Source organism: Ostrinia nubilalis, chromosome 20 (assembly GCF_963855985.1).
Source record: "Ostrinia nubilalis chromosome 20, ilOstNubi1.1, whole genome shotgun sequence".
NCBI classification, from domain to species: domain Eukaryota; kingdom Metazoa; phylum Arthropoda; class Insecta; order Lepidoptera; family Crambidae; genus Ostrinia; species Ostrinia nubilalis.
The window spans coordinates 7,578,633-7,722,811 of record NC_087107.1 but is presented as its reverse complement, the minus strand read 5'-3'; the positions used below and the strand labels follow the sequence as shown (position 1 = coordinate 7,722,811).

Here is a 144,179-nt window from a genome sequence, read left to right as displayed (position 1 = left end):
ATTCACTAAACTAATAATAGTCGAATGGAAATTGCATGTGATAAAAGTCCTAAGAATGTCAGTATTTATGATCGGTTAAAGGTCCACTGTTTTGTCTAGTGGGAATGCACCTTTATCGTGAACAGTGTGGATCTCTTCTTTTATTGTTATAGTTATGAATTATTAATATTTTATGGATGCTTTGCATCCACTGAAGTGAATTAGTTATGTCGGAGTATGACGAATACTAAATACTGAAAAACAAAGTTGCAAATCTTTTTATGAGAGTCCCTCCACTGCAAAACTTATGTTTCAACGAACCTATTTTATTGTTGACTTTGTTCTACTGAATTGTTGTTCTATTTGCAACTCCTAAAGCTAAAATCCTTTAGGTATTTGAGTATGTTGGGAACCGATTGGTGGACCAACCTCTTTTTTATATTGTCTATGTTTTTTATACTTTTTTTATTACTTTTGATACCTTTTGTTTAGTCTTGAAGTTTGAATGTTTTTTGATAGCCGTTGTGGGCATTTATTTGCAGAAATATATCTTCATTTTAACCGAAGGTTTTTCTTATTTCCGCACGCCCGAGCGGCTGTCCGCAACAGAGTAGTAGAAACGTTCTGTAGAAGAAAGTTAAATAATAAAGTAGAATCCCATAGATATATTTGGCTCTATTGGTTCCTTATAGAGATATATTTAAATCTGATGTACTTATCGTTTATCTTTGTAAACTCTACAATATTATAATATAGAAAAATTGACACCCTGTATAAATAATTATTTGTGAATGATCTCTGAAAATGTTTGATTGTGATATTACTATTATTGAAGTACAACTAACTTATTGAGCTGTGAGATTTGATTCTACTATTTATTTCGGTGTAACGCCTCTGGCGCACAGGTGATGTGACAGCGGCGCGACGCGAGCGCGACGCAGCGGCAACGCGACAGCAACTGATTCAATTTGACTATTTTATTGTAGAAACGTCATGCTACGCTCGCGTCACGCTGCATAATGCCAGCTGTGTGCTTTTTGTTTAAAGTTCCTTGTATGTTGTGTTAAGGTTTTAGTAATTATATTAATAAACAGTATGCGTACAATTTTACTAATTTATTTACCCCTATTCATGAAAATTAAGGGCGAAATTCGTTGTTTTCTATGCTGAGGTAGCCTTATTGATATTTAGCCTGAGCTATTTTGAATTAATCAAATCAAAATAACAATACAATAAAGCGATACCCAAGAATTATCTCACGGATACAGTTTGCGAAGCGAAAACCAGGGCCAGTTTCTCTAAACAATTATTTTGTCAAAGACCACAAACAAAATAGAACAGCCAGAAAATTTCAATGATGTAGTTGTTGTAAGATACACACTTCATGTATTTCTTTTGGTTCCTAACTCATTAATTCTGAGTAACACACGAAGTGCCTACATGTTGCGAGTATGTAAATGGATAATACTTAAAATAATGTAAGAGGAAAATCCAAAAACGTAGGTTATTTTGTATAGTTTTTGCATGGACCTATAAAAAAAGGCGGACGGAACTCGCGCTACAACAAAACTGTGACGCAAAATTTTGGCGTTTGTCTATTGTGTGAGTGAATTTAGGGATGCCATGTTAGCCAAAACATTTTACCCATTTATTTTAAGAAAAACATAGATCGGCAGATGTTACTTGGAAATGTAGACAGAATTATTCCGTGCCATTTTAAAAGGATGAAAGGTGTATGCGTTGAGGTAGGCGCGAAATTTTCAATGTTCAAATTTTCTTACATTGTTTGCAAGTCAGTGTGTCAGGGTATGTACATAATGTTGATCAAAAATGATTCACGCAGTTACAAATTACGAATCTTGTGTACATTATAATCATAATCTTATGCATCATCAATATATTATTATTATCTCTGATAGATTTTTTTTAACATACAACCTGACACTGACTTGCAATCAATGTAAGAAAATTTGAATTTCGCAGTTCCACATTTTTGGGAAGGATCAAATTTGCCTATGAAAATATATCCCATTAAAACATAATTATTATGATAAATTATTTTATTTCCATAGTATGCGTAATACATAACTAAAAAGTCCTAAAATCATTATTAATTTCCCATATTTCGGGTAAGTTTCCCACGTAAATAACTGAGAACACTGGTCTTTGACGTATTATTTTTTCGAGTGAATGACGTTTGATTTCAATTAATTTCAATATTTTAATGTCGGGAAATAAGTGATTGGATTATTATTTTGCCTGTGAAATGTGATTCCTTAATTTTTGTTTGTTCGAACAGAACGGTTTTTACACAATTTCATCACACAAGACATGTCGTATTCGTGTTGTTTTTTCGCTGCTTAAATGTGTCAACTGTGTGAAGTTTGCACTCGAAGTGGTGTAACAGGGTGTGAATGTGTGCGTGCCGTCCTGTACGTACAGGCAAGCTGGTGTATCCTAATGTCACAGTATTTTGTTGATGAGAATCCGTCCGACTTTTTTTATAGGTCCATGTAGTTTTTGCATAACATTAATCAATGTAAAAGGCAAAAGATTCAACAGTAAAATATTTTTTTATCTAGAGCATTGCAAATACATTAATATCTGTAATTTGCAAATAAATACTTTCTATCTAATTCATAGATTTGTATTGGCCGTTCTTTCGACTCTATAAAAAGGTATCGTTGCCTGTGTTAACCTTTAGAAGCAATTCCACCAATTAAAATTAAGCGAGGGTGTTAGGTTACCCGGGAAAATCACGTTGGCTATTTTACGGAATATCTTTTAACTCCATTTGATTCTAAAAAATTAGAGAGGGTCATGATCCTGAAAATGAGCCGATGATGGTAATGTGACGATCATTATTTCAGGGTATTTCTCATCGTCACGGTTCTCATCGTCACCTTCGTGGCGAATTTTATTTCTAACTTATTTGAACTTTTTGTAAACAAAAATTGTAGCGCTTGATGTGAAGATTGTATTCTCAGTAAATCAGTCAAATAGTGAGTCTCGTTTGGAAGCTTTAACGTTTTGAATTTTTTGATGCCACGAAAGTGATTCTGTATTTCACAGCAATATTTTTTTCAAACTTTACTACTGTAAATGACTCGTAAGTGTTTATATAACACATATTTTGTCTTATTTTCATAGATAAATAGCAATAACATAATATAAATAGGTACCTACTTAAATACAAGATACAATTTTACCGATTAACTCATCTACTAAGTTACAAGATTCTACGCAATTGGTTTTAAGGGTGACACTGGTGGCATTCTGAAATGCTAAAGAAGCAAAAAACGGATTTAGAACCTCAATAAAAAAGAACTCTTACTGATTATCAGTCCCTCAACAAAAATATATTTTTTATTTTGGCCAGAGGGCCTCGTATTTTATTATTATTGCAAGCTTTTATTTACTTTCACATGTCTGGTGTAGGCAAATCTTGCAACTTAAAATTGACCAACTTCCCGGTTTCCCATTGAGCTGAAATTTTTCATGCATGTGTAAGTCGGATGACAATGCAATATTATGATGACATGGAGCTGGAAGGTAGCCATAGGAGCTCTGCAATAAAACGACATAACCCCATAGAGTTTGGGCTCATGTGATTTGTATTGATGAGAACTTCCATCCTATATGGTAACCGGGGTCTGATGATGAAGCCGGAAGGTGGCCATAGGAAATCCGCACTGAAACGACACAACCTCATCGAGTTTGGGCTCATTTGGTTCGTATTGACGAGAACTTCAATCCTATAATGATAACTAGGGTCTAATGATGGAGCTGGAAGGTAGCCATAATAACTACGTAATAAAACGACACAACTTCGTCAAGTTTGGTAATTCGTATTGACGAGCACTTCAATCACATATGATAACTAGGGTCTGATGATGGAGCTGAAAGGTGGGCATACGAATTCTCCGCACTAAAGCGACACTACCTCATCGAGTATGACTTCAATCCTACTTATATGTTAACCAGTCTGATGATGGAGTGGAAGGTGGCCATAGGAACTCCGCAATAAAGCGACACAGCCCCGTTGACTTTGGGCTCATTTAATTCGTCTTAAAGAGTACGTTGGCCTAGATCAGTGTTTTTCAACCTGTGGGTCGCGACCCCCTGGGGGGTCGCCAAGCCTCTATTTGTACAAGTAAATCTCGCGATTAGCTTTTAGCCATATAAATTGAGTAAAGTAATAAGTTGATGGGTTTGAAACAATTTATATTTTATTTTATTCTTTTTAGCGCATTAAAAGCTTGTTTTTCAAAAATAATTTTTATTCCAATCTTTTATAACTCAAACTTCAGATTAAATTTATCTTACAAACAGATACCTACACAGTCACATATACAGACATACATACAGACAGACAACAAAAATACGAGGCCCTTATTTATTTATTGATGTACTGATCTCTACCAACCACGTATAATTTATTAGTTATTAAAATATTGTAAAAACATAAACACCAGTCACTATATTTTGAAATAAACCAAAGCAAGAAATCACTTTCGTGGCCTAAAATCACCTTCGTGTATAAAACACCACGAAGGTGATGCCACGAAGGTGACGAAAATTTTAGTTTTTTATGAATTATCCTTAAATTTGAATTTAACGGTTCAAGTTGAATACTACACAAATAAGTTTAACATGTTGAGTTTTCAATGGCAAAGTTTCAATTAAATTGTTTAAATTTTAGAGGTAGAAAATATTGTTCAAGCAAGCGACGGTATGTCTATGGATAATCACAAAAAGTTACGTATTTTTTTCGCGGAGCGACGATCGACCTATCTCACCTCCCCAATGGTCGAAGCGCGACTGACGTTAACCGAATAGAATGCTGTGATTGGTTGCTGGTGTTCGGTTTAACGGCAATTTTGTATTATTACTCAAAATTTTAGGTACCTAAAATCGTGTGACCAACGTATTTCGCTTTCTCAATTCAAAATAATTATAAGAAGATATTTTTTTGACTGTTGTGTGGAAAGTATATTTAATTACGATGATTTTAGTATATGATACACACAAATTGAATGAACATTGTGAATGCAGTAACCAAATGTTTCATTGCAACCGAAGGTGTGACACGATGAGAACGCGAAAAATGACCCCGTTTTTTATCGTTTCATGTGATTTTTTCGTATTATTTTTGCTTCTATTACGATAAAATTTATTTTGTATGTAGCTAAATAGATATTTTATCATCTGATTTCAAAGTTATTGTTCTAACTTATACCGTTTATGAACTATTACTGTGTGACCATCAAATTTGAGTGTAAATGAGAAGTACCCTTCAAATGTTGATAGGAATAAATTAAATGAGTTCGTAAAATCATCAGTCTGAGATGGAGTTAATACTTGAAGGAGTACACATTAAAGTTTGTTTTTGAAGTAAATAACGACAGAGTTTAGGAAGAAAATTGTTTATTGCTTTTGATTATCATGCAAAAGATAGATAGAGCAGTTCAAATTCTGTGGGATTGAATGGAAATCAATGAAAACGACAAATCTTTTATTTTAAATAATTAATTGTGGCAAAATGAAAGATACTACATATTGTGCCACGCAATATTCGGCGATATTACAACAATACCTACATAAAATAGGTATTAATGCTACTAAGGATGTAAGTACAATGGTACTACGAAGGATCTACTATGGCGCTACGAAGAATCTACAACGGTGCTACTAAGAACTTACAAAGGTTAAACAATGGACTTACAAATAATGCTACTAAATTACGTTCGAGTGTAAGTATAAAACTTGTATGAGTCTCATAAGTGCGCTAAGGTCCAAATAACTCTGTACGTCTCTATTGTATTTTATTTCCTATTTCTCTTTGGACACTCTCCGGTAATCATTCGCTGTATGGTTCCATTCTTGTAACTAAATGGAATAACGTGGGAAACTTTATGGTTGAAAATGGACCAGCATTGACAAATAACTACGTATGCTTGAATTATTAATAATACGATATATTCTTTGTGTAGTCTTCATTAATCTGTCTTTCTTGTTAGTAAATGGTTGGGTGGTTTAAGATAAGAAAATACCTAGTAATGATTTTGAAAATGCTTAACTGACTTTGTAAGTATCAAATTACGCATACAAAAGATATAGAAAGATGAAATATCACATTTTATAAGCTAAAAATAGTAGATACAATAAATCCAAAAATTTATAAGAAAGCTTGGATTTGCCTGGTCTTAGGGGAATTTTGTCAGCGGTTCTCAGAAACAAAGTTAAGGGTTAAAATACACAATATCATGCCATGAGAACCTAAATTATTAAAATAAATGTTTTAAAGCATTTGTAACGTTCTCAGATGATCTGAGTTAACGTTTAACCTTTTTATTGCATTATTGCTAAGAATGATTGCTTGATCTAAGAACACAGTTCTGGGGTGAAGTAATTTAATAAATCTAGTTCTCAAGAAAATTATTACAAATGATTTTACTAAAAACATCGTAGATGTTCTGAAATAATAAAACGTTCAGTGGGCGAGCTGCCTAAAATGTCTGCTCCAGAAAGATTTGCGGTCTTGCGAAATTTAATAAATCAGATTCGCTCTGAGCCATGATCCAAATTTATTTAAACTTACTCTGCTGTTTTCCTCAAACTGTAATTAAAATTTAACAAGGCCCTATCGCTGACGTCACCAAATAAAAAATCTGGGCAAAGAAAGAGATAATTGGATTGTTTTAATCTTGGTAAGATAGGGCATCGAGTCATTTTACTGAGATTAAGGAATAATTAGGGTAAGTAAGTAAAGTTTTTTCGTTTAGACAAATTAAGAATCTAAGAAATAAGATACGGGTCTTACGCCCGTATTCACAAACGATGCTTGCAAGTGAAGCAGCAAATCGAATAGAGCTCTGTGATTGGTTCGTGTGTCACCCTGTGCATCCATGTGCACTGTGAGACCTCATAGTAATGTTTGTGAATACGGGCGTTACTTATTACTGTTGAAATAGTGAATGGTAAAAAGAATGTCGTAACCATAAAATATGGCATAGGTATATCGTCATGGGACTATCCACAACTGTCGGTTATTTATTTTTCATAATTGCTCAATTAAAATAGTCTTTCGCAGGTATTTTTTTATTTTCCCCGGCCGCCGCAGTCCTTTTTTTCTGAGATTTCGTGATGAGTGAGTAAGACAGAAACCTTTCGCTTTTATGTACAGTGTACACACGGCCACAGTGTTAACTATCCATTTCTGTTTTTGCTCTCGCTCTCAACAAATGGTGTTCCTTTGCGATGGAACGAGACGACATGACCGGAAATAGCAGTTAAAACTGTTGCCGATAGTACATAGATAGATAAATAAGGAAGTAGTATACTTTACTGATAATCCTTAGAATAACAAAGAGGTAACCTGATTTGTTTACTCATAGGCATAGCCTCGGCTTTGATACCTCAAACATATTTTGGGGTGAAAAATGATACGCGACGGGGCGAACAAATTTCTTATGCTCCTGATGGATGCCCGAGGGCTGTGTATATTTATGGAATGTTTTACCGCAATCTTTGTGATTTTATTCCAGATTTAGTAGAGCTGTTATGATTCTTTGTAGTTTTTGTACGTAGTTTCTTACAAATATTAAGATATTGAGAATTATTACGATTGCTACTAAAATATTTCTACTCAACTACTAAGAATTTTCAGTATACATGGTCGTCGTTATTCTTTAGTATTTTTGCATCAAGCTAGTTTAAAGATTAAGATACCGAATATGTTGAATTATATGGCCAATCAACTCGATGTATGTTCCTAAATTAGATCCTAGATCTATTTTATTTATTCGTTATTAATGCCTCTAGAATAAACCTCGACATAAAATACCTGACTTTATAGAGTTGGCGAATTTCCAAAAGAATACTTTACCTTCGGCAGGCAACACTTTTTTTGTATATGTTACGGTCAAAGTGATAAATGTGAAAACTATGAATAATCGCCGGTTATTATGAATAATTACCGCATGATTTGGTAAATGTGATTAATATGAGGTCATTTATGTGTGTACAAAACTAAATAGGCGGCTTAGGGGTGGCCCAAGGGCCACCCCCGCCGCACCTTAACCTATTTTTCACTTTAAATCAAAACATTATGTTATAGGCATCATGGAAAAGTAATATTATGCAAGAAACACTCCAAACTCATTATGCCAAATTATATTAATTTATGATATCAAAACGTTCAAAAGTTTGGCTGTACACGAGCACGTACACAAGATGTTGTTCTCTTTTATTAAATTTGTTAGTACTAAGCTTGAATTATTAAATAATCACTGTTAAATGTGATTCATTTATCACTTTTACCGCGACTATCGGTAATTACTCATAATAACCGGTTATTATTAATAATTTTCAATTTATCACATTAACCGTAACATATACGTAAAAAGCAACAGGGGTGACCAGTCACCCCAATAGCTTTGTGATGAAAAATCAAACTAATTAATGATAAGATCTATTACTTTGTTTCATTTTAAAACTAAAAATGCTTTCGTTCGACGGTTTATATATTTTTAATAAATATTTTTTTAACATTAAGCACAGTTAAAGAAAATATCTTTGCGATGTTGAGGGCATGAGGGTAGTTGACATTTTATACGAGATGTCTTAACTTTTTTGTCCAGTTTTCTTTGACACAGTATTCACCTTGCCTGCTTCTGTAACTTTGCTAAAGGTGCACCCTCAGGAGGTCCCTAGTTCATATTTAGAATGTCATGTGTAGTTGCTCTATAATTCTCGTATCTCTCGCAACAGTTACTATAGTTCGTCGTGATGTTAGACTCCAAGGTGATGAAACCAAGAAGACCAAACATGTCCGTTCTTACATAGTAGCACGTTATGTTCGAATTGTGCTAGTAGAACGTCATCGTCGTAACTATCTTTCGCTATTAGAAATAAAGTCTTCCTCCTCCGACTGAACTGAGATATTGTCTTCAACTTTGGAAATCTTATTATCATCTGAGCAGCGTTTATCATAGGAATAGACATCAGCAAGTCCATAAATATATTTTTCGATTTGACCATCCGAAAAAAAAGCAATTTTTACTCCAAAACAAATCATTTACTTTAGCAACACGAAAAAATAAAGCATACGTAAAAGGCAACAGGGGTGATTACTCACCCCAGCAGTGTCAAAATATCAAAAACAGGAACCTAACGCTATATGTTGACGAATGCGACTGATAGCTTTCCCTCCAATTAGAGAATAGACCAAACGACAGAAAGACACAACATCAGCAACTAAACGTATCAAGACTTTTTTGAACTGGTGGGGTGACCAGTCACCCATGTTGCCTTCCGAAGGTTAAATGCGTCTGCCACATAAATAACTTGTAGAATTTGATTTCATTGTAACGCCGAATCACCTTCGGGCTAGTCTAGGTAGACTAGCAGTTGCGCCCGACTTTATCCGCGTAAGTTTTCGATACAAAGAATCCTAACTAAATTTTCACAATCAGTTCAGTAATTTTGGCGTCAAAAAGTTATAACTATTACCTCAGATAGGTACTATTCTGTTAGCTTTTACACACTGTATGAATATCTGACATAGCCCGACGGATTAGCAAGCTGAAGTGGTAATGGGCAGGGCACATTGTACGCAGAACTGACGGCCGATGGGGCAGCAATGTTTTGGAGTGGAGGCCGCGTAGGTACCGGAAAACGCAGCATGAGACGTCCACCTACAAGGCCACCAACCTGTCAACATGGAAATCATTTTGGGAGGCTTATTTTCAGCAGTGGACGACGTCCTATGGCTGAAATGATGATGATGATGAATATCTGATCAAAGTTACATTTTCTAACTAAAGTAAGTACTTATTTAATTATGAAGAACTCATTTCGTTTCATAGCTGTAGAACCAATTTGGCTGATAACCTATCCTAGACTACGATGATTGCAGCTTATTTACTGCACGGTCCAAATTAGCCAGCTGTGTCAGATCGTCTAGACTTAAGGTCAGTGGCTGTCAACCTTTTTATGTATCCCCAATTTGCAGTTATTGCCATCGCCACAAAAATTGCTTCGGTGGGTGTGCCATCCGCCCATTAGTAGTTTAATGCCCGTTTTCACCAACAATCCCTAATTTTTAAGTGACCCCTATAGTAACACTTATCAGGAATTTTGTTTTCAAAAGGGTCACTTAAAAATTAGGGATTCATGGTGAAAACGGGCATAAATGTCTTGCAGAGAGATAACATTAATAAAAGGATTAAAAATAATTTTAAATATTTGTAATGACCATAATATCTAATTAATACGAGTAGTAGAGAAAAATGCTTATGGAAAGTCTAATACTACATCATCAGATGCCATGTTTATCTGTTTCTTACACTTTGATGAGTTGTTCTTTTTATTATCATGAATACAAAACAATTTTTGCACAAGAATATAGACTCCTTCAAACTCCGTATGAAAATCGTCTACATAACAAGATCAATGTAGATTATAAGTTAAATGTCTGAAGGTAGATAAGGTATGAGAGATTCTAATAATCAGTTCTAATTAACAATAACTAGTTACTAGTTTGAGAAACAGTGACCGAGATGTGAACCGGATTGTAACCGAAATCGCAAAAGTTCTGAAACAAGGACCTTTGATGTAAAATCTTCGTAATTGCGACCGGCGGGGTACTGACTTTGATCTCCGATCGGACTTTTAAGTTCACATTTTGTGGTCAGTCTCAAATCAAGTGTTCGATTGTTTAGTTTACAATATAGCAGGGTTCGAAAATATCCGATATTTATTATAAATATCAAAATATCGGATATTTATGATATATATCAGATATATATCAACTTTGATATATATCAATTTTGTATGAAAGCCATACTATTATTTTATTGTAATATTCATGAATATTATTGCATAAGTGTTGCATAAACATGTTTTTAATGTTTTTAAAACTTAAAATCAGACAAATAAAGCAAAAACATAAAATTTCTTTTAAATCCGGCAAAATCAACAAAAAAAATAAAAATCTTATGTCAAAAAGTACAAATACAGTAACAAATTTTAAAAGTTGATATACAGGGTGTTTCTTGTAAGGTGTCAAGCCGAAGGCAGGTGATAGGTGAGGACTAGACCTATCGATTTTACCCCCATGTATGTTCTACGATTTTTCATAGTTTAGAAGTTATCGTTAATTTTGTGATTTTTTCAAATTGTATGACCCAGTAGGCTTTAAATTTTTTTATCTTTTTTTTGGGTCGACTTTTCTCAGATTTCTTTTTTTTGACAGATTCCCTATTAATTGCAGATTTTTGAAAAAAATAACCAACTTCCTATCTTTGATGCAAGATACAAAATTTTTGCTAGAAACATAAAAAATATGCTTTTAGCGGAACATTCTAAAATTTCCAACTTAAAGGTTTGAAAAAAAAAAAAGAAATTCCATAGGTCCAAAATAATTTTAAAAACTGCGCAGTTTTCTGAACTTTCATTCAGAAAAAAACATGACTTTTTTCACTTCTTTTTCAGTTATTTTCCAACACAAGAAAAACCAGGTCGTTAAGGTATGTTTTATTTGCATTGTATTATTAGTATTTGAGCTATTCTACAAAACGAATGGAAATTTATTAGTCTACGTCTATTAGTTTCGACGTAATTGTTGAACAAAGATACCCCTTCCCAGCGGTTTCCATAGCGCACGCGACATGCGAAAATGCACTGCCTGAAAGAATCAATCACACAACCTATTCCGATTACTATGGAAACCGCTGGGAAGGGGTATCTTTGTTCAACAATTACGTCGAAACTAATAGACGTAGACTAATAAATTTCCATTCGTTTTGTAGAATAGCTCAAATACTAATAATACAATGCAAATAAAACATACCTTAACGACCTGGTTTTTCTTGTGTTGGAAAATAACTGAAAAAGAAGTGAAAAAAGTCATGTGTTTTTCTAATTAAATCCATTCTTACTCCCTTAAATGTATGAAACTTGTGTCTGTTTTCTACTTCTGCTAATAGATAATTTTATTGGCTATCGCATGATATAAAATTTTTGCTTATTAGTGTTAAGCTACCTACGCTTTCATTTGTTTTTGAAGGAAGAGGTGAAAACTAAAAATTAAAAACTTAAATCCTCGTAATTTTGCGAGAAATGGGTCAAGCCCCAAATTTGTAGTATTTTCATCGATAAAATTGTCCATAGATTACGCCCTTAAAGTTTGATCACTACAAGCCCGGACACACTGTATATCAAGCCGGTTTTAATGATATACAGGGTGTTTCTTGTAAGGTGTCAAGCCGAAGGCAGGTGATAGGTGAGGACTAGACCTATCGATTTTACCCCCATGTATGTTCTACGATTTTTCATAGTTTAGAAGTTATCGTTAATTTTGTGATTTTTTCAAATTGTATGACCCAGTAGACTTTAAATTTTTTTATCTTTTTTTTGGGTCGACTTTTCTCATATTTCTTTTTTTTTGACAGATTTCCTATTAATTGCAGATTTTTGAAAAAAATAATCAACTTCCTATCTTTGATGCAAGATACAAATTTTTTGCTAGAAACATAAAAAAATATGCTTTTAGCGGAACATCCTAAAATTTTCAACTTAAAAGTTAAAAAAAAAAAAAGAAATTCCATAGGTCCAAAATAATTTTAAAAACTGCGCAGTTTTCTGAACTTTCATAATAACACAAAAAAACATGTACTTAATAGGCCATTATTTTCTGTAATCGCTCCACTAAAGTGGTAAGTTGGAGATTCCGTTACATGTTTTTGACTTTCTTAGGACTAAGTAATGTTTGCAATCCCTTAAGTTTACGTTATGTAGAACACATTTAGAGACAATATCTGAAAAGAACATTTTTTATCCACAACGAGGAAGCTCTTGCCCTTCATCTGGTATACAATAGGGAATATGAAAATATTGATGAACTGCGGACAAAGCTGACCGAAGCACAAAACCAAATTAAAATGAAGAAGAAGGTTTTACAAAGAATTTTTTTTGCGTCGTTGTCGAATGTGCATTCAGGTCAACGGCGGACATTTTGAACATTTACTTTAAATTAAATTATTACACCCATTTTTGCTCTCTCTCTCACACACACACACACACACACACACACACACACACACACACACACAAACTCTTTCCCTTTCTCTCACACTCTAATATGTAGGTATGGTCAACCACCACTGTGGTCTAGTGGTAAGGCCACCTATTTAGGACAGCCGATTCCTCTGTGGTTTAGGATTCCGAGTGAAGCTCGCTGATCATCCATCAGTTTCCATCAGGTCAGATGAATGGCAAGAGATTCCTCGTTGTGGATAAAAAATGTTCTGTTCAGTTATTGTCTTTAAATGTGTTCTACGTAACGTAAACTTAGAGAATTGCAAACATTAGTTAGTCCTAAGAAAGTCAAAAACATGTAACGGAATCTCCGACTTACCACTTTAGTGGAGCGATTACAGAAAATAATGACCTATTAAGTACATGTTTTTTTGTGTTATTATGAAAGTTCAGAAAACTGCGCAGTTTTTAAAATTATTTTGGACCTATGGAATTTCTTTTTTTTTTTTAACTTTTAAGTTGAAAATTTTAGGATGTTCCGCTAAAAGCATATTTTTTTATGTTTCTAGCAAAAAATTTGTATCTTGCATCAAAGATAGGAAGTTGATTATTTTTTTCAAAAATCTGCAATTAATAGGAAATCTGTCAAAAAAAAAGAAATATGAGAAAAGTCGACCCAAAAAAAAGATAAAAAAATTTAAAGTCTACTGGGTCATACAATTTGAAAAAATCACAAAATTAACGATAACTTCTAAACTATGAAAAATCGTAGAACATACATGGGGGTAAAATCGATAGGTCTAGTCCTCACCTATCACCTGCCTTCGGCTTGACACCTTACAAGAAACACCCTGTATATCATTAAAACCGGCTTGATATACAGTGTGTCCGGGCTTGTAGTGATCAAACTTTAAGGGCGTAATCTATGGACAATTTTATCGATGAAAATACTACAAATTTGGGGCTTGACCCATTTCTCGCAAAATTACGAGGATTTAAGTTTTTAATTTTTAGTTTTCACCTCTTCCTTCAAAAACAAATGAAAGCGTAGGTAGCTTAACACTAATAAGCAAAAATTTTATATCATGCGATAGCCAATAAAATTATCTATTAGCAGAAGTAGAAAACAGACACAAGTTTCATACATTTTAAGGGAGTAAGAATGGATTTAATTAGAAAAACACATGACTTTTTTCACTTCTTTTTCAGTTATTTTCCAACACAAGAAAAACCAGGTCGTTAAGGTATGTTTTATTTGCATTGTATTATTAGTATTTGAGCTATTCTACAAAACGAATGGAAATTTATTAGTCTACGTCTATTAGTTTCGACGTAATTGTTGAACAAAGATACCCCTTCCCAGCGGTTTCCATAGTAATCGGAATAGGTTGTGTGATTGATTCTTTCAGGCAGTGCATTTTCGCATGTCGCGTGCGCTATGGAAACCGCTGGGAAGGGGTATCTTTGTTCAACAATTACGTCGAAACTAATAGACGTAGACTAATAAATTTCCATTCGTTTTGTAGAATAGCTCAAATACTAATAATACAATGCAAATAAAACATACCTTAACGACCTGGTTTTTCTTGTGTTGGAAAATAACTGAAAAAGAAGTGAAAAAAGTCATGTTTTTTTCTAATTAAATCCATTCTTACTCCCTTAAAATGTATGAAACTTGTATCTGTTTTCTACTTCTGCTAATAGATAATTTTATTGACTATCGCATGATATAAAATTTTTGCTTATTAGTGTTAAGCTACCTACGCTTTCATTTGTTTTTGAAGGAAGAGGTGAAAACTAAAAATTAAAAACTTAAATCCTCGTAATTTTGCGAGAAATGGGTCAAGCCCCAAATTTGTAGTATTTTCATCGATAAAATTGTCCATAGATTACGCCCTTAAAGTTTGATCACTACAAGCCCGGACACACTGTATATCGGATATACAGTGTGAGTCACGTTAAAGTGCACATATGAAAATAGATGAAACTAGACCTATTTTTATCGACAAAAAAGAGGTCAAATTTTTTTTTAGATTTTTTTTTAATTTTTTATAGAATTTTTTTTCTTCCAATTACTTATTGTAAAGAAAACGTAATAACTTTTGAACTAAGCGGTATATGCTGATAAAATAAAAACAGTAATAATGCTAAATAACAGGCGATACTGAAAAAATACATAAAATACCCAGAAAATGCCAACAAATAATAAAAAAATATACTTTTTGAAAAAAATCTGCTTAAAAATTCGTATTTTTTTGGTTATTTGATAAATTTCTCAAAAAAATGCCCCTATAACAGGTGGTTTTTATTACTTTGTATTATTCTCTATCGTATTATCTTTGTAAAACCAAAAATCGCATGTCTCTATCCCTATCACAATATTTGCTATGATCGTTTGAACAAAGGCCTGCCACCACATTATTCTCCGCTACAGGTAGAGACAATTTTAATTTTAACTAAAATGCTTATTTTACTTCGAAATCTTTTTTTTTAATTTGAAATCTAACTTGTCTTTATCAAAATTACAAATCTAGAGCCATTTTCAGTTTCGTTGTTAACGAAGCGTTGAATAACGCGCCCGGAGAGGCTTAGTTCAAACGATCATTGCAAACGTTGTGATAGGGATAGAGACATGCGATTTTTGGTTTTACGAAGGTAATACGATAGAGAATAATACAAAGTAATAAAAACCACCGGTTATAGGGGCATTTTTTGTAGAAAAGACAATGCCGGAAATTGGCGTCTTTTTTTTTTCGCGCGGCCATCGACCAATCCTTGTTTTTTGATTACAAAATAGTGTAATAAACCAAACTTACTATGACATGTATACCTCTAAACTCAGTCTGAACTGAGTTACGAGCATTAGAAGTTTGATGATTTTCATACTAGATTTGCTTTTTGCGCGCAAGTTTTGTAAGAAATTGCAACAAAATATTGCGCTATTTTTTTATTGCGCTGATTCTGCTGCATACTGATGTCTGGGGCCTTTAATAGATGGTATTGTTTGTTTACACATACAATGTCACTATTTTGTTACAATTTCTTACAAAACTTGCGCGCAAAAAGCAAATCTAGTATGAAAATCATCAAACTTCTAATGCTCGTAACTCAGTTCAGACTGAGTTTAGAGGTATACATGTCATAGTAAGTTTGGTTTATTACACTATTTTGTAATCAAAAAACAAAGTTTGGTCGATGGCCGCGCGAAAAAAAAAAGACGCCACCTTTCATACAAAATCTGGCATTGCCATTTATCAAATAACCAAAAAAACACGAATTTTTAAGCAGGTTTTTGTTCAAAAAGTATCATTTTTTATTATTTGTTGGCCTTTTTTGTGTATTTTATGTATTTTTTAAGTATTTCCTGTTATTTAGCATTATTACTGTTTTTATTTTATCAGGATATACCGCTTAGTTTAAAAGTTATTACGTTTTCTTTACAATAAGTAATTGGAAGAAAAAAAAATTTATAAAAAATTAAAAAAAAATCTCAAAAAATTTTTGACCTCTTTTTTGTCGATAAAAATAGGTCTAGTTTCATCTATTTTCATATGTACACTTTAACGTGACTCACACTGTATATCTTGATATACAGTGTGTCCGGGCATGTAGTGATCAAACTTTAAGGGCGTAATCTATGGACAATTTTATCGATGAAAATACTTCAAAGTTGGGGCCTGACCCATTTCTCGAAAAATTACATCGATTTAAGTTTTTAATTTTTAGTTTACACCTCTTCTTTAAAAAACAAGTGAAAGCGTGGGTAGCTTAACATTAATATGCAAATATTTTATATCATGCGATAGCCAATAAAATTATCTATTAGTAGAAGAAGAAAGCAGACACAAGTTTCATACGTTTTATGGGAGTAAGAATGGATTTAATTACAAAAATACATTATTTTTTTCACTTCTTTTTCAGTTATTTTCCAACACAAGAAAAACCAGGTCGTTAAGGTATGTTTTATTTGCATTGTATTATTAGTATTTGAGCTATTCTACAAAACGAATGTAAATTTATTAGTCTACGTCTATTAGTTTCGACGTAATTGTTGAATAAAGATACCCCTTCCCAGCCGTTTCCATAGCGCACGCGACATGCGAAAATGCACTGCCTAAAAGAATCACACAACCTATTCCGATTACTATGGAAACCGCTGGGAAGGGGTATCTTTGTTCAACAATTACGTCGAAACTAATAGACGTAGACTAATAAATTTACATTCGTTTTGTAGAATAGCTCAAATACTAATAATACAATGCAAATAAAACATACCTTAACGACCTGGTTTTTCTTGTGTTGGAAAATAACTGAAAAAGAAGTGAAAAAAGTAATGTATTTTTCTAATTAAATCCATTCTTACTCCCATAAAATGTATGAAACTTGTGTCTGCTTTCTTCTTCTACTAATAGATAATTTTATTGGCTATCGCATGATATAAAATATTTGCCTATTAATGTTAAGGTACCCACGCTTTCACTTGTTTTTTAAAGAAGAGGTGTAAACTAAAAATTAAAAACTTAAATCGATGTAATTTTTAGAGAAATGGGTCAGGCCCCAAATTTGAAGTATTTTCATCGATAAAATTGTCCATAGATTACGCCCTTAAAGTTTGATCACTACATGCCCGGACACACTGTATATCCCTTGATATACAGTGTGAGTCACGTTAAAGTGTACATATGAAAATAGATGAAATTAGACCTATTTTTATCGACAAAAAAGAGGTCAAAAATTTTTTGAGATTTTTTTTTAATTTTTTTATAGAATTTTTTTTCTTCAAATTACTTATTGTAAAGAAAACGTAATAACTTTTAAACTAAGCGGTATATCCTGATAAAATAAAAACAATAATAATGCTAAATAACAGGCAATACTAAAAAAATACATAAAATATACAAAAAATGCCAAAAAATAATAAAAAATGATACTTTTTGAAAAAAATCTGCTTAAAAATTCGTGTTTTTTTTGGTTATTTTATAAATTTCTCAAAAAAATGCCCCCATAACAGGTAGTTTTTATTACTTTGTATTATTTTCTATCGTATTATCTTTGTAAAACCAAAAATCGCATGTCTCTATCCCTATCACAAGATTTGCTATGATCGTTTGAACAAAGGCCTGCCACAACATTATTCTCCGCTACAGGTAGAGACAATTTTAATTTTAACTAAAATGCTTATTTTACTTCGAAATCTTTTGTTTTTATTTGAAATCTAACTTGTCTTTATCAAAATTACAAATCTAGAGCCATTTTCAGTTTTGTTGTTAACGAAGCGTTGAATGGCGCGCCCGGAGAGGCTTAGTTCAAACGATCATTGCAAATGTTGTGATAGGGATAGAGACATGCGATTTTTCGTTTTACGAAGGTAATACGATAGAGAATAATACAAAGTAATAAAAACTACCGGTTATAGGGGCATTTTTTGGAGAAATTCATCAAATAACCAAAAAAGCACGAATTTTTAAGCGGAATTTTTTCAAAAAGTATATTTTTTTTATTATTTGTTGGCCTTTTTTGTGTATTTTATGTATTTTTTTAGTATTGCCTGTTATTTAGCATTATTACTGTTTTTATTTTATCAGGATATACCGCTTAGTTTAAAAGTTATTACGTTTTCTTTACAATAAGTAATTTGAAGAAAAAAAAATCTATAAAAAATTAAAAAAAAATCTCAAAAAATTTTTGACCTCTTTTTTGTCGATAAAAATAGGTCTAGTTTCATCTATTTTCATATGTACACTTTAACGTGACTCACACTGTATATCCTCGAACCCTGCAATATAGTGCTGGCTACGAGTATTTAGTGTTCTAATGCCCGTTTTCACCATCAATCCCTAACTTTTAAGTGACCCCTATGGTAACATATAATAGGAATTTTGTTTTCAAAGGGGTCACTTAAAAATTAGGGATTGATGGTGAAAACCGGCTTAAGAATCACAACTATTAAATTCGCCCCTCTTAACTTACGTGTTAAAAACCCAAGCACGTTTGAATTTATGGTGACTAGAGTTCAAATTATTAATTAAAATTATTTTTCAGGTCACTTACACTCGTCCCAATATCAGCTGGTGCTAAGAACAAATGGCGAAAGAAAACTCAGACACCAGTTGTAAAAAAGTAGTACATACGAGTACATTTAAAATACTTTACTCGTAGCAGGAGTCAAATCTACAACCATAGCCTAGACCAGCTTACGAAATACATATAACCAAGTCAATAAGGCCAATAAAATTAGGTAATGCAAATAAACATGCAACAACAACAAAACGATATTTTATTTTTATACCTGCTTTATGTCAGGTAAAGTTTTATTCAAAGGAAAACAATTTAATATTGTAAGACAGGTGATAAATCTCATAAAATACTAGTGAAAAATCACAGGAGCCATATTTAAAGTAGGTACGAACTCCACAAAATCCATCACGCGCTGGTAATCAGATTCCACCACGCGCGGAACTAATACCATTTCTACAAGTGAAACGGAATACATAATCCAAATGAAGAATCGCGGTGCATATTCCCACTGAAAACTAGTTTTCTGAAATATTTAGAATTCAGCATAAAATATTTATGTTTTAGAACGGATTTTGATGAAACCTTATTATTATTTTTAAATAAGTCGTGGGAAAAAGCTAGTTATTATCACATTCGATACAGATTTTAATTTGATAAAGTCTGATATCATAGTTACATTTAATGTTTCGTACGTTACTTAATGAATAAAATTGAACAATTGAATTTGTATGTTACACTATCTACAGTGTTGTTAATGTGCCTATTTAAAGAGTTATAGGAGCCGGTCTAATATACGACCTGGGTAATGTTCCTAGTGATACCATAAGTTATGAGCGTAACGACGAGATCTTCATTTTTCAGTGGGTAGACTATTATTTACCCCATTGTTTTTAAGCATGTTAGAACACCTAAACATCGTGTAGAACTACAGCTGTATATAAAAACAAATGTCATCGTTAATAGACAATTTTTTTCACCTTCAGCACTTTTATTCAAAGGTTGTCGTTTTATTTTCACTCCAGAGACAAGAACGTTTTTCATAAAAGCTTGATATAAAAACATATCTTAACTACTTCATAAAAAGTTACATAAGCACTTAAATTGTATAAAGATTCATAAAAAGACAAAACGTTCTGACATGGCGACCCTGATTTTATATCGAACAAATCCGATCAAGGGTAGGGTTCGCAAGATGGACGTGTCACAATCTTTATTATATTATAGTGTGGTTGATAAAAATCGTTTTAAAAATTATTAATAAATAATAGTTTTATTTCATTAAAAGGGCAGACAGACGGCACATCAAGATTATACACTGTAGCATCTTTGTGATAACTAGCTACTTATTATTTTGTCAGTATATTAATGTGACTTCAGCTCTTAAAGTTGATATAATATTAGCAAGCATCCATCGTGAAAACATATTGAAATGATTTAATTGGAAGCATTCGTCATGAAAGATTGAAAATCAGAGGGAAAACGAGTCAAATTATTTTAGTAATTTTTCTTTCTTCATTGATCACTTAGCAATTTTATAATGTGGATTTAACTTAGGCAGTAAATAATGATATAACATGTGAACAAACCCGCGTTCAAAGACTTGTATCATAGACAATATAATCTTTACCCCTAAACATCACCCAAACAAATCAACAAGTTGTAAACTCCGTTATTAGTAAAACCCATATCAATCTCCCATGGCATTGAGGGGGCCATAAACGAGATATTAGAAGCAATCTCCAGGCAATATAGGCAAGTGGCCATTTCCACGTCGCTATTAGGATTCCGCTGGAAGACTGAAGGAATCTGCTGTGGGTAACTAATTAGCTATACGATGTATACCATTATACGTAATAAAGAAGTTAAAGACAGTGACCTAGTTTTCTACACACCAAAAGATTATTGTCCGTGGTATATATCTTTTCATAAAGGTTACTAAAACTTTGTTTGTCACCAGTCATCCGCTTTGCAATGGAGGAAAATCAAACCTTAACTTCGAACTGCTCCTATGTTCTTCTGATTAATTTCGTTGCGGGTCCAATGACAGTTTAACTTTCCTCCGCGACAAACTTGACCTTCATTGGTTGGGTTTTTATGGCGGTCAAGCTGTAGATCCTGACTACACAGGAGTTGCAGCGGTGGGAACGAGAGGTGCGAAAGTCCCGTAAGTCATAGAAAGTACAAGTCGTCGACATGTTTCTTTTGAAATAAAGCCACCGACACCAAGACGGGCTGTAGGCGGGCTTGATGTTTAGAGTCCTTAATAAATTCTTCTTTTGCTATGTTGAAAACGAGAGACCAGCCAAGTCACATATTTTTACTAAGGTGTAGAGTTTGTAAAGTTGGGTCTTGTAGAGTTAGAAGTTTGGTTCTACATGAGATCTTATAACTTTTTGACATTGCAGTGTTGTATGTTGCCAATTCTTGGAAATAATTTTGCTGGGATTAAATCGAAATATTAACTGTGACAGGTAGAGACAGACAAACGTGAGTGATCTTCAAAGGGTTCGAATTTTTCACACCTTAGTGATTTTTTTATTATATCCACCCTCACGTAGAGAACCAACAGAGAAATACCCGGAAAAGAATATAATTTTCGCAGGTGACTTTTGCTGGAGTCATTTTATTTCCTTTTTATGAGCGAAGACATAAAATATGAGGTTTTCAGATGCCGTAAATTATCGAGAGCGTAGAACAGGCACGCCTTTGTTAAAAACCATAAATAATGAGGTCAGTATTTTATTAAAGCACGTAAACGTGAATTAAAAAATCTGTTAGCATTAAGGGGTATTAAAAGAAACTTTTCTTTTAATACTCTTTAATGTTACTTTATGCATTTGATTTGCAGTGGCGTTTTATTTTCAGTATAGTTATTAATGAAAAGGTATTGAATCAAATCAAATCATCGCCGATCAATAAAATTAAATGGAAAAATTGAGAAAGTAGATTTCAAGGAAATCGGTCCGAAACATTTTTATCATTTTTTACTAATTTTCTTCATCAAGTACTATGTAAATTTTCTTAGATCTTCTTTGTAAATAAATCTTTGTAGATCTCAACAAATTACGCTGTATACTTAGGACTTAGATTATGACACAGTTATACTATACTGTGGTTATACGTCAATCGGCTCAGAAATCTCGGCGTTATCGGTGTACAGTATACATAGAAAAAAAAAGATACCAACCGAATTGAGAACCTCCTCCTTTTGTTGAAGTCGGTTTAAATCTGTTTGCTTAGAATGTATAGTTATCCACATTCAAAGCCCCACACATTTGAAGCGATAGTGTCGCGTCGAGTTACCATTATTCCGTAACATTTCCTGATTCTGTATTCAAGATCGAATATTCATTACACCTTCGCGAAGATTCGCTGAGGTACGAGTAATATGGAGGCGGCGAGGTGTCAAATTGGACCGGGTTGGGCGGTTTCTGGTGACGGAAACGGGAATCGGTGATGGAAAATTTTATGTTTTAGTTTTGAGTTGTTTGTTTATGTTTGAGAGGTGTTCCAATTAGGAAGATTCGGTAAACATACCTACCTACTGAATGTTTTTAATTCTAGTTTGCAGTATGTTACTTAGTTTGCAGGATTTTCATTCAAGGGGGTAGGTACTACTGATGCTGAGAAATATTATCATGTTAATTCATTTAGTATGTTTCACCTACTGATAGGTAGTGCATATAAGGAACTTAATAAGTAATAACTAACCAAAGTAAGACTATGCAAAGACTACGTACCCCTAAAAACGTGATTAATTATTTCCCAACAACAGTGGGCTAATTCAAATGCATTTGTCGAGAGTAGAAATCGTCTGTCAAATAATTTTCTAGTAATCAATTTTGAACTGATTGTCAAGGTAATACAGTTGAAAATTGAATATCAAAGCCAGACTACGCCTAATGTCAGATCAGCCGATGGTAGATGCCAAATTTCCAATATCGCGTACGAAGACGGAGAACTTTGTCAATATAGTGGTACATAAGGGTCATAATTAGTGGATGCCGACGATTTTCGCGCTGTCATCTCAACGACTGCCCACCCTTGTCGTTAGAGCAGTCGACTGGATAGAAAGCATGGAAATAACATGGTGATTGATAAACTAGGTGCAAATAAACATATTTTATAAACACAGAATGCTTTTTGCTTAAATTTGAACATAAATTTACCATAATATAACTTATTACACTTATGTCTGGATTTGTAAGCAGAAATATGGATAGGTACCTACTGGATGGAGTGGATGACATAGTGGATGGAGTGTTTTGTAAAACTGCAAAAAAACTTTACCACTAGCTGCTACTAACTGTAACTTACACAAACTTCTGCCGTTCACCGCTAGGGGCGCTGTGCAATCTGCCATACATTTTGTACGCACTTGGTAAGGTTAAACTTATGGTAGAGCTACAGAACTTTCATATAATAAATTATCATGCGCAAAAATTAGTCTGTTTGGGCCCGCCATACACGGACAGTTCGAGCAATTAGCCAGTGGTCAACATAAAGGCACGGACCGCTTTTGCAGCCAGTCAACAGCTTGAATCTACCATTGATAGGTAACTGCTGGAGTAGTTGGTAGTGAAAATGCTCAACAGGTCACAATTTCATTTTCATTCAAATCAGTAGCAACATTGATTTTGAGGAAGAGGAACCACTGCTACTTTGTAATATTTGCTCGAGCAGTCAGTATAAAATATACCTGGCAACTGAAATTTCACCGTGCCGAAGTAGTCACAACTGCTCGAGCAGTACCGTGTATGTGTGTATGTAGAAATCAGTTGCAGCTAGAAGCTGTCGTAATTGTGTAAGAGTGCCTAAAATGATTTGTGTCTTAGTTTTACTGCTATAAATTTATACTACCCATACCAATATTATAAATGCAAAAGGAATCTGTCTGTCTTGCTTTCAACCGATTTTGATGAAATTTGGCATAGAGATAGTTTAACTCCCGGGAAAGGACATAGATAGTTTTTATCCCGGTTTTTGAAACAGGGACGCGCACGGTAATGTATTTCGGTGACAGACAAAATTCCACGCGGGCGAAGCCGCGGGCGGAAAGCTAGTATAAGTATTATAACCCATGCTTAGAAAGGCACGATAAATGTTGGTCTGGGCTAATATCTCTTTTCGTCATTTTCAAAGGCTTTACAACAGTTTTTAACTGTATTATCACATTGTAACACCTATATTACTATTATGGAAGCAATAAACGTATTGAGTATTGAGTATTTGATAAAATCTAACATTAAGATTGACCCCTTCCCTCGCACACCCACATCTCTCCACCTAGATTAAATTATTGTCATTATTTACTGTGTTCATTTGATTTGGTGCATAATCTGAAAACCATTTAAAGATTTAACCATTTACAATGAAAATAATTAGCTCGAATTCGTATAGTTTTTTTTATTTGTCATTTTTGACAATTAGTGTAATGTTTTAAATAAGACCGAAAATGATACGATTTTCTTTATGGTTTTTGTATTAGTTTGTTTTTAAAATTCACTTTATAGTAAATTACAGATAAATCCAGATTTAATCACAGTGTTATTTATTAAACTAGCTGTGCCCGCGACTTCGTCCGCGTGGAATAATGACTTTGGGTAGGCACTTTTAATAATTTAGTCTAATTATTTTACAAATAGCTTTTGCCCGCGACTTCGTCCGTGGAGAAGTCGAAAACGTTCTCATACGATTATTTTTAAATGTTTTAACGTTATTATCTAAATGTTTAAATACTTTTAAAATATAAAAATCAGGTTAAATAAACATGAAAATATTTTTTTCTTATATTTTATGAATATGCAGCTCGGCCTTTGATCCGGTGAAAGTTACTCGGTGGTATTATTTTTTTACAACGAAATCGAAAACTACACCTACCGCAGTATTATTGGTAAACTTTTTTTTTATATTTTCCTACGGGTGCTAGAATCACCAAGCTTCCAGCATGCCACTGGCCGTGGGAGAAGGAGCTTTTCCTCAAGACTACTCCCACTACCTCAAGGGCCTCCGCCAAAACTCTCGCGCGAAAATGAGTTTATGTATACAGCGCAAGCAGGTGCCCGCGGCATGACTTTCATTCATTACTATGCATTGTTGGGCGAGCGCACGCAGCGGGCACCCACTCCGAGGTTAAGTGGAGGCCCCTAGAGTATGGTAGTCGTTAACATGACGTCATGATTGTAAAAAAATGCACTAATGAGTAATTAATATCAACTTTGAAGCAAATCACCACTAAAATAACTTTCTACCCCTTTTTAACATAGTTAGGGGGTGCATTTCACTAAAATACGAAACACGTCTTCCATTAATTCTGTTATAGAATGCTTATGCAAAATTTTAAGTAGATTGGACGAAGGAATCTCGTTATTTCATACAAACTTTGCCCCTCCTTTTTACCTCCTTAGGGGTAGAATTTTGGAAAATCCTTTCTTATCAGATGCTTACGTCATACAAAGAACACACCGTCCAAGTTTCAGGTCTTTACGATCAGCGGTTTAGGCTGTGCAATACTGTGCATTGATCCATCAGTAGCGCGCGTAGTACCTACTTGATCATTATTTTGCTGCGATGTGATTTTAAAACTGGGATATCTCCTAAGATATTTATTGAAATCGAATGGTGTAAAGGGCAAGAATGTTTAAAATTAAATACTTGTGGTGAATAATTTATTTATTTGGATAAGGATTAATATCATGTTTATAAAAACACCTTCGCAAATAATGCATTATTTTAAAACAGATTTTTTTTGCATAAAAATGGTTACTATGAGCCAACCTTAAAAGATAGACATATGCTACCGCGGACTTTTTTAAAGAGCTTTTAAAGGGGAACAATCCTGTCATACATGATTTTTGCGAAACTTTAACCGTTTACGCAGCATCAGCTCTCAAAAGGTAAAAATTCATTGATTTGAAATATTCTTGATTGGTGCTCCGCTCCTATTGGTCTTAGCGTGATGATAAATAGCCTAAAGCCTTCAGGAACTAACGGCTATCCAACACAAAAATAATTTTTCAAATCGGTCCAGTAGTTCCTGAGATTAGCGCGTTCAACCAAACAAACAAACAAACTCTTCAGCTTTATAATATTAGTATATTATAAATGTCTTCATTAAAGTAAATATATTATGTAATTTTAACAGAGGGACTTATATTAGGCTGTCTTTACATAACTAAATTATTATTTTATAGCTCTAATGTAAACTTTCATCAATCATTCCTCCCTCCAATCCAATGACATATAAAAACATCTTAAAGATGACCTAAACTCTATGCCTAAACTGAACTGTCCCACCAAACTCATTGATAAGGGGGCGCTACCGTCGTTCAACTATATAGTTTCCAACATGGCAAAAAATCGGAACCAGCGATCCGGTATTGACGGTGGCGCCCCGCTGCCAATGTCAAGGTTTTATTTCTATCATATTTTTTTTACCACCAAAACTGTCAGATGCTATTTTTCAAATAGCCCTATCCTACTATTTGATACAAAATCTAACGAAATGAATACTTTACATTTCTTGTGGGCTGCCCACAGGGAAGAATTGCGGAGAAGGCGGAAAATGCGAGAATTAGCCAGAATATATGAAGAAAATTTTGAAGACATGCCAGAGCTTCTGTTCAGGCAACGTTACAGGCTTAACAAAGGCCAATTTCAGGAGCTTTGTCATATATTGAAACAGGAAACCTCTTTGCGGGGAAATACAATAATTTCTCTGGAATCCAAGGTTTAATATCTTACATAATATTATTTAAATGCGAAAGTGTGTGTGAATGTATGTTTATGCGAGTATAAAGATAAAGATACATTTATTTGTTCAAACATGTGTAGGTACCTACATAAGGTGTTAAGTCAGCATTTAAAATGGTATCAACATGTCTTACCTTTGCGGTGTACAAATTAAAATTAAATTAAAAGAGTATTATGAATGTTACTCTTTCACGCAAAAACTACTGAAGGGATTTTGTTGAAACTTTATAGTATTATTGTATAAACGTCATAATAACATCCTACTAATATTATAAATGCGAAAGTTTGGATGTCTGGATGTCCGTATGGATGTTTGAGTTTGTTACTCTTTCACGCAAAAACTACTGAACGGATTTTAATGAAACCATACAGTATTATTTTTTATAACACAGAATAACATTATAGGCTATAGGGGTAAAACAGGATCCACGCATACAAAGTCGCGGGCGGCCGCTAGTGCCCAATATATTGTTTGGATAAATTATCTATCAAATTATTATCTTCTTAGTTTCTTCTCCCTTTTCTTTATTTTAAGAAATGCTGTCAAAATATCTGATTACTTAACTAAAACTTGTAATATTGTTTAAGATGAGCTGCCTGCAGGATCTGTTGCAACAGCCACTTTTCTGGAGCATTTTAACAATTTATTTGATTTACTTAATGCGCATGCATTCACCAGACTGGCAAGAAGGGAAGCAATCAGTGTGTATAATATTAATTAAAAGATTTTGTTTAATAGAGAACAGAAGGTTCTCCACTGAATCTGCCTAGTAAAGGCTGCCAAAAAAAAATAAAAATATTAAAAAATTCATACCTCCTTGTTTTATTTAAGCAGCTCTATAATGTACATTTGTTTAGTTTTGAGCAAGTTAGAGCAGTTAAGCCATAAAATTTGTTTCTTCATAACTTCTTGCTTTAAATTAAATGAATAAATGAATAAATAAAACTTGAATAATTGTGAAAGAACTGCGCTGCCCAGACAGTAGATTTATTAAATTAGTTATAGCTTTCGATGTTTAGGTTTCACAAATTGAATACCTTACTATGAAGTTTTCACAGTTATATCCTAAATCCTCTCAAAATTTGGTTGTGTTGGATGAGTTTTTTTAAAAGATCACTCTGTCCAGGGATATCCGTAACCGAAACTTTCGGTTATCCGAAACCGTAACCGATTTAAAAGTTTCGGATGTAGGCAGTTTTAATTGTTTTTGTATAGCATTATATGTAAAGGCAAAACAGTCTGATTTACCTTTATAATGCCATCTAGTATAAATTTATATTATTTATTCGATGTAAAGTGTGCGGCCATGAATGAACCGAAAAAAATATCCGTAACCGAAACCGGTATAATATTATTCCTATATCCGTAACCGTATCCATAACCGAAACTACATAATATCCATAACAGCCCTAAGTAACTCAGTCCACACGCACATGGCTCAAGGGTATAGGTATTTACAGCTTAATTACTATCCATTCGCTTTAAGTTTGCCGCTGGCGATATGACGTCACTCGAAGGGAAACGTCTATAACTATAACAAACTATATTTAGAATGTTTTTTATTTATTAATATTGATAAGAATTGTGTATTTGCATAAAATAAGACACATTAATTGTGTTTAATCACTAACCGATTGCCTTGAATCGCGGTTGGGGGAGGGGACGCGCGTTTAGTTATGGAGTAGTGTCGATGGGAATGAAGATGACGTATGGTCCTTATAAATAACCCATTACCCAGGACACTACTGGCTTGGTAGTGTAGAAGGGAAAAAATATTCCCCACGACACTACTGGTAGTGTGGTTTGTTGGTGCGGTCGGTCAGAAGGGCGGCAAACTTAGCGCGAACGGGTAGTATGTGAGCCATTCCACACGTGTACATAGGTACGAGTAGTACCTATGGCATGCTATGCTAATAATAATTATTATTGTCTTTGCAACACGTCTAGCATAAATATGTAGGGTATACCTACTAGGTAAAAATAGGTGATTTATTGTAGGGCTTTTGTTCACACGGAAAAAATGACAAAGTTTTTAGTTACTTATCAAATAGGTAGTAGTAACATATATGTAGAAAACAGGAACTTAGATGCCAACGAAAGAAAATAGGCTATCAAATGTTGTTTTGGGGACTTACCTTTATAAAAATATCACATTTAAAAATTCATACCATTTGTTGTTATTTAAAAAACAATGTCAATTTTGACGATTAACTGAAAGTCTATTATCTATGAATATAGTAGCGATATATGGTATCCAGCGGCAATGGCAGTGCAAAATTTTGACAATGACTGTAGTTATCATACTTCGAGTTTGTCCATGGAGACGGCAAAAGTCCTTTAGTTGGCCATAAAGTAAACTTAACGAAAAATGTTACTTAATTGATACCGAGGCGCAACCTGGAAGCATTGCTAAGTGTGCTCCTCGTTACTGGTTCATCGTTCGTCATCGTCATTGTTCGTAAAAACCGGGTCGCGGCAGGCAAATAATAAAATTAGTCTTATGTCTTCTCCCTTATTAACTTCGATGGATAAATAGCTAAACCTCCTTGCGCGTAACTGACGTTTGTTGGAAAACCGATTTTTTCAGGCCATCGGATTTTAATTTCAAAAGTCATTGACCAATCCCAGTTCATATAATAACTATTATGACGTTTTCTATTGGCCAAAAGATTTAACTCTCTAAAAATCCGCGTGCAACCATATCCTGCTTAAATATTGTGCACTTTATTTAGCACAGATTAAACAAGCTAAATGACAAATAGAATAGATTGAAATGACAGATTGCACTTGAATTACCCTACAGTTTACTTTTTGAATACGGCTTTAATCTACCTGATCACCAATAATAGGTAAATAATAACTAATCCATGGAGATAATTTAACTAATGATAAAACCATTAAACATGACTTGTTATCCATTCTTCAAAACTTTCAATTCCCCTAACACCTATTTGCAATGAGGTCTCTCGTTGCATTCTCGCTAGGAAATTGCGAACTTGCGCGGACTCGGACTCGAGTAATGGTGATTACAATGCATCCGAGTTTACGCCACTTGATTACTGTTGCAAACTTGGGTAATATAAACTGTGTGTGTATGTTACGTAAGACTATTTTACTACACTTGAAAAACGATTCAAACTTGAGCATAGTCCCAAGTCTGGTATTAGCTGAAGACTTAACTGAACTGCTTGTTTTCCAAATAAAATAAAGTAAAAATAAATAATATTTTTTAGAATGCCAGGCTTGAATGTATTTTTGAATCGAGTTTTAAGCTCGGTTCATACATCTCTACTTTCATATCATAAGCTTTTGCCCGCGGCTTCACTCGCGTGAAATTTAGTTTGTCACAGATCGTCATAAATTATAGCCTATATGTTAATCTGGGTTATAAACAATAATACTGTAAAGTTTCATCAAAATCCGTTCAGTAGTTTTTGCGTGAAAGAGTAACAAACATCAACACAAACTTTCGCATTTATAATATTAGTAGGATTTGGAATAGATGTTGATATAAATAAATAGAATAGGAAATAAAACAATATTTTAACAATATTTTAAATTTTTACAGTTTTAAAAATTATTCAATAATCCATCCATTAATTTTTTAATTTATTAAATAATCGTATTTTTAAATTTTACCCATGTTTTTAAATAACTTTTAAAATTTTATAAATTTTACGTACTAGGTAAATTATAATTATTGTCTCCAGCGTTACAATTTACATTTTTTGAAAATTTATTATTAAGATATGGGATGTAAAAGCCTGAAATAAAGACTATTTATTATTATTATTATTATAAATCCATTATGAAAGTTAACTTTCCCTAAATTTCTCCGAAAAATGTAGTGTACTTAACTAAATCCAAATACTATCCTTAATGGATTATCATTTACGACAGTAGAGTAATATTAGTCCACTGTCCAAGTGCAGGCTTAGTTTTGATGGATCGGACCACACGTGCTGTAAGCTCTTGTAATATTCCCTACAATATTATTAGCGTGCTGAGTTCAAAATGTATAGTCGGTGGCACAGTATACTGTACATTTTATACACACAGTTTAATACTGTCGGATTAAAATTTGTCGGAATAAAGTAGTTTATTGAATCAAAATGGAACCTAACTGCTCAGCGTGTGTCTTATTATGATTGAAATGACTTACGATTATTGTAATGATTGCTATCCACAGTACTTATTTAGGTTAACGTATGGTGGTACTTATGTAAGAGTGACTAGCAAACTCATTTGGAAAAAACACGTGAAATGGAAACACTTGGGACTTATATTTAACCGATAACTTTTATAAAAATAAAAGTTTACTATAGCACAAAGAGAGCTGGCGTATTTGCCTTTCCTGACGGTCGGTGCCAAAAATGTTGCACACAATGAGAGAACATTTGTTTTTTTTTGCAAACGGACGAATGCAAAGGTGACGTTTAGGTATTAGATATTTTTTTTTACATCAAGATAACTGTGGCATATAATGTAGTCTTAATAATCTGCTATATGGCCTTCATAAAGGCTGTAATACACGGGAATCTCCCTGATATCACGCTGGTCACGTGTGCGGCTTAGTTGTGATTGATCGACGACCGTACCTGCCTGCAGATAGAGTTAACATACCTACGGCTGGTAGATACATCGTAGTTAGGATAGGATAGGAGCTACCTAGGTAGCTAGGTACTTTTTAATATAATGTCACACAATTTATTATCGAATCACAATAACCACTGTTTAGAGACGTCAGAATATGGTCAGCGCTTTAACGAACGTCATTTCGTTATGTTAGCGATATAATTATACTTTCGTTGTTAACATAAAAAAAACTCATTTATTTTTGCAAATAGGCTTTTAAAAAACACTTTTACACATCCCAGTACTAACTCTACCACTGCTTTGGGACAATAAATGAGCCAGTGCTGAGAAGAAGCAGCGCAAGAAACTCACGCCCGTATTTACAAACATTACTATGAAGTCTCACAGTGCGCGTGAACACACAGGGTGACACATGAACCAATCACAGAACTCTATTCAACGCTCTGCGTTCGATTTGCTACTTCACTTAAGCAAGTATCGTTTGTGAATACGGGTGTTGGTCACAATGTTACTATAAGCTATAAGTAAGACATTTGTATTTTTGAAAGGGGACGAGCGCACGATAAAGATTTTCTGTGACAGACAAGTGACAAATCAAGATCCATGGTAGCGAAGCCGCAGGCAAAAACCGGCTTTTGTAAGCGCCAGATAAAGTAAGCGACAGCACATCAGACTACCCATTTTTGTTGGAAAATCGCTTCTATTACAACTGCATAAGATCCCACAGTATTTACCTTGACTTGCCGTTGTCGCTACTTACTTAGCAGTTCTATCAGTCTTAGTGTTAATCTTTTTAAAAGCCTTGCAAACCCGATTTTCTTGAAAAAGGAATTAAATAAACAGCCAAATTTGATATTCCACGTTTTCCGATAACGGCTAGGATCCACTCTGATTGATGGGTCGGTTTGGGGATGAGTGGATATCATTATAAAAAGGTTGATAAAACACCTACCAATACCAATCCAGATATTTTCAAGTGTTAGGCAATCTAAATCTATTTACGGGATCGAATAACTCGACTTCGACTTAAAATCGTCAAAAGATATCGATTTTCTTGGCCCTTACGACTCAATTAATTTAACTGGGTGTAAGTAAATTATGTTGACTGTTAATTTAAATAAAAAATATAACTAGTGACGTCACCAAGAATCTATTAACGTGACTCTCTCTCTCTCTTTTCGACAGCATAAGTAGTATGATTTCGATTGGTGGTGTCTTAGGTTATAATCCTTATTTTCCAGGACAGTTATGTAACCTTTTTAAACTAGCATCTAGTAAACGAAGATGTAAAGTTATACACTAAAGATGCTACAGTACAACCTTTATACAACCCATATAGAGCCAGTTCGTTCGATATTCCACGTATGCCGGTCACGCGCGGCTTAACACAGATTGATCGCCGTGTGCTAGCCTATGGATTAGTCGTTTGAACATTGGAACTTATGTATGTCCACTTAGGACCTGTTGCTTTGCATTGACTGAGTTTGATCCTTTAGATATACAGAACCTGTTCTAAATTAATAAAGATTACACATTATAAAAATTGCACATTACAAAAAACTTACAGAGGATACAACTGTGACAATTTAGGCGATATTTGCCTTAGGGAGTGATTTACACTCTCCCTAGATTCTTATTTAAGAAAAACATAACCCTCCTTCTGGCGCAGTCGGGATTTTACCAGAAGAAGAAGAAGGCTTTCGGAGCTAAGTTCAATGTAAACTCCATTTGATCATGCCTATTTATAAAGAACCTCAGTCATCATTAACAGTATTTTTAAATTACATGTGCCTGTAACTAAGTACTTTTTAAGCCATTTTTAATGTACCGTGTCACTTCACAATGTTGGTCGACTGAAAAAACATAAAGTTGATGTTGATTTATTCTAACACGCCAAGTAAGAATAACATGCACAGAAGTTATAATTAATGAACTTTATTTTGATGCTCACGCTAACGTTCACTAACTACATTCGATGTAGGAATAATATGTCTATTGTCTATTTGTTTTGGTTCATAAATGATTAAAAATTTTGTTTGTTATTTTTAAGTAAAATCACTACATAGTATAAAACAAAGTCGCTTTCCGCTGCCTGTCCCTATGTATGCTTAGATCTTTAAAACTACGCAACGGATTTTGATGCGGTTTTTTTAGTAGATAGAGTGAATCAAGAGGAAGGTTTATATGTATACTTAGTAGCACCCATGAGAGGCTGGGGCGGGTCGCTAGTGCTTAAATAAAGCAACAAACTTTACATGAAATAAATAATGAGTCTTCTTCAACGACTCCTTCTTCTTTATATTTCAAATAAAATACATTCTTTCTTCCAAGTTTTTTGAAAAGATAAATGATTCTCTCATTTGGCGGTTTTATGTGCCGTTTAATTTTTTTTTAAATCTTTGTATACCATACTAAATAATTAAAAGAATGATTTTATAAATATTATTAATTGTCACTCCAATAAGAATGTACTCGCAATCGAAACAATAGAAAAATGCTGACAGTATGCTCTATCTTTACTGCAGCTGATACGCGGACAATAAAGTTTCTACAGCAGTATAAAGCAGCTGTAAAGCTTATCATGACGTGCTGGAAGTAGGTTACAGTGACGCGCGGCGTGACGTCGGCATTGTGACGTCATTTGTTATGTTAGAGCTCGTTCACACAGTACGTACCTATTTTAAGTTTTTTTTTTCTTTGGACAATTTCACACAGCGCCCATCTAGCCCTAGCATAACGGATATACTACTTAAATACTTTTTTTAAATACATCTTATTAATTTTAATTGCTATTCTTTTTGCAACAGAAATAGTTTAAATCAAAGCTTGTATTTTTAATGCGGATTAAAATATTATGTAGTACAAGAACATACTAATTGTAGTAAACTGACACATTATGGATCTGAAAATAATTAAAATGGAACGAAAAACTTAAAGTGATAAAATAAATCGGCTTAAACATTTTGATTGTCAGTGTTGTGTGGTGTACTTAAGTATATTATTTTATTCATAATAATCTAAAAACATTTATTAGCAAGCCGAAGCCTTTTAAACCTCACCAGAAGGAGGTCGCTAAGCATAACCCAGCCTAACTCGGTAGAGCAGTTTAACCTCATTTTCTCAATTTTACAAGTAGGTTATTGCACTCTGACGTCGATGCTACGTAGAGACTGTGACGTCACTGAGTGTTGGGGTTGCACGGTTATATTGCTTTATCATTTGTAGGTCAAATCATCCATTAATTAGGCTTTGGTAAATTAAAGAGGGGGGACCCTTCAGGGGTCATCTTTATGACCTGATGATGATCATCAATCAGGGAACCAATCAAAGTAAAGGGAATTTGATTAATTTAAAACCTGTCTACATGCGGCTGGCAATACCTAATATTTAAACCACTAGACTTTGTCAAAATATAAAAAATCTGTAAAATGGGACAACAAGAACAACTTTACGCCAGAAGCTACGGGTTTGTCGAAAAATAATCGAAAATTCCTCCTATAACATTGTAAACTCACTGAAATTGTTGTTAATCAAACAAAACAAAAACATCAAAATACCCCGAGAGCGCGCGAACGTTTGTGACGTCAGTTGACACAAGCGACGTCACAGCGATTGCGCCCTGTTTGGTTTGTTTTTGATCGCAAAGCTTTGAAGTTTTTGAACCAGGTTTATTTTCTAGGTATTTTGTACTCTGCTGCGAAATTGGTTCTCATGAAAGAGACTTAAATGGAACGTTCAGGAACAAAATTACATAGTTATTTACTTACTTGTCCTAAAAAGTATTAATTTTAATTAAGCCACCGATTTTTAGTTAGCCGATAGTTAGGTCGGGCTGTTAATCAGTACGGAGATGTATGAAGCACGTTGGCTATTCACCATATTTAATTTACCTAAATTATTACTATTAAAATTTTTGAAATCACGTACCGTACACCTTTAATATAATATATATTTTCTCCTATACTTACCTATTTAGGTCTGTTCAATCCATGTTTAATCTACTTAGACGTTGACCTGCAATCGGGTTCCGAAGATATCACAAGAAAATATGACCGAATAAAAGAAAATCTCCAGTTCAGTTACCATAATGATAATTCCTATGCCCGCCTTATTTAAGGTAAGGGATGCCCTAAATGGCTCCAGCGAATCTCACGGGATTGAAGAGTAATGATATTATTGCAAGTAGCATTGCGGAGATGTAAGAGAAATGGATTTGGTGGGCTCGTCTTATAAAAACCGCAGAAGAAACTGTTTAATGCTTCAACCACATCAACGCTTGAAGATCGCCATCGCCGGAGTGATCTGCACGCGTTGGTGTGGTTGAAGCTTAACAGTTCGATTTCTTGAATTGGAAACATCAAAATAGATACAAGCTATCATATTTTGATACATGTATCTCATTCAACAATGATATTATGAATGAAAATGAAAATATCAAGGCTTTTATAACTCTAGAATTAAGGTTGTTTATGTTTGTTGCATTTAGGGCAACTTGAAAATTATTTTATAATGCAAACTATTAAATAGCACCGATCCTTATTGAATGAATCTACTGATCGCTTTTTCGATGTAGGGTAATGAAAATTCAGCCCTAGCTCCAATAATACTGGGAACAAAGGAAAATGCTGAATTAAATCGCGAGTTATTGGCTTTTACATTTCATTGGCATAACGAATGGCAGGATAAGTGGCCTTTTTACATCATTTAATTTCTACAAGTAAGTGTTACATAAAACCTTATTCGTTTGTTCGTTCGTGGCAGCGAAATGACGTCCACTGCTGGACAAAGACATTCCCCAAGGGTTTCCTTAACGACCGGTCCAGCGCTGCTCGCAAAGTGACCGACATAGCTCGCAGAATAGGGATGTTTCCTGGGTCAAAAAGCAAGATTTTTAATTAGTCCGTCAGTTAACTTATCAAAAAATACTCTACGTATTTTTCACTTTTTCAAACTAATGAAAATTTTAAGAGATAAAGCGCGCCAAAGTTCATAAGAAGAGGCCCGTGACGTCAATGAGTGACGTCGCGCGGAACTTCAACGCACCATAACTATGCAATTATTTGTTAGATTGACAAATAAAAATATATGTGTCCAATATTTTTTGATATTATACATGACGGACTAAAAAAATTTTTTTAGAACTAGCCTATTGCTAAAATTAAGCGGCAGTGGGCGGGGAACATAGCATAGCGTAAAGACGACGGCCGTTGGGGCAGAAAAGTTCTCAAATGGCGACCACAGGCTGAAAGACGTAGCATGGGCAGATCTTCTACTAGGTGAACCAACGATCTGGTAAAGGTCGCGGGAAGAGCCTGGATGCGGGCAGCGCAGAACCAGCCATTATGGAAATCCTTGGGAGAGACCTTTGTCCAGCAGTGGACTTGAGTGGACGTCATTTGGCTGAAATTAACTACAAGACACTTGACTGAGACTAAAATATTGTCAAAAGGAATTAACAGTAAGAACAAACACAAATAAATCTAACAAAATGTACACATATTTCAATTAGCTTTTTCAAAGTAAATAAATATAATTAAATGTTAATTAGATACCGTTGAGAATGTAAACAAGTCTACAAACGAATGTGGAGCTTTTTTCTTGTATTAATTGAATGTTTTCGCTAAATTCTGTATATTTCGAGGATTCAACTTCCAAATGCTGACCTACTTCCAATTACAGTCTAAACAAATTAAAATGACAAACCCAGGCAATGAAAATTACAAAGAACACATTGTAAATTATTTTAGCGGTCGAATAATTTTTGCACGAAATAAATGTGTTTGCATCCAGGCTCTTCCCGCGACCTTCACCAGATCGTCGGTTCACCTAGTAGGAGGCCTGCCCACGCTACGTCTTCCGGCCCGTGATCGCCACTCGAGAACTTTTTTGCCTGGGCAGTGCCAGGACGGGTTACCTACGTGAGTGCGACAAACGTTACATCGAATTTTGTTTCTTCGAAAACCTTTCTGCGAAGTTATTATACTGCGACGCCTTGTTATATCGATGCCTTGTTACTGCGATGTTACGTTACATCGAAAAACTTTGCTGCGAACGATTTTACTGCGAAGCCTTCTTTATTTGACTTAGCAGATAGATAAAAAAATGAAATTACATACATACATACATACATACATACATAGAATAAAGTGGGCAGTACAAAATTATAGATGAAATAAGATTATAAATACATTACATTTTATTTACTTATTATTACATATATTTAACAGTTACATCTTTGATTAAATAACATAAGAATAGAAACATAAATATAAATAAATTATAAAATACGACTATAAAATCGTTCGCAGTAAAGTTTTTCGATGTAACGTAACATCGCAGTAACAAGGCATCGATATAACAAGGCGTCGCAGTATAGTAACTTCGCAGAAAGGTTTTCGAAGAAACAAAATTCGATGTAACGTTTGTCGCACTCACGTAGGTAACCCGTGCAGGGGGTGCAGGACCGGTCGTTATGGAAACCTTGGGGAAGGCCTTTGTCCAGCAGTGGACGTTATTTGTTTGAATGAAACGAACGAACAAAATGTGTTCATAAATGACCGGAATTTCAGTACATTTTTAGCAGTAACTAAAATGAATAAAAAGTACCAGGGCAACATATCGTAGGTGCGCTTCAAGAAATAGTTTAGGTGCGCTTGAAAATGGGTGTGCTTCGAGAAATAGCTCAAATCTTTGACTTGTGTCCGCTCTCCCTTACGAACTTTTTACAGCTAATCTGATGATGTATCCAACTACTCTTCTATTGTCCAAAGTTAAATCATCGACAATGGGTAACCTTCTTTTTATCATATTAGGATACCTTAAATTGTTAATATGAGTATCAAGAGGTACCTAAGATCCAAGGGACTCAAAGGAGTAATATCTACCTAGCTATGATGACCTTATGACCTGACCGTCCGACTACAACCCAAATTATAATACAGGTATGTATTTTGCCTTATTGAATATTGAAACAAAGGAGAGCTTGTAATAAATCAGAAAAAGGTCTTTACTGTCGAGCAATATTCCCGCAATATACCTCGATTATAATTCGTATACCCAATATTGTTTCTTGGGTCTGACGGATGAATATTGCGTGGCGATCGACCCCAGCCTTTGTTGTCGTATCTATTTTTAACGGTCTGTGTTTGAAATGGAAGGCCACCGATATTACGCCTGCTTTTTAGTTGAGTAATACCGGTAGGTAACTATTTTTTTTTATTGAATTATTGTCGTTTTATTGCGCGATTTGCGAAAATTTATTAATACACATTGTCATGTCATTGTAGTTTTACATTACCGTCGGCCTGATCGTCACTTACCATCAGGTGAAATACAGGACAAGAGCTTCCTCGTTGTGGATTAAAAAAAACCTGATAAGTTTACAAAAATGTTGATTCTATATCGTGTAATGAGGCGACTTGTATAAATTATTATAATAATGTTACATTGCGCAATATTCATGCCAACTGTAAGCCAAAACCTTTATCCAGGTATCAGCACTTTATTTTATCTCTCGCTCTTTATTTACACTACCAACATCGTAACACCAAAACTATAATTAAGTATTAAACAGGTACTAAACTTTGCTAAACTAGCGATAACATTTAACCATTTTGGAGCAGATAATAAAACTTTTATTGTAACTACAAGTTGATAGAATCAGACGTCAACATAAATATAAAACCTTTATTCGCCAGGCCCATTTCAGTAACTAGGTAGATAGTTATGTGCACTATATTTTTTCAGGATATACGGGAAGATATTTCTACTACCTATTGCCTAGAACTGTTTAGGAAACACTTAAGGATTTTCTGCATTAGAGCTCTCTGCGGGCAGCGGTCAGAGCAAAGTGAACACAGTCAGTACTATGTATGAACAACATTGTTGGTCTACTGGTACTATCTGGTTTTGTATAAGTACCAAAAACAAAAGCGAGACCATAGCAAGCTGACTGTGTCAGTGTCAGTCAGGCATCCGTTGTTACCACTGACCTGTATTAATACACACTAGACCGGCTGCTGTCATAATAGGTATTTCTGTGCCTATTTGAGTTTCGCCATTTTGGCGCTGTAGGCCATCATTGAGGTAGAAACGATTGTCCATGGAACTAAATTTAGTGATGTTCTTACTCGTTTACTTCTATGCTTACTCCTTGCAATGTACACAATTAGTACACAAAATTAGCTGTCATTTGTATGGAGACAGCCTGTTCAGTGTGTATAAATACAGGTCAGTGGTTGTTACTAACCCGGTGATGACAGAGGGATAGCAAAAATAAGTGAATGGAAATTTATTCCAATGCGCGATAGAGTTTACACAAGAGCAACTTAAACCTACGAGCACGCCTCAATTTTACTCTCGTATGTCCATTTTGACTGAGTGCCCTTGTTATGTCTGGCAATACAACATCCCGCTCCTGCTGTCTCTCACCTCTTATACCCTTCTAACAAGGTCTGTTATCCTCCATTTCAACTGTAAACTGGTTTTCAAATGCATTTCAACGTCACATTCAGTACTGGGGAACGCAGTGAACTTGTGACAGCTTAAGTTTTTACTGAAAATGAGTTTTCTCTCGAAAATGTAGGCGCAAAAACCAAACCACACTTGACTTGAGAAGCAGTATTTCATTATATCTGACGACATACAAAATAAAGATTTGCTCATTTTGGGCACGTTCTTTAGATGAAAATTTTAAACAATGAAGAGATTTGTTTGAGCCCTTCGTTACGTATGAGTTTTGTAAAACTATAAAGTGTTGTTTTATAAAAATAGACACAGTTTCTTACAAATATAAGTGATGTTTATTGTCAGTTTATATTTTAGTTTCTTTCGCATTAAAATATCTTTAAGTACGTAGTACCTATGAGTCTTGTTAAACTAAATATAAAGCCTTGTTTTATAAAAAATACACCCAATTTCTTACTTTGAGAGTAAGTTAGTGATGTTGGTTGCCATTTATATTTCGTTCGGGATCTTTAGATATTATTTTTTGTGTTATTTTGATTGAACTGATAGAGCGGCAAAGGCTTTTCATATGATTTAACCCTTAACTGGTATCGTAAATTGGACATACGTAACTGGTATCGTGGGGGCCGCGCGGCCCCCATACTATGTTTGCTTCTAGCAAGCATGTTTTACCTATATACTTGAATAAATGCTCATAAATGATATATATCAGGCTTTTTCTATGTAATCATTTAGTTTTTATTGTATTAAATCTTCTTACTTATATACTTCAAGACATTACATAATAGTAACAACTTTTTACGTAATATTTTTTAACGTTACAAATATCTATGTATCCTATCGTTTAGAAAGTAATAACCAAAAATATTATTATTTTAATTAATCCATAATAATGTAAACTTAATAATAAATAACGTTTTAATGTAATGTTTAATAAAAATAATATGCATTTTATAAAAATAAAAACATAAATATTATGTTGACAAACATTAGCAGGTGGATTTTCAGACCACTTGTATTTATTTTTTCATAGTAGCTGGATTGACTAGGTCTTACAACATCTTCATTTTCACTCTCTGAAGAAAAAACTTGAAAATCAGAATCAATATCCTCATTATCGACCGAATATTGGTTATTGGGTCTTCACAATGACCTATAATTTTATTATCACTATATCCTTCTTCTGACATGCTACTAATCACTAATTTGGAATCAAAAACTTCGTTCTAGGTATCTTATATTGTTTTATCACTTATAAGCCATCAATACTGCAAAAAAACAAAAGACAAATAAAAATTGCCATGAAAAAAAAAACTAACGTAACTGGTATTGTGGGGGCCGCGCGGACCCTAACACGTGCATATCTTCGTCCTGGTGAATGATTCAGTGCTGAAACGCCTGCACCAGACGCGAGTAGCGCCGAAATGAGAATACCAAAAATTTTGGCTGCCCACGATGCGTAGCTTCTTAGAAATCAAAGAAAACGTCATGCGTGGGTGCCGCGCGGCCCCCACGATACCAGTTAAGGGTTAATTGGACTAAATCGATGCTACTAAGAGCTCGCTCCCACTGCATCCAGTAATGCAGGGTCCTGCAAAGATGGACTGTCATATGAATATTATGTGTGTTTGAAATTCGAATAACAAATTCGAAACAAAACGAGATGTTCGTGTGAACGTTAATCTTAAAGCAAGTATAGCTACTACTAAACTAGATCCCGAAGAAAACGAGATGTCTCCGTGGCTACAAGCCCTAAAACAGTAAACTGGAGAGTCGAACCAGGAACTTTGAATCCATAAAAGAACGGCGAACCCTTTAAATAAATAAAAACAATAAAATAAAAAGTTTTTATTTCGAACAACTTACAGTTCATATTATTATGGTTAGTAAACGAAACACCTTAAATTCTAATGTTTTTAATCGTTATCAAGTGATTATTATTTTCCAATTTATACCAATACCTATTATTAAATCAAATTAAATTAAACTAAATCAAATCAACCGGTAACAAAAGGAAATGCATTTTTCATTACACAATAACTTGCTTACCTTGACTTCTTACATACATTACTTTCAAATTCCAAACTTGTTAACAGGAAGGTATCCCTCATTTACTCCCAAAACAAAGGAAACTTCAACAATAAAGGGAACCTCGGCTAAAACATACCAACTCCAAAAAGAAAACATTTTGCAAATTATAATAACGCAAGAAACAAGACGAAAGTTCGTTGTTAGTAAAAATAAAGTTATGTTCGCTGACTGGGCTGCGGCGAGCACAAGCGTAGAATAAGAATCTGTTTTTATTAAAGTTGTATTTAACACTCAGCAGCATGGCATGGCACCGCAGGACCGGTCGTTATGGAAAGCCTTGGGGGCCTTTGTCCAGCAGAGGACGTCTTTTACTGAAACGAACGAACGAACGAATTAACACTCACTTAAATGTTGAATTCGAAGCGACTCACTTAAAAAGAAGAAACTATGTGTGTTTATACTTACTTGTAGTCCGTAGAGGACAATTTTAATTTTGAATCATACTGTCAGAATAATGTGTACTTCTAAAATAAGTAACAGAAAATTATTACAATGTACTTATTACATTTTCATCATACACATTGTCTATTATCACAGTAAGATATAGCGACAGTGTTTAATTTCATTGTTTCTGTGACGGACTTAGATAAATCATTCAGTGATTGAGTTTACTAAAAAAGGATTAGTTATACATGTCTAGCAAAAAACTAGGAACATTATATTTTAGAGAGTTCTTTCTACGTATTCCATTCACAGCTAGGGTCATGTCAGCCAAAATTGATTCTTTGTTAAGTAAGAAATCTCATTACGGTAGGCATTGAAATAAACAGATGGGCTGAGTAATAATAGTATTTCGTATTCGTGGAAGGCGTGTCTTTTTTGATCTTGTAAATCCTTTCACGGAGATTTTATTAACTTTTTTGTTAACTAGCTTTTTCCAGCGGATTTACGTGCATTTTTTTCATTGCGTGTACCATAATGAGTAAAAATACAGTGTAGGTAAATAGAATAAGTACACAACTGAAAAAAGGCTATTAGAGATTTCTTTTGGGCGCCAAGTTAGACACACACAAAGCTTAATAATAATGTTGCTTATTTAACAATTTTACCCTTTTCATGCTTATTTTGATACATAGGCAGGCAACACCTTGTTATAGGTAGGTAAGACCAAGTTTGCAAAAGGCTTTCTTGTGTAAGCAAAAATTGAGTTAAAGCACCGAACTTTTTTACGGCGCAATTCGAGTTTTTAACAATAAGTTTGGCCCTATTAGCAAGGTGCGCCCCGGTCTCCCCTAAGACAGAAAAACGAAACATAATTATGAAGACAGCAAAGCCGTTTTTTGTTTAAAATAATTTAATTAGGTTGGACTGGTTTTAAGTCTTAATAAAATTATTATAATAATACCGTAATTTTACGTTTGAAGTAACAACAGGCTTTATTATAGTTTACACAGAGGATTAGTTTCCATAATTTGACCAAAAATTTTAAGCAAACTGAGTAATTAAGCTTAGCAAAACAATAATATTCTTGCCTAATAATTACTTAAGTTTCATATATTCTAGTTTAAAATATGGACCTAAAATTCCAAATAACGAATTTTAATTATAATTTTCGTTAAATAAATACATTTAGCGTGGTCTCAATTTAGTAATTTATTTTATTTTGTTACGTTATGTTAGTAATTAATTAATTCCAATTTGGTAAGTAATTTCTTGATTCACGTGCAATATGTATATCTAAGTTAGTATTTATAATTAATTAGTAACCTATCCTAATATTAAATGTTTGTCCTAATGTCCTAATAATACCTACGTAGGAGCCTTCACTGTACAACAGCTCAGGATCGGTCCTTGTGAAAATCCTTGTGGGAGGCCTTTGTCTAGCAGTGGAATTCATTCGGCTGAAACAAATGAACTAAGAATAATGTACTTAGGTACTAAAAAAAACCAAATCACAGATAGCATAAGTACACTTCAATGAGAACATCTTGATATCGCACGTATTTCTGAATGATCTATAGAAGCTTTTGCAGTGCCACTGTCAAGCTTGATGTGCTGTCAACTTTACATAATCATCACTTACTATCCAGTGTGCTTACCATGAGTTTACATTAGGTGTGCTCGCTAGCGACTGCGTAAAAAAATGACATTATAATGTATGACATATTGTGCAGCGCCCCTAGTGGCTACTTTCAAGAAATAAAATCTTCATAGAATTTTTTGACGTATTCGCTAGCGAGCACACCTAACGTAAACTCATGGTAAGCACACAGAACACTCAATATTAAGGTGCCCCAAACTTGTGACGTCACAGACTCGTCCCGGGCTCTCGAATGGCGAAGTTTGTTCTTTCACGCACATCTAACGACGTCCAATTATTTCTTATTTGAAGTATACGCACATTGGAATTGATTTATCGTATTTATCCTTATTTCATCGGAAATAAAGTTCAAAGACCGATACAGCTGAAGAAGATATAGCAGGACTAGGTACTCCTTTCTTTTGGATACTACCAATTTCCCATGTTATCCACCAACTCTTCGAATTTTTTACTAGAGTAGGCAAAAGTTCGAAATGTTTATCTATAAGATACAACTTTTGTAGATAGGAATCACCTCAATGTAGCACAAATTAATTTTAAAAATGTCATTTGTTGTACATTATAGTTGGATGGAGCTCGCGAACAAGCGATTTCATAATAAAATTGATAGAGTCAAAAAATACCGAATTCTTCCAGACAAGTTTTGATATGAACTCATTTTAATTCAACTCCGTAGAGTCAGTGACTAATCAAATTCCAATAAAACATAAAAATAAAAACTAATCTGGAAACCACCACACTTCTTTACCGCTATATTGAAGTTGGCAATATTTCTCGTTCACAATTTCTTGGAAACTATACAGCATGATATTATTTTGCTTTGCCTTAATAATTTATACGCATAAATTGAAAGCTAAGATTAAAGTTTTCATAACATATCAATATCAGTTACGGTTCGCGTGCGCCTGTCTCATCTAGTTTACTGCAAATGCTACCTAATGCAGCAAGAATTTATGGTTAATAACACCTTATTTTTTAAGTAAATACACTGAGTATTTGAGAGGCTTTTGAGACTGGTAGGGTATTTTGAGAGAAGCTAAAGAAAATGTACGAGTACAGTCAATACAATAGAAGAGGTTCATGATTAAAGACACTGCAGCAAAGATGAGGATCTAGAACAGGAATCATTCCACAAAGCAATGCAAATAATTATATAAATTTTACCAAACATGTGACACACTGTTTCGATCAAAAATGCGTGAAAAGTCGTTATTTTCCATTTACAGAATACAATTTTCAGTAAAAGTCAATTTTTAAGACACGAAAAGTGCAGAGCTGATGAAAATAATCACAACGATTTTGATCACACAATAGTTATAAAATACAATCGAAAATACATAAAAATATCCCAAATCTAGTTTTGTCTGAGCTACGTCTCGCTGACCGCTGTATCCTTAAAAACTCGTTCCTTTCGACCCTAATCCATTCAGTGTGATAACCGATTTTCGCATTTGCTACCAAATCCATGGATCCTTTCGAATTATACCGATCGTATTAAGGCCACCGGAGACGGTGTTATGACATTTAGGTCCAAAATACATTGCAGCTTAAACCCAATTTCGCCGAAGCCAAAATGACGATAGATATCAGTCCGTAAAGTAGCTAAGCTACCCATGTGCTTGTTAGGAAATTACTCAGGAGCAAAATATTAGTAGGTACGCCCACGACTTCGTACGCGTGGATCCCATGTTACCCCCTTAGGGCTGGAGTTTCGTAAAATCCTTTCTTAGCGGATGCCTACGTCCTACTTAACATCTACCTGCATGCCAAATTTTAGCCCGATCCGATTTTTTAGAGTATACTTGTTCCTATTACACACAGCTAAGCACAAATCATACTTTTACCAAACTTATATAAATACACTTAATTCTCCATGTAGAGTACCTACTTACGTTTTTATTTCAAAATAAGTTACCTCAGTTAAATAGGTAACATTGAGACAATGATGAGGTAGGTATATTGGGAAAAAGAGAAAACTTTCCGCTCATTTTATTTGTATTTGTGTCAGCTATTTCATATTGAATGAACCTAGTAAACATTTATTACACGTTTAATAAGGATTGCCTACGTATTTTCTATTTGAATCGTGTCTGATGGCCTTAAGTCCGAAGCCAGCGGGCGGAATTGATGAAGCCCACGGTTCATGAAGCATGCGGGTAAAAGTAAGGATTTCGGGCTCTTTTCTGGAAGCCATTTTAATGATATGTCGGATTACAGTGGAACAGACACTTCATAAAGGTCCATTATAAAACCTTTCGCAAAAATATGGACATTTTAAGCATAATTTTGAATAAGTAAGTATCAATAGCTTTAGTAGACATATGCTATCCCTACTTCCCTACTCTACCTAATACTACTAATGCGAAAGTAACTCTGTCTGTTACGCTTTGACGCCTAAACCACTAATCCGATTTTGATGAAAATTGGTAAAGAGATAGTTTGAGTCCCGGGAAAGGACATAGGATAGTTTTTATCCCTACATTTGAAACAGGAACGCGCGCGATATCGTTTTTCTGCGACAAGCAAAATTTTACGCGGGAGTAGCATTGCGTTGTTACAAAAATTAAGTGGCGCTAGTAGCATAGCATCACATAGCTAGTAGTAGTAATATACAATCTATTTTCTAGCATATTTATAAGGTAATAAAGAAATATCTTACCCCAATTATATTCGGTAAGCGTCTTGATATCGGTGTCCTCGACGACGAAACATCCCTATTAAGGCAATGGAGGAAGAAAGCATGAAAATATGTGGTAATGTGATGAATATGATATGACTAGTTCCCTTACATCTCGTTTGGGCGGGTCACTAGTGTAACCCTGCTACGGAGGCGAGTGGGATATAGGTATAGAAATATTCGTTCGTTCGTTCGTTTCAGCCGAAAGACGTCCACTGCTGGACAAAGGCCTCCTCCAAGGATTTCCACAAAGACCGGTCCTGCGCCGCTCGCATCCAGGCACCTCCCGCGACCCTCAGCAGATCGTCGGTCCACCTAACTGGCCACCACCTAGTAGGAGGCCTGCCTACGCTGGAAGACGTGGTGGACACTGATGTAGAGGTACTGTCAACAGGTAATTACATTACACATAACTAAAATAATTAAGATAATGTCCTCAAATACAATCTCATTGAATTTAAATATTGTTACGTTGTTGCGTTGAAAATCTTGATTTCAGTATTTTATGATTTATCGTAAAACAATAACCAGTTTTTCTATGATTGAGGATTCTGGGTGAAGCTCGCTTCCACCTTCGGCCGGCTTGATCATCACTTTCTAAATAAAGAAAGATTAATGGATTATCCCATATACGATATCAAGCTGGTCACCTCCTTGTATGGGTCATATTATTTGTGAATGTTATGATATTCCGCGGCCCGGCAAACTTAGATTGAGTTGACTGTTGTGAGCGATCAACATACTAACTCGATCTGTATTAGGTAGTTTATGATAGTATAGTATTGCTGAAAGAGGATATAATTACCAGAATATCTACTTATTACGAGTATATTTTGATAAGATACTTAGGGCTGATTTTTCAATCGTCGGATAACTTTTAACTGAAGAATATGTTTGGCACATGACAGTTTCAGTATGGGAAATATGTCAAAATGACAAGTTTATTCTTCAGATAAAAGATAACTGACGATTGAAAAATCAGCCCTTAGTAGCAGATAAAGTTTTGGGAGTACTTATTATTGTATAGTAAGTTAAGATGGAGATAGAGAGAGAGAGAGAGAGAGATCTGTAGAGTCAATATTGTAACATCAAGTAGGATAAAAAAGAGAGTGAACACACAAATCCTAACTTAGTAATAAATGTGAAAAGATGGAGGACAGATGGATGGATGCTTGTTACTCTTTAACATAAAGCCACTGGACTGATTTAGATGAAAATACTTTGAGACCCAGGGAAAAACAGAATACGGGAACGGGCGCGTGATAAGTAATCTTTCTGTTACAAATCGAAACTCACGCTGGCGAAGCAACTGGCAAAAACTAGTAGGTCAGCTTTCTGTCTGACTGAAATAAAATGTTTTCCGTCCCATATTTCACAATTTTTATAGAAAAAAAAACTAGTTCCTTTTTTAGCGTTCCGTACCCGTATTTTATCGCGATAAGCGTTCAGAGTAGGCGTAAGGCATGAATGTATCTATCAAGTCAAGTATAAAACAGATGTAAATAAATACAATTCCCGAGTGTTTGTTTTTGTTCACTTTATCGGAATAATGCTTGTTGATGTTAGCAGATCAAAGGCGAAATATCAGAAACGGAGAGACAGTAAATTCAAACACTCAGAGTCTTGACTAATTTATTTCATGCGAGAGTGCTTGTTTATATTTTTAGCTTTCTGAAAATATTGGGGATGGAAAAGTTTGTACGAAATGCCGTTGTTTTATGAATTGGTTGAGAAAGTCACTTGGTTCTATTATGTTAAGTACGCACTTAGTATTTTTTTATTAAGTGCCCTCTTTGAGGTTTATTTCAGCCAATGTCGAGTGAGTATTGATTTAGTTGTATAGAACATGGGTTCGTTCGTTTCACCCAAATGACGTCCACTGCTGGACAAAGGCCTCCCCCAAGGTTTCCCATAATGAACGGTCCTGCGCTGCCCGCATCCAGGCTCTTCCCGTGACCTTTACCAGATCGTCGGTCCACCTAGTAGGAGGCCTGCCCTCGCTACGTCTTCCAGCCCGTGGTCGCCACTCGAGAACTTTCCTGCACCAACGGCCATTGTTCCTACGAGCTATGTGCCCCTCCCACTGCCACTTGATTTTAGCAATTCTGTGAGCTATGACGGTTACTTTGGTTCTCCTGCGGAAATTTGAATTTGAATTTGAATTTGATCTCCTCATATATTGCATAACTACCTAAATTGTAAGACCTACTCGCAATGTGAATACGCGAATGTGGTAAAACAACGAAACAATAAATAAATAAAAAAGTCTATCGTTCCTTTATACTGCCTTCCACGGAATTTATACTTTGATTGACATGACATAAAGCACTTAGGCTTCCCTCCATAACCCTCCACTTGACATCTGAACTGAAGAGTCAATACCCGACCCGCATACATTAGGGTCGTGTCAAACACTTCGAAAAAGTTTGCCCAACACTAGTTCCAATTCTAATGTAGGGAAGTTGGTTGTCTATAGAAAAATACGCACTATAGACGCCGCATTAAAACACTTATGCCCGTTATCACCGTCAATCCTTAATTTTTAAGTGACCCCTCTGAAAACAAAATCCCTGTTATGTTTTACCATAGGGGTCACTTAAAAGTCAGGGATTGATGGTGAAAACGGGCATTAGACCCTTATTCACAAACATTACTATGAAATCTCACAGTGCGCGTGGTCGCACAGGGTGACACACAAACCAATCACAGAGCTCTATTCAACGCTGTGCGTTCAATTTACTGCTTCACTTAAGCAAGCATCGTTTGTGAATACTGGTGTTGGGGTTCCTCTATAATCCTTCACTTGACATAACTGGAGAGTCAATACTTCCGAAGTTCCGACCCGCATACATTAGGGTCGTGTCAAACACTTCGAAAAAGTTTGCCCAACACTAGTTCGAATTCTAATGTAGGGAAGTTGGTAGTCTATAGATAAATACGCTCTGTAGACGCCGAATACTACAGGCTCCCTAAGAAGAATTGATGATTTGAAAGAATAGATCCAGAAACATCCTCCAGGCTCCATAATCTAATGACAAGACTATTTTAATCAGGTAGTCCATATAAATAGAGATATTTTATTTAAATAATGAACGCATTAAAAGAAATTTTCTAAAATAAACAGTAAACATTCGACAACGCAGCGTGGGACGTCCAACCACAATTTGGACCCACGACATCGTAAAAGCAGGGAAGCGCTGGACGCAGGCCGCTACCAATCGATCAACATGGAAAGCATTGAGGGAGGCCTAGTTCAGCAGTGGACGTCCTATGGCTGAAATGATGATGATGATTCGACACCGTAGACACCGTCTGGTTGCGGACAACGCAGAGCAGGTTGCTACGGTTTATGTTTAAAAGGAAACCTTTGTCCAGCAGTTAATGTCTTTCAGTTGAAAATGATAACTTCCTAAGTACCTAATATTATCTTGAAACGGTGGTTGGAAAACCTAATGGGTGCTTTTTATTACTCAGTAAAAGGTTTCACGAATTATTAAACTTCGTAAAAGGTCTTACGAAAGAAATGATGCCAATAATTCTTATTTTGTATGAAGAAGATGCAGTATGTTATGCCTATTAAACTAAGGCTGGGTTGCACCATCTTACTTTAACTTTAACAAACGTCAAAAATTTGTCAAACTCCATACAAAAAACACCGGTTATCGTTACAGTTACGGTCAAAGTTAGGTGCTGCAACTCAGTATGTTGTCTGTGGTCGTTCGCCAACTTTTGGCCTCGCATGAAATTGAATATGTTCGTAATAGGCCGAAGTTTTAATGGGCCCGTGTTTCACTTCAATTTGTTTAAAATGCCCAATTAACCCGATGTGAATGTGAAATGTTGAAAATATTTTTGTCAAATAAACTGAGTTGACTACGGTCCAATTACATATGTTCGTTAAATTGAATTGACTTAGTAATTGAATAAACACGTTTTTGATCAGAATTTTCAATAAAGAAAAAATGACAAAAATTGAACATATTGATCACATGTTTGATCTAATAATATGTATTCAACTCTACAAAGTGTGATTCTTTAAACATTAGGATTAATTAGAAGAAACTGTAAAAAATAATAGACGTAAGGTTTCGTCTATCTTTAGCTTTGCTGAAAGAGTTATTAATTCAACTCAGGGCTATATTTCTTTGCAATTACCACTCGGTAAATGGTACTTACATGTATCACAAAAGATACATAAGTCAAAAAAGATACAAAAGATAGTGCAGGCTTAAGAGCAGCGCTAAGTGGCATCGGCAGTTGGACGCGTGGAGTAGTCACGTACGCTTTGCGAATTTCCCACACGTTTCTCACAGCTATAAACCAACTAACTAGTCAGGGTTCCCAAAGTGTGCGCCGCAGCGCCCCCTGGTGTGCCGTAGAAAGTAACTTGAAAACCGTTTATACCACAGATCACAAAAACAAAAGGGAGATGTGAAAAGGGGGCGGAGCCGGTGTCGCAGCAATATGCCCAAAAACAGAACACATTGCTCGTGAAAGCAATGATGACTGCAGCGACGTCATAATGTAAACAGTTTACATTGCTTGCTTATTACTAAAGATTATACGAACGTTGAGTACTAATACCGTAGTGGATAATGAGCACATTTTATTTTTCGAATTACTACCCTACCCCTCTCACGTCTTTACCCGCCCCGTCTTTCGACTGTATCTTTTTCAAAGGGTAGGGCGCCGAGACAAAATACTAAGTAAGTGCGCCGCGGGATGAAAAAGATTGGGAACCCCTGAACTAGGTGTAAAGTTTTATCACGACACTTTATAAAGGGACAGTGTTCTAGTTTTATAGTTGTAGTTCGGTTTTATGGAAGCTTAGCATGCATTGTCTTTGTTTGTGTATTTTGTTTGTCAAGTAACAGTGTAAATTCAGCAAATTTAGAGCACAGACTTAATAACTTTTAATAGATGCATTGATAATTTAATCTGCAACAAGTTCACCTTACAGAGTAAGAACTCGTGATAACGCAAAGTTAGGTACCTATGCGCTGTCTTTCTTTAAAAAATATTTAAAATTTAAAAAATATTTTTTTCCATAAATCAAACCGAGATGTTAGATCTATCCTCAAATCGTTCTGTGGCGACTAGATAATCGCCATACGCATAAATAAACATGGGCATAAATGCATGACCTCATCATACTAACATTTGCCCTCGACAGGAATCGAACCTAAAAGCCAGCGTGTGAACCACCATCCAGGCCACCGCCTTAAAATTATTTTTCTATCACTTAAAGATGACTATTTGTATTAAGTATAGTCTTATCGCATCAATCTAATTATTAAATCTATCCAGATAGAGCGCAATACTTTATCTCTCCATCTAAATAGCTTTCCACTGGCCTTAGAGAATGAAAGTAGGCAAGGTTGATACATCAGATAAGTATTGTAGAGGCTCTATATACTTAGTTGCGGCCTCAGACACGACTGTTCTAAACTCGGAACTATGATGTTTATAAATTAATGTAAAGTAAAATATAAATGGAGAGGAATTAAGTAGGGAAGACTAGGTACGGTTGTAACAGGGTACGGTTGTAACAACTCGACTTTGGGTGAGGGGTATAAAGGGACTTGTCGCCCGCAAGCCCTTCGTCTTATACCTCTCACCTACCAAGAATTGTTCGATAGCATTCGAATTGTTACAACCGTACCTAGTCTACTTTAATTAATAGGCAAGTTTATATTGATAAAGACAAGTGGCAAAAGATTATTGTGTCTAGTATTTTATCAACCTAACTAATTATACATTTTTGTGTTGTTTCGTATGCGTATAATTTCTCTTTGTCACAATAAATTAATTTCCATAGCTCACCCGAAACTGATTGGTAATTTTTCGGATGCCATCAATGTGAGAGCGCGATATTTATCATCCTACGCGCGTCATTATTAATGACTGTATTAATTTCCACTAATGAATGATGGGAAATGATGATGCTAATGAATAAAAATGACATGTCACTGAAAATAGGTCTTAATTTGAATAAGATAATACAGTTATTAACAAACTCTACTTATTTACCTACTTGTTTTACATTCTTTGAAATAATATAGACCGAGTAAACTGGCAGCTAGAAGCCAGAAATACTGTTTTTAACCCTAAATCGGATCCCGAAAAAGCCTGGATAAAATATCTGTACGAATAAAATAAATTATGGGCATTTCTGAAATGAGATTGACTTGCAAAACGATTTTGATACCGAACAAGTGTAGATAACATATAAATTCATAGCAATGTTTATGAAATGTTTATTTATGATGCTAGAAAACTGAAGGAAACATCACTTTAAAAGATGCTTTATAAAATAACTAGCGGCCGCCCGCGACTTCGTACGCGTGGATCCCGTTTTACTCCCTTAGGGGTGAAGTTTCGTAAAATCCTTTCTTAGCGGGTGCCTATCATAACATTTACCTGCATGCCAAATTTCAGCCCGATCCGTCCAGTGGTTTGGGCTGTGCGTTGATAGATCACTAAATATGTCAGTCAGTCAGTCACCTTTGAATTATATATGTATATTTAGATCTAATCTATCACTTACAATACTTACTTTACATATACAAATCGCTTCTGAAATGGGTCTCAAGTGCAATCAATTAAGATTTCATTTCATTTGATTCATTTCAAATGAAACTAGTGCAGTCGCTAGTCGGCTTCAGGAACTCCATTCTGTTTGATTGAATTGCCGTCATCAAGCCAAGCCAGTTCGATTCTATTAGTGATTGTCGTATTATAGTACTTATTTCTATAGCTAATGGAATGCTAGCATTATGAGCTATATATTATGAGCTAACGAACGGTACGTTCATATTTAGGTATGTTTTATGTTAATTCCAGGTTGATGTGATTCATGTAAAACAATATGTAACTACACTAGACAAAACTGGAGAGAACAATGAAAAACAGAATACCTACAAGTCAAAAATATTTCAAACTCCATACAAAAATCATCGGTTATCGTTATAGTCACCGTTAAAGTCAGGTGGTGCAACCCAGCCTAAGTACCTAAACGTTTGTAATTCATCAACATTAACCGTAACTATAACTAATAACCGTAACTTTATAGTTACGGTGATCTATAACCGGTGTTTTGTATGGAGTTTAACAGACTTTTGACTTTTGTTATACCTAGTTAAAGTAAGATAGAGCAACCTAGGCTTAGAGCTTTACGAAAGGCAAACAAAACCGCGAGCTTTACACAAACCAAACAAACTGAGTCGGCATGTGCCATTGTGATGGCGGCGTTAAGCGCCCAGTTAAAAGGTTTCTTCGGTTTATTACATCGGCGGCCATAGCGATCGCCATTATACGACTATTGTTCTAGCTGTTTGCTCTTATAGAGCTTAAGAGCCATTTCACAAAAATATTCCGCGCGAATTTAGGTAAAAGCTGTCAACGCAACGTCAAAAGAGTAAAAAGAACGCTGAAATGGACAAAAAAATCTTGAGCCGTGACCGTATTAAGACTTGATTTAAGTTATTAATTTTAAGGTAGAATGAGGTATTCAAACTTGATAAATTAATTTAAATTTTTAATAGAGTTTATTAAGTCTTTTATATTTCGATTCATAATGAAACACGAATAGGTATAATAATGTAAAATATATATTAAGTACAAAATAAAGACAGTCACATAGTGAAAAAAAAAAAATCTGCCCCCTTACATCTCCATCATCGGACCCTGGATACGAATAATGAAACACGAATAGGTATAATATGTAAAATATATATTAAGTACAAAATAAAGACAGTCACATAGTGAAAAAAAAATCTGCCCCCTTACAGCTCCATCATCGGACCCTGGATACGAAATATTCGTCAAGGCCATTGCATCTCCTCCAGATCCATTATCAGACAGAGCTAAGAAATAAATAAATAAATATTATTATAAGTAAACAAATAACTAAAATAATTCATCTTACTATCTTACTTCTTACTAGTCCTACTAATATTATAAATACGAAAGTTTGTGTGGATGTCTGGATGTTTGTTACACTTTCACGCAAAAACTACTGAACAGATTTTGATGAAACTTTACAGTACAGTACAGCAGTACTAGGCAGTCTGTGTTCAACTATCACTCGGGTCGGACGTTCCTATCGCAAGACCTTTGGTTCACTCAGTTCCGATACGACTCTAGTGCTGTGTGTAATTATTTTCGTGAATACACTGAATTTATTAATTTCTACGAGTGGATTTCATTTTGCCTGAGACCTACGCCATGAACCCTGAACCAGAAGACCCTGTCGCCAGCGACAGCCACGCTCATCCATCCCTGGCGTCGACCAGAATAACAATGTAAGGCTATAATTTATGACGATCTGTGACAAACTAAATTTCAAGCGGGTGAAGCCGCGGGCAATACTACATAATAATATTTCATACTAGCTTTTTGCCCGCGACTTCTTCTGCGATGAAGTGGAAAATGGTTCTAATAGAATTAAAATATTCTAAGAAAATTAATTTTGTTAAATGATTATATTTTTTGATATAAAATCTACAAATTATTATGTTTAAATATTTGAATACTTACAAAATTATGAGATCTTTCTAAAACAAAATTAAAATACTACACCTGCCGTAGATTTCTTTGTAAACAATGTTTTTTTGTTTTTCCTTCAGGTGCTAAAATCACCAGGCTATTGTGTGCGCATACTCTGGAGTATTCCACATACAACTGGTCGTCGGAGAAGCATAGATTTCCATTAAGTCTACTCCCGCTACCATATGGAACCCCGCTAAAACTCGTGAGGGCGCCAACACTTGCTTTTGTATCGAAAATTAGTATGAGCAGCTGCGCACGCGGTTGCCCGTTGCAGGCTCTATGCAACCACACTATTTTAAACCGTGGTCCCTAAGCATGAGATGGGAAACTGCACTCTCTTGAATTCTCTTGAATTTGATGGTGTTAGGGGAATCCTAGGAATGAATACAGACTTTCCAATGGAATCTCCTCATCAATATTGCGAAATTGCGATTTTCAATGCAATGTTACGTTTTCACTTGTTATTTTATTGTAATCTGACCTTGATTTTTCAAACACGTGACGAAATAAAAAAAATAATTTAAATCAAAAGTACTAAGGAACATTTCATTGATATCAACTTAGAAACAAGCACAGATCACAGAAACTAAAGGGAAATGTGACAAGGGACAAATTGGAACATATTGCTTGTGAAAGCAATGATGACAGTAGCGACGTCATTATGTAAACAGTTTATACAGGGTGGCCAAAACAGTGAGGTCTAAAAGAAAAATTTAGATTCCTTACATCAAGGTGTACCTAAATCACCCCCATGTATATTATACGATTGTGCTTAGTTTAGGAGATAGAGTTAATTTTGTGATATTTTAAAATTTTATGACCTAGTAGGCTTTAAACATTTTTATCTTTTTTTTGGGTTGACTTTTTTCAGATTTCTTTTTTTCGACAGATTTGTTATGAATTGCAGATGTTAAAAAAATAATCACCTTTCTATCTTTGATTCAAGATACAAAAGTTTTGCTAGAAACATTAAAATTATGCTTTTATCAGAACACTATCAAATTTTCAACTTAAAAGTTTAAGTAAAAAAAGAACTTCCATAGGTCCAAAACCATTTTAAAAACTGCGCCGTTTCCTGAACTTTCATAATAATACAAAAAAACATGTACTTAATAGGCCACTATTTCCTGTAATCGGTCCACTAAAGTGGTAAGTCGGAGATTCCGTTACATGTTTTTGACTTTCTTAGAGTGAATTAATATTGGGAATCCTCTAAGTTTACATTACGTAGAACAGATTTAAAGCAGTAACTAGACAGAACATGTTTTTATTCTCAACGAGGAAGCTCTTGCCCTTCATCACACCTGGTGGAAACTGATGATTAGGCTGAAGGTGGAAGGGAACTTCAACTACAGAGGAACTATGGCTTCCTACCTCCAAATGCCGGAATACAGTAATGCTTTTAACATTATTGCTATAGTGACAGACTTAGGAAAATAGAGTTGCTAGCCAGGCAGACTTAGATCAAACCCTACCACCAACCAAACCGAGCAGAAAATTTCACCTCCACTGGGAATCAAACCCGGGACCTCTGAAGCTTACCTCTTACCACTTGAAGACAGAGGCAGTTGTTACATTTTACTATTACCCTTGAAATACCTACTACAGTGAGAAGAAGAAGGAGGGATATTTGGTTTATGTTCATCAAAACTTACTTAAAATAACAATGTGTTCCGGAATTTGGAGGTAGGAAGCCATAGTTCCTTTGTAGTTGAAGTTCCCTTCCACCTTCAGCATAATCATCAGTTTCCACAGGTGTGATGAAGGGCAAGAGCTTCCTCGTTGAGAATAAAAACAAGTTCTGTCCAGTTACTGCTCTAAATCTGTTCTACGTAATGTAAACTTAGAGGATTCCCAATATTAATTCACTCTAAGAAAGTAAAAAACATGTAACGTAATCTCCGACTTACCACTTTAGTGGACCGATTACAGGAAATAGTGGCCTATTAAGTAGATCTTTTTTTGTATTATTATGAATGTTCAGGAAACGGCGCAGTTTTTAAAATGGTTTTGGACCTATGGAAGTTCTTTTTTTTACTTAAACTTTTAAGTTGAAAATTTGATAGTGTTCTGATAAAAGCATAATTTTAATGTTTCTAGCAAAACTTTTGTATCTTGAATCAAAGATAGAAATTTTTTTCAAACATCTGCAATTCATAACAAATCTGTCGAAAAAAAGAAATCTGAAAAAAGTCAACCCAAAAAAAAGATAAAAATGTTTAAAGCCTACTAGGTCATAAAATTTTAAAATATCACAAAATTAACTTTATCTCCTAAACTAAGCACAATCGTATAATATACATGGGGGTGATTTAGGTACACCTTGATGTAAGGAATCTAATTTTTTCTTTTAGACCTCACTGTTTTGGCCACCCTGTATTGCTTGCATAGTACTAAAGATTATTCGAACGTTGAATACTGATACCGCAGTGGATAATGAGCACATAATTTGATTTCTTTGTGTGTGTGAATTTCTAATACGGCACTGAGTTTCGAACTCAGCGCATTACTTAGCATGGACTATGGAAACAAGTTATCTCCAAAATAACATTCCACACCTTTTTAACCTAGTCAGGTAATCATTTTAATAAAATACGAAGCACGTCATCTATCTATAGGATATATGTATATTTCAGAAGTTAATAAATTATGCATAAAATATAAACACTTTAGAAATTTAGTTAAATCGTAGAATTTCTGAAAAACAAGTACTAAAATCGTACTGAAAAAAAAAGTATTAATATGTTATCTAATTTATTTATTAAACGTCGAATTTTATCAAAGACTTTGGACTAAAGTTTTTGAAAATATTTTATAGCCTACATAGAAAAAAATTAGGATTCTAAATCGTGAAAGAATTTTTTTCGGAGCCTATTGCCTCCAAACAAACAAACAAACAATTAAATCTTTCCTCTTTTACTAGTATAGATTTAACAACAAAGCTTCCCTCTCGAAACAAAACGCTTCTTTTTCTTCTTCACGAAACAAAACTACAAGCGGATAAATAAATAAACAAATCTTTGGACAATTTCACAGCGCCATCTAGTCCAAAAGTAGGCAACCAATATGCTTGTGTTAAGGGTGCTAGCATAATGGATATACTTTTTTATAATTTATTTATTAAATTAAATACATAGTACCTACATAATTATACATAGTTACACCCAGATCCGTCAAAGAAATTAAAATTCATCATTTCAATTGCTGCTCGGCCGGCCGACTCGAAACAGCCTCTCGGCATAGTATCAAATGTATTTGGTCGCCGTACAAACCACCGCTTTACGACACGAACGCACGTAAACGTCACGGCGGGAAAAATGACACAGGTCCTGCCTTGACGGGCGCTCGCGCCATACTAATCGATGTCGGCTTGCGCATTGTAATTTATACTGATATTCACATCAATATTTTGACAAAGTGGTTACTAATATTTAAACAATAACTGTAGAAATCAATTCTACAATGAATATTCTTTATTTTGGGATACTTTTATTGCAGTTATTGCTGTGTTTTTAAACCAAAAACCACGATCAAAATGTGACGTTAATCTTCAAATTTGCCAAATTATTTTTAGATTTTACTCAATAATGGTAATGAAATTCAAGAATCTATTTCATTAATGGACTACAAGAATATATGTCCGATGATTACTTTATATTTTTAAGCTTATTATATGAGCATAAATAATAGATACAGGACTTTGAAAATGAGTCTGCGGCAATTTTTCCGTAAAATGGTTGTGGGAGATGGGGCACTGTGAATTAAGCAAAAGAGTTTTAGTAAATCCGTTTCATTAATGGTCAACATCAAGGATTGACCTATCTTTCGCAGTTATTAAATAATCTCTGGGTGTTGCTTAAGATAGTAATTCATGCTTCCAAAATCTTAGAAATTCGCACGAAAATGTAAAATGGCTCTTAAGGCTTTAAAACTAAGGAAGGTCGTAAAATATTACAGTTCTTTACGTATTTTATGTAACTTTTGTACTAAGATTCATTATCATCATCATCATTTTAGCCACTGCTGAACATCTATAGGCCTCCCCAATGACTTCTAGATTTGCCGGTTAGCTTTATCAATATTGGAAAGACAGTAATGGAAGTAATCTATACTTATAATAAATCTGTAGAGAGGTCAATGAGGATCAGTACTGTTGTAGAACATTCAATAAAACTAGTATCTACGTTAATCTTTAAGACATAAGAAAGATATATCTTTTTGAATTATCCAAATCGGACCATTACTTACGAAGATATTAAGTAATAAACATAGGCCGTTTTTGCCGCTAAAAGTCAACGTACGCAGGGCCGCGTGACGTCACTATATCCGAATCGAGCGCAGCCGGCGTACTATTGGGATGGAAAATATTTTTTTCCAGCTAAACTATCAGTTTTAGAAAAAAACTTATAATAACATTTATTCATCAAAATAAAGTAACCTATCGACTAGTAATTTTAAAAAATAAAAATTGACAAAAATAAGTATCGCTATGTCCAAAAACCACATTTTTATAGGATTCGATGCAATGCGGAGACGCGGTTGGGGTGAGTGTAACTTAATGATTGTTTGTATTGAACATAATAATCCCATCAAAAACAATACTTGTCAAAAAAACCAAGTCTCGCAACTCAGTTGTTCTACGGTAAAAAGTTGTGAGATCCATGTAATACCAAGTCCAGGCCAGGAAATCTTTAACGTTTTACATAAATTATTGACTTGGCCATCGCACTAAATAATTTAATTTACACGTGTTTTCATGCGATGGCCAAGTCAATATATTTATGTAAAACGTTAAAGATTTCCTGGCCTGGACTTGGTATTACATGGATCTCACAACTTTTTACCGTAGAACAACTGAGTTGCGAGACTTGGTTTTTTTGACAAGTATTGTTTTTGATGGGATCTCATTTCTTTTTGTATTTTGTAGACAGCAGTTACGTATCTAGAAAACTGGACCGAAATTGAAAAATTTTACTCGACTTGGCGGTTGCACTACCGTGCCCCCAAATCTCTTTTTTTTTTGTATTTTGTAGACAGCAGTTATGTATCTAGAAAACTGGACCGAAATTGAAAAAATTTACTCGACTTGGCGGTTGCACTACCGTGCCCCCAAATATTTTAGTTTTTCCTTGATTCATACACCAAACACTACTTATATTCCAAATTTGAAGCTTCTAGGTCTGCTAGAAGTGCCTTAGAATTTTGATGATCGGTGAGTCAGTCAGTGAGTCAGTGAGTGACAAAATTAAGTAACTTTGACCCGTTATAATTCTTAAACTACTGGTTCAAATTGAATGAAATTTTAAATATACCGTGTCTTTACAATGCCTGCATAGCTAATGAAAATTCAGCCTTCTAGTTTTATCCACAACGACGAAGTTACAGGCGGTCGAAAATGGCCTGAATTGCTTCGAGAAAAGGATGGTACGGCCGTGCTCGACTTGGTGGGGGCACTGCCGTGCCCCCAGATACATAATATGATGCTAATACCCAGTTTGTGGCCTGGATAAGTCATACCCAGCGTATAGCCTGGGGGGAGGGGCAAGCCTTACCCAGCTTCTGGCCTTGGTGGGAGGGGGGGAGAGGCAAGTCATACCCAGTTTCTGGCCTAGGGGGGGGGGTAAGTCATACCCAGCTTCTGGCCGAGGGGGAGTCATACCTAGCTTATGCTTATGGACTGGGGGAAGGGGCTAGTCTTACCCAGCTTCTGGTCTGGGGAAGGGGGGGGTTCAAGTCATAACCAGTTTCTATGGGCTGGGGGGAGGGGCTAGCCCTTGGGGGGAGGGGCAAGCCTTACCCAGCTTCTGGCCTGGGGGGAGGGGGAGGGGTCAAGTCATCCCAGTTTCGGGCCTGGGGGGGGGGGTAAATCATACCCAACTTCTGGCCGAGGGGGAGTCATACCCAGCTTCTAGGCTAAGATTAAATAGATTTCCAGGAGGGAGCAGCTGTCCTTTCCTGCAGCAGCTGGCCCGCCCATGGGAACGGCGAATAGATAGGTAGGTACGTAGGTTTATAGGTTTAACTCAGAAAAACTAAATAACAGGTAGGTATTGCGTGTACATCGAAATGATCTTCATAGCAATGTCTTGTAGCCTAGGCAGAGTGTATCTGCCTCAGCTATACCTTATTGTTAGAAGTAAATAAATTAATACTTATACATTTTTATATTTTACTTGGAAGAAGAATGACTCTAACAACACTTATGAACACTTTATTTGAATAAATCGCCAAATATACCACCGCGGAGACCCCAATCGCGTCTCTGCGTTCCATTGAATCGTATGAGCGTATGGATTTCTTGAGTTATTTTTCACAATTTCTATTTTTTTAAATTACCTATCGATAGCTTACTTTATTCTGATGAATAAATGTCATTACAAGTTTTTCTCTAAAACTGATAGTTTGGCTAGAAAAAAATATTTTCTATCCACGCAGTACGCCGGCAGCGTTCGGATCGGATATAGTGACGTCATCGTCCACGCGCCGGGCGGTCAGTGAACTTTTTTAGTAATTTGGCCATAACTTCGTCAATTTTTGTCGTAGAACAAAAATTTTTGGACTGTGTATTAAGGATTTCTTAGCCCTATAAATCTGCATTCACAGCTAAAAATCGAAATGATCCTCATTCTGTACATGAAATATAATATATTTTTAAAATAACTATCAGGGGGTGATTAGTGATCGATACTGATGCCAAAAATGCAATCAGTAAATTTTTTGTCTGTCTGTCTGTCTGTCTGTATGTTCCTTATAGAAACAAAAACTACTCAACGGATTTTAACAAAACTTGGTACAATTATTTTTCACACTCCTGGGCAGGTTATAGGATACTTAGGAATTCTCACGGGAACGGGAATTAGCGGGAAAATCCTTTTGTATGAAAAATCTAAACCGCTTAAGTTAGACGCTTGAAATTTACCATGCAGGTACCGTAGTAAACTTAAAGCTTAGTTACAACAGGATATTGCAAAATTCCTACGGGAACGGGAGTTAGCGGGAAAAAAACATTTGTATGAAAAATCTAAACTACTTAAGTTAGACGCTTGAAATGACATTGGGAACTTTTTGCCCCACTTTTCGAAAAGTAGCGGACACAAACGAAACCTATCACAGATGATACATACTAATATCCAATGAATTTCCGTGCATTTTTTTTCTCTCTTATATGGGAATATTGAGAAAATGAAGTTTTAATATTTTATTTTATTTTACATTTAGGTAACATTTTTGACGACCTCGGTGGCGGAGAGGCGCACACACCGGTTTTCAAGGTGTGCCGGGCCAATCCTGAGGTCCCGGGTTCGATTCCCAGCCGGGACAATATAGAAAACGATCTTTTCACATTGTCTCTGGTTTGGGTGTGTTGTGGTTCGTCGTTCCCGATTTCCAAAACACAAATGCCTTAGCTACTTATTTTGGGTTGGAGTAATATATGAGATGTTGTCTAATATTAATTTAAGTATTTATAATATTTTATTTATTTATATTATTTTATTATTTTTTAGTTATTTATACATATTATTTTATTTACTTTTATTGGTTACTCTGCAATGCCAAACAACATAACATATAAAAATATCAAATCATTTTAGACAAATATATTTTCAACTTAGACTCGTCATATCTCAGAATTCCCATATATCACAACATAGCGCTTTAAGTGAATATACCTACAAGTATAAAGCTTTGACATAAAATACGTTTCATCTTTGTCCGCCGTGGGGCATTTTCTCATATTAAAGTTCCCAATGTCCTTTGGCATGCAGGTACCTTAGTAAACTTAAAGCTTAGTTACAACAGGATATTGCAAGATTCCCACGGGAACGGGAGTTAGTAGGAAAAAACATTTGTATGAAAAAATCTAAACCGCGTAAGATAGACCCTTGAAATTTAGCATGAAGGTACCTTAGTAAACTTAAAGCTTAGTTACAATAGGATATTGCAAAATTCTCACGGGAACGGGAGTTAGCGGGAAAAAAATTGTATGAAAAAATCTGAACCGCGTAAGATAGACTCTTGAAATTTGGCATGCAGGTATCTTAGTAAACTTAAAGCTTAGTTACAACAGGATATTGCAAAATTCCCACGGGAACGGGAGTTAGCGGGAAAAAACATTTGTATAAAAAAATCTAAAATGCGTAAGATAGACTCTTGAAATTTGGCATGCAGGTACCTTAGTAAATTTAAAGCTTAGTTACAACAGGATATTGCAAAATTCCCACGGGAACGGGAGTTAGCGGGAAAAAAATTGTATGAAAATATCTGAACCGCGTAAGATAGATGAAGGGGGGGTAAAACGAGATCCACGCGTACGAAGTCGCGGGCGGCCGCTAGTTTTAAAATAAGCATAGAAGAATATGATTTTACTTACTTCACATTACTTCAATCTACAACTTTTGTAATTAGAGCATTCGCCGTGAAAATTCAAAACTACCTTGGGACCCATGGCCATACCTATATTTATTTCGCCTCAGATCACAAGAGAAGAATGTACAGAAAGTCTAATTTTATTTTCATAATAATAATATTTTTAATTTCATAAGGGCCACCATCAGCGTCTAAAGATAATTAATGTATTAGTAATTTTGACATCGAATCGTAATTAAATCTGCCACAAAGGTGAGGCTTAATGTTAACCACAATAATTTTACATTAAGCTGATCTATTGATATGAATATTAATGTCATAGGGCTATTTTCATTTCGTTCCAGTTCCAGACATAGCTGCATAGAATATGTAATGATCAAAACAGCTAAATTAAACCGAAATTAGCTAGAATTCTAGTCTTATTGGTGTTATCCATGAAGATGTTTCAGAAATCATTTTGGTTCTGGTCATTTTCACGGGATGCAGGCCGCAACCAACCAAGTAATCTGGAAATCATTGGTAGAGGCTTATATTCAGCACTGGATGTCCTGTGGCTGAAATGATGGATGATGATGTATGTTCACTTACTAGTGGGCCTACTGCTTTATGTCACATTGGAGCTTTGACTCCCAAGTCGTTAAAGTTTTTGGTGAATGTCAAACTTTTCTCGTTAAATAAAACTTCGCGGCCCAATCCAAGTAATAATTGAATTATAAGTGTTGTACTGGTTTCACGTTCATTAGAATTTCATTAAAATGATTGTTTGGATTAACAACTGTTTTATTGTTCAGTGCTCGGAAAATTAATTCCAAGTGGATTAATTGGTTTCACCTTTTAATTTCTATTGGGTTTTCGTGATCGTTTTAACTATTTTAGGGAAAATTAAATTTTCGTGGTTTTATAAAACTCACTAATTGAACATTGCTCATGTCTTACTAAACGGATTCTTGCATAATTTCTTGCTATTACCACAGCTATTGCTACTATTATAATTTTTAATTTTCTAGCATAATGATATTAAATATTAAATTTTGTAACTCTCACTCAGCGTTGTGGTACAACATAATAATATTACTTCTCGTTAAGAGAGACGTCGCAACTGCGAAAACTTGTCTATTTCGGGATTCGAATCAAATTCTAATCGTTAAGTGACCCAAATAGGTATTTGAGTCACCCTAAACCTAAACTAACTTCGGTGATTCATGCAAACTAGCACTTATACCCCATATGATGTCACAGTATTTAATTTTATAGTTCTTGCAATTATACGAAGGCGAGTGAGCTTTACTTGTGTGTGTGTACGTGTACATACACATAACGAGAGTGTAATGTCTCTCAAAACTTTTGAAAAACGAATAGTAGACCACACGTGTAAAGCTCACTCGCCTTCGCCAATTGCAGCAACTGGGTATACCTAGGTAGATTTATGTGCCAATTCTTTTCTACAAATCTACTTAAAAGTATACCTTTTTATGCATAATTATTATAAAGAGATAAATTTATTATGAGTGTCATAAGCCACACGTCCCACTCGGAACAACGGAATATCCAATAACAGAGGAAATGTGGTTTGGCGAAAGCGTAATGAAATCCAGCGGTTGTTTTCATCTTGTCTCTGGAAAAGTGCGGTTAGTCCTACTTCGTTTGATTAAAGACCTATGTCGGTGTAACTATTTCCTTATAACTAACTATTAAAACGTTTATTTCCTACTTATTCATGAGTTTTATATGAAACAACAGCTATAAAGCGACAAATTGTGTTTTTAAAATGAAGGTGAATAAAACAATTTTTTAGTATCACTATCTTTAGTTTACAAAAATAATTCTAATTTATGTACAGGGTTCATTTTCAAGGCGCGTCGTCTCTTATAGGGAGATACTGGGGTCGTCGGTACAGCGGTCTTCTTTTCGTCAGTTGTGTGGGCACGGGCTCTAATAAGGACCTAGATTGAGCCCCATGGGAGTTTAAGGCACTCACGGGAACGGGAGTGACGGAGTATCCCGCAGCTACTAAGGCAGCGAACTCCTCAGGAGTATACGCCTTGTTATTTCTCGGAGGAGGGAGCTGCGCCCTCTGTTCCTCGATGCTCTGCCCATGCTGCTCGATGCTCACAGGCTCGTAATGTGCTGACTGCTCTACCCTAGAATACTGCTCCCTCGATGGCTGTTCAATCTTCACATTCTGTTCTTGCCTGACAGGCTGAGGCCTGAGTTTTTTAGGGGCTACGTTTTTACTCACGTAAATAGCAGAAGATGGAGCTTTAGTCGCTTCAATAGGACGTTGTTCGACTTGTCTCAAAGGCACAGGGACATCAAACCTGGCACGCTGCTCAGGTTGCTGTCTGTACACTGGACGAAGGTAGTACTGTTCTCCAAGGATTTGAGCGGGCTGTGGCGGTGAAGGTAAGTCAACTTGCTCGTATATTTTCACGGCCCTCATCTTTTCTGGTTCAGGGTAACGTTTCAGGTAAGTGACTGGCCTTTCAGCGGTATATGCTCTTTGTTCTTGCTTGGCTGGTTGCTGACGAGGAGCTTCGATTAGTCGGTACTGCTTTGGCGTGGCTTCAGGTTGCTGGTATTGTGGTACGATTCTGTAGGCGATTTGAGGTCTTGGCTGTTGCTGAAGTTTCGGGGCAGGGATCACTTTGAGTCCTTGTGGCTCAGGGCGTTCGTATAAAACTTGTTGAGTCTGCTGCTGTTGAATCGGCACGTAGCGGAGAGATTGGACTGGTCTCTGTTGTTGAGGAGCGGGACGGTACTGTTGTTGAATTTGCTGGTGACTGGGCTGCGCTTGCTGTTGCTGAACATTGGTGGTTTCGATCAAGTACTGCTGTGGCGCGGTAGGCGACTGAGGTGGCGTGATCTGCGCCTTGTTGCGTAGTTTCGTGGTCTTTTTGGTCGGCTTGGTAAGGTATCTGTCAATCTGAAATTGTGGAAAAAATTTCATGATAATACTTTTACAATAACAATAAATAAATTAAACTATCAGTCGAAATTTTAACCTTTTGCTCAACAATTCAAAAATAAATGAATGACATCATCATCATCATCCATCATTTCACCCACAGGACGTCCACTGCTGAACATAGGCCTCCCCCAGTGCTTTCCATGTTGATCGATTGTAGCGGCCTGCGTCCAGCGCTTCCCTGCTACCTTTATGATGTCGTCGGTCCACCTTGATGATGATGATGATGAAATGAATGACAAATGGATTCTTAAACTTTAGACAATGAATTTATTACATCTTCTACATAATTTATGTCAATAGTTACCTGCTGGTGTTGCTGAGAGGCAAGATTAGGCGCTGAAGTTTGCTGAATAGGCTGCGGCTGCGAGTAGGTCTGCTGATGCTGACGAGGCTCCTCGGGCCTGACTTGGAGCAGAGCCAGTAGCTCCTGGTCGTAGGGCTGAGGACTGGCCCCAGTGTCGCTGACTGAGAGAGCAGCCCCCACAGACGCTTCACCGCCGTTGGACGAGTAGTGGGGACGGGCGATGACAGCGTGGGATGGTTGGAGGGAGACCTGTAATGAGATAATATGGGCATGGGCAATGGGCATGAGCTAATTAGATGACATACGATGATCTTGTTAGTAAAAAAATTAAGTTTGGAAATTAATTAACAGCTAAACCAAAATTTAATGTATTTAAGTGTTATATTTTCAAATCAAGCTTAAAGAAATAATCAACACGAATGAATATCATTCCAGTCTATTGACAGTTCACATCAAATTCTACCATGATTTTCCGGAGATTTGCTTATTATTCAGTCATGTTAGATCTTGGAAAGGTATGCAATACAATAACTTTCATTAAGAAAAAAAATATCAGGTGAGATGCAGTTTCTCTCTTGTGGCCTGATTCGTAACTTTGACAAAAAAAATGACACAGACCTGACGTCCAACTTGAGGCTGAGGCTCCAAGTAGTAGAGCTGCTGTAGATTCTGCTGTAGATTCTGCTTGTGCTCCTGGGGCGAGTATATCTGCTGGAGGAGCTGGTCGCTGGACAGCGGCGCCTTCCTCTCTGGCTGCAGCTCCAACAACTCCTGGGCGTTTAGCGAGAACACTTGCCCTGGGCGGTACTCCTCGTCACTTCTGTGGATGACAGTTTAAACGTTAAGGCTGGGCTGTCAAATTTCATGCAAAAAGCACCGGTTTTCGTTATAGTTACGGTTAAAGTTAGGTGGTGCAACTGAGCCTAATATTTTGATGTGTTTAGTCATTAAATAATCAAACCAAATTAATTTCTATTGTCTCGATTTGTGGGTACTTGAAGGGTAAGGTGATAATTGGTTTTGATCTCCTCAGAGATAGTATTGAAGAGATGTTTTGTTTACGAGCATTAGTTGCGCAAACATTTGCTCGCGTCCCAAATTCGCACTGCGAACATTCCCAAACCGAACTTTATGATTCAAAACCTCACAGCGGTTAATTCATTTACAAAAAAAACTACATCACCAACTTAATGTGTGTCAGAATTTAGAAGTCCATAACAAACATTATCACAATCGTATACTGAATAATAGTTTTAACATTCTTCTATGAACTTCACGGTAACGTAGACAATCAATAGCAACATGGGAACAAAAACAATGTAAAATGGGAACACAGACAATGACATGAAGTGTAAGATCACGTGCAATGAAAAGTACGATGAAGGCAAACGAACCGACAGAGAAACGGTAGTCGGTATCGGAAAAGTTTTGCATTGAAAGTACTAACGTAACAATGATTGCTATTCTTGTATTGCTGGTTCATAAACAGTTATTTCATTTTGGGTTTACTCTTTAGTAGGTATTTTTTATGATATTGAAACTCACCTATTTTTATCTTCTTCTTGATTTTCTTCGACTGGCGCGACCTGTTCCTGAAAAGATAAAACAATTATGTTATTAATTACGTCACAGCCAAATTATGACATAGGTAGATACATAATCCAAAACATCAACAAAAACGAAAACATCTGTCTATTTCTAATAACATCGAGCTTAATTTCAAAACAGCGTACTATGTTTCACAATGACCTAAACTACAGCTTAGAACACACGGAAGGCTAATCTAAACAGTGTTTCCCACAAAACAATTTAAACAATCGGCTGGAAGTGGTCCCGACAAATTGATAGTGTGACAACAGAGCATGCGCGTGTCATAATACCGCAATTATGTATTACATTAGATGCGTGGTGAAAGCCGAGGAAAACTGAGACAATGCGGCGATTATCGGCCATTTTCGAAACGGGGGGCGGTCGCACGCGCCGATCGGTCTTTACACAACGCTAGGGCTGGCGGTGCATTTACATCCGGAGTACGATTACTTAACTACTTTTAAGTTACTAATGGTTGTTACAGCTGTGCCAATGATTTGGTCCAACTGGTCGTATTTTAATAACGCAATGTAGATTATAGGTTAGTAGCAGACGTAAGCAACATACCTACTTACGTGTGCAGCTCATCTTTAATTTCATTAGCCTCTGCAATAATATTTTTCGGTTGCACTGATAAACTAGAGCTTACAAAGTTGTGGTTTTAAAAATCCCTTCTGCAGTTTTTGCGTGCATCATCATCATCATCATCATCATTTCATCCAAATGACGTCCACTGCTGGACAAAGGCCTCGCCCAAGGTTTTCAATAATGAACGGTCCTGCGCTGCCCGCATCCAGGCTCTTCCCGCGACCTTTGCCAGATCGTCGGTCCACCTAGTAGGAGGCCTGCCCACGCTACATCTTCCAGTCCGTGGTCGCCACTCGAGAACTTTCCGTGTGCGTTTGCGTGCGTATTAGTAATAAATATTTTACCACTTATGTTCACATGGAGGAATTCCTAGCTAGACCAAAATGCCGTGAAGCATAATTTGAATAAATTTTAACTCATTTCAACACTTGAGAATATCTAACGGACTTGTAGGTAAACAAAACAATATATTATTTACTCATATTTGATAAAAAAATAACCTTGCGTCGTAAAAACACAATCTTCCTACCACTTACTACACAAAATCTCTTTAATATTGATATCATAACGTCCCCTCATCATTCCAAAATCGGTAAATTAGTCTCTGACAACCCTGATCACGTGGCCTACCCAGACTAATCAACCGGCGCGTCTGTTAACTCATCTGGATTCATTAATCTGTCGTGCGTGTCCGTTTTTCACTTTCCTCCAACGACAATGTGTCTCTAACGACGTTGTCTGTGGATTGATACACCTTAAATAACAAATGACTAACTAACTATTCTTCAGTTTTTCTAGGAAATAAAGAGTCAATCAAGAAGAGAAATGGTTACTGCATCAAAATTGGCAATTTCGTTGTCTTTAAGTTGCAATAACAATGTCATAAATACAATGAACACCTAACGTTAGTAATTTGTGGGAGGTGTTTAGACTTGTTCAAGTATTAATGTCTTATCCTCTCAAGTAGGTGAGTATACGAACTGAAATAAGCAATGATTAGTCCAGTCAATTTCTGACTTTGTGACTTTACTTAGTACTGTGACGAGATTCTGTGAAACTATTAATGAAATTAGTTATATTGAATAACTTATTGAAGAGTGAAAAAATAAATAAATATCATAAATTAAGATTAAATTGTCGTTCTAATATTGTCCCTGTGAGAGCGACTTCATTACCGAGAAACAGTCGCATGATATCGAGTAGAGAGACAATAATCTTAATTAACAGTAAATTTAAAGTATACCGAGCTGTTTCCTACAGCCAGTATGATAGCGAGAAAATTACTGGCAAACGTAATTTCTCAGAAGATATTTTACAGATCTCAGATATCAATACTTGTCCAAGTACTACAATTATAGCTAAATTACTATTCATAAACCAACTGTGAAGTAAGTGAAGCGAATTAACTGTCACCTTTCATAGAGATTAAAGTCATGAAAAATTGAAGTTGTAAAATTATAGAGGTTTTTTATGGACACGTAAAAAAATCCATTCTCGTGTATAAAAGAACACTCATAATAGTAAACTTTGTGGTTGTTTCTTTTTAACTGTTGATGAGAACGTAGTAATACGAGTGTGTTTTCAATAAGTGTTATCGTTTCATAATTTCCGATGAAAACTGAGATGATTTTGTTACTTGAAAATGCAAACTAATAATCATGGAAGAAGCAACCAGTTCAATATTAGAGTAGCAAAATGTATCTATAAATACCTACTCCTTACAATAGTTATGTTCAAAATGTAGGTTCTAAAACTATTTGTAACAGATAATAAGACCCGTTAATGTTAGTCACGATTGTGTAAACATGGCGTCTCTCATTACGAGATTAAATCCCCCACTTAAAACTGTAATGATAGGTATCATTCTTTCAGAAGTGCATTATAACGGTGCTCGTTATATGTGACAACGATTTCCCAATCGCATTAGGTGCATTTGTGTTGTTTTCCGTTACAAAATAACGGTGCATTCCTTGTCTGGTGTTATTAACGATTGCGATAGAGCTGCGCCAAACTGTTATTTCGTGCTCCCATTATGAGTAGTGGTGTAACAGAGTCGTTGTGACAGTAGTGATGAGACTAATGAATTGTGAATGTTTTACAGTTTACACAACTGTCGCAAATTACGTAGCTAATGTGGTGAATCTGCATTAGTGTGGCCACATGTAAAGATTTAGAAGCACCCGGATGAGACAGAGCGTGATCAAGTGGGGTATTATTTGTTAGTGTTGTAACATTTTAGTATGTAATTTATATGTATTTTGCTTGTTAAAACTCCTAAAAAGTTTCGATTATCATCAAAGCTTCGTGATTCTAAAAATAATACTGTTTAGGTACTGTGAGTAATAATAATTTTGGACAAACAAAAGCTGGACATTCCGGGGGAGTGAAAACATAAAATAAGCCCTTATGTTTCAACGTTCCTAACTACATGTGCAAAACGTATTGTGCTTGTGTTATAAATAATACTTATTATATTATTCCACTTTAAATTGAAAATAGAGCAGAAGGTAGACGTACAAAATAAATATTCATGCAATATTCTTAATCTGAAGTGTGCTAACCAGATTTCATAATATAATTATGCCGATGGCCAACATGTTATCTGGCAAATTAAAAGATGATATCGCCAACGTAACCACTGAGCTAATGTAGTCCTATATTAAATATCAATTGACTTAGAATGAAGTGACAACTTATAAATAATAACCACGAGTCCTCATTACATAGATGTTAACTCGTTTAAAATTGAGGGTTAGACAAATAGATCAGTGCTATGGACAATGTCCATTGGACATATTATAACTGCAGTCAAGTTGATGATCAAATCAAATCGTTTATTTTTGTTTTATTGTTAGAAAAACAAACAGCATTGTATAACACATTTATTTAAGCAAGTAGGCTCCCAAAGTGCACTTTTACATGTCCCAACCCTACCACTGCTTCGGGAAAGTAATGTGGGCTAGTGCTGAAAAGAAGCAGCGCAAGAAACTCGGTGCTTTTTAATTAGAAACAAAACGATGTTCAATGTTAACTACGACATATTTAATACATGAGAGGGGAAGGGAAAAGTGTGACCTTATTAAGTTTGTTAATTGCTATCGTTATGTTTAATTAGATCAATGTCTAGGAGGATCAATGTCTTGTCTACCGTTTGGTGTAGTGGTTCAGAACGGACTACTATGCCGAGAGGTCCCGGGTTCGATTCCCGGCCGGGCAGAAATTGAAATGATGAATTTTAATTTCTGTGACGGGTCTGGGTGTTACTATGTATAATATGTATGTATTTAAAAAAAAGTATATAAGTAGTATATCCGTTAAGCTAGCACCCATAACACAAGCATATTAATTGCTTACTTTGGGGCTAGATGGCGCTGTGTGAGATTGTCCAAAGATATTTATTTATTTATTTATTTAATCAATGTCTAAATAGCTCTACCTAGATAAATTCAGCCACTGGTTATTTATGATTTTTTTTTCAAAATACAATTTCCATATTTTTTCTAATCGATTCCCATACCTTATTCGATCTTACTTATCTCAATCATGATTTTTCTCTACTGTGCCCCTGTCAAATCACTTTCGTGATAGCATCAGTTTATGGTTGCTATTTAATTTAGTTTTTTTTTCATAAATTACTTTTCTATTGTATTTTACTAAACGTTTAATGTACCAAAATAGCCACAAAGATAATGTGGCAGTGAGTAGGTAGAGCAACGTAATAAAAACGTGCGCCTGACGAGGGTAGGCATACAGGGTGGCCTTATGAAGTGTTCTCTGGAATTAATTATTCATCTTACATTAAGTAACGCGTAAAAAGCGGTGAGGTGGAAACGTATGATGTGCCTTTAATCCATTCTGGGCATAATAAGACCTTTATTTTTATATTCTTTGAATGAGAGTCGGCATAATATAAAAGGCAGAATTTAATTGTGTAGAGAAAAAGAAATTACATTATACAGACAGTCATCATATTTAATATCGTTAGGTTTATTTCTATATTACAGACAAAAACCGCTTCAAATAAAAGTTTTTGATATCTATTAAATACGCAATACTATACATAATTACTTTTTAGAATTACGGATTTTTATGTAAGTATCCTTTACGAAGGAAGGAAGGAATCGCGTTTTGATCGCTCACAAAAACATGATATTAGATTGTTGGTGTTAACTACTCAACTTGAGTGACACTAACTTAAGTACACACTACTTATGTAACTTCACGTTTTATCCATCCAGTTAAAAATATTTATTGTCCGCGAATATTGCGGTTTATTCGCACCTATTATTTGCGGAACAAAAACTATCACATTTCCTATAATAGCCCGACACAATGCCTTTTACATTCGTCAACAAATCGTAGAAATTTGCCAGAGAAAGTCCCAAATTGTGATGACGCTTGTCTTGTAAGAAAAGACTTACAACCGATAATTACGGTCGAAGGCGGGACACAGCTCAAAATTATAAAACAGCACAATACAGTTTCAAACACTTTAGTGTTCTTTAAAACATTGACTACAATTTGTCAACTATTTTGAATCACATTCATCACATCAAGATGACAAAATATTGTTTTCAGGACTTTGTATCTATGACTCTACATCATTTTTTCTCCTATAGAAGCTGATGTTTCGGTACCTAGCCCAGACACACATGTTATTTTTAGCGTAGGCATTCTCATCTCAGTTACATTTTTTAAAAATAATTTTAGGATTTACTTAATGGCAAATGGCAAACATGGAAAGCTGAAAAACTTTAATCGTTAAAAAATAGTTTATGCATAGTTATTTAATTTTTTTGCATTAAGAGTTGCATCTCCAACTAATTTGAAAATTATAAATAACTTGAAGGGTTCATCCAGTGTCTAAGTAGCTCAGTTGAAAGAGCAGTCGCCCGGCAAGCGGAAGGTCGTGGGTTCAATTCACGCCTGAGGCAGTTCGATTTTTTCAAGTTATTTATAATTTTCAAAATAGTTTCTACATTTTTTTTTATCAAATTATTATTACATTTTAAATCTGAAAATGTAAATTGTTTTTTAATGTTCTAAGTAAATAATCATGTAATTGCTAGAAACCGTTCAAAGTGAGTGGGCTGTTCTTGTTGACCGATGTCTGAGGTCGGTTGGCACAGGCCAGTTAATAGCTCAATTTAAGAAATCCTAGCCGCAATTAGAACAGGGCAGGTCTACGTTATTATTAAATTGACGAATCCGATTTTGTAACGTGAAACAGTAAAAGTACTTTGAAGCAGGTAACAAATAACAAACCTGGCTTAATCCTTCAAGGCCCGCTAATCTAGACACAATAGATAATAATCAATTGTTATGACATTAATGAATGCCGTCTGGGACTCAAGCGGTTAAGAAAAGGTACATCAAAATCAAGCGACTTTACTACCAATTTACTATGCTCAAATTATACGCAACACGTAGTCTAACGCCCGTAATTCACAAACGATGCCTGTTTAAGTGAAGCTGCAAATCGAACGTACAGAGTTGAATAGAGTTCTGTGATTGGTTCGTATGTGACTCTGTGTCCACGCGCACTGTGAGACCTCATAGTAATGTTTGTGAATACGGGCGTAAATCGTCAAAATAAACATGTGCGTAATAAAATAGATGCTTATTATGAAGTAGAATGTGCTTTCCATACGACCCTTTTATATGCGCGCATTTGTGTTTATTATACAAATAAGGCTTTAAAAAGTAAATGCTATATTTTTTTAAAATAAATATCATACCTTTAAATATAAGGCAGTTGAAATAATACTTAAACGTTGTGCCTAGATTCTAGTTAATCTCTTTTCAGGTAACATGCTGAAGTAAGAGCAACCAACGTGTGGTTTTGTCGTCCCGCCGTGCTCTGCGGTCGACATAAGCTGACATTCATTTTGTAAGCAAAGAGAAGACTTATTTTTAAACCAATAGAGCTTTAATTCGCTTAATAACTGACAAAAACATGCAAGCTTCTACTATTTGTACGAATTTGTATTCGAAATGAAGTATAATCTAGCGATTAACTCAGTGCCTGAGATGTGTGAGCGGTACGGGAGGGGTGACATTGACGTATTATGACGTGACAAAGTATACAGGGTGGAATTTTGTAATGCCTCCTGGAGGGAAAGTGCTCTTAATACTGTAGATAGAAAATATTACTGAAAGAAAACATTCCTTTACTTTTGAAAAGAAAGAGAACTGCATTCAAAGAATTTCGAAATTTTTTCGAAATTTCACTACCGTACCATACAATTTTCTGTGCATAGGTAATTAAAATATTTTAAGATTTCATTGTTTTCCTTTCATTTGATTTATCAAGTTTTTTAGAGAGATTTCGTCCTTACACTTAACCCTAACGATCGATGCAATAAAAATACAGGGTGTAATTTTTAACAGATTTTAGTTGGTTCGATTCGCGGGTGTGGCAAGCAAATTTTTGGAAATTTTTGAATGCAGTTCTATTTGTTTTCTTTGAGAGAAATCTTCTATCTACAATATTAAGAGTACTTTCCCTCCAGGTGGCATTACAAAATTCCACCCTGTATAATTCTGAAGTCTCGCTGACGTTGGATATTAAAAAAACACCCTCCCGTGCCGCTACCATACTTAAGCTGACTGACTTAAGTGCTAGAGGTTTGCTAAAAGCTAAAATATGCCTGGCCTTTGACATTGTATGCGCAGTTGACCAACGTGTTTTATCCGATTAAACTGGCTACAAAGAGCATGGACAAGAGAATATTGTCTCTAACACCGTATACAACTGAACCTTTCACCTAAGCTAGGTTAGGCATAACCTGAATAAATGTTGTATAGTTAGTGCCCTTCGTGGCCAGTATAAAAGAGTATTTACATTGCTACATGATACCTAGAGAGAGTGCTCGAAGCGCAACATTACTGACATAATTTAAATTTGAGTGGTCGTGAAAAGACGAACTTAGACTTACACCGATGATTCAAGTAAGTATCACAGTATTTACGAGTATACGGAAGATAAAAAATTACCTATATCTATAAATACATTAGAGCTCAATAGCTATCACCAACAGTATTGGTTTTAATGTCAAATTACTGAAATTAGATTTCTTGGGTCTGTTTGAAATCTACAAAAATAATTTAATGTTGTGACACACTTCTTGTTCTACCAGATTCTATAAAAAGCTACGTGTCTCTACAATTCCATTTATTATCAGAGCCCAATGGCTCTCACCAAGAGTACCGATTTGAATGTCAAATGCCTTCAATTACAGTTCTAAGAATCCTTGAGACTGTTTGAAATCTACTTAATTAAATTGTGACCACTTTTCTCTGACTAATACCGACTATGTAGGCCGAAGGTGGAAGCGAGCTTCACCCGGAATCCTCAACCGCGGAGGAACTGCAGGCTATCTTACCACTAGACCACAGAGCAGAGGCGCTTACTTATGTTGAATATGTCACCGTAAAATTGAGAATTCCGTCAGATTATAATCTGACGTAGTTAAATTACAATCTAACCTAACCTAACCCACTGTTAGTTTACAATCTAACCCGTTATATTATAAACTGACAGAGTTCACAATTTCACGTTGACATATCTGATGCTAAATATTATGTTGTATTTATGTCCAACATTGTAGAGTGTGTAGAACGACAGGTCAGGGTGTTCCAAGCCGCTGTTGCAAAATATCCGCTAAATTTAAGTGGTATGCTAAATGCCAGGCTCGCTATCCACTAAGATTTGTTGCCTTGCCTTTTATAATGTGGACGTAATTTGAGCCTAAACGATTTACAACCTTATAAATGACATACCGTGTGATGCCATGGTGGGGGATTCTTTACCATAAACTCTCATATGACAGGGTGATAGCCAGAGTAGATAAATTATTAGTAGATAAGATCATAAGAGGTTATGCCTAGGGTTCTGTATTTACAAAATGTAGTTTTGTAAACCATACATTATGGGTTCCTTCAAACTCTAGCTAGAATACCAACGTTCGTATTCACAAACATTACTATGAGGTCCCACAGTGCGCGTGGACGCACAGGGTGACACATGAACCAATCATAGAGCTCTATTCAACACTGTGCGTTCGATTTGCTGCTTCAATTAAGCAAACATCGTTTGTGAATACGGGCGTAATATTGCGTATCTTAAATAGATAACCGCTAGCTTAAAGGATCATTCGCACAGCAATCAAGGCCCATCACTTTCTCAATAATGATCATTAACCTGATAGTAAAGATCGGTAGCATGCCTCCAAATGCCATCTGGTCCCAGGACCGGCGATGACGAAATCTGGGGCAAAGAGTGAAAGGGTGCAGGACATTGCCCGTTTGCTACTCGATTTAACCGGTGTCATAATTTGTTACGGTTTAGCGATTTTGATAGTGTCGCTTTGGAGTTTATGATATTTTATTTGGACGGACGTTATTTTAGCTTCGTAGATTATGGAACAGTTCTATACAGGATGCCCTAGAATGGGTGAAACAAACTGCTAGAGGAGGTAGCTCTACTATTGTACTATCCCTAAAAAATATGAAACAAAATAAAGCGCATAAGGAAAAAAAAATTTTGAAAAAGTGAAAATAAATCAGCTTTGCCTAAGTATCTGGCTATAATTGCTGCGTTTGGAGTTTATTTGTACTTTTTTCTTACTAATATTAATTGTACATGATCGCATCGTTTATCTGTAAACAAACTTTCGAAAATAATGACTAGATTTCGAGTTTAGAGCACTTTATTTTAAAAAAAATCCGGTCTCAAAATTTTTTTTTCATATTTTTTAGGGATAGTACATTAGTAGAGCTACCTCCCCTAGCAGTTTGATTTACCCATTCTGGGACACCCTGTATAGGAGACTGTGCCTTTAAGCAGTGACAAGAGAGCTTTAACGTGTTGTCACTTTTGTTGATAACGTCCCTCGTAGCGTTAGACATTTTTCAGGTAAATAAACTACACTTTTGGTTTAACAACTCTCGGATAGAGATACCTGGCAGATAAACTCTCTGTTAACAACCAACCAAACAGGAAGTATTTCTTAAATACTTAGGCTGAGTCGCACCACCTAACTTTGGCCGTAATTATAACGATAACCGCATGAATATTTTGTATGGAGTTTGACAGATTTTTGACGTTTTTCAAACTTAAAGTAAAATGGTACAACCCAGCCTTAGTAGAGTCAGCGTCAAATACATAGTTCGTGACACCCAAAATAGCCAAAAAAATCGTAACACTTCTTTGTTCCAATTGGAATACGATTGTGTTATCAACTTTTTGGCCACGAATTATTTGACACTGACTGTACTGTACCCACCTAAAACATTATAAAGAACATGGGAAATGGCCCCAAATACCACAAATTGATGCACTCACCTGTTTTCTCGGTGATCTGTAAACAAGACCTTGCACAAGTTCGTCTTGTGTTTGTCTTTTGTCCTTGTTTTGTGTAGGCTCAGCCTTATCTTCTTTCTCCTTCACATCTGCAGCGTAAGCGCACAGCGCGAGAGCTGTAACAAAGAAACAATTGATAAATATTTGAGATCTTTTACAGTACAGTACAGTGTCACAATTGTACAGTACAGTACGGTATTCAATACAGTACTGTACTGTACCATTGGGTACTTTTTATTTTTTCCGGTTTTTGGCCAATAATGACAAGTTTTCGTCTAATGTACCTTTTTAATGCGTACGACAAAATAATATGATTTAAATACAAACGACGGATATGAAACATAGTCCTTTAATGAATTGTCTAGCGACATAAATAATGCAAAATACATTTGCGGTGGCTCGTTAACATAGCACTCTACACTATGAGGAACAATTAAGCAGATTGACAAACTTGGAACGACCCTTGGGATCTTCCCATGTAAACTACTCTCCATGCAACGGCAATTCCCATAAGTTACATGATGTTGTTGCTCAACCACTACTAAGTTAAATTCTCGTTAAGCTACTTGTCAAAGTCAAAAATTTAATTTGTACTTACAAATCGTCAAATATTTTGCTCGAGCTACATGTCTCATACTCATAATCTTTTTACCCTAGCAGATCAACATTTGGCAAGTGCTGAGAAGAAAAGCGCCGCAACAAACTCAGTCACCACTGTACAAATGAGTACTCATTGTTAAAAGCTAAATATTGAAATACAATCAAAACTATAGTGAGAATCTTAGAATACACCAGAGCTCTGATTCCATAGCCTGGATGGTGGTCTTCTTCTAAATATATTCTAAATAGCTTATTTTAATTGAATGTATAATAACTGTATCATAATTTATCTAGCCCAGAGCTAAATGGACTTTGTGATGAAGGGAAATAACCCATTATATGTAAAGCAACTTAAACCAAGGCTTGCTTAGACACAATAATTTATTGTTGTTACCATAGGCCTTAGGCGATATAAAATTCTAGTATTAGTATCGCAAATGTCGCTAGGTAAGACAATAGTTATAGTTATACATTGTGGGTTGCAAGTGTTTCTACTTTCATCTATAATTTTTTGCTTATAAGATTGTAGAAAAGAAACATATTTTTATGTTAAAGTCAAAACTTAATCGGTCAAAACCACTTTTGGCTGGACAAATCTGTCAAAAGTGATATTGACCTAGGGCATCAGTCAAACATTTTGCAGTCAAAACCAGGCCGATTATGAGTTTTGACTGACCTTTTCTCCTACCGCATCGTACGAGTATAACCGCGTTAATTTATGGATTTACTGATAAAAGTCATCAAACATTTTCTTTCTACGAATAATTATGATGACACGGTTTCGCAGGCGAAATTAAGAACTTATTGCTCTTCCCAAGAACATTAAATATTAAAAAGCTAAAGACCTTTCTTCGAATGTATAAAATGAGATCAAAAGTGCTCATTAAATTTTACTCCGGCTATAACCAGAACCAGTACAACCCATTTGCGATTTAACTACATAATCATGCGAAGAAAAACATAGATAATAACACCTCCCGAGAATCAAACTGCCACATTATCAAATCATTTAGAGATGATGATTTGATTCTCTGTCTATGTCACAGCTAAACTACGGAATCAGTGAATACATTTTTTCTTATCAGTGACAATTCATAAAAGTTTCGTCAACGTGAAATCAAAAGGTGAAGTTTGGAACAGAAGTTAAAGCAGATGACTTAAAAAATGATTTTCAAAGTTTGTCTTTAAGCCATTTTCTCAAGTAAGTAACTCTTATTCATAGAGCAAAGGTTCCGGAATCAAGAGTTTTGACTTGAGCACTAGCTGGAAATGTCAATTCAGAAACCAGGCCTATGGATCTTTACCCTTTGTTTTTTTTTAAATCTTCATCGGGTAAATTCCTTCAAAACTTGAGCTTACAACTTGCAATGTTTCGCGGCTTCTGCGATACCCCGGCACTTTTTACTAATGTCTGATTTCACACATTGCCTTTAACACTTACCACATGTGTGCCATTAGCACCGATTCGCATTTACTCTATTTCATCGTCATTAATCAGTGTTGGTCGCGGACATATCCCATGGAATCGGAATTATATTGACAATGCCGTGTATAATGCGATTGACAGTAAATTATGCCTTGTATGTATTATGTATTATGTCCAAACTTGTATCTTGACGAAATTATGTGCAATTGAAGTTTTTTTGTTGATTGTTTGTTGATTTGAATAGTGCTTAAATGGTATTCAGAATAATATTTTAAAATAACTACCTATCAGTGACCACGGCTTCTTCTAGCAACACAGCCGAAACGATTAGTTTTGTGCCTACCCATTTCCCTAAAAAATTACACAAATAGACCAGTGATTTGCTATTTTAAATGTATTTGAGATGGCTGGAAAGTGCTCATTAATATATTTAACGCCTAACTATGACAATCAAACGTAAATGCGGCAAATGCTGTGACCGTTAGAAAGTTAACTTTTAATTTTTTCTTTTCGAATTTTCTACAGGAGTTTGACACTTTAATTATTTTCTACTTCTTGGAATCTTGCTCCACAGAGAGCTGAACAGGTGTTAAGCTTTGTGAATACTCAATTGTGGACTTATTGATTAAATAGTAAGAAAAATATCAAGAGTTGTGTGAAAGTCAAAGTCGAATGAGGTAGGTACCTACTACAGAATGTTGAGCTGAAGATTATCGGCTTATATATTTTGCTGAAAGAATGTATGAAGTTAGATGTTCTCGCTTGTTTTATCTTCTGTGTATCTTGCTGTCAATAGCTTTTAGGTACAAAACTAGTTTAGTAAAGTTTAAGTTACAGGCGTTGAGTCATTAGTTCAACATAGAAAATAACTAACTTCTGGAGTTCGGCTCTTGTTTGTACCCTTTTTTATTTAGTGCGAATCTTGTTCTACAACATCAACAATCCCTCTAGGTCTAGGTGTATGTCTGTCTATCCCAATATAGTTTTTATAGTAGTGTACCCTTTTTTATTTAGTGCGAATCTTGTTCTACAACATCAACAATCCCTCTAGGTCTAGGTGTATGTCTGTCTATCCCAATATAGTGAAAATACCGCCTAATTGTGCCTTTTTGTGTATCAACAACAATCTTGATTGTCTATTCACTTTGTTTTTACCATTGCCAATTTGTTTTTATTTTTTTTACAACAAAATTTAGGCTTGAAAATAAAATACTTCAAATGGAAGCAGCATAATATTCCGTCAGTAAAAAATTGGCTAAATAAAAAATAAATTACAATAACAGAAATCAGAAAGTTTTCAAGGACATTGTCGTATGGTGTAAACGCCAAAAAGGATTACCAGTCAGCTCGGAATTGGATTGGTGGAGAGCGGGATCGGATCCATCGGACCGTATAAATTGTAATAAAGGATGACTTTTCTTGCTTCGACGGCTGCTAGTGACGTTGAGATACGTGCCGGTTTCAGCAAAAATGTTATGAAATTACGAAAAATCTGGATTTAAGAAAAATACCTACCTAATACCGACATAGGTGAAAATATAGAACCACTTAAAATTAGCAGCCCGTATTCGCAAACATTACTATGAGGTCTCACAGGGTAACACACGAACCAATCACAGAGCTTTTTCAACGCTGTGCGTTCAATTTGCTGCTTCACTTAAACAAAGGGTGTTGATGAAGCTACCAACCAATCCAAGTGTGGGGATTGCCAAATTAAGGTTTTAAAAATGCAATATAGGGCTAATCAATAAGGGTATGTCTAGCAGTGGAATAATGTTAATAATGATAATGACGAAGTGAAAACTGTCATGTATAACTCATACATCACTGTCCGTCTTGAGTATTACACGCATTTTATTTGAAAAGTGACTCTGCGAATTCTATAAGTTGTTATGAGATTCGGATTGAACGTATTGAAGTTCGTTCGGACTGATAATAGAGGAACAACATGGTAAGATGGACTAAAGATTCATTTCTTCGAAATAATTTATTTTACAATTGAATGGAATTGGAATTCATTATTTCATATTTTGTTATAACAATGTATATTATTAATTTATGTCAACTTAATGCCTACGTTTTTCCAATAAGCCAATATCGCAATACGAGTAGATGTACCTTCATTTACATCATTCAGGAAACGTCCCTAAAATGGATGAAAACATTTCACAAATCTCGACAACCCAACTACCTATTGGGTTGAGGTATTCTCGGTATTCTCCACCAGAATATGTGGGATGTAAGTGTAGCACTGGCATTTAACCATAAAATGTTCCAGTGTCCAATTATTTAGCAAATACTTACTGCTTGCATTCCATCAGCAAAACAACATTCGTGTAATGTAACGTTTGACCAGTGTCCTCTCTAAGTGAAGGCCGAAGATTGTAAGTACGGTTAGCAAAATTATCTGTAACTATTACAATTTTAGTAGGTACAACTCTTGAGTACAGCGTGGGACCAGTTCTGTCAAGATGAAGGAACAGTTAAGGTTAAGGCTAGGTAACCATCTTACTGTAACTATAACAAACGTCAAAAGTCTGTCAAACTCCATACAAACACACCGGTTCTAGTTATAGTTACGGTTAAAGTTAAGATGGTGCAACTGAGGCATGGGAAAGAACTCGGTCTCAAACGGACATGCACCAAGAGATAAACTACTACTACTTAAGTCTTAACTTACTTAATTCTACTACTTAAACATTAATATTTGTGAAAACAGAAACGCACCACAAAAGTAAATATAATAAACGTAGTTTTTCTACTCTAATGCGATTATAAGATTAATTTTATAGCATCAGATAGCCAAGAAAGCATTATAGTGGAACCAGTTGAAATGGACTGCAGTAACGATCATATTATTTTCACTTTCGTTTTGTCATGTTCACGCAACTTAAAAAATATGCATTAATTATCACTTCATTACGCTAACTTTAATTCTTGTCACAACAATTTTACTTTTAAGCTGTAAAAAGTGTGTCTGTACTAAATATTTATTACTTTGCGTGTGAATTATCAATTAGGCTTATATACATTTTCATTACATAAATACTAGTATCATGTTATTTTAAACTAATATAATTTTAAAGCAAACATTTAAATACACGTGTAGATTAAACTATTAGTTAATTGGCAATTGTAAACAAAATAAATCGCATAGAAGATTCGAGAACCTGTTTTGCTGACCGTCTCATTGACATGGCATAGTTCCCACAGTTATACAGTGTGAGTCACGTTAAAGTGTACATATGAAAATAGATAAAACTAGACCTATTTTTATCGACAAAAAAGAGGTCAAAATTTTTTTGAGATTTTTTTTAATTTTTTTATAGAATTTTTTTTCTTCCAATTACTTATTGTAAAGAAAACGTAATAACTTTTAAACTAAGAGGTATATCCTGATAAAATAAAAACAGTAATAATGCTAAATAACAGGCGATACTGAAAAAATACATAAAATACCCAGAAAATGCCAACAAATAATAAAAAATGAGACTTTGAAAAAAATCTGCTTAAAAATTCGTATTTTTTTGGTTATTTGATAAATTTCTCAAAAAAATGCCCCTATAACAGGTGGTTTTTATTACTTTGTATTATTCTCTATCGTATTATCTTTGTAAAACCAAAAATCGCATGTCTCTATCCCTATCACAACATTTGCTATGATCGTTTGAACAAAGGCCTGCCACAACATTATTCTCCGCTACAGGTAGAGACAATTTTAATTTTAACTAAAATTCTTATTTTACTTCAAATCTTTTGTTTTTATTTGAAATCTAACTTGTCTTTATCAAAATTACAAATCTAGAGCCATTTTCAGTTTCGTTGTTAACGAAGCGTTGAATGGCGCGCCCGGAGAGGCTTAGTTCAAACAATCATTGCAAACGTTATGATAGGGATAGAGACATGCGATTTTTGGTTTTACGAAGGTAATACGATAGAGAATAATACAAAGTAATAAAAACCACCGGTTATAGGGGCATTTTTTGGAGAAATTTATCAAATAACCAAAAAAACACGAATTTTTAAGCAGATTTTTTTCAAAAAGTATCATTTTTTATTATTTGTTGGCCTTTTTTGTGTATTTTATGTATTTTTTTAGTATCGCCTGTTATTTAGCATTATTACTGTTTTTATTTTATCAGGATATACAGCTTAGTTTAAAAGTTATTACGTTTTCTTTACAATAAGTAATTGGAAGAAAAAAAATTCTATAAAAAATTTAAAAAAAATCTCAAAAAATTTTTGACCTCTTTTTTGTCGATAAAAATAGGTCTAGTTTCATCTATTTTCATATGTACACTTTAACGTGACTCACACTGTATAGTTAGACGCGTTGTACATACTTGAGCAGTTTAAACAATTTGTGTAGTCTGGATCCTTGGGCATCCATTGTGAATGGAGTATGAGCCGGCCATTGGAAATGTTTGACGAAAAGGTTGAACGTAAAACAGCCAGATAAAGTTTTATGGTTTTCTTTTCGATAGTAGTTAGGTACAGTCAGTGTCAAATAGTTCGTCACACGCAAAGTGGCCTAAAAGTTGACAATACAACCTTATTCCAATTGTGACAAAAATGTGTTGCGAGCTTGTTGGCTTTGGATGTAGCGAACAATACACGCTGACTGTACACTTGTCGTCTGAATAAACTTTTTTGTAATAATTATTTGAAAGTTATACCCGTATTATTATTTTAATACAACTTTATTAACGTCATTTAAAATAAAATACTCTGTTACCAGAGGATTTATTGCATTACTCGCGCCATTCGGTGCAGTGCACAGATTATCTCGGCACCAACCATAGACACCATCAGGTATGGTCATCATTAAGTATTTATAGTACAGTCAGCGTCAAATAGTTCATGACACCCAAAGTTGCCAAAAAGTCTTTATTACAACTGTATTAAGGTTGTGTTGTCAACATTTTGCCCACTTAATAAGCGTCATGAACTATTTGACGCTAACCCTACTAATGCTTAACAATAATCTTTAACAACATTGGCATCTTTAGTAACTATAAAGCTTAGTACAATCTCTTGTACTCTATTACTAGAGCAAAGCTTTAGTTTTAATTCACACGGTGTTATAAGTTTCGTTTTTAATAAATGCTGTTATTACAGAGAACCAGATTCCGCTATGATGACTTAAATACACTTACCTAATAGTTATCATTCTTTAAAGTTCACCTAGTTTCGGAAAATAGAGATAAATGTGTGTTAGTTACGACTTTTAACTATAAGTAGTTACCGCACACAATCAATTTATTAATTTAGAGTTCTGAGGAGGTAAAGGTATTGCACAATCTATTATAGTTTGAAAGCAATTATGTCAGACAACCAAAATTTATTGTTATAAAAAACATAACGTTTTAGATTACGTTATAGGTAGGATAACGATCGACATTTCCAGTTTAACAAAACTACTAGTTTTCCGCCCGCGGCTTCGCCCGCGTGGAATTTTTCGGTTTTTTATATTATAACCTATGACACTCAGCAATAATGTGGCTTTCTAATGGTGAAAGAATTTTTAAAATCGGTTCAGTAGATCCCGAGATTACCCTTTACAATTTAACAAATATACAAACACACAAACTTTACCTCTTTATAATATTAGTAAGACAAAATATTTCAGCTGTCGATTTTGACTGTATTAAAATTGGTTTATTTACGAGTATCAGGCCTTTAGTGAAAAATCTACTTAATTTTCTTTGTCAACAGAATAATCTGGTTTGCTATAAAAGCATGCTTTTAAAACGTTCATAAAAGGTCCATGCGCACAATCGAGTTACTGTAATCGAATAAAGTCATTCGCAATCAAGAGACGTGATTTTAATCCGGAAAATCGAGAACACAGGGCTATGATAGAATGACAAAATAGCCATTGAAACCGTTGAATTTTTATACTTTAAAACCAAGGATGGTGATAGGATGAATTTTTAAGTTTTAGTAAAGTAAAGTAAAGTATAAAGCTTAATTGCTTATCCCAAAAACATTATTAATTTTTATGCCATAAAAATCTAAATAAAAACTTTCTTACCAAACTTCTAGTCCCACTTTTTTGAGAATGTTAACTATTTGCATTTGCACAAGGTATTTTATTTGCGATCAAGAAAGAACCACTCTTCTATCATCTAATAACCGAGTTTACGTTACATTATAATTTTACAACCTGATATTAAAATGGAAGCGCTATAATCTCGATTCTTCTCATATTAGTTTTATGGCTGCGTGCCGCTTACCTACTGCTCGAGTATTATCGAGGTAATCTCCACGTCAATTTCAATTACTTCCATAACTCTCACACATTTATGTAGCAATTTAAACTTTATTGAACTTCTTTATTTAATTATAACTTTTCAAACGATAATCACAAGAAAAAAAAAACATAATATAAGACGAATTGAGGACCTTCTCCTTTTTTCGGAGTCGGTTTAAGATTACGTTACTGGCAACACACAAGCTGTGTAAAGCCAACAACCGGAAAAAAAAGACATTAACGACGAAAAATTTAGTAAAATAATTTGAGACACTAATTAAAAACAAATGAACGTCTGCCATTTTCTTTTCGACGAAAAGAAAAGTACCTAATTCCAGCCAGTAATACGACTTAAGTTATATTAAAACGTTTTACATCAAAGACAAATTAATTACCCTACTATCATTCTAATTTAAGTTTTTCTTTTGTTTCTAGACTTTTTCTAGGCGAAATTGTAAGTAGGTTAATTAAAATTATGTGCTTAAAACTTGCTGGTATAATGGAGAAAATATTGATTTGGAAAACTCGTAAGTGGTCCACGTGATGACAAACGATCCCTTTCATAATTTCCTTTTTTTACTAAAAACTTTATAGTCTATAAGGATGTTTGCGACTGAAAATGTTAGTGATTGTTTTTGTAGTGTTCTGTAGTGTAATAGGTTTTACATTTTTTTCGCATAATAGCGGCCAGTGTTTTTCCTTTTTTTTTTTCAGGAACGTCATAGTTGTGTAACATGTCACCGTTATCATAGACTTCCACACTTGATTAATTAGTGAAACGTAGGAAAAATAATGCCGTGTCCACGGCAACATGCGTACGCGCAGAAAGTCGAAAGTGATCGCGTGCGTTCCATCCAATAGTAAAAGTAAACTTCCTAAAGTGAACATTGTCCAACAATGGACAATTAGCGGCACTGCTCACGCGAACCGAGATATTTGGAACACTGTCCCAGATGTGAGGTCAAGTTTACTACTCGTTTTTAAGTGAATGACTCGTCAAAGTTTGCGAACTTTGATACTTGATAGATTAGGTATTGGGTTTGCCAACTTTGATACTTTCTTTGTGGATTGAATTAATGTCCTATGTGCCAAAGTTGGGGCAGAGGGCGTCTCCTCTATCGCGTTCGATCTTGAGCTTCGCGTTTTAACTTTATGGATTAGGTATTATTTTTGTTGTTCATTTTGAACCGTATTTTTTGTTTTGGACTAAGTTTATGAACACGTCTTCGGTCATAGTGTGATGGTATAACTTAGATATTAATTGAGCCAATAATTAAAAAAATTATGTTATGGTGTAGACAGTAAAAACTTTTCAGTGAATTAGATTTTTTTGGCTTCGAATTCTTATTCCATTTTTAAGTGACCTCTATGAAAGCAAAATTCCTGTTATGTGTTACCATAGGGGTCACTTAAAAATTAGGGATTGATGGTGAAAACGGGCATAATTGCTTTGTAATTTGACCCTAAAAATTTCTGAAACAACATTTCATGAAAACTATGTAAGTATAATAATATACTGTATTAATACCTACTAACATTATGCATTCTACTCACTCGATACTCACGTGTCGTACCCAGAACCGTGTGGAATAAATCCAATCGCGTTCCAGATAGATTGGGAGCGAACCCAAAACAACTGGAAATCGAGTCTTTTGTCCGAGCACGAATATTGCTCGAATCAGAGCTGGGACGTGCGAATGGATCGATCAATCTTAATTGCGATCGGAACAGTCCAATTTACAAAATACAATTTAGCACTTTGTTGAAGGGAATAAAAAGTGCTGCGTACGTTAATGCAGAAACAGTTGACGGTCGAATTGTAAAAAAAATCGAGTTTTAGCTGTTTTTATAAGTAATTATAAGTTTAATCATAGTATTTATTGTAAAATCAAGACAAATTCAGAAAGATGAACGGCGGACATTACCGTCCTAATACAACATTTTACTGACTGAACAAACCATAGTCACCGAATTATCGTCATTAAATTATATTTTAATACAAGCGAAAGGTGACTGACTGACTCACTCATCACGAGATCTCAGAAACTATAACTCCTAGAAACTTGAAATTTGGCAGGTATGTTTCTTATAGGGTGTAGACATCCGCTAAGAACGGATTTTACGAAACTCCACCTCTAAGGGGGTAAAACGGGGTCCACGCGTACAAAGTTGCGGGCGGCCGCTAGTGCTTTGATAAATACTTAATTATTTTGCAACTCTGAAAAGCAGCTACGTGTCCGTTTAATAATACTGTTCCCCGCCTCGTGACTATTTTCTTATGCTACTACATAAATTAAAATACACTTGCCTTTGTAGAAAACTATCACAAAACTGTCATCTTCAATTATACGTTCCAGAAACGAATGACGTTACATCTCCCGAACCTTACATCACCTGGCCCGGGCTATATAAATCACTGTCGATCATTGGGTTCCCAAGGGAAGGCCGTTCACCTCGCTCTAAAAGCCCTAAGATGGCTATACACTAAGTAGAGTTAGTTGTTACAGATCAATCGAGAATAGTGAGCACGATCATCAATATTTGATTACAAATTGATACAAACCGACGAAGGAATTTGGGCTGCGTATAATATTGATTTGATTTGGTTCAGATGTCTATGGTGGCTTTGTCCGGATTCCCATAGTTCTTCCCACCAAGGCGATCGACGGTAAACCGGGGTTATTTTAGTGGGTATGCTTCATCATTCTAATGAGGGAAGCTCCACATAACCTATCCTGTCCCCGCAGGGTAGGTATGCAATTTAATGCATTTTTTCTCCGAAAACAAAAAAAAAGATGCCTATGGTGTTTACATTATCCTGGTGAATTCCCAAAGAGTCGTTCTTCTGCGGTCGAAACCTGATGACGATTAAGCCCGGGTTTTATTAGCTCTTTTTGTTACATACAGTATATTTCCAATGAGATCAAATGTATACTTTACTCACCCTAATGAAACTGTTCCCGATGAGGCATTTTGTAAAATTGGGATGGTCAGTAAAGGTATCTAGCGATGGTTAGTGCCTAAATGCTGGAAACCTTTCAGCAAAAAGTTTTCAGTGAGTTGTAATATAGTACAGTCACGGAATGAAAAGGTTCGTCAGTTTTCAAATTGATCCCTTCAACGAATTGCGAGCACATATTACCTTTTGAAACTATGTTACAGAATAATCTCGAGTTAGAGAAAATAATCTTTAACTGTTCGTCAGTAAAGTTCAAAATTATTCAGATCAAAGTTGTTTGACGATTTAACTTGTCAAGAAGATTATTATGATTGATAAACTAAAACCTTCTTGTTGGTTCAACCTGCCACTATTAATGATAGATCGCCCGGTGCTTTGTCCTGCTGGAAGCTCTTCTGGAAGGACTGGTCTTTTGTTCTAAACGTCCTGCCAGAAGATTATCGCAAGTCCTGCCCGCAGTACGCAATTTGTACGTGTTTGCTTGCTGGTCCTTCCAGCAGTACGGTGACCTTCAAATTTGAACTCATCCTCACCAGAAGTAGTAAACACTTGGTTAGTGTTTATTAAATAAAAAGTCATGTCGTAGAATCATTTTGTTTAACCAGTATTTTACTTTTCTTAATATATTATAAACTTGTTTATCTTCTTTCAACTTAACTAATAGGAACTATAATAAGGAACTTTAAATTAATTACTTTGGTACGTCACTTTGTATTAGAAATTACACCTATCACTTACAAATACACTACAAATTAAAAACAAAAACAAGAAATAAATTATAAATGTTTGATTAGGCTGGAATACTTCACATTCATTATAATATTATCGCCAAAATGTTGCCGACTCCACGCCCGGCGCGTCAAAATGTGTCGCGCGAGCGCGAACGCGCTGCCCCCGTGTATACTCGTGCGCCATCGGGCTCCGACTAACGGTTAGTCGCGTTTTACGATCTTGGGCACTATTGGGTGAAAGAGAGAGAAACACTCTATTTTTTCGTGTAAATTTGAAATTTGTACAATGTACGAGTATACCTACCGGAAGTACTTTAAGTCCTGCTGGCAGGACTCCGGGCGATCTATCATTAAATAAATAAAAAAACTACATTTTGTAACATTGCACTGATGGGATAGAAAAATAAACAAGCAAAACCTTATTCGTTAGCAAACGTCATATTTATTTAAATGTTAGCAGCACTGTTTCTTATATTATGTATCATATACAGAATATAAATAAAAATAAATAATTATATAATTATTTATTTTTATTTATATTCTGTATATGATACAAAACAATCTTAAAAAGATCTAAAAGTGGGTAGCATTTGAGCAAATAAATGAATATGAATATGAATATGATAAATATTCCTATTTAACTATTCCACGCTCCCGTTATAGACTTACAATATTTAAAGCTTAAAGAAAACTAATTTACAAATCTCAAGTACATACGGCACATCAAGTTAAATACTTTAGTTAGTATCTTGAGTACTTGTAATAACTGCTATTTTCCAAATTTCTGGCGATTGTACAAAACTCAAGTCAATTAATATTCATTGAAGAACTTTCGGAAATAGCTCGGCGACATCAAAAGTTGTAAATGTGCCAAGAGTTTCGTCCAAAATTATAAGTTATTGTAGGGCCATTAATTATAAGACCCATGGGGATATTTGTCTTGTAAATACCCCTTGTTTGTCTCGAAGGGGGACGAGTAATTCTTCAGCGTGTCATAATTGCTTTGCGATATTTTAACAATATGTCATAGGTAGGAAGGCGCTGGCTGCGGCCGCTATCAACCGGCCGATGTGGAAAGCATTGGGGGAGGCCTATATTCAGTCCTGTGGCTGAAATGATGATGATGATGATGATCGGTGAAATAGAAAAAGTAGAGTTGCAGATGCGGATGTTATTAACTAATTTGAAGCCCTATTTAATTATCATATCAATGTATTAGTGTACGAACCACATACGGATATAATTATTATATTATTTTCATTTGTTTAACTTTGGACGGTAAAGTTCAGTTACTTCTTTATTAGTGCTAATCAGCTTCATTAACTTTACAAGCAGTTCCGTTTGTAAATTAATGAGGGTACGGAAAATAATGAAGAAATTAGGTATTGATTTGTAAATTACTATGTAGTATGAATAGGTACATACACAATTATTAATATTAGCAATGCAAATAATAAGTAAAACATTTTGCTTGACAGGTCATTACCGGATGTTTATGAATAGAGAAAAGATTTGAGGTGTTATTTTTGTTTATTTAATTAGAAGATTATGCTATTATAATTACGTGAATAAATGAAAAGACGTAGTACCTACTTACGTACATTTCATTAGATATTATTTCGTAGCATACATAATACGAGTAATATCGTGTTAAGAAAAAAAGATTCAAAAATTAAATCCAGCGACTTGGCCCGTAGACCAAGCTAAAAGTAGGCCAAGTCATTGGAAGACTCATTTTACAATGGGTATAAAAATTGCTATAAAATTGGATAATTTCTACTAGATCCTACACTCGATTGCTCACTTCCACAGGCTCTCAGTAACGTAATAGATACTGCAACAAGGTGTTACCGCACGTTTCCTTTGAGGAAGCGTTCAGAAGTCCGTAAATAAATCGCCTGGTCTTCCGCTATTCAATACGTCTGGTTACAGAGCAATATTACCGAAGTTTTCTCTGTGAATAATTAGGTTAGCCTGTAAAAATTTAACTGTGTCTTATCAATAATTATATAAAAAATCCCGATTAACCTTGGCCACGGCATCAGGCGCAAATGGCTGGACCGATTTTTCACTTTGTCTTCTTCTTCTGCCTCGCCTTATCCCGTTTTGTCGTACCGTTTTCTCTGTTTGTCGTACCGGATTTCTCTCTTTTTCGTGTTTGTTATTGTCTGAGATGAGTTTTGTAATAAAATTCAAGATACTGAGTATATTTAACGGGACGACTGTCGGGACAGCGGGACAGCTAGTATATCATAGTTATGATTCAGTTTTTATTGCAGGAACTATTAATCAGAAGCAAATGGATTTGGTCAGGCGGGTAGAGATAGCTTGTTTTTTGTTCGCATATTTGTCTCTTTGTCGCCTCATACGACATTCACGGGAAGATTAGTGGTGGTCCTATTGTACTCTACTATAACCACAGGAGCTGTGACTTATACAGGGTGGAAACGATAAGTGATCTCACTCGATTATTTTTAAACTATACAAGATATCCAAAAACAGGATAATGATCCTGAAAGTGCTTCCTTAGCTCTATCCAACGGTACCAATAATAGGTTACAAAATGAAGTGGTTCTATCCGAAAATTCAATGTTTCCAGCTTCCATACATTTAGTAAAACCACATAATATTAAAAACTATACAAGATATCCAAAAACTGGTTACTGATCCTGAAAGGGCTTTACGAGCTCTATCCAATGGTATCAATAATAAGTTACAAAATAAACTGGATCTATCTAAAAATTCAATGTTTCCAGCTTGCATACATTTAGTACTGCCACATTTCTTGATAATATAACAAGTAAAGCCAAAAGCCAATGTTTTCCATGAATAATTTTAAATAAGAATGCAGTTTACGAGTTCATTTTAAGTATTTATTATTTGATAAAAAAATTAACACTTCTAATATTGTGTGGCTGGCATACATTTAGTATGGAGGCTGAGAATATTAAATTTTCCGATAGATCCAGTTAATTCTGTAACCTATAACTGATACCGTTTGAAAGAGCTCATGAAGCACTTTCAGGATCAGTAATCAGTTTTTCGATATCTTGTATAGTTTAGAAATAATCGAGTGAGATCACTTATCGTTTCCACTCTGTAGAAGTCATTTTTATGGACTTTCAATATACACTAGCTATTGCTGTAGTTTATGCAGGAACTTAATTACAGTATTATATCACTACACTCAATCAAAATCCGAACGAACTCAATTTCCTCAATCAATCCTACCTGTAAAACTGGATCTGGTATCCCAAGATATTGGTATCATATTTTCATTAAATTTAATGATACACAGTTAAAATGTCATTTACATAAAACATTTTTAGTCTAGCTGACTACGTCTTATTGCACTGGAATTTGTAGAAATATCCTGGTTATCTAAAATGATTCTAATTTTCTTGTTTTTCTTTGTCTCAACACAATCCCCTTACTATTATTGCGAATTATCTTACAAATGTTTGTTTTTGAAAGAAAACCAACTATTATTTTGTTTTCGCAGACTTTTTCATTGAAAGTCAAACTTTTTCGCTTGTTCAAAGTTTTTACGAACCTACTTCCTATAATGTAATCCACAACCATTATGGAAATTATTGTTTGAAACTTTTTTCTTATTATCTTGTTACTAGTTTGTTTATTATTTTATGTACAAACTGACTCCTACCCGCGCTTTCGTTTCTTCAGATTTTGTTCAAAATATAATTTAGGTTTTATTTCATGGTTTGAAATGGAATCTTTATTAACGATTTTTCTAAAAAATTAAATACTCACTATGAAAGTCTAATTAAAATCAATCCAACCATTTTGCAGATTAGACGGAATAAATACAAACAAAAATGCTAAAATTTCCGCATCTTTTTGTTTTGCAATACACTTGACACACAACTTAAATATTCTGCAACAAATTTTAAATATTATGTAACTCTACATTAATTTGATCACTAAACGAACAAAAAAGGAAGATGTTGATTAATGATCTCGATAATGATCATGCTCCATTTTATGTGTAAATCACGTCATTAGTATTCAGATCTATTTATAATGTAAACATCGAAATATCGATCGTTAATATCTCATGTTGCTTCACTATCGGTCCAGTCCCACGTAAATTATGCTTCCATTTACACTTAATTTGGTGCAAGGCTTAATTCATAAGTCATAACTGAGCGCACGGCAGCCAATAGGCCAAGTTCCCATACTAATGTTGTGACTAGTATTATATTACTTATCTGTGGTTGTGTTTTGTTCCATCGGTAAACTACTCAGCAGAAAGTTTCTGTGTTTGAAAAAATATGTTATTAGTTGTTTAGTATTAAAGGACAGGACAATTATTTATTACAGCTCACACGATTAAGTAATCATCTTCATAAGATTCCCACAAAATAAACAATTATATCACTGTAACTTTTTTTTATGTGACAGGAGGCAAACGAGCAGACGTAACAACAGCAGAGTAACTTTACTCTTCTTGGCTTATTTTTTACAACTAGCTTCCAGTAGATTAGGCATTTTAGATCACATCATTAGCATAAAATGCGATTAAAATTGCCATCTTAAATATTTTGCAAACTAATAAGGAAGTAAATTTTCAAGATCAGTAGGAAAATGTTAATTTAAATGTACATAATATAAAGTATCAATTAAAATAATTAATAAAGTGCTTATTTACGTATGATTTATTGTAAAAAATTCATAATTTATTTCTTTAATAGTCAAATTAAAGACATATTTCCGCTTATAATATAGTCTTTAAAAAAGAAATAACTGCTATTACCAATAGCTATTATTATTTATTTTAATAACTTTAATAAACAATTATTCCTGTTATCTAATGTAATATATAAACGTATTGAAAACTTAACCGTTTAGTTTATACATAATAGCAATTAACGTAAGAAATGCCGTTAAGTTAAAATATTTTCTTTTTAATTTATCAGGAAATCTCTGTTATAAATAAAATACACGTTTTGCAGCGATTATTTCGTAATATTAAGAACCGTTAAATAATGTCATGCATTTAAGATTTAATGAGAAAAATATGAGCCTAATACATGCATTTGAAGGGCAATGCCGGGGGCTTAGGCTCTAGAAGACCAAACCGTAAGATTAACTTTAATATTAATTAATTTAAAATAATTTAAATTAAGTCTTAAACTCGTATTTCATGACGAAACTAGTCGTATCGTCTACTATTTTGGATTTTCCTGTCTGTTTAAAGATATAAAATTTAAAATTGATCCCATACACAAAGTTTACGTTTTACCTATACGTAATAATAAATATTACGAAAACATTCAGCTCACAGACACAATTAAAACTTGCCCCTAAATCCATTAATAACAGCGTAAACCTGTTCCTAATTATTTTATTTTACTTTATTATGAAAACAAATCGTAAGGCAATGTCACTTTCGTGTGTTTATGATTTTAGATTAGCAGGTCAGTGTATTTTTTATTCTACACAATCTGTAAAGATAAATCGTTAGCTCAAAAAAAGTATGCCAGGTGACTGGTAGTGTCATCATTTAGCATACATTAGTTAAATAATAATATGTTATAAAACATACGCTTGGTTACGCAAATTATTGTAATTAATAACCCAATTAAGACGCAGTAAACATCATTTAATTCGTCTTCCTTTTTGTAAATGTCAGTTGCAGTTTTACTAAATACCTACATTAATATCTAAGTCAAGGTTTCTTTAACTGGATCAATTTATGAATTCCTGTTCGAAATAATAATTGTAAATCATCTAAGCTGGCAACTTTACAAACCAGTTTTTACTAAAAATTACTTGAAGATCGCTGCCTGTGTAGTATCGGTTTTTTAAAGACTATGTGAGTTTAAAAAAAGTAGGTGATGCCGCAGCAAAAACCAGTATACTGTAATTCAAAGAATTTGTAAAACAATACATTATACTCTAGCATATTATAAATAACAAAATGATCAACACAAAACCATGTCAGATAACTAGATGTAATAAATAAATGTATTTTCTCCGAATACACTTCATGGTCCAAATAGCTCGTCAAACATTAGAAAAAGTTTTGCTTGTTAAACTATCATATCCTACAAAATGCTTGGAGCAGACAAAGAGATTCTTTCCTAATTGAAAACAATGCCGTAAAGTGTCCGCTCTTTTGGAATATGCGCACGCGACTGTATCTGTCGACTGCTAGTGTGGGGAAATTATCGATATTCCTATAAAGAAGACATTATACAATTTCGATGTTGTATGTAGGTTATACTATAATAATGGGGGGCACAACCTTGTTTCAGACTTCATGGTTATGAAATATCAGTTTTAACTCGTACTAGTCGAAGCAGTTTTTGATGGTAAAAAGTCACAGAGCACTAAATTCCGTCGGTAAATTAAGATTTACTTATCTACGGTTGCAATAAGTTGCAGATGTTAGGTTGGTTCATATTTAACTGTTTTGTGGATCATTTATAAATGCATACGGTATAATTTACAAAAAGCCGGAATTTCCTCATTCGTTCTGTTTCATTCGAAATATTTATGTTTTATTCACTTTTTAAGCACATAAATACCCCACTAAATACTGTACTTTATGATAGTATCGATTGACTGCCAATTTATCGCATCACTAACTGTTAACCAATTAGTTTTTTCTCAAACGCTCTTCTGTTAGACTATAAGTAGTGGATGCTAGAGAGATCCATTGGATGCATTTTAGAACCATTTTCATCTACATTATATGCCTTTTTCCTGTGATGCGGATTTCGCGTGCGGATCTGTGTGCTTACCGTGAGTTTACGTTACGTGTGCGCGCAAGCGAGTACCTACGTCAAAAAAATCTATGAAGATATTAGTTCTTGAAAGTAGCCGCTAGGGGCACTGTATAATCTGTCATACCATACATTCAATGTCATTTTTTACGCAGTCGCTAGTGAACATACGTAACGTAAACTTATGGTATACATACTGGTAGCCCACGTAATAGGGAAAACATGTATAAAATAATGAATGCCTGTATGCGTACCAAATCCGCATGCGTGCCGAAATCCGCATTATAGAAAAAAGGCATGAATAGCATACAGGCTGTCCCAGAGTGGGTGAATCAAACTGCTAGGGGAGGTTGCTCTACTATGTACTATCCCTAAAAAATATGAAAAAAAATTTTTGAGTTCGGAATTTTTTTTTAAATAAAGTGCTCTAAACTCGAAATCTAGTCATTTTTTTAGAGTTTGTTTACAGATAAACGAAACGATTATTTACAATTAACATTAGTAAGAAAAATGTACAAATAAACTCCAAACGCAGCAATTATAGGCTATAGCCAGATACTTAGGCAAAGCTGATTTATTTACACTTTTTCAAAATATTTTTTTTTGTTTCCTTATGCGCTTTATTTTTTTCACATTTTTTAGGGATAGTACATTAGTAGAGCTACCTCCCCTATCAGTTTGATTCACCCATTCTGGGACACCCTGTATAGAGCAAAGATTTGATTGTTTATTTCTATCGAATTAGACTCCGAAACTACATACAGGACCGAAATGAAAAATTCGTTTACCAATAGAATTCTACATTACTGATGAAATACAAAGTTCGCCAGGTCAGCTGTCAATACAAAAAAAAAACTAAAAAGATGAAAGGTCAACTCGGAATAGATGCAGTGACATTAGTACCTTCATAAAGTACAGAAGCAAAACAAAAGTCTCTTCAAACATGGGATTCCACTCTGGGACTTTAAAAATTCAGCTGCTCAGTGGATTCTAAACCCACGCGATCGCAAAATAACGGATTTAAAATGAAGCTGCGACTGTGAGATATTTCAATATCGTATTGAAAGTTTGTTTTTCATTACGAATGTTATCTAAAAGAAAATAGAATATTGGATTGTGATTTTGACCAGCTTCTATATTTTTACAGTGAAAAGATAGATGCTGTAGAAAGTAATATAAAAATAATAGAAAACAATGTAAAACGAGGTCAACTTTAATTCTTACCAGAAAGTCTGATATGCTGAAGTCTGTACTTCTATGCTAATAATGATAATGGAGAAACATTTATTGTGTGTTTATGTTGAATAAGCTGAAACTACTTGACCGATTTGAAAAATTATTTTATTATTAGAATTCTACATTAATTTGATGAGCATAGACGGTACAAAGACAAAGTTCGTAGGGTCAGCTAGTATTCTATAGGTACTTATGGACATTTGAAGTAGTAAATAAACCTCATAAAGTTAGCAGGAAGGCGGAGGATGCAGGCCGCTACCAACTGGGCGATGTGAAAATCATTTTAGGAGGCCTATTTTCAGCAATAGACGTCCTGTAGCTGTAATGATGATGATGATGAAGTAGTAAATAAATCATGCGGATCTCTACATCTTTGCAGGACGCTCGCTTGCCAGTTTTCTAGCGGAACTAATCCATGTATGCGGATTAACGTAGAACGGTTTTCCAATGGATAGTTTTCGTTGCACTTTATTGCATTCTGTCACGATAATCTATGAAACGAAAACAAAATCTGTATACACTGTCTTGTCTAACATAATAGCCGTTTTGTTGCTAGTTTTCATGACTTTTTTTAATATCAGTTTTGGATCTTTTTTATATGAACAAACAAAATACACAGATTTACGAGTACATAGTAATCTAATTGAATTCGTAGTGTGAAACTAATACAATAATTCCTTTTTTTAGAGCACCTAACTCTACAATCTTAGTAAAAACGTAATCGAACAATTATTTTTAGTTTTTGTTAACTTTAGCAAAGTCGTCAAAAATCTGTCAAACTCCATACAAAAAATATCGGCTAGGTATCGTTAAAGTTACCGTTAAAGTTAGGTGGTGCTACTCAACCTAAGCAGTACAAAATCAAAGAGCAAATCAAATCATGATGAAGTAATCAAATCAAAAATCAAAGAGCAGTATCCACATTAATAAAGCATATCTAATTTAGGCAAAAATTACGTTTTAAGATAATATCATCAAACAATGTGTCACACATTCATATGGCTCGTTTGTTGTTAATTGTGTTTATTTATCACAAACATCCGGCAGTAAAACGTGTATTTATTGCGGTGTTTATCATAAAAGTACTTGTTTATTCCCAACTCGTAACTCTAAGGGAAAATTACCACTTAACCTCACGTAGGTAACGATGGAACGATAGTAGAGAAAGCCATGTGGTCAGAGAAATTATATTATTATTACTGTTTACATAAGAAAACAGGAATAGCAAAAATGTGTAATCTGTGACATTGTTCTGAAATTCACAGTCTTCGCCTCAGATAATTTGTTTAAAAGAAGACTTTTCTCGCTTTAGCCGATAGTTTTACATCTTTTACAATAAAAAAACTAAAAAAAAATGTGTCAAAATTTTACTCGTATATTATGAGTTCTATGGCACACCAGCGAGCATTTTTCAAATAAATTATTGTATTTTCTAACCAATTAAAAACATGTTAAGGTAAGTATTCTGTCTTAATTAAAAAGAAACAAAAGCATCGCGACTTTGTTGAATCGCGGCCTACTCGATTTATAATTCTTTTTTTTTACTTTTTATTAGCTGCCAGTGTCATTAACGTTTAGAAAGAAGGTGGTATAATTAGAAGTGATTTTTAAAAATGGACTGCTGATTTTAGAACTATTTATTTTTAGGCAAACGAAGTGCTCCATGTAAAATTATAAACATCGCAACTAACACATTTATTGCGTTGAAAATACTTGCAAATGCTAGTTAAAACAAGAAACCTAACTAACTGTAAACTCGCAATTAGTTATTCTAATCTCGGACAGGTCGTGCTAAGACCAAAGTGGACAATCTGCTGCTTAATCTATTGTGATAAGAATCCTTGAATACAATGCGAATTAACTCTCCGTTTCGCTTTTGAATTGAAAACAATTCTAGTAAGTTCAAACGGTCCGTATCAACACGCAACAATTTAGAGACAATTCAAAACTTAGTTTCAAAGACTTTACTGTCTTAAATTAAATACGGTCGATTTCTTTCTATGTATTAGACTTTAGTTTGCTTATTTTAAAAACAAGCCAGCAATTTAATTAGATGAAACTTCTCTAAAAGACACGCATTATTTACATTTTTAACTTGGTGAGGTTCTTTTTACCACTAAAAGGGAATTAAAAGACAAAATCAACGCTAGTTGTAAAAAAACAATATCTGCTTTAATCTTAGACAAAGATTGTCTTTGTATTAGCTGCTCTATCATTCCACCATTAAGTATAACACAATCACTTATTTGTATATTGCAGTCTTTCGTCTTATCAAATTCCAGAATGTAAATCACATCAATTCTTTTTAGACAGGTCAGTAGAAGCTAAAAAAGGCTTATGAAACAAATGTGAAGTCGTTTATCAAAAGTAAAATCTCTAGTTATGACATGAAGTAGCAATTCGGACTGTCAGTCACAAAACCTAATGCCGTCATCAGTCCGGCACTCAATCTCCAAACACGCCAATATCTGTCCACCCCAGCTTTATAATTCAGTGTTTATCACCGTCTATTTTTTTACCACTGATGGATGAGGCTTTTTTGCATCGTTTTAGCAATTTCTTTGAGATCTGCTAAGTAAAAGTCTACATCGATCAAACGGGGATTTTTCTTGTTAAGTAGCTTAGATTTCGTATAGTCCGACCCCTTCACCGTTCGGCTATCGTGGCTGTAATGTGACTGTTCATCACTTTTCATCAGGTGAGATACATCTCCAAGATCTTCGTCATTGTGGATAAAAACACCTTTGCATCATTCAAATGTTAATTTATTTTTTGAAATGCATTCCCAATAACTTGAAACTACTAAAAAACATTTTTCTTGTAATCAATTGTTTGTCCTTTATATTTTTGCAATCATTAACATAAGACTTAATCCGATCATGATTTATACCTAGTGTCGTAAACTACAAGCGTTCCACAGTCGTGACGTATGTAAAGTTCAAGCAACATATATTCTGGAATCCCGGAATCTCTGACAAACGGCTCCGGGCTCAAACTGCCACTCAAACAATTCCAGAATTCCGAAATATACGCCACATTCCAATCCTAGAAACCAGATATACGCCATTATTCAAAAACATTACTATGAAGTCTCTCAGTGCGCGTGCACGTACAGGATGACACACGAACTAAAAACAGAGCTCTATTCAATGCTGTGCGGTCGATTTGCTGCTTCGTTTGTAAATACAGGCGTCAGTCTTTTAACGATAAAAACTGACAAAGAAAAATTGCCCCTAAAAACCTGCCTAATTTCACAGATCGCACCTTTTTTCGTTTTTATCTTAACCTAATTAAGTCTCTAGATTAGCATAATTCTAATTTCGAGCCCCTAATCGAGAGGCGTCATTACGTTCCCAAATTGATCGGTTTCCTTCGCGCCAAACAAATGAATACGATTGATTAAACGTCGATAAATTACCCCCAGTTTGTTCCGTTCCGACCCAAATTGGCTGCAGGATTTATTTCTTTTAGAGGCTAAGGACGCGGAAGAAGTGGGGCAAGGAATTTAAGCCAGAGCGTTGTGGACGCTACTTTTAGCAAGGTGTTTTTGCATTAATATTGTTTAATTATAAATATTATATTAGATAATAAAAGCCATGAACGTCTAACGTAGCTCAATATTACCAAAACCAGTCGCTATTATGGATATACGGGGCTATTCCCATCTCTCGATCCCACCACCACTGCAACTTCTGTATAGCCAGGATCTACAGCTTGACCGCCAATAAAAACCCAACCAGTGAAGGTCAAGTTTGTTACTATTTTGATTGATCTTGCTTCCGTAGACAAACGCAACCTACTTACATAATTTTTTCATTGGTAAATAGCGAGAGAGCAATGAAATTGAGTTTAGATTGTCTCAAGATTCGTCAAACAATAATTTTAACTACGTAATTAAAATACTTTACATTCAAAACGGTCGTAACACCCGAAACTTAACTCATTATCTTTTGAGAAGGTTGGTTCGAACTTAAGAGCCCCTTATCATGAGATTTTACTAATTTGGACTGTTCAGAGTGTGTTATACAATATGATGAAGAAATTTAAACAAAGGCTCTAAACAATGGCCAGAGGTCGCGGTAAACATTGGCCATATTGTGTTCAGCATCCCACACTCAGATTGAAGGTCAGTCGTATGCTCTACTTGAAGTAGAGACAAATACATCTGATAGACTCCTCAAAATAAGGCAAAGTGTATTATTATTGTTTAGAGATTTAAGATCTTAGATTTAAGTGAATAAGCACTTACGGGGCAAATACGGACCATCCTAGACTGCATCCTCACTTAACTTCACATGTGATTGCAGTCAAATACCTGCCTTCAAATTGACTCTAAATTATAATTAGAAAACGTTTGTATGGGAAAAAGAAAAGAGAAATTCCCGGAAATTTATCGATACCAAGTCATTATCGTCATTGTTTATCAACTTTTCGTATCTAATTCCAACTTACTGTGTAACCTATTTTAACATCGGTCTCTATTTTAAATTAAGCTTAAACATAATCTACATTATTTCAACATTATTATGTGCCGGCGTCTATTAACCTAACTTATCTATGGGTTAAACTTTCAATAACTTTTATTTAGGATTAAGCATTGTAAAGGCAAGGTCTAATCCATCACGCTTACCATTTATTCATGATTTGTGTCCGGGTATCAATCATCGGGCTAAGACAATCGATTAATGAATCGATTAATGATTCTCAGTCTGCTATCGTTTATTGTCTATCTTACCTGCTTAATTAAGGCGATGTGTGAAGATTGCGGATTGCCTAACAAAGCTTGTTAGCGCCGATTGAATGTGGTTATACCGGCCTAGAGGTTAATGATTTGCGTTTAAAGACAATTATACTGTACGGTTTCATTCAGGAAACTGATAAATTTTCAAATGAAAGATTAAATTAAAGCGTATATTAATTGAATCAAGTAAATAACGGACATACATTTTAAGTACTTTAGTTGAGTTATTTAACAGAACAATGATTAAAATTACTAATTTATTTCAAGTAACTGGTACAAAGCAGTGAAACTCATTCCCGATTCGCCAAGAGGTGATAATAAGTATACATTTTTTCACCCTTAATTAGAACTAAAACCAAGAAACCTCACAAAAAAGCCTTTATTTTGGTAAAACCTCGGATGTGGAGTAAATCCGTGTCGAGTGGAGGAAGCCAAGTGCAAAATGGAGTGCCGCACGCTGTTGGTAAAGCAATTCCTTAAAACAGGAGATGTAAGTATTCTTGAATCATGCGAGAATGTTTTTAATCTCATTTTCTGATTTTCCCAAAGAGTACAAAAGGCGAATTTAATTATGCAATATACCTTATTGCAGGTATTATCAGTATTATTAAGTTCCCCAAAAAAGTATTAAGTTCTGCAAAAAAATATATGTAAAGTCCCACAATGCTACATTATGTAAAAATACTATTTTGGAAATCCATTTCATGATGTCAGTGTGCTCGACCATTGCACTCGTGTTTCGAATTGTACAAAATAGAAATCATTAGACATTTTTGTGACTAATAAAAAACGGAAAAAAAGAATAGAATATAAATCATGTAGAAATAATTGACATTGAAATAATTATTAAGTTTTGTAATTTTTGTATTTACGTCCGTGTATTCTTTTAACACTGACTTAGAAGTTTTTTTAAAGTTATTTCCGGAAAATCGGCAATTTCGCATAGGTACGATTTTCATCCGTGCACGAATTTAATTCGTGCGTGTCAAAAATACTTATGTCCCATCAAGTTTTGTCCTCATATTATGTTTTCATCAAAATGAAAAGGTCAGCGTGAAATATTGCATTATTTCGTACTTCTGAAACATGCAACCTTCTTTGTGAACATAATAAGATATTTATTTATTTATCATCGTAACAGAATGCAAACATAATTGACTAACTTAATTATTCACTAAATTAAATTATAATTTAAAGGACATTTTTCAAATAACACAATTTTCATGGCTGAATTGAGGTGTTTTTAAACTGGAAGTTTTGAAATTATTGTTGAATGGTGAACTAACCAATAGTAGAAATAGTTCGGTGGCAACTTTAGGATATTAAAAAGCATACAATATTATAGTTTTCTTCACTTTCCTACTTCCTAATAAGCATGCTTTGGCATTTCTTCAATTTCCCAGTTTGTTCGCAAGTCAATATGCATAAAGCACGTACGTCTTGGCAGCGCACCAGCAGACTTGGTTATCGCATTAACTTCGCCGCATTCTATTTATTAGTGTTGTTACTTTAGTGTTGTTGTCGATAGTTTGCATAGATTACACATTTTTAACCTTCAAATTTGAAGTCAGGCTAACTATATTATAGTCGGCCGTTTGGTGTAGTAGTTCAGAACGGACTACTATGCCAAATGGTCCCGGGTTCGATTCCCGGCCGGGCAGTAATTGAAATGATGAATTTTAATGTCTGTGACGGGTCTGGGTGTTACTATGTATAATATGTATGTATTTAAAAAGTATATGAATAGTAAGAAAGTCCGTTAGGCTAGCACCCATAACACAAGCATATAAGTAGCTTAATTTCGAGCTAGTTGGCGCTGTGTGAAATTGTCCAAAGATTTATTTATTTATTTTATTTATATTCGACTGTAAGGCTGCGTTTCCACCTGTGATGTGCGAGGAAGCGTAGCGAGGGATGTGTTTGTATAGAACCAATAGAACCACTTTATTTACCGAGGCGAGAGGTCAATGAAGCGATTCTATTGCTTCTTTACAAACACATCCCTCGCTACGCATCCTCGCACATCACAGGTGGAAACGCAGCCTAAAACACTAAGTTGTTGACTGCCAAGACAATAGACATTTTATTATCCAATACTCACTGGTGATCCGCGTGGCGTTCTACGAGTCAAACTAGATCGAAAAATTTATTTGAGAATTTAATGAAGGATGCTAGAAGCACCGAGATATAGGGAGCGCAGAACTGATTGTTTAATGTTTAGTGAATTGTAATTGGTCATTTGAACTTGATATGCACCTCCACGCATTTCAGAAAAAGGAAGAATTCTATTAGATTTTTTTTATCACGGAAAGCAAAAATATCGATAATCTATCGAGGTCAAAGGCATTCCGCTCAACACTAAGTAGTTTAAATAGTTTTACCATTGAAATTCGAGGAGCTGAAGAGATAGCGCTTTTAGCGAAGGCTTATCTTCAAGGGGTTATGGAAATAAGATAGTTTAAGACCAAGGTTTGAATGAATGAATGAACGGATGAAACGTTTCATTCGTTAAAACTTTAAATTGTCCCAACAATATCATAAACTGAGATAATAAACATACATAAACAAATAACTACATGAATACATAGCGTATAAAAATACCTCCGGAATTAAGCTTGAATTTTATTAATAGTGGATTTCAAATCATTGTTACATTTTCGTTGATGACCGTGTGGGAATGGTATTATAAGCTTAAAGTTGGAACGAAACAAAAGCTGAAGCTTTTATATTTATTTTTGTTCCAATATTGTAATCACGCGATATGTATCAAGATAATATTTTGAAATAATTAATTATGGTCTATAAAGTAAGTAACAAATCCATATTCGTACAAATTTATTATTGTTTTTAAATCTCAGATTAAAATGTTTACCAAAATATCTGAAAATATCAAAGCTAAAATAAAAATAAAGCTATAGGTAATAAAATCTCCTCGAATAAATATTTTGATTGTTCGGCTTTATTTTTTTGGGCTCATTCCGTAGAGATCGAGTGGGATTTTGTAAGATTTTCACGTAAGTACACGTTGAATTTCAATAAGGACAGGTATCTTGAGTTATTTTGGGTTCACATTTTATTCTTGTACGAAGACAATAAAATATAAAGCTTAGGTAATTTTGTTCATAAATATTTGCAGCCTTAACTGATTTCTGTTTCATCAGTTATAATCAGTTCAAAATGTATTAGTCCTACTAAACATTATACGAAATCTAACCAGTTCAAAATAAGTTACAGGAAATCTACAATAGCTAAAGGTTAAGTTGCGAAAGGAATAGGTAAAGATTTTAAAAGGGCTTTATTTTGCCAATTATTTTAAACCTAATGTTCTTGAACTTAAACCCAAGGCTCATACTATTTACCTACTTTCCGGGCTAGACTTTACTCCCTTACGAAGCACTTAGTCTATTCCGGACCAAATCAGTTTCAATTTCCAGCAGTACAAATCCAAACTATACATAATTCATTACATAAGCCTATATGTAAACTCCTAACTCTACCTATACTCTTCCTAGACGTCCTATCGTGCAGTATGTGACAGTCTTCCGGCGCCAACTAATCCTTATTAGATATCGGCAGGATATTACGACTTGACAAGTCTCCGCTCCACTTTACAGCCTCGTTTATGACGCAATTAACGCTTTAAGGCCCCCACACACTTTGCACAGCTTACGGCTTAATTATATTACAGGCCTTAGAAATTAAATCGTCAACAAATAATGATGGGAACAATTGATTAGCACAGATTAAGTAACTTGAGAAAAAAATGGGACAATAGCCTTTCAAGTACCTGCGAATCAAGACACCATAGAAATCCAATTTTACGCAGTCAAGCGACCACTTGAGGTTTGATGGGATAATCAACAACTAACACCCAGAACCTAAAGTAGTAAGTCAACACTACTACTGACCTAGGCAGTCAAAAAGATTCGAAAAAAAAAACTCTAGTCACGAATCACGATATAAGAACAGAGTGAAATATTTATTTATTTATTTAGTTATTCTGTAGCCTTAATAAAGAATATACAAACTTATCCTTGGTAAAGTTCATAGTAAGTATGCTGCGAAATTAGTGGTCTACGCGAACAAGGAATCAAGTTAGAACCGATTGAACATCGACAAACTTACTTCGTCTTAGTTAATTTTTAGTTAATATTATACTTCAACTAATGAATTTAATGTCGTGACACTCAGAAGCTGTGAATCGTGTTCATTATTCAATGGAAACACGACTATTACCTTAAACTGATATAACACAGCGAATACTCGTGTCATTCGTATCTACTACGATTGCGAATAACACCGATTTACGATTAAAAGCTCCTTTCCACGGAGATATCCCGTTTTTTGCAGGATCCCGTTTAGTAGTTAGGTACGTGTTTTAATAATAGCATGCACACGGGCATCCCGTTTGCAGTGTCCCGCAAAAAACCGATTCGTTCCAATTTGGAATTCGAATTGGAAACACACTTAGGTGTTCACACAATAGTCAAAGCGGGTTCCTGCAAAGCTGGATTTTTGTGGGAACGGGCTCTTAATGTGAATGAACCTAATAGACACCAATACCGGGAAAAAGTAGTAAATTAAATGTAATTTGCTGTCGTCGGCTTTATTTGACGGTGGAAATATAATTACCGGGGAGTATTGGAAAAATGATACTGCAGAGATTATTATATTTATTTTGATGTTATTGAATTTTCAGATTGTCACTTGAATGGATAGATTTGACATTATACGAATACACCATCTTATTAAACGTACATCGATGATGAATGGCGCCAGCTCATCAAACTGTACATTTGTAGTAAAATAGTACCTGTTATTAACTCTATTAACTTTAGAGTGCCACATTGTTAAACTCAATAAGCCGCTTTATTCCTAACTATCAACACTGGGTACATCTTCATTAAAGCGGGTTCGTAGTTTTATTACCATAAGACCTACTCGTATATTGGCAGTTTTTTCAGTTCAGTATGAGCATTTGACTTATAAATACTTTTTAGTTCCAAAATAGAACCTTAATAACTCTACATAATACGTCGAAGCTTAATGCGCCATATTCCTTCATCAAAAGCTTCGCTACATTTCGCTCAGAAAATTATTCTCTTTCTTCATAAAATACGCAACAAAATCTTTGAGACTTGATTAGTCTATGGAAGGTAATGTAATGAATAAAATATTTCAATAATTGAGTTTATTACATTTTCATTCAATGAAGATTTCTTGTCGATTAAGCTATAAGTCGGGGGCAAGGTCAATTGGTCGAAAATTACTACGATTTAAGGAAGGATTTTCCTAAATTATCTTTATGAATCTTAATGGATTGATGCTCATAAAATTATTCTCTTTTCACCCACACACTAGGCCCTTTCAATATAACTTTAATCTTCATGTGGGCGTCTGATTTTCTTTAATAAAATTTGGTGAAAATATTGTGTACAGTAAAAATAAAATGTTATTTTTATAATTATGTTTCATGTAAATATGAAAATCTCTTTTGCTAGCGACTCTATGTACGTTTACGGATCATTAGACTATAATATGAAAACTGTTAATAAAAATTATAACATTAATTTTTAAACACATATCGCGTGCGATATTTGTCAGGAAAAATTACGTCCACATCTAAATTATTCCTTTTCTTTAGATTTTGTCATACACCCGTATTCACAAACATTACTGCTAGGTCTCACAATGCGCGTGGATGCACAGGGAGACACACGAACTAATCACCGAGGTCTATTCAACGCTGTGCGTTCGATTTGCTGCTTCACTTAAGCGAGCATCGTTTGTGAATACGGGCGTTAAGAGCCATTTTACATTTTCGTGCAAATTTCTAAGATTTTGGAAGCATGAATTACTATCTTAAGCAACACCCAGAGATTATTTAATTACTGCGAAAGATAGTTCAATCCTTGTTGTTGACCAATAATGTAACGGATTTACTAAAACTCTTTTGATTAATTCTCAGTACCCCATCTCCCACAACCATTTTACGGAAAAATTGCCGCAGACTCAATTTCAAAGTCCTGTATCTATTATTTATGCTCGTATAATAAGCTTAAAAATATATAGAAATCATCGGACATATATTCTTGTAGTCCAATAATCAAACGGATTCTTGAATTTCATTACCATTATTGAGTAAAATCTAAAAATATTTTGGCAAATTTTTAAGATTTACGTCACATTTTGATCGTGATTTTTGGTTTTAATACACAGCAATAACAGCAATAAAAGTATCCCAAAATAAAGAATATTCATTGGAGAATTTATTTCCACAGTTATTGTTTAAATATTAGTAACTACTTTGTCAAAATATTGATGTGAATATCGGTATAAATTACAATGCGGAAGCCGACATTGATTATTCATCGTCTGTACAGGACTCGTACTCGTGAACCATTTGACCTTGTCCAAGTTGTTCCGCCTCCATCTTGGCCGACCTCAAGGCCCAAAACTTCCCTGTCAAACAGGTTCATCGTCTGTACAGGACTCGTACTCGTGAACCATTTGACCTTGTCCAAGTTGTCTTGGACTATTCCGATGAAGCTAAATCGATTTTCAATTTGAAATCGGTTTGCTTTATCTCCGGGCTCAAAGTCGAGCCACCCCGTAAGCGCGGCGCTCCCGGCCAGTGCCACCGCTGTCAACATTACGGGCACGCTGCCCGTAATTGTCACGCCCGTCCTAGGTGCGTTAAGTGCCTAGGCGATCACGGCACAGCCGACTGTGCCCGTGACAAGGCCACAGCCACCGAACCACCGAGCTGCATACTGTGTGGTAGCCAGGGTCATCCTGCGAATTATCGCGGTTGTCCCCGGGCCCCACGCACTCAGCCGCGTGCCCCCATCCCCTCTGCCCCCAGGCAGATCAATGCTACTCGCAACTTTGCGGTAGCAAGTGAGGCTCCTAGCCTCCGCCCCAACAGGCCCAATGCTTGGGCTAGGCCTCTGGCCTACACCCAGGCTGCCAGCCTTACTCCCACACCCACCCAAACAGCTGTGGCCCCACCCGCGCTCCAGCAGGCTCCTCAACCCCACCCAGCCCCTAAGGCTACGCCAAAGGCACCTACCCAACAGGCGCCTAACCCAAGTCCCCCTGCCCCTAAGGCACCAGCCCACAAAGTCCCGGCCCCTCAGGCCAAGCCCCAGCCTTCACATTCACCTGCGGCTGACATTAAGTTGGTCAGAGACTTCTTTGGCCAAATTAATGTCGGCGAGATGTTTGTGATCGCCGCAAAACTGCGCGCGACTAATGGCGAAGGCAACATCATGGATAGGTTATCTATCCTCGCCGAACACGTAGACTTTTGCTACGCTATCTCCTCTTTCCACGCTCCGTAATGGCTAACCCCACCGCTAGGATCAAACCCCGGTCAATCACCTTAGCTTTTTTCAACGCTAACGGTCTTAGACAGCAGAAGGACGAGGTTACTCAGTTCCTTACCGACCACCAGGTCGACATCTTTCTGGTTCAAGAGACCCTCCTAACACCCTCTATTCGCAATCCTAGGATAGCGAACTACAATATCATTAGACACGATAGGCCCACACGTGGCGGCGGCACGCTTATTTATTATAAGCGTTCTCTGCACTGTGCTTTAGTCGATCCCCCTTCTCTCTCTAACCTAGAAGTCTCACTCTGTCGGCTAGCCATGACTGGACACGAGCCCATCCTCATCGGCTCGGTTTACCTCTCCCCGAACAAGACTCCCTTAAGGAGCGACTTTCAGGCCCTCTTTGCTATGAATAGTGCAGTCATTCTTGGCGGCGACTTTAATAGCAAACACACTCATTGGGGTTGCGTAACATCCACTGCCAATGGCAACATGTTAAGCGAACTCTCTGAGGAACTCATCTTTGACATCTTAGTCCCTATGACGCCCACTCACTATCCTTACAATGTCGAGCATCGGCCCGATATTCTGGACATGGCAATTCTAAAGAATATAGGCCTCCGCCTACACTCTATAGAAACCATGCACGCGCTCACTTCTGACCATCGCCCGGTCGTACTACAACTAGGCTCTCCTGAGTCTACACCCACTATGAAGACAGTTGTGGACTGGGACAAACTCAAGGTAAAACTTGGGAACTGTCAGAGCCCACAACTGTCCTCAATCCCCGACGATATAGTTTCGCCTCACGAAACTATTCACGCGATCGATGCGCTCACTAGTCACATCTCGGTCGCCATCGGCGACTCGTCTAGGCAAGTGCCTGCGATGGCTAACCACCGTCTCAGGTTGCCGGACGACGCGCGAGAACTATTGAGGGCAAAGAACGCAGCCACTCGCGATTATGACGCTTATCCAACCGAGGAAAACAGAGTCCGCCTACGTTCCTTACAGCGCGCTGTCAAGGCCCGTATCGCGGAACTCCGTAACAATCAGTGGGATGATCTACTTAAAGAAATCTCGCCATCTCACCAAGCCTATTGGAAGTTGACGAGAGCCTTTAAGTCTGACACCGTAGCATCCACGCCACCGCTTTTACGTCCCGATCAAACGCTTGCGTTTGACGACGACGCCAAAGCCGAATGTCTAGCCGACAGTCTAGAAGCACAGTGCTCCCCCAGTACCCTCCCAGTAGACTCTGCCCACCTCCGCATGGTGGACAGCGAAGTCGAACGTAGAGCCGCCCTCCCTCCGACCACAACCCTAGACCCGACCAACGTCGACGAGGTGCGAACGATAATCAAAGGTTTCCGTCCCAACAAAGCCCCCGGCCCAGACCGTATCTCTAATAGAGTCTTACGCGCCCTGCCCGCCCCCCTAGTATACCTCTTGGTTGCTATTTTCAACGCGGCCATGTCTCACTGCATCTTTCCCGACGCGTGGAAAGAGGCAGAAGTCATTGGCATCCCGAAGCCCGGTAAGAAACTGGCTGACCCCACAAGCTACAGACCCATCAGTCTCTTAAAGACCATGGGTAAGTTATACGAACGTATAATTGTCTCTCGATTAAGAGATTATGTTTTTTCTAATAATCTCTTAATAAACGAACAGTTTGGCTTCCGCGCCTCACATTCCTGCGTACAACAGGTGCACCGCTTAACGGAGCACATACTTAGCGGCCTCACTGCTAAGCCACCCGTAGGGACAGGAGTGCTATTCTTCGACGTAGCGAAGGCATTCGATAAAGTCTGGCACAATGGCTTGATTTACAAGCTTTACGAACTCGGTGTGCCGGACAGTCTCGTGCACATCTTACGTGACTTTTTATCGAATCGCACCTTTCGTTACCGAGTAGATGGCTCCCTCTCCTCCCCCCGCCCCATAAGAGCCGGAGTCCCCCAGGGCTCCGTGCTCTCGCCCATTCTTTTTTCATTGTACGTCAATGACATCCCCAAATATCCGCATACGGATTTAGCCCTCTTTGCGGACGACACCGCACTCTACAAGTCCGGACGTAATCGGAATTACATCATCTTGGCGCTCCAACGCGCAGTCACACAATTAGGCGAATGGTTCAGGAAGTGGCGTATCGAGGTAAATCCTGAAAAAAGTGCAGCAGTGTACTTTTCTAGGGCTTTGTCTGCGAAACGTCCTCCGGTTCGCACTCGTCCTAATGTCCCCACCCATCTCACCTTATTTGACCAAACTATTCCTTGGAAAAGTGAGGCCAAATACTTAGGTGTCACCCTTGACCAGAGATTAACGTTCGCTCCGCACCTCAGACGCGTCTTGAGCCGTGCAAACCACTACATCCACCGACTCTACCACCTAGTTGGAAGGAAAAGTAAATTGTCACTTAGAAATAAGTTGACAATTTACAAAACCTGCATCCGTCCAGTGTTGACTTACGCCAGTCCGGTGTTTGCTCACACTTCCTGCACAGACCTTAAGAAATTCCAGACCCTCCAAAACAAATTCTTGCGCCGAGCCGCGGATGCCCCGTGGTTTGTGCGTAATACGAATCTCCATAGAGATTTCGAGATCCCATCGATTGATCACTTTATGAAAGAAGCCTCTCGCCGCTACTTTGATAAAGCGATCAACCACAAGAACCCTCTTATCGTTAGCGCCGCCACGTATACACCCCAGAAAGATGTCGCTGCCCAATACCGACGACCTAGGCATGTCCTAGACGACCCGGACGATCCTATTACCGAATTTCTGAACACAGACATCACTGCCTTAAGCATGCCAACTACTCCACAACACAGTAGCTCGTTACACCGTACTCGCCGGCGAGTACGAGGCCCTGCTTTCCATTTCGGACGGTACAGACATGTACCGGGCCGGTTCTCCCCTATCCGTCCCCCGGACACGGCCTGAGCCGAGGTCCGAGCCTACCGTGGCGCCCTCAGGCCGCGTCCGTAGTCCCCTCGATCGGGCCCACTAGAGTGAGCCCGCCGTAGGCTGGACTTTGGTCCAACACCGCGGTGGGCAACCCTCTAGTTGGGTTCGCCACTGATCGGGCGCCTTATGCGCTCGATACGGCCCGATCGCGAACGTCGGTCTGCGACCGACGCGGACGAGCCTGGGCTTCGCTTCGCGAAGCCCACACTCGGCCTCGTCGGCCCGCGCACCGACGATCGCCAAACGGCTAGAGTACCTTCTGTACTCGCCACTCTGCCCGGTGAAGCTGGAAAAGCTCCTCAAGCTACCAGCGCGCGTCCAAAAAAAAAAAAAAAAAAAAAAAAAAAGACATTGATTAGTACGGCGCGAGCGCCCGTCAAGGCAGGACCTGTGTCATTTTTCCCGCCATGACGTTTACGTGTGTTCGTGTCATGAAGCGGAGATTTATACGGCGACCAAATACTTTTGATACTATGCCGGGAGGTCCGTTTTGAGTCTGCCGTTTGGTGGTTCGAAACGGACTAATATGCCGAGAGGTCCCGGGTTCGATTCCCGGCCGAGCAGAAATTGAAATGATGAAATTTAATTTCTTTGACGGGACTGGGAGTAACTATGTATTTATGTATGAATTTAATTTAATAAATAAATTATAAAAAAGGTTGTAAGTACATAGTATATCCATTAAGCTAGCACCCTTAACACAAGCATATTAGTTGCTTATTTTGGGACTAGATGGCATTGTGAAATTGTCCAAAGATTTGTTTATTTATTTATCCGCTTTGAGTTTTGTTTCGTGAAGAAGAAAAAGAACCGTTTTGTTTCGAGAGGGAAGTTTTGTTGTTAAATCAATAGTAATAAAAGAGGAAAGATTTGATTATTTGTTTGTTTGAAGGCAATAGGCTCCGAAAAGAAATTCTTTCACTAAATGTTTCCTATGTTGGCTATAAAATATTTTCAAAAACTTTACTCCAAAATCTTCGATAATTGGTCGTTTAATAAATAAATTAGATAACATATTAATATTATTTTATTGTTTCCAGTACGATTTCAGTACTAGTTTTTAGAAATTCTATTATTTAACTAAAGTGTTATTTTATGCATAATTTATTAACTTCTAAAATATATTCCCTATTGATAGATGACGTGCTTCGTATTTGGTTAAAAAGGTGTAGAATGTTATTTTGAAGATAACTTGCTTCCATAGAGATATAGAAAGATGCTAAGTAATGCGCTGAGTTCGAAACTCAGTGCCAAAGAAATCAAAATATGTGCTCATTATCCACTGCGGTATCAGTATTCAACGTTCAAATAATCTTTAGTAGTATGCAAGCAATGTAAACTGTTTACATTATAACGTCGCTGCTGTCATCATTGCTATCACAAGCAATATGTTCTGTTTTTGGGCATATTGTTGCGACACCGGCTCCGCCCCCTTATCACATTTCCCTTTAGTTTCTGTGATCTGTGCTTGCTTCGAAGTTGATATCAATTAAATATTCCTTAGTGCTTTTGATTTAAATTATTTTTTTTATTTTGACACGTGTTTGAAAAATCAAGAAATAGTCAATAATACAACAAATGAAAACGAAACATTGCATTGCAAGTTGCAATGTTTCAATATTGATGAGGAGATTCCATTGGAAAGTCTGTATTCATTCCTAGGATTCCCCTAACACCATCAAATTCAAGAGAATTCTAGAGAGTGCAGTTTCCCATCTCATGCTTAGGGCCACGGTTTAAAATAGCGTGGTTGCATAGAGCCTGCAACGGGCAACCGCGTGCGCTGCTCATACTAATTTTCGATACAAAAACAAGTGTTGGCTCACGAGTTTTAGCGGAGTTCCATGTGGTAGCGGGAGTAGACTTAAGGGAAATCTATGCTTCTCCGACGGCCAGTTGTAAGTTGTATGCTCCAGAGTGTGCACACAATAGCCTGGTGATTTTAGCACCCGAAGGAAATGTTTCAATTTTGTTGTAGAAAGATATCATAATTTTTACCCGACTACGGCAAAGCAAAAGGAGGGTTATGATTTTGACAGGCTATGTATCTATGTATGTTTCATCTGTTCCTTCGTAACTTCTAAACTACTTATCAGAATTCGACAAATGACATATCATTAGAAGCGTCTTAATTGTCCACTGGTTATAGGCTATATGGGGTTTCACAAAATCTAATGTGGCGCCCTCTAGCGGACGAAACATACAGAGTAAAAAAATAAAGTTAAGATAAAGATGCCGTGTTTGGTATCATTTGAAAGCGCTTTACTTGTACATTTTGAATATCAATTTAACTTTTCTTAATATTATGCGCCACAAATACACTTTAACACCAAAATAGTACAAATAATAAATAAAAAGTAAAAAAACTAAAACCCAACTACGACAAAAAACGACGCTGAAAAAGTATAAAACAAGATTTTCAGAATACTGAACTGAACAAAGTTGCTAATGTAGTTGCATAGTAATTTTCATGTTTGGAAAGGCGTAGTCACACGTTACATATACCTACCTACCGTAGCACTTTGATAACGTGTGACTGCGGTTTTCCAAACATTAAAATTACTATGCAACTACATTAGCAACTTTGTTCAGTTCAGTATTCTGAAAATCTTGTTTTATACTTTTTCAGCGTCGTTTTTTGTCGTAGTTGGGTTTTAGTTTTTTTACTTTTGTAAGTATTCAGATATTTAAACATACCTAATAATTTGTAGGTTTTATATTAAAAAATATTATCATATAACAAAATTAATAATTTCTTAGAATAATTTAGTTTTATTAGAACCAGTTTCCACTTCTTCGCGGAAAAAGTCGCGGGCAAAAAGCTAGTATGGAATATGTAGTATTGCCCGCGGCTTTACTCGCGTGAAATTTAGTTTGCTACAGATCGTCATAAATACATTGTTATTCTGGTCGACGCCAGGGATGGATGAGCATCGCTGTCGCTGGCGACAGGGTCTTCTGGTTAAGGGTTCATGACGTAGTTCTCAGGCAAAATGAAATCCACTCATAGAAATTAATAAACTTAGTGTATTCACGAGAATAATTACACACAGCACTAGAGTCGTATCGGAACTGAGTGAACCAACGGTCTTGCGATAGGAACGTCCGACCCGAGTGATAGTTGAACACAAACTGCCTAGTACTGCTGTACTGTACTGTAAAGCTTCATCAAAATTTGTTCAGTAGTTTTTACGTGAAAGAGTAACAAACATCGAAACATCCATACAAACTTTCGTATTTATAATATTAGTAAGACTTGTAAGAAGAAAGATAGTAAGATGAATTTATTTTAGTTATTTGTTAAATAATAATAATATTTATTTATTTCTTAGCTCTGTCTGATAATGGATCTGGAGGAGTTGCAATGGCCACCTCCATTGCAACTCCATAACAAAACAATAGAACCCTATGGAGTTTGGGCTTGTGTAATTCGCCTTGACGAATACTTCGTCTAGGTAAATGATAATATCCAGGGTCCGATGATGGAGCTGCAAGGGGGCAGATTTTTTTTCACTATGTGACTGTCTTTATTTTGTACTTAATATAATATATTTTACATATTATACCTATTCGTGTTTCATTATTAATCGAAATAAGTATAAAAATCTTTAAAAGACTAAATAAACTCTATTAAAATTTTAAATTAATTTATCATGTTTTAATACCTTATTCTACCTTAAAATTAATAACTTATATTAAGTCTTAATACGGTCACGGCTCAAGATTTTTTTGTCCATTTCGGCGTTCTTTTTACTCTTTTGTCGTTGCGTTGACAGTTTGTAGCTAAATTCGCGCGGAATATTTTTGTGAAATGGCTCTTAATGTTTCGATATAATCCTTTTTATTAAATCGTCATTATTTTCATCATTCGTCAATCATTATTTATTATTTATTTTAGTGCTCTTTTGGCTATACATGTCACGCTTTGTTTAGATAAGTACAATCTAGTTAGAGTAGCAATAATAGTGCAATGCCAAACAGATTTAAATTGGTTCAGCGGTTCAGAAAGGAATCGCAACAAATGAACAGACAAGCAGTTTCTTTCGCTTTATCTAAGTAGTTTTCGCATATTCAAAACCAAATATTCAGCTGCAATGTATTTAGCCTAATCGCTGTCCACGTACGTGGAATATCTGCCAATAAATCTGCGGGTTTCACCGCTGCTATACGCTAGCACCCAGTCGCCTACGCGTGACCCCTGCCTCACCTGGGTAGTGCTGGGAGAGTGTCGTGGTTATTTTGCCGATAAGTATTTAATTTATAAATCGAGAACTAATCAGACTATGCATTCTTGGCAGATAGATGTATGGTGATTTTTATTAAGGACAATTTTGTCTATTCGACACAACATGTCAACATTTTTGTTGCATATTATGACTTTGTTAAGTATACTTGATTGACTAGTATACGAGAACTAACACTACGAAGGATGCAATCACTGCAAAGTGCTAAAACTTGATGCCAAAAACTGATCTACATTATCAATTTAATTGACCATTCAAAGATTATATTCTGAAATGACGCGTAAAGCTTTGAAATAGATTAGTTGTTAATGTTAGGTTGACATTGACATTTGCAGTGCTTTATGCGTTATTAATTAAAGGTTAATCTTTTAACCATTATCATATTTTCATATGGTTAAAAAATTAACCTTTTATACTACTTCAAATTCAAATATAATAACATTATCCAGCTATTATCGATAGCATTCAAATTGTCATCACAGAAACATCACTACACAGGAGTATTATGACGTTGATTTGTGTCTACCGTTCTTCAAGCGATCCATACAAATAGTACGCGTAAGTAGGCGCGTGTCAACTAAGTATACCCCGTTAAGATGCACAGCAAGTATGTATTTAACATTTATCTACATTCATACGTCATGAGATATACAATCTAGGTTAATGTGTATATCCTGTGACATTAATTAGGTATAGAAAACAGTAAATCAAGTTAAACACTTGTGTCTTATGAAGTTGAATTAAGAGCTATTTTGCAATGTAAATAGAACGTCGATATGCTATCGAATATAAAAAAGACAGGAATAAAAGCTACTAAGCAATTATTTTACCACTCTGCCTGTTTCACGTCACGAATCCTGCATCAAAGTCAATTAAGCTGTTTATTGTTTAATGGAAAAAAATAATACCGTCAGATGACAGCAAATGAAGCATTTTATTTGGTTTAGTAGAGGCTTTTACGTCAAAAATGTTAATCTGAAGACTCTTCATTCTCATAAGTAGATAGAATTACGTAAAAGTAAGCTTTTACACTTTAAATACTAGGGACCGTATTAAGATGCGACACTTTACAATGAAATTAAGAATGATTGGTCTTAACAAAATATTGAAATTCAATCCGTCACTGGGTTAATCTATCGTTTCAGTCAAATGACGTCCACGGCCTTTGTGAAGCAGTGGCTTAATCTATACTCAAGCTGAAATCGAATTTCAGTAGTTAAAAGCATACGGGCCTGAATAAGAATGTAAGAAAATAATGAAACGGTCTGAAGGACATGTAGATCTAAAAATAAGAGTTCCAAAAACATTGCAAAACTTAATTTTGCTGAATCTTCGATCAGATGTTGCAACAAAAATCGCGACGAGATGCTAATTATATACAAGATAATGCCGTATAATAGCTACATAGAGGGCCATGGGAAAGATACGTATCTTTTGACAGTATACACGTTCGTTCCCACTATAAGAGCTATTGTGTGAAGTGTAGCCCAGGTGGTGTTTTTTTCCGTGTAGTGCAACGCTGTTTTGGAATTGCACAGCCTTGAGGGTTAAATGTTTGGTTAAAGCATAGTAGGTATGGTTTGAAGATGGTTCAAAGTTAAAACAAAAGAAGAAGAAAGAAATTAAAAAGAGTAGAACGCATTAATTTATTATTTTAATTTTAATATTTGATATAATGTGTTATTGCATGCTATGATGATTTATTGAGTGGGCTGTTATATTTTAGAACCTCTCTCGAATTTTTTTCACTATTTAGCGCAGTTATAACCATAAGCATAATTAAAGCACTTGTAAACTACGTTATATTCTAAGGTTAAACATACAATAATCCCTAATGTAGGCAGTTAAATGAATTAGTAACTATGGCTGGGTTGCACCATCTTACTTTAACAATATGAAACGTCAAAAATCTGTCAAACTCCACACAAAGAACACCGGTTATTGTTACTGTTAAAGTTACGTGGTGCAACTCAGCTTAAGTAGCAATAAATTAGGTATTAATTAAAGTTATGAACGATGAGGGCAGCTTTTAGATGTAAAATTAATCAATTTAAAAGTATCATAAATCTTGCTTATCGTGTTACACGTATGTAAGTTTTTGCACTAACATGATTTTAACTAGAAAAACGGTTCACAAATTAAAAACCTATCTACATTACATACCCATTTACCGGGAAACACACATTTCATAATTCTTTTATATTATACACGTATTTCGCACATACTGACAGACAATTAGTAAAAGAATCTAGATGTGATTAGTTGTAAAACAACAGTTTTAAGCCAATTAAAGACTCCGTTGAGTTAGTAATTATGCCTCACTTATACTTGTTAATTGCATTAGATAATATTAGCGTGATAAATTATTTTATTTTTTTATTTATGAACCTCGTTACATCGGATTACGTAAAATAATAATATAAAGTTTAAATTAATAGGCTCCAGTCTTATATTACAACTTTGGTCTACTTTAAAAACTAGAGTTCAAGTCGTCATATCTTCACGAACTTGAAATCAAATTAAGAATTTGAAATCAAGTTTCAAAGTTGTCAACATTTTTAAACAAGTTCAAGATTTAGTTATTTATTCATTTATGTAAAGCATTACACTGACACGCAAAAACTTTTGAAGGTTATTCACTTTTGTTGAATATATAAAATACTAATTAGCTATTTTGCTAGAAAGAAAGAAAGAAAGAAAAAATACTAGAGGTTCACTCACGTACCAAAGAAGAACTACTAGTAATACTAAAGTACTTCTAGCAGAATATCACTGGTTTGAATCCAGTCTGAGGCAAAGGTTGATGTGTAACATACTTATTTCCAGCATTCATATCTGGTGTTATGAGAAAAATAATAAAAAACCTAACAATTTTTTCAAGAGACAATTTATTTTCGTTTTTAATTATCTTAGATGTAAGTATAATTTGTATTGAAGTAGGTTATTGGCAATACCTTTACAAGTCCCTTTTCCTGAACCTCCATATTTAATCTAAATGTTAATATGTTTGTTTAACTCCCAAGTGAGAAGTGTTAGAAATTTATACAATTTATACAACGCAATTCCAAAACTTTTGCCGCGAGGCAGAAACAAATTTACAAAGTTTAAGTAATTTCTTTTCTAATCATTTGTGGCTACTTTCTAATGTATTAACATTGTTGGGAAATGTTTGTTTTGGAATGGCTAATTTCCTGGAATGCTAAGGCTGAGTTACACTAATTTCCTTTACCCGTAACTATAAGAATAACTGGTGCTTTTTGTATGGAGTTAGAAATATTTTTGACGTTTGTTAAGTTAAAGTAAGATGGTGCAACTCAGTGCAAGTGTTTATTGCACCTGAAGGTTTTCGCACTCAGCAAGTACACACCAAGGCACATTTACAGGACTCTTATTTTGTGAGGTTCTTTGTAATCAGGAACTTTTCAAAAATGAAGGAATGTTTTCTTTGAGTGAAATTTTCTATCTACAGTATTTTAAGAGCACTTTCCCTCCAAGTAGCATTACAAAATTCCACCCTGTAGATTAGTTGAACTTCTTTATGATTTGGTATTAAACGACATAACGGCTAACTAATTAGTTAATTAAGAGATGTAGAGAAAATATTGCATGTCAGATCTATTCTAAAATTCTTGCAAGATACAAAAAAAAACTCCCATACTTCTCATTCTCTTCAAATATTACCACATAACTATAAAAAATGTCATACTGACATTGCCCTTTCAACCTTTGCCTTAATTAAATTAATCGTAACATATTCTCACAGATATACAGTCAAGTGCAGAAAGTGTGTACACCCGAGGGTCGAACCGAGGTTCAGGCCTTATTCCCTTGCAATAAATCTCAATAGTATTCTGTAGAAGTGCATACTTTATACTGAGTGTACAACTGTAAGTATTTTATTTTTTTATCAACAACGAGGAAGCTCTTGGCCTGTATCTCACCTGATGGTAAGTGACGATCAGGCCGAAGGTAGAAGCGAGCTTCACCCGGAATCCTTAACCACGGAGGAACTGGCTATCTTACCTACCTCTAACTGCCGGAACACAATAATGCTGTTAACATTGTTGTTATCGCGACAGGCTTCTGGTAAGATGGTGGTAGCTAGTCAGGCGGACTTAGAACAAGCCCTACCACCAACCAAACCGAACAGAAAAATCTGCCCCCACTGGGAATTGAACCCGGGACCTCTGCGTCTGAAGCAGGTGGTCTAACCACTAGACCACAGAGGCGGTATTACGAGTACAACAACATAAGATGTTTACCTTGATGAGCTGTCAGTACAAAAAGATGGTCGAATTAGACCGTATTGCGGAACTGTGGGAATCTCTAAACAAAAGCTTCTAATTGTACGCGTTCCTTTGGTATTTAGCAAAAGCGAAATATAGACCGCTAATGAAGGAAATGTGTTACGTATGATTTGGCGACAATTGGGTAACACATGGCGTGATAGAGTAGTGGCAATTGCCTTAGAGACAATGGGTATATCAATGAAGAAAAATCAAACGCTCGTAATGCTTTTCCAAAAGGAATTTTAACCCATGCACCAAATGTATTAGTTTCATTTAGGAAGTAATTCCATCATCATCATCACATCAGCCACAGGACGTCCACTGTTGATTTCCTTAGTGACCGGTTGGTAACGGCCTGCGTCTAGGGCCTTCCTGCTACCTTACATAATAATTTAAATTACGTAATTTAGGTACTTTGTTTTAAAACCTCTTTTTAAGATTTAACCTAATTTAACAATGTTCTTTAATAAGTATCGCGTAATTCATCGCATATCAGTATTAAAACAGACTTATTTGTAACCCAGAGGTAACATGACAGTAATTATCCAACAGATAGTAATAATCATCAAGCCCACAACTAATATTGGATTACTTAATTACGTTTTATTGCAATTAGTTTTATTTGAGACAGTCTGTTGATATTTCTAGCACATTCATCAAGTCTTTAATTTGAAATTAATATGAGTTGCACAGATTGCAAAATATCTCCTTGTAAGTTAAAATCCTCAGTAACACTACAGCTATTAATATTGAAGTAGACAGTTTAATTTGCAAATGGTACAGAGTTATTTGCTCCAGCTTCATACAAATGAGTCGGTCTAGATCTAGCCATTAAAATCATTTCGAGCTAATCGTTCTGATTGGTTCACTTCGCCCGGGTTGAGTCATGCTTCCTTATTGAGAAATCCCTTCCTACGTGCTAGTAAAATACACTATTTTCAAGTTTGATTGTGATATTTAGTCGTGTTTTACAGCTCAAATTAAAATGACAGCAAGATTGTGACCTGTAGGCCTAAGATGCGCGCCGTGATAACTTTTATCGACGTCAAAATGTATGGGCAAATCGATAAAATGGCGTGATAACCGCTTATCGCGGCGCGCATCTTAGGCCTACTGGTGTTACGTTCAAGGCTCCAAAAGAAGATAGAACTATGAGAAATATGCTCCATAAGAAACAGAGCGACCTGAGTCGCTGTCTCAAGTTATGTCATTAAGTTAACCGTACTTTTCAAGAACAGATTTTACATGGGAGGCTGTTTAATAAACGCTCTAAGTCATAGGCACTACAAAGTGCGTCTATGTCAAACTTTTTTTCATAGATTGTTTACTACAACAATCTTTGCCTAAATAACTTTAAAAGTTGGCAGTGTTATTAAGCTACTTTATTTATATTTATTACTAGCGGCCGCCCGCGACTTCGTACGCGTGGATCCCGTTTTACCCCCTTCATCTATCTTACGCGGTTTAGATTTTTTCATACAAATGTTTTTTCCCGCTAACTCCCGTTCCAGTGGGAATTTTGCAATATCCTGTTGTAACTAAGCTTTAAGTTTACTAAGGTACCTGCATGCCAAATTTCAAGCATCTAACTTAAGCGGTTTAGATTTTTCATACAAAAGGATTTTCCCGCTAATTCCTGTTCCCGTGGGAATTCCTAAGTATACTATAACCTGCCCAGGAGTATGAAGAATAATTGTACCAAGTTTCGTTAAAATCCGTTGAGTAGTTTTTGTTTCTATAAGGAACATACAGACGGACAGACAGACAGACAGACAGACAGACAGACAGACAAAAATTTTACTGATTGCATTTTTGGCATCAGTATCGATCACTAATCACCCACTGATAGTTATTTTGAAAATATATTTCATGTACAGAACGCCGTGTGGTGACGGCAGAGTAGAATACATTTGTCACCAACTCCAACTCTTCCCGCGGGTGTCGTAAGAGGCGACTTAGGGACTACACATCAAACAGAGAACGGGCAGCAGCGCTCTCTGAAAAACATCAATCTTTTAAACTGCGATCTCCAACCCGCCTGCCAAGCGTGGGGATTATGGCAATACCCTCCACTATAGTGAAGGAGGCTCATAGTCCAGCAGTGGACTGTAAAGGGCTGTTTATGATTATTATGATGTACAGAATTGACCTCTCTACAGATTTATTATAAGTATAGATTAGTCAGTCTCTCATATAAGTTGACTTGTGATTTGATATTTTTCGTACTAAACACCAAACACCCTCTATACATTTATGAATAAAGGGAAAAATAATATTACCTAACGCCTTCATTTGACGAGCGCGGGAACCGTCAGGCTTCGTCCGATGGTGACCTACTTATGGGGCCCACCTGGGTGTGATAATGGCTCAATGGAGAAGGATGGAGTTGGCGAGTTTTCACACTTCCTGTGACTATGGCTATAGTTATGGTTATACTAGGGGTTTGTTGGGGCTAGTGTATACAGTTAACCTGTAAAAGCTGTAAAGAAACTGATCCTCTATCCAAGGTAACTGTCAGCCTTTAGTCACTTACATCTTTACGCCTCTTTGAGGGTTCAAACCCACGTTTTTTCGAATTTGCACTTCGAGTAAGCCATTGCAATGAAAATCAAATCAAATCATTTATTCAGTACCTAGGCCGCGTCTTTCCAATCTATACATAGCCAGAACGCAAGGGTGTGAAACTAATCGAGTATAGTTTGGAATATACTTTTTTTACTAAGCTCCTCCAAACTATACACTGCCAGTACGCAAAAACCCGTGTATAGTTTGTAGTGACGTAGGTAAATGATCGTATTCCGTAATATACATAGCCAGTACGCATACGGACTGATCATGCGTGACGTAAAATGTTGGAATGAGTGCGCTATTACAATATGTGAGTATGTAGTTGTATTATTCGATATTTTGATTTATTGACCTCTCTTTCTATTACATGGTAATTAATATCCGCGTATCTTCTTTAAACACTGAATCATCTTTCGGCACGTGCCGTTATTTTGATAGAGGGTTTTTAGTTAAAAATGCCGAAAGGCATTAAGTCCGCCTTATGTACACTGTTTTATGTGCATACAAGTTTAAAATAAATATAAGTAGGTAGTAATAAAATAAAATAAATGTAAAAAATAAATGAACATAATAAATTTATTGTTTTATTAAAATTAGTAAAGGAAGCACGACAAATAGTGTGTTACACACACGTTTAAAAAATAATCTTCTCTTAACTCACTAGAAATAGACTATCTTAAAAAATGTGATAAGCATGTAAATTTTTTTTACTTCTGCTTCGTTCGCTACGCTACTCAGCCAGGGATGTCCTAAAGTAGATCCCGTCAAATTATCGATAAAGTGATGTATTTTAATTATTATGGTGCAGTAGCAAAATGAGCGAGGAATAAGAATTCAGAATGTAACGACAGACTTAAAAGATAAATTTTCCTAGTTCAATTTTTGTGTCTTATAAATTTATATTCAAATCATTTCCTATTACGTTGAACTTTTTTATGTTAAGTTTTTTATTAATAGCTTTTATTTAACTTTCACTATTCGTTTGTACGTATAAATGTAAATTTTCAAAACTTGCAAACGATTTTTCGACCATACGTAGATCCAGACAATTAAATTGCAGTAATAATTTCAGGCCTATTATTTAACATAATTTTAAAGGAAATGGAAAACTCTTTTAGACAGAGCTCAATACTTATCTAAAATAGCAAACAAAATAGTATTTGTAAAATATCGATACTCCTTTTATAAAGTGTATTACCCCAACATTCATTCTATCGCCGAGATCATTGAATTATGAACCTTAAATCATTTGTAATAGATAATCAATTTAATCTATTAAATTTTTAGTGACATCTACTGTAGAGTAGCGGAATTATTACTTCGGAATTTGTAATTTGCCCAGTGATTTTCAACTATGGTCCTTATTACTTTGCATTAGATGTTGTATACACTGAATCATGTGTTTAGTGTCACCTAGTGATGAGTAGCAGTACAATAATGTAAGTAAAACGAGATTTTAGCTTTAAATCATATTGCCTTTTGATAAGGTTGGATTTCAATTGATTTGTGACATGCGCTCTTTCGAAAGGCCAGACCAGTGCAACGAATGACAGACAATAATCTAAGTGTTTTTCTCTGCTGTGGTTTCTGCATATTAATTTTATAAAAAGTGGTAAATATAAGTGAAGCTCATCAATATGAGATGATGATTTTCAGGACTTAAGATAAAACATGAAAAATGATATACGTGCCTATAAAATTTGAGGGTTGCCCTCGATTTCCCTAGGATCCCATTATCAGACCCTGACTTGGTGACAATGGGACCACCTCAAGAGTATACCCTATCGAACAAAAAAAAATTTTTGAAAGTCGGTTCATAATTGACGGAGTTCTGCGGTAACGTAGGTACATACAGAAAAATCGAATTGAAAACCTTTTTTTTAAGTTGGTTAAAAACTACTTACAAGTGTTAAAAAAATAGTTTCATATTGATTCAGTAAAATAATAATGTGTTACATGAAATACATTTCACTTTAAATAGAATTCCATATTTTAGGTACTACATCAAAATCAAACTAAATTCATAATATTATTTATGTCAAGTGTAAGTAGTGTAGTATAGTTTGGATCGAAGCCGCAAGCGTCCACAATGCGAACTATACACAGCCAGTACGCAAAATTCGTGTATAGTTTGTAGGAACAGATTTACAAAGGAGCACTCCAAAATATACACGAGCAGTTTCCTATGGGTGCGTTCTGGCCATGTATAGAACGGAAAGACGCACCTAGGCCTTTTCCAGGGCGCTTATACACGTCCGAAATATAGCTTGCCCTGTCACTGATTCAACCTACTCATTATAACTATTTATATTCATACAAAGTGAAATGATTAAGTAGCAAATTCTACTTCCTATTCTTTTCTACTGGTTCTATTTCCGCACATCCACATAAAAAATATATGAGCATAAATAGGTGTCTGTCATCATTTGCGTCTGATGTACATATTCAGCCTGATTATTATTTTATTAAATTGGCGAGGTATTCCCATGTTACGTTCGCGGTGCGAATACGTTAGCAGTACGTGGAGTGAATATTTCCAACTTTTCGGCAATACATCAGGACAAACATAAATTATGTGCAAAGTATTGAACCTCGGATTGGAAAAGGTTGAAAGGTGCTGGTTTTCCGTTAACCCTAATACTTACAGGAAAGAAGAGTATATTAATAACAGCGAAACATACCCAAATCCAACATAAATCATAAAGTTTTTGCTCAATTAGGACCACATTGACCTAACTGACGTTTAATGAAAAACATCAACCAGACATACCTACAAATGTGTGCAATTTCTCACAAAATTGAGTTAGGTATATCTCTAGAACTCTACATTGCTAAGATTTGGTAAAATACAGAGACAGATTTTTTTTATGCATAACAAGGCAGGTATTTGACCGCAATCGCACCTGATGTTAAGTGATATGCAGTCTAGAATGGTACATATTATCTGCCCTGTAAGTGCCTATTCACTCTCGCCTTGAAAACTCCTGGATTATAGTGTTCGGGAAAGTCAGCAGCAGGCAGCGAATTCCAGTCCCTAGCTGTTAACTAATTATGGTAAATTTTCCCTTTACCTTGAGGCATCAGCGGGAATATTAGTATTTAATGTTATACAAAACACTACAAGTCCTGCCTCTATAGTCTATCTACTTATTTAAATAGAATGAAAAGGGATAACCGTTGTACCCCAAGGGCAATACAAGTATTAAAATTTTATTTGTAGGAAATGCTGTCTAGGATATTTTTATCTTTAAATTTAAAGGATTGTAACCCAGCTACTTAATTCAAAACCTCTTAACATAACTGACCACTCACCTAGAGCGGGTTGTTAAATCCGCCCTGGATCATTAATGTTAGATAATTATCTATAACTGTAGAAAATACATTATTCCGAAGAAAAGTTACGTTAACTCCTATCTAAGGATACCTGCAAAATATAAGCCTACTTTTCTAAGCAACACCATAGAATAGTAATAGTTCGTTCGTTAGTTCGTTCGTTAGTTCGTTCATTATTTTGATAATGGACCACATGGTCCACAATCGAGTGATTTGGCAAATTATTATGTATCATTTGATACACACGACGGCAACTTTTTTCCCAAGCAAGTAATCTATAAAAAGATTTAACAAATTAATATTTATCGATGAAAATATGATTATTTTATACCTGCTGGTATGACATTGACTCTCGTAAATACAAGAAAACATATTTTTACAAAAAAAATATCGAATACTCGGCAGAATCCCTTCAATATCGATTTCGACACACGCCGCTGCAATCGCGAAATAAGCTCATTAAAAGTTACAAAAATCGATATCCGATAAAATCGAGAAGTTCGCCGATCGAGTATTGTTGTTGCCCAACCGCATTATCGAGATGCGTCGCAACTGATAATCTTAAGTATGTTGCTCTAGTTATTGTTTTTCACAATATTTGATAATCTAACTAAATGTACCAATATATTATTAAAGTTCAATGTCAATTCGATTATAATATTTTAGCAATTTAGACCTAGATTTAGTAAATACTAATACTAATTTTAATAAGAACACACCTGCTTACTTAATAGTGTGAAGAGGTGTTCTCATTAAAATTTTAACTGGGTTCAACTACTTAAACCTACTTAAAGTAACTGAAACTATTACCTTCCAGTTACAATATTATAATGTGAATTATTATCTTTACATGGGTCTAAGTTCACATTTGACCTAAATCTCAATGAATAGTGACGTTGTGGTTTAAACTGAATCACGTTTGTTCAGTAAATACCTATTAAATTGTGATTTAAGACACAGGAGTAGCAGGAGTGTGGGAATATAATCAAAATGCTCGCATGATAAACGTAGCCTTATTTTACATACAGGGTATTCCCACCTCTCGTTCCCACCGCTGCAACTCCTGTGTAGCCCGGATCTACAGATTGACCGCCAATATAAAAAACATACAGAATCTATGTATGAATAGTATATTTATATTCTGAAGCGACACTCAATTTTATATCTTATCTCAATGTCTGATTAGACCAAATAAATGAAACTCTACTTATCATTGACTCTGCAAACCCTTTCCTTGTCCACAGTAAAACACTTATGTTGTTAACTCCCTGGTGTAATAGTAGGTACTTAAACGTATTCTCTCACTTTCGACATTTTCAACTACACAACAATGAAAGTAGAAAAACTAATAAACAATACTTCACTAAAAACGGCCAAAATACTAGGTAACACTTAAATTCGCACGCAGCGCGTAAATGTCCCGACTTCCTTAGCGGAGACAATGGAATTAACCTTCCACTGCTCACAGTAGTTCTAATAGACCTAAGTGTTTTTTTTTTCAAATGTGAGTATTTTTCAAATTCAGTTTTATGAGTTTTGATTTCAAATCGCATAGCCCTTCAATTACCAGCGAATCGAGACACAATAGAAATCATTTTTACGGCGGTCTCATGCGACCACTTAGGGTTCCACGGATTAAGAATCTGCAGTTCTGCACCAATAGTACAGATTCGTAAAAATTACACACCGCTTTAAGCGTCGGATATGGTTCATGTAACGGAGTGGAACATGGCCTAGGAATTAGAAATATTAACGGTTAGTCTCAAGTTGGTTAAACATAGCTTGTGCAGCACGGAAACATATTTCTAAATCAGATAGTTTTAAAGTACCTACCTAATATTGTATTATTATTTGTGTTGCAATTTCAGTCAGTCAGACCCACGACCTTGTAGTGATGTACTATCAAGTTTAAGTGACCTTCTTATAAGAAGATATTATCGTCTCTTTTATTGATAATAGCTTCGGAGAGAGTAATACCATTTACCATTCAGATAGTTTAGAAAGAAAGAAATATATTTATAAGGTACCAGAAATAAAAACAATCTAATTTAGGGATAAGCAGGATACGACTTAAGATGCTATGTCTAGTAGTGTGGAATCGTTATTAATGTCAAATAGTGTGATTGGACTAAAGTGTTTTGACTGAACAATTATTAAAAAAAAATTGCGCACGCATTGTCATAACAATAAAAATAGGTTTTTAGAACAAAAAGTTATTTAGCACAACATGTTGTGCACTTTGAATATAATAACATTCGCACAACATTTCCAACGTGCATGCAAAAAAGCATAATTAATAGTTAAGTGAAGAAATAATGTTAGTGCACAGTTGACGAGAACTAGAACTTGACACGAACCCGGCAATGTAAAATATGTATGAGCATAAATTATAGCCAATAGGGGTGGGATTTTAAGTTTCCTGTTTCTAAGGTAATTTGTATGAGCTATGGTCAAGTGGAAATACTTGAAATATCATGTAACCAGAAATCCGAAGATTAATTCTTCCTTCTTATGCCCGTTTTCACCATCAATCCCTAACTTTTACTTAGGGACCCCTTTGAAAACATAAAACCTGTTGTGTTACCTTAGGGGTCACTTAAAAATTGATGATGAAAACGGGCATTACTTAGTTACTTAAATTGTATCCTGCTACTAAAAACTTTATCAACTTTGATAAAATAGATGGATCCCTAAACCAATATAAGCGCCCTAATGCATTTTCCCCATTTAACATGATTTAAATGACTATTTATCTATTAAGTAGGTCATGTAAGACTTTTAGTTCAATCACTAACATATTGCAAATATTTTGTTTTTTTTTAGTAATTTCACTTACTCTAGTTTTATTTTAACACATTCTCATACGGTCCGCTGTCCTCTCTAAGTATGCGAGTATTTCCGCGACTAATCACGGGTTAAGTGCGTCGATTGGCGGGTCGCTTCGACGCCGAGTTTCCCTCACAAAGGTCCGTGAGAACGATGCCAGTGAAGATGGACGTTCTATGATTATTAGCGAGGCCTTTTCACTAATACTAGGACTAACCCTTCAATGCTGAAGGGTCATTTTTGAAACAATTTTATTTTATTTTTTATTAAGATTAAAGTCACTTAATAAAAACGATTATGTAGAAGGGCATTTCTACTGTACGGTGTATTTTTTCTCAATTCGGTGCTAAAATTTATATTTAGTTTTTTAAGTAGTTTCAATACAAAAAAATAAATGTTACTCCATTCTGAATGTAAAAATAGCATTGTCACTAAATATTGTGAAGTGGTTTATGAGAAATGTTAAGCATCGAATTGAGAGAGCACCGAATTGAGAAAATGAATCACGGAATTGAGAAATGAATCTCCAAATATAAAAATCGCTCCGCAAACTTAGAATTGATGACATTATGAAGAAATACCTAATGTATTTCAATAATTAATGTAATAAATACTTAAAACGTTTTGATATCTGATTGCTGGTCTATTAGTTAGATGGTTCATTTTAGGTTTATGTGTCTGAAATACCAATGGAATAAAACAAAAATCCTAATCAATATGTTGAATTTTTTAATAAGGAACTATAATAAATTCTTAATTTTTATATATTATTTCAATTGTATTTAAATAAAACAAATAAAATACATAATACAGGGTCTCTTTGTTTATTTATTCTTAACCTTAAACATAAAACAAATATTGCAAAACCCAAGAGCTAGATTGACCTGACACTATACCGAAGATATTATACCGGACGTCAGTTTGTACACGATTAAAATGGCTCTCAAATAGATGAAATACAACAAGGCACCAGGTTTTACGGCATTATGGCTGAGCTTCGCCGGTACTAAAGGCTCTACAGAAGCAGTTCAATTCCGTCATTCTCGAAGAAAAGACGCCTCCGGCATGGCACAGAAGTGTGGTGATAGCATTATAGACTCATCTCACTTATGAGGCGTCTTTACAAGCTGTTTTCGAGAGTCCTTACGAATCATCTCACTCGCAGACTCGACGACTTCCAGTCTTCCGAACAAGCTTGTTTCCGAAAAGGCTTTAGTATTATGGTACACACACAGGTACGCTACGGCAGATTATACAGAAGATCAAGGAGTCGCGATATCGGGGATGATATCGGAGTCATGGCCTCCTTTCAACAAGTGGGTCTTAAAATGAATATGAACAAGACAAAAATCATGTCAAATGTCCGTGTTGCACCCACTCCTCTGAAGGTTGGAGACTACACTCGAAGTTGTTGACAATTGTGTATACCTGGGACAAGAGTCCAGATAGTTAGGTCCAATTTTGAGAAAGAGGTCTATCGCTGAATTCAACTCAGCTAAGCATCGATCGGGAAGCTTCGCTATTACGTCTGAAATACCGCAGCGTCTTAAGACAAAAGTCTTCTACCAGTGTGTGTTGCCAGTGATGGTGTATGGATGTGAAACTTGATCGCTTACTATGAGCCTAATAAGAATCAGAAATGTGAATATCGGCAAGAGAACCAAAGTGACCGGCATAGCCCGTAAAATTGCATAAATCAAGTAGCAGTGGGCGGGGCACATAGCTCGTACAGATAATGGCTGTTGGGACTGAAAAGTTGTCGAGTGGAAACCACGGACCAGTGAGCAGGCCCCCACTAGGTAGACCGACGATCTGGTGAAGGTCGGGCGAAGAACCTGGAAGAATTATTTTAATAAGATATCAATAGCAGTGTATTTTTTTTAATGAAACCTCAAAAAAATAGTTTTATTGTCTTCTGTCCAATGACTGGTACGGTCCAATGATTGGTAGTTCACCCTATTATTATGCTCTATTGATTTCATTATTATTTTAAGTTACACAAACAATTTATAGCACAATAAAAGTATCTATTTTCATTTAATATCAATTCGGTGTACGTGTTTTCTCAATTCGATGCCCCATATTCCGCGGAATTGAGATCCACGGAATTGAGGAAAAATCACATTTCATCAAATTACTCGAAAATATTTTAAATTACAACGATTTCTACCAAACGTAATGGCAGATATCAGTTAAATACTTAATTAATTCAGCAGTAATCTCATTAAATACTTCATGAACATTATTAATGTCGCACACCGGTTTGAGAAATGACCAGTGACCAAAAATTCTGAGTGATTTCAAACCTCTGAAAAATGCTCCTCAAAGCGACTGATCCCTCTTTTATACTGCTCGACCACTCGAGTGCAACTGCTAGTTTATGGGAATCAGGCGTGGGTGTTCGTATTGTGCGTTGTTAGTGATATAGGAGCACAAAAGTAAAAATCACGGAATTGAGGCACTCACGTCGGACAAAATTTAAATGTGTTACTGTATTAAAACCCAAGGACTTGCAATAAAGAAACTCATTTATATAGCTTTATTAACTATCCCTTGTTCTGTGAATGTGAGTTTCATAATGGGGAAGTCATTATTTCAAAAGTTATGAAGCAAAAACGAGTAAATTCTGGAAACCGGACACTCCATTTTAGGCCAAATTTCGCCCGTTTTTGAACTTTCGGATTTTTTCAAGGCGAGATGTAAAACCTGGCGGTCTTCTAAATATGCTCTCCATCAAGTCAAGAGTCCTATAAATACGTGTGATTTTTTTCAAGTCCGTACTTCAATTTTAAAGGTACTTTTTTCGCCCCAGTAGGTCGATCGGTCGTCCCCGTAGAAATGCCCAGAAAGTGCAATGTTCAACGCAGTATAAAATTAAATTATTTGTAAACAATGCAAAATGAATTCAACCGCACACGTCACACGCGGATAAAATCTAAGCGTGCGTGCGTTTCACCGCATCGCATACATAATTATTATTAAGTCGCATTAGTCGTAATTCTGACAAATTATTATTGAATAATTAAATAATAATTATAAAAAATGTAATACGTTGAAATTGAATATTAATTATGTATTAAAATAATAATATTTTTTGGTGTAAAAGAAATAAAACTTACCGAGAATAAGCAAAAGTTTCATCTTCGTATCTCAATCGGCTAGGACACTGGCACAAAATACAAAAAGATGTGAGCAAAACAAAAAAATAATTCGTTCGATTTTCAAACCGTTCCGCGGTGGCGTGTTTCGCGCGCACCCGCCAGCCCGCGTGTGCGCAGCTTGGCTAGAGCTCGCGTTCACTTTCTACGAAGTGGGGCCGCCCTAGGGAAGCGCGGTTTGATGACACCACGCGTGACTGCAAACAATCGCCCGACTTGCTAATTGATGGGCTATCGACGTTTATGTCGGACGAAATTTTTTTATTGCACATCAGACTGTATTTTCGTTGCACATTCACCCCTATTACATAGTACATACGAGTATGATACCACAGAAGCTTGACGTGCTGTCGTCTGTAAATAATCGTAACCAGGTACTTGTTTTTTTTTGCGAAATTTGTCATTTGATAGCTTATTAAGTAACCATTTTCGTGCTGTAATGTGGCGCTTATGTGGAAATGCTCTCCTACTGTTTTTTTTTTTTTTAATATTTAAACTGGCACTAGCGTACGGCTTTCAGTTTGTCGCAGAATTTGATGATTATAAAAATCTCTACACCAAAAAATAGGTTCAGTGTTTAGAGATTGATTTAGGCGTAAAAAAATTGTCCCGAAAAACTCCAAAGGTAAAGGAGAGTCAAATAAGCTAAGGTTTTTATTTAATTGTAACAAAACTAAATTAGAGGAAAGCAATATTACCTATTATTAGTATTTCTGTCCATCGAGTAGCAACATCGTTGATGAATAAAAAAAAAGTTAAGTATATCTTTAAGTATTTCGCTTAATAGGCCAGTAGAATTAAACACAAAAATGAATTAAATCGGAAATAATTCCTACTAAAGATTTTAGTGCTTTAATGGCTTCATTAGTTGCCCATAAATACTCTCCTAGGTTTTCGACTTCGACGGATTTGTGCTTAAGTGGTGGGGGCCACCGAAAGGGGAGCTTTTTCGGTTTTCCGGTTATACCGCGTAAAGGACTTACCCTATCGAAAAGTGGTCTTCCAGACGGTTGAAGGGCATTTAATCCTGCATTAAATAAGACCAAATTCATATGTTTTGAACAAACCGTTCTCGTGCAAATGTTCGGAAACGGGTGACGAGCTATTGGACGTGGAGAGGGTCATTAATTATACACATATTTTCTACTTTGCAGAACATTTGCACGAGAACGGTTTGTCCAAAACATATGAATTTGGTCTTATTTAATGCAGGATTAAATGCCCTTCAACCGTCAGGAAGACAACTTTTCGATAGGGTAAGTCCTTTACGCGGTATAACCGGCCATTAAAGCAATAAAATCTTTTGTAGGAATTATTTCCGATTTAAAATCTAATTCTACTGGACTATAATTTAAAGCCTAAGTAAGTAACTAAAGTAATAAATAATAGTTTTCCTATTAACGAAACAAGAAGTTTACGAACTGTTAACATATTTGTATTATTATAAGTAACTAATAGATATTATTTCCTATCGTACATTTTGCGTACAGCCAATAAAAACTAAAGTAACAAGTAAATCATCATTATCTTCAGTTACTCAATGTTGATTTAAATACGATTTTCTAAAATTTTAACGACAGTCGCATTTCTTTCGTATAAACTCACTGTTGAACGTCTATAAATCAAATTAAATTAATGATCTAATACATCATTTCGCACGCAATCCCAAACGTAATAATTACATTCGCAGATATTTTTACTGCTAATGATAAGTGTTTGTATAAGCGGGCCTTTGTGCTTTACGACCAAAATAAATGATAAAGTTATAGCACAACGCAAGTGTGCGTAGTGGGTTTACTTCAAAACGAACAGAAGTAAATGTGATTCATTTGCTTTTCCTGCATTACTCCAGAAGTAGTTGTAGCAGTTAGTTGTTACAGCCAAATACATCCAATCCAATGTCAGTTTAACTTTCCTCCGGGACAAACATGACTAGTTGGATTTTTATTGGCGGTCAAGCTGTAGATCCTGGCTACACAGGAGTTGCAGCGGTGGGAACGAGAGGTGGGAATAGTCCCGTAGCCAAATACATCATCATCATCATCATTTCAGCCACAGGACGTCCACTGCTGAACATAGGCCTCCCCCAATGACTTCCACATGGCACGGTTGGTAGCGGCCTGCATCCAGCGCCTTCCTGCTACCTTCATGAGGTCGTCGGTCTACCTTGCGGGTGGACGTCGCACGCTGCGTTTTCCGGTACGTGGCCTCGACTCCACTCAACTCCAGCCAAATACATCGCGCTCTATAAAAAATCATACACACTCGCATCTCTCTATATCTTTTCTTCTCACTTATAGTGTTCTACTTAACTTTGCAATTGAATTAGGTTATTTCATACTAACTGAAATTTTCCGCGATTAATTTTGTAATTTTCGAATTTTCACCTTTACGTGAGCGATATTTTTCTTTAATTAAATAACATAATTACTATTTAAGTTCTTGAGTACTAAATTAATGTAATTGTAATACAATATGATTTTACTTCCTAACTGTTACCAAATCAGGGAATCTAAATGCATCACATATTATATGATAATTATGTCCGGCTACATATAAACTCACGCCTAGAAATCTGATGATTTATGAAAATGTTGTACATAATTATTACCTGATTTAGCAATCAACACAATAATACAATAATTATGTACATAACACTTAATACTTAATGAACCTGTTATGAAAGGGTGCTTCCTCGCATCAAATGTAAGTTATAATATTATTATGACGTCAGCTCGAGTGTGCAGTTCCGGTTCTTTTTTCCTAACTTAAAAAAAATGTATATGCCGGTAAAATATTTAATACTGTGATTTAGAAAAAAAGGTCAATCCTGGGTTGCAAATTTAACTATAACAAACGTTAAAAGAGAGTCAAACTCCATACAAAAAGACCGGTTAAAGTTATAGTTACGGTTAAAGTTAAGGTGATAAGGTGACTTATCTATATCTATAAAAGCGAAAGGTCACTGACTGACTCACTCATCACGAAATATCAGAAACTACAAGTGGTATAGGAGTCTCAAATTTTTCATGGGGTTTCCTTTTAGAACTTAGGTGCTCACTAAGACGGGATTTTGCAAAATTCTACCATGTGAAAATTCATATTCAAGTTTATGAAAGACGATTCCGTATTCGGATTTATCCTTTGATCTGATTGAATCATTTCTGAGACGATTATCGTCTCACAAATTTCAGATTAGTTCCCAAAGTTTATATAAACTTGATATAACGGATCCGAACCTACTAAAACTAGTTCTTCTAGTAAAATACCTAGATGTGCTCCAACGCGCCTGAGTTACTCAACATAAAGTATTTACTTCCTATCGGCAATATTGTATAACTTTATTACACACAAGTAAATAGATATTAATATTGTTACGATGCTCCGCAAAAAATATCAAATAGGCCCCCGGACGGCGGCTATTTACCTAGATTACGCTGTGGAGTTATGAGATCATTGTAATGCGCTTGCCATAGGCGTAATATTGCTTTTCTTGCCGTTAGCATAAAATAAATGATGATTCGTCGTCTAGTGCAGTGTTCCGCAAAGGGTGTACCGCGGCACACTGGTGTACCTACCGTGATCCTAATTTTTGTAAGTAAGTAAGGGTAAGATTAATAAAGTTAATTACTTAAAAATTGATTTTTCATGTGTGGTGTAAGTAAGTACCTACCATAAAAAAAAAACAAAAACTCTCTCATTTTACCCACAAGTAAGCACAATAAACCAAAAAAAAAGCATCAAGTAGGTAAGTACCAAACGATGAACGAGATTTTTTATTTTAATTTTAATTAGGTAAGTAACTTAACTATGTATTTCACTTGAAAAAAAAAAACAGTTTGCACAAATCTAAAACGCAGGAATGTGAAAACAAAAGCGTTTTACGGTCGAAAGCAGAAAGGTTATAAAAATCTGGTTTTTCTAGACTATACTTAGAGATTACTTTAAGATGAGGTTCGTGATAAACTTGTCATTGTCATACATACTATGACTGTTAACAGTGTATGTTATGTGCTATGATGATTATTGTGATTCGTATCCTTTTCACCTTTACTCTTAGTTTTTTAATTAGATTAACTTACGCAAGTGAATTGGCGAGCCCTTATGGCAACCTGACCCTTATGGCATAAACCGTAGATCTCTTCCAGACAGAGACAATGTCTAGGTTCTCGGGAAGAGATTGCTTTATAGTGATAAGAGCGCCTAAATTGTGCCGTCTCTTTTGTATATTTCTTTTTTTGTCGTGTGTAGTGTACAATAAAGTGTGTTCTACCTTCTATCTATTATTCTTATAACACAATCCCAAAACGTAATACTCCTTAGTATGTATCTATTACATGACTTCTATTCGTGATCTCGATCGAGCTATTCGATATATCGTAATCGATTAATTAAAGATTTTAGAGCGTATGTGATTGTGTTGAGACTTGGAAGCGATAACCTGGAGCCTATTGCGACTTCAGAATTAAGGCTTTTCACACACTACTCAAATTAAGTACTTAGTTAATTGATTGATACCTTAATCAAATTGTTCTAAGATACTTCTAATTTTATCGACAAGGAGCTTTTAAATCAATAAATAGTTACTCAATTATTGCAAACTTCCCAGATTATGAAGGTTCCCTTCGTCATACAAAATCTAAAGAGGGAGTTTGAGTGAGACATTCTGTACCATAATTATCCTAAAGTAAATTTTTTGGGGAAGCTCATTATTATGTTCTAAACTGTACTTACATAGTTTATCGCTGATCCAATCGTATATCTTGTCATCCATCTATCAGGCAGTCTGATAGTTCATAGAGATTCATAGAGCGTCTGTCAAAGTGTCAACCCGATAAATACTTTACGAACACTAACGCCCGTATTCACAAACATTACTATGAGGTCTCATAGTGCGCGTGGACGCACAGGGTGACACAGGAACCAATCACAGAGCTCTATTCAACGCTGTGCATTCGATTTGCTGCTTCACTTAGGCAAGCATCGTTTGTGAATACGGGCGTGAGACTGGATTGCACCATCTTACTTTAGCTTTAACAAATGTCAAAAATCTGTCAAATTCCATACAAAAAACACCGGTTATCGTCATAGTTACGGTCAAATTTAGGTGGTGCAACTCAGCCTAAGTAAATCGCAAGAAAATGGTAATATGGGTCGAAAGTCGACGAGTAAATGTAAGTAATGTGGTAATTCTAGTCCAGTATCTTATAAAACTGTTCCTATATCTTCAACTTTACGATTTGCCCTAATTAGGTACAGAAATTATTTTGGTGTGAGAAAATCGCTATTCTTTCAAAATGTAGATTAAACAAAGTACTTAGGCTGAGTTGCACCATCTTACTTTGACTTTAACAAACGTTAAAAATCATTCAAACTCCATACGAAAACACCTGTTAATTTTATAGTTACTGTGAAAGTAAGATGATGCAATCCAGCCTTAATGGATTTTAAGTATTTAGGCTTAGAAATTCATACCTACGTAAACAGAATTGGCGCCAACATATTATTATGTGAAGGGCCTAAGCGCTGTTTGAAAAAGGCTTGGTATTTCTGCTAAAGTAGGTATTTCGCGCTGTCAAAATCTGCGCGCGCAATACTTCGCCGAAGACAGCGCGCCAAAGAGCTCTCGCGGCTACACAGTATAGAAATACGCAGTTTAGAAATACGCAGTTGGTTAGGTTAGGTTGACTTCCTTCCGTTCAAGCGTCACACTCACAGCACTTTCTAATACAAATCATATCCAAGTGATACAAATTAAAACAACTTTCAAAATTTTTGGGAATATATTTTAGAATCGAATAAATTTAGAATATAACTGCCAAAGTAAACACGGTTCAAAGAGGCGTGGCGTCACTCGACCTTCCGGAAGTTCCGCGCCGGCTAAAAGAATTTCAAGATTACGTCACCCGACCTATCGGTAGATCCTCGGGAGCTTGAGCGATTGGAAAAACATTTTATGATCAGTTACTCGTAGTAGCGATTATTTCGAGCTTGGATAATAAATTATAGTTGTTGCAATTCACGAAACTTTGCATGAGGTTAATTACATTAATCAGTACACGCATCAATTTTGTTCAGTCTTTTCGTTTATTAATAAATAAAAATATCATACTAAAATTGCATACATTATTTGTTTGTATTGGTCTGGGTGTTTTCTTTCCATAATTTATGTATAACGTATGTACGGGGCTCTGTATCGAAAATCACTATGAGCAATGAGCAACACACACGGTTACCTGGAGTGCATTACCGCAGCAAAATTTTTATAAATGTTGTGCTTTAGAGAGTCGAGAGTATAGCAGATAATTAGTCCATCGTGAGCAGAAATTCCGCCTGCCAAGCGTGGAGATTATGGCAAAACCCTCCAATATAGTGGAGGAGGCTCATAGTCCAGCAGTGGACTGTAAAGGGCTGTTGATGATGAGCAGAAATTTGTCCACTAATAGCAAAATTTGTTCAAATTATAGTTTTAAAGTTATTAGGAAAAAACAGATTTTGCTGGGGTAACGTTTCAAACATTACCCTGGCAAATTTTTTTTTTAAAGTGATCCCGGAACCAAATACCTACATGGATAGATAGCTCTTGTTGCGTAGTAATTTGTCCACGAATAGCAAAATTTGTTCGTGTTCCGGTTCTCAAGTTATTTAGAATTTTGCTGGCACAAAACATTACTTTGTGATGTCCCAGATCTCGTAAATGGCTCAACGCAGAAGTTTGAAAAAAATGCCAATGATATACCTTGATATTATGTCCAAATTAGTTCAAACATTAGTCATTGATTTGAATGATAAACACCAGTGTAATTAAAAGATTTCGAAAATCAGATAAAACGGATTTGTGAGTAAACCAGTACTCTTACAATCGAATAAAAAGGTGTAGCATGTACCCTTGGTACACCTTTATAACCACAGTAAATATAAATGATGTGGCTTTGCGCAAAAGAGAGATTTCAAGAAATCTAATTTATTTTAACAGTCTTACTTTCGTGGCCGAATACGCGATTCCCTTATAACAAGGGAACATGGCATACAATGGACAAATTAAAATGTTCCTTGAATAAGCTATCCTGTTATTTTAAGCTTTATATTACGACTTATAAGAAAGTTATCGAACTGCAAAAAAATATCAGGAATTCTTCTATAAGCCGACCAAATTTTAAAGGTTACAAAAAAGCGACCGTTCCATACATCAACTCCAGTTTTAAATCCGTTGACATCTGCTGCATCTGCCATCTTTTTGGTTAGAAGATTCTTCCATCTTGCAGCGTAGACCTTTAGCTACAGACCTTATACAGTATTTTTGTGAAAATTCTTACGCATGGTGGAGGAAGGGACGCTCTAAACACTCAAGTCTACAAGGAGTCACATCAACTCCAGTTTTAAATCCGTTGACATCTGCTGCATCTGCCATCTTTTTGGTTAGAAGACTCTTCCATCTTGCAGCGTAGATCTTTAGCTACAGACCTTAGACAGTATTTTTGTGAAAATTCTTACGCATGGTGGAGGAAGGGACGCTCTAGACACTCAAGTCTACAAGGAGTCACATGAACTCCAGTTTTAAATCCGTTGACATCTGCTGCATCTGCCATCTTTTTGGCTAGAAGATTCTTCTATCTTGCAGCTTAGACGTTTAGCTACAGACCTTAGACAGTATTTTTGAAACATTCTTACGCATGGTGGAGGAAGGGACGCTCTAGAGACTCAAGTCTACAAGGAGTCATATGAACTCCAGTTTTAAATCCGTTGACATCTGCTGCATCTGCCATCTTTTTGGCTAGAAGATTCTTCTATCTTACAGCTTAGACCTTTAGCTACAGACCTTAGACAGTATTTTTTATTATTTATTTGTGTCAGTGTGCTCTTCTAAAGAGTGTAGGACGATTGTATGTAGGTACTATTAAAATGAAATTTTAACTCATTGGTTTTGTCTCATATTTGAGGAATGTACTATGTATCATGAGTAGAGTCTTCGTTTAAAAGGATGCGAACCATTTAAATTTCAATAGGTAGACAAAATTGATAATTCTTAATTATCAAAAATTTAAGCTTTCTCCAGTAACACTGATATTATTATACTGTGACTCATCAAAGTCATCATTGTCAAAAATATTGACAAATCGCGAACTGTCACGGCTAAAAAACTGACACGCGTCCGTCCTCCGTAAGCGCCACCGCGCGACTGATTGAGATTGTCCAAGCCGTCATGGACGATTTTTTCCACATTTTTTAACATTGTAACTAAATAAGACGCAATATAAAAAATTCATCCGTTAAAAGCCCTCAAGTTATTTCTGAACTTTAGTTTAGTAAAAGATTTAGAATCTCAAATCGCTTATTTTAAAAATAAAACCATAAATAGAAAACGAATAGAGGTAACTTTGGGAATTTATTCTATCGAGTCAACTTCATCAAATCGTGTTTCCATCCGTTAATAGCCCTAGAAAATATCCTCAACTATGCCCAATAAAAATCTTAGCCTTTAATTTTACTGTTTAGTACCTCAAAAATGAAAAATGAAAACCTCATTTTCGCCATTTTCTCTGCTACCCGGCCTTAATGTCGTCCATACTTTCGTAATGCAGCTTAATCTGTAAGTCAGGCCCCTTATGTCATTATTACAGCTTGAACCCTACAGCCTTGCCTTAAAGTGGCTTTTCTTTTGACCAAGGAAGTCATGACAAAGCCAGCTTAAACATTGCATGTGAGGAAAGGAGTCCGTTTAATGGTCAAATCTAGATGGGTGGCCGGGTCGTGATAAGAAGTTACTGTGCCCTTTGTAACTTCAAATATTTCACAAATATTAATTCAAATATTTTTAAATTACCAAAATCTCTTCTTAACCCTATTGACACCAAGAGGCTGTGACAGCAAAAGTTGACAGCATTAATATTATTCTTATGTTAGTTGTAATGCGTGGTATTTGTCTAATATACACACGACTGTACAAGATGTGATAAAAATCAACTACATTACAGAGAATCTCAATTTTTGCAATAGAAGTTCAGTGTCAACTCTAGTCGACCTTGATTATTTCGATGATTCCTGAATCATCATGATACAAATTATACGTTTATATTATTAAATCTAAATCTAAAGACCAAGCTCTGCTTAGATTGGAGGTACCTAGCCAGTATTTAGAACAGTTTTACTTAAGCATGTTTCACTTATTCATTCATTGGCGAATCAATCATTTTCCAATTTTCATAATTAATGTTATTATCTAATAAGTATATTTAAGTGGAACATTTTTCAGAAGGTTTAGAAAAGAATATAAGGAATAATGTCAAATGTATTTTAGTTTTCAATTCATTTCAAGAGTCAGATTACTTTTTAACATCTAAATGCTTGTACTAAAGAGTAATTACAGTTATTATATACACAAATTGTCTTACATTACATTTGTACACTGTCAAGGCAAATGTTTTTATAATTATTGTGAAATACATACTTAGTGGTTTCAAGGAGAATAAAATTATTTAGTCGTCGCATTACTGTGGCACTGGCAACGTTGTATCATTTATAATTATAATATTTTTATCCGCTGAAATGGCTTCATTATTAGAAAGCCTTATTTATAATGCTGATTTTATCTAAGCACCACTTGGAAACCTATTCCTAAAGCGAAACTAAATATTTACAGCAAAGTTAAAAGAGTACCTAATCTGAGTTTAATTTCTAGATGATACACCTTAATCTCTTTTTGTATTTGATGCCATAATGCTTGAATCAACATGGATGCCAGGAAATAAATATAATTCTTCATCAGACCGACTGAGTAACGTCAGATCTTATAAAGTCTGAGTTTTACGCCCGTATTCACAAACGATGCCTGCTTAAGTGAAGCAGCAAATCGAACGCACAGCTTTGAATAAAGCTCTGTGATTGTGTTGTAACATCAGCTGTTAGAAACCACATAATAGAACGGAGCTAAATGGCAAAACCAATTAATGCATTACAATAAAAAGTATCTACATATATCAAACAAGTACCTTTCAAAACTATTTTTATATAAGCCCTGGCCAAAAACAATCGATCAAAGTTGTAGTTTTATTTCTCAGATGCCTATCTAACTAATAATATATAATATTTGATTGAAGGTCGCCTATTGTTGTATATTTTCTCATAACCTGGAACACATAAATACGTTCAATAAAATATTAGAACCTAATAAACAATACTAATACTGTACACGTAGAAGCAACTGTCAGTCTGTAAACTGTCTGCGACTTTTTTGCCCTTTTACCCGTATTTTTGGTGCATTTTGGCAAGTACCAGTCAGTACGAATAGAATGGACATAGAGCATAGCTTACCTGGGGCATAGTGTGATTTTACGTTAAACACATTCGATGTCGAGTGCGTAAAAAAGTGG

General features: G+C 35.4%; 2 protein-coding genes and 1 long non-coding RNA gene across 3 annotated transcripts in view; 2 read left to right on the top strand and 1 right to left on the bottom strand.

Moving 5' to 3' along the window:
* LOC135081758 (atrial natriuretic peptide receptor 2-like) overlaps positions 1-313 on the top strand; it is a 15,332-nt gene extending 15,019 nt beyond the window's left edge. The window contains exon 7 of the mRNA XM_063976546.1: positions 1-313. This exon is cut by the window's left edge and continues 1,337 nt beyond it. The gene's annotated coding sequence lies outside the window, so the exon portion shown is untranslated.
* A 25,789-nt stretch (positions 314-26,102) lies between these two features.
* LOC135081756 (uncharacterized) lies at positions 26,103-27,603 on the top strand. Its single transcript, XR_010259255.1, has 2 exons — positions 26,103-26,767; positions 27,379-27,603. It is a non-coding gene; the product is annotated as an uncharacterized LOC135081756 (long non-coding RNA).
* Positions 27,604-65,361: 37,758 nt separating this feature from the next.
* On the bottom strand, positions 65,362-133,942 carry LOC135081579 (putative mediator of RNA polymerase II transcription subunit 12). The gene is made up of 6 exons (XM_063976323.1): positions 133,771-133,942; positions 78,376-78,509; positions 68,397-68,443; positions 67,470-67,671; positions 66,852-67,100; positions 65,362-66,502 (listed from the first exon to the last, which is right to left on the bottom strand). Exons 1-6 carry the CDS (start codon positions 133,790-133,792, stop codon positions 65,429-65,431), a joined length of 1,728 nt encoding a protein of 575 aa, XP_063832393.1. The 5' UTR covers positions 133,793-133,942; the 3' UTR covers positions 65,362-65,428.
* Between the last annotated feature and the right edge of the window lie 10,237 nt (positions 133,943-144,179).

Coding starts and splice junctions, on each gene's coding strand:
- LOC135081579 (XM_063976323.1), bottom strand. CDS start 133,792: ATGAAACTTTTGCTTATTCTCG. Junction 68,444..78,375: donor ACAGATCACCGAGAAAACAG/GTGAGTGCATCA, acceptor TTATCTTTTCAG/GAACAGGTCGCGCCAGTCGA. Junction 66,503..66,851: donor CCTCTCAGCAACACCAGCAG/GTAACTATTGAC, acceptor CCACAATTTCAG/ATTGACAGATACCTTACCAA.